The sequence below is a fragment of the Syngnathoides biaculeatus genome, chromosome 18 (genome assembly GCF_019802595.1).
Source record: "Syngnathoides biaculeatus isolate LvHL_M chromosome 18, ASM1980259v1, whole genome shotgun sequence".
Lineage (NCBI taxonomy): Eukaryota > Metazoa > Chordata > Actinopteri > Syngnathiformes > Syngnathidae > Syngnathoides > Syngnathoides biaculeatus.
In genome coordinates, this window is record NC_084657.1 from 1956635 (window position 1) to 2100813 (window position 144179).

Here is a 144179-nt window from a genome sequence, read left to right on the forward strand (position 1 = left end):
CTCTGTATCATCCAAATGGTCGCTGGCAGACTTAAGACGGGCCTTGACATGTGTTGGTTTAACCAAGGGAACCTTTCATGCCATGCATGATTTCAAACCATGACGTCTTAGTGTATTGCCAACAGTCACCTTCGAAACGGTGGTCCCAGCTCTTTTCAGGTCATTGATTAAGTCCTGTCGTGTAGTCCTGGGCTGATTTCTTACCTTACAGTCATGTTTAGCCTCCTCCATTTTCTAATGATTGCTCCAACAGTGGACCTTTTTTCACCAAGCTGCTTGGCAATTTCTCTGTAGCCCTTATGTGGAGTTGGAGTCTCTGGTGTCTTTGGACAGCTCTTTGGTCTTGGCCATGTTACAAGTTTGAGTCTTACTGATTGTATGGGGTGGACAGTTGTCTTTATGCAGCTGACGACCTCTCACAGGTGCATCTGATTCAGGATAATACATGGAATGGAGGTGGACTTTTAAAGGCGGACTAACAGGTCTTTGAGGGTCAGATTTCTAGCTGATAGACAGGAGGTCAAATACTTATTTGCGGCTGCTTCACACAAATAGTTAAAAAAAAAAAAAAAAATCATACATTGTGATTTCTGGATTTCTCTTTTAAGATTATCTCCTTCACAGTGGACAGGCACCTACAATGAAAATTTCAGACCCCCCCATGATTTCTAAGTGGTAGAAATTGCAATATAGCAGGGTGTTCAAATACTTATTTTGGTCACTGTATATGTGCCCTGCAATTGGCTGGCGACCAGCTCAGCATGTACACTCTGTGGAGAAAACTCATTTCGGACACCATCTAGGATCTTGTTCTTTTGGTCACAACTCACAGCTCCTGACAATTAGGAAGGGTAGGAAAGTAGATCAACTGGTAAATTGAGAGCTTGGCTTTTTGGCTTCGCCACTTCTTCACCAAACTCCATATCACAGCTAACGCTGCAGCAATCTCCCTGTTGATCTCCTGTTTCATTCTTCCCTCACTCGTGAACAAGACCCGAAGATACTTGAACGCCTCCTGGATCTCATTCCCGACCTGGAGAGAGCACAACAACATTTTCCAACTGAGGACCAGGATTTCAGATTTGGAGGGGCTAATTCTCATCCCAGGGGCTTCACACGGCTGTGAACCGTTCCAGTGAGTGTTGGAGATTACGGTTTGATGAAACCAACAGAGCCACATCATCTGCAAAAAGCAGAAACGCAATACAGAGGCCACCAAACTGGACCACCTTTATGTTGTGGCTGTGCCATACTGTGCATAAAAGTACGGAACAAAATCAGTGACAAAGGGTAGCCTTGGTGGAGTCCCAACTCTCACCGGAACCGAGTACAAATCAATGCCATTAATGTGGATTAAACTGACACTGGTGGTACAGGGACCGAACAGACCGAACCACTCCCCTACAGGAATGCTTGAGGGACATGGTGGAAGGCCTTCTCCAACTCCACAAAACACATTCTGACTGGCAGGGCGAACTCCCGTGGATACTTGAGGACCCTGTCGCAGGTGTAGAGCCGGTTCACTTTTTAATGGCCAGGATGAAAATCCCATTCTTCCTCCTGAATCTGAGATTCAACTTCCCAACAGTCCCTCCTCTCCAGCACCACTGAATAGAGCTTACCAGAGAGGCTAAGGAGCATGATCCACCTGTAGCTGGAACACACCCTGTGGTCACCCTTCTTAAAAAAGAAGAACCACCACCCCAGTTTGCCAATCTAGAGGCAGTATACCTGATGTCCCCATGATGTTGCCAACCTGAACAGCCCAACAACATCCAGAACTTTGAGGAACACAGGGTCGGCTGCCTTGAGTCCACTCGGACTCAAATGTCCGCCGCCTCCTGCGGAACATGAGCTAAATTCTGTCGCAAGTGAGATTTGAAACTATTTCAGACAGGGGATTCTGACAGACATTTTATATAACATCCCAAATTCCTTGGAATTTGGGGTTGTGTATTGCATGCATATGCACACACACACACACACACACACACACACACACACTTGCACATTAGTTTACACGTACAAATTAATTTGTATATTAGATGTAAGTATTAAACTGATTTGAAATCAATCGCAGGAAAAAAAAAAAAACAGTTTTAGTCTCTTCTGAAATGAGTTACAAACTTTTTAGTACCTTTACTTTCATCGTCACCAGCTGCCATATTGTATTATTTCGGTATTTTAGAAGGGTTTTAAAAACAAATTTTTAACAAAGGCCACAAATATTACGAGTTTTGTGATCTTTTTTCACTCATACAATAAAGCTTACTTTCAATTGTTCAGAAATTATGAAAATGGCAATTAAAGCAATTTAACAATTTTCATGTAAACAATTTTCAGTGATGAGTGGAATTTAACTTTTTACTGAATGAAAGAAAAACAACATTTATTTGGCCAAAAAGGGCCATAAATAAAACTTTATTCTATGGATTTATTCACAAGCCACAGAAAGTCTATGGCTGCCCACCACAGCACTGAAACCATCTCCATTCCAAAGCAGCCCACGTTGATAGACCATTTTGAGTTACTCTGAGGTGCTGATAAACCTGTTTTTCTTTGAATCTCAAAGTTTCCTTTCCGTTTTCTTTAGAAAAATGAAACAAAACATAATACTGTACCAAACTCGAGGCAGAGCAGCAGGCCAGACAAACCTTTTCACGCAGGGACTGATGCATTGAGAAAGGCCTTGTAGCTTGTTTGGGGGGAAATTGAATCAAAAACAGTGACAACACCGGTAAACTATGAACACCCCCAAACTTGTCTTTGTCTCACAAAGCTGAAACTGAATGTGCTTGGCTTTTAGCTGGATGATAGTCTTTGTGCTCCACTAACATTGCTCTTCTTATCCTCCCTCCAAAACAGTCCATCGTGTTCTTTCCACATACACTTCCTCTGTTGTTTTTGCGTAAAATAAGTGAAATAATACCTGTAATGATAAAACCGATAGCAGCAAAAGAGTAACAGAGGAATAAGAGCTAGAAAGCAAGTTAGCCCTGGATTTCTAAAGGAAGGCATGGGTTAAGAGAGGTCCACAGGATTTAAGACCAGGGTCGAGCCTGGAATAAGGGGAGAGGTGCCTGGATCATCCTCAGAGCTCATCTCTCATTGTTGGCCACCTTGCAGAGTGTGGTCATGATGTGCCTATATCTTTCACATAGCTCCAAGGTGGAGTAGGCGGGAACCTTCGGGGGGTCATGGAAGCTTTTGATCTCCGTCGAGCAGTCCAGTAACTTGGGGAGGAAGTCAGTCAGCTTTTCTTGGAGGTTGGCTATCGTCAGAAAATGGCCAGACAGAGCAAGATAACAAAATGATTAATGAGACAGGCTTTGCATCCTCATTTAGACCTCAAAACACGCACGTCAATCGAGCAAATATTTGGAGTATGATATCACACATGATAGCAGTGCGTTCCACACGCAGACAGTAAAAGTCTGGGTGATAAAAGGCAGCCTTTCCTGAACATTGTCCGAAACAAGCGCTTGCTGGACCAAACTGATATGAGGGTCTACCACGGGGGGAAATGGGTTCAAAAAAAATTGCCAAACATTTAAGAGCAAGCTGACTGCTAACTTTATTACAACTCATTAACACAATCATAATACTACTCCAGAATGGGTTTTTTTTTTTTTCTTCATTTTTTAAAGGGATGGATGAATCTTTTCTGAATATTTAACTCTTGTTTCAGTGAATACTCACAACAGTGTCAATAATGGAGCTCACCATCTTCAGTTTGTTTTAATAATCCAAGAGCTGATAAAGTAGGAAATGAACGTTATATTCTAAGACATATGACAAAAGTGAAGTGATAAAAGAGCATAATTACTCATCACTTCATCCTGGTTTTACAAATTCATATTTTTGATTAAAAGCTGACATTGCTGTTCCATCCGAGCCATGCCTGAATTAAGTCCACTTAAACAGTTTAGAGGATTCAATTTACAGAACATACAGTGATGACTGTCAAAATGGAGGCATGGGTGGACTTTTTTTCCCATTTAATAATTCCTTTTTTGCAATATAAAACACCTTCAAATGTTAATAACGGGGGGAAACAAAGTACACACTTGGATTGTTGGTAAATTGATAATTTCTGAAAGCTGAAACTGATTACCATGATTTCTTGAGCATAATTTGCAGCACCTCTGACCCCCCCCCCCCCACAAAAAATGCTCAAGTCAATAGAGCATATGATACATATGAATATGAAAAATAACATTTTGTTTTGTACAAACATGCTGTATTCCAAGGAGTTGTGAAAAAGGTGTCCTTTCATTTGAATATCATATGTAACATTTAATGTTGTAATATACAGTGGTACCTCTCCTTACAAAGGTTTCTACTGACGAAAGATTCAGGTTACGAAAAGCCTCTCTGGAAATTTTTTCTCTTTAGTTACGAAAGAAATTTACGAAGCGTATGGAAAAAAATGGTGCTGCACTCAATCAAACGCTAACAACCTGTACTGTATCTTGGTTTGAAAGCGGCGCGATAGAGCTGCTTTCCCATTGGCCACCGCCGGAGCACTTTCCTGGCATCAAATTGGCTAGAAGGGATGTCAACTCAAGATTCTTGGGGCCCATGGTGAAGAAATATGAATAAACTTGCAAAGAACACAAATGAAAAAGTTGTACTTTTCCATTGTGCGTTAGCTTGGGAAAGCTCTAGCGTGATTCGGTGACAGTCGAGTGTCCAAGGGAATCAAAAGGCATCATGGGTAAAGACTAATGTCCCTCCTAGCCAATGAGAAGCCAGGAAGATGCTATGGGGATAGGCAATGGGAGAGCAGCTGTATCGCTCCACATAAACCAAGATACAGGAAGTGCATTATGAGCAAAGATTGATGTTCCTCCGAGCCAAAGGGATGACAGGAAGAAGCGATAGCCAATGGGAGAGCAGCGCTATAGCGCCACACAAACTACGATAGAGGATGTCCATCATGGGTAAAGATTGATGTTTCTCCTAGCCAATTGGATGCCAAGAAGTTGCTACGCCGATAGCCAATGGGCGAGAAGCTCTCTCACGCCATACAAAGAAAGACACAGGGTGTTTGCATTTGGTGGAATATTGGATTTTTTCCCCCCTTTGTATCCCGAATTTCCTTCGTAAGCAGAAACAATATTTTTCCGAGGAGGCGTTTCATAACTTGAATTTTTCGTGACTAGAGAGGTTTCTGAAGTAGAGGTACCCCTGCACCAATAATATGTAATACGGAAACATCGAAGTATGATCTTTTCTGTCAAAAACTCACATTCCATCTCCTGTCCCAGGTAGGAGCACCAGCGGTTCCTCATGTCTTCTACTGCCAGCAGGTCCCTCTCAGTGTCATGGACCACGAGCAAGGGGATGCAGGGCACCACCAATTCATTCATAATTCCTAAACCAGTGGTCACCTCTGGTTCTTCTCCCGACTCAAACAGGGCAGCTGCTTGCTCATTTAATTTCTACAAACCATGAAACACATTCCACACCGTTGCAGTGATGAGTATGTTTAACGAGATATGCACCGCTACAAAAGTAAAAACCAATGATTATGTGAAATCCTACTTACCAAACTTTACCTATACAATCTCCAATCCCAAAATTTTGATAATTGTTTTAATGTGTAGAGCCATTGTTTAATTTAAAACTGTCCAAATATTTGGCATTTCAGACTCAACAATACTGTATTTTCATGACCATAAGGCGCACTTAAAAGTCTCATTTTCTTCAAAATGGACAAGCCATCTTATAATGCAGCGCACCTTATGTCTGCACCCAGTTCCAAAACCTGTAAATGTTGTTGTGTGACTTTGACGGGGGCTCCACCTAACTGACTGGGAGCATTCCTTGCCAACTTGCTGCCTACATAACGGAAAGGTGGACGTTCAAGTGGAAGAGTGGGCGAGGAAGAGGGACGCTAAACGCACCCCCCCCCCCCAGCAGGTATACATTTTGCTTTGTGCAAAACAACATCATTTTGGCTGAACCCCCGAAAATGGCAAGCGACAGAGAGATGCTTACAAACCACAGTTTTAACTGCATGCTATCAGTTAAGATGAGCAAATGAACTCAGAGCTTGCCATTATTTCAGGAGGCTTGACGAAGGAACTCCAACGGCTGGACATCGGCGTAAACAAGGCATTCAAAATGAAAATGCGAGTGGTGTGGGAGTTATGGATGACAGATGGCGAAGACAGCTTTACTACAACTGGGAGGCAGTGCCAGGGAAGTTAGGCCACAATTTGTGAATGAGTTGTAGATGCCTGGGGTGATGTGCCACAACGAGTGATTCTGACAATGACAAAAGGGAACGTGGCGTGTTTGATAGAGAAGTTGCCCAGCTGTTCATTTCAGATACAGAAGCTGAGGACGTATGTTGTTAAATATTTCAATAAAGGACAACCAAACTCAAGCGTTCACATTGTTAAATACGTCAATAAAGTTAAGCTGAAATCAGTTTTGCTCCCGGTGCCGTTTTAAATAGCGTGCATGCATGCTACCGCATCTTCATATTGTAGTGCCACTTGGAGGCTGGGGGCACACCCACCATGCTTTGCAGCACGAAACATACATGAATAGCATTTGAAGTGCATGTTTTGTGTCAATTATTTCTTCACTCGTCATTCTGATTTTTTTGTTGTCTGCTAGTTGTGCTGTTCTGTATGCTGTGGTGTAATGATTTTCGTTTTGTATGACACCGTGAGTGAAGATGGCGTGCTGACTGGTGACTTGCTTGCATGGGTCGTCGTGAAAAAAAAAAATGGGTAAACTTGTTCTTCTGCTGACATAAATGAATATGCAATTAATCCTCACTGCTTCGTGAGGACCACCATGCCTGCGCCCAAAAATAGATTGCGCCTTATGTATGTGTTAAATACAGAAATTGTACTTGGAAATGAGACTATGCCTTAATACAATGCGCTTTATGGTCGTGAAAATACGGTAAATACTATCATGTTTCAGCAGATTATTCAAAATAATACATTTGCAAACATTCACAATTGTTTTGTATAACGATCAATAGTTTTAATGACAAATGGCCAATGACAAAATAATGGCACATATTTGCTTGTTAAAGAAGACATGCACACATGAACCGTTAATCTGGAGTGTTTTAACTACTTTTTTTTTTTTTTTTTTTAAATGGGCTAGTTCTAAATTAGTTTCATTGCTGTTGGCCAGAATAAAACCGGACATTTTGTACAAACAGTAAACGTACCGTGATCATTAGTTTCTTCGGATAAAGGCAGTGGAACTTAAGGGGATACAGAGGTATTGTGCTGTGCTTGGGGAAAAAAAACCCACCTTACTTTAGCAAACTCAGTGACCTCCTACTCTGCGAGGAGGAAAAAAAAAAAAGCTTTTGCAAAAGGCAGCTTGGAGTCCAGGGATTCAAGGTTGGATACACAAAACAACCAAGAGAATTAACTATGTCAATGTTAACAGTGTTTTCAATTAAAACAAGAGCAGGAGGTAAACAGCTGAGCCAGAGGTTCTGGACAGAGATCTGAGCTGACCGATGGGCCTGTGCAGAGCCAAAATTTGAGGTTAGCTAAGGACATGCTAATGTGTTTACACTTACTGGCCCTCCTGCTTCCTATTCCCACTCCAATGATTACATTACAAGCACAATGCTGGCGTAAGGTTACTGAGTGCAGACTGCTAAGTATCAGTTTCTGATCGCGGTGAAAAACCACAAGCTCTAACTGGGCACATAGCTCTAAAGCTCAGTGGGAATTAATGGAGGAGGTGGTGGGGGTATATCAAAGTGTAACTGGCCTTTCATAGTAAGCTTCTGATGAAAATTCTTTTAAGTGCAATATTTAGTGGCCAAATGAAATCAATGTCTCAGTAAAAAGAATAAGAATATCGTACAACTCTTCAATTTAGAGGAAGGTTCTGGTCATGTTGGTTTTGGTAGGTCACTGAGATAGAAGTGTCTTGATATACAGTGCCAGATGACAGGGGTAGGATACCAGAAAATTAACTTCCTGTTCTAAACCATATCTTGCAGATAATTTACACCCTACACAACTGACAATTTTATAGCACATTTTGTCTCACCAACAAGCAATCGCGACGGTAATGACCAAGGAATTCCTCATCGTGTCCTCTGTACAGCCCCTTAGACAAAAGCTCCTTGTTGTACTGGTATGAGTAGATCAGATATATCAACGCCTCCACATAACTGAAAAAAACAGAGGGGGGGGGGGAAGAGAGAAATCGCTATGAGTACAAAAAAAAGTACATCCTTAAAAAAGAAGCGCAGTCTTTAATTTGCTGCCCTCTGCAGGTGATACTGAAGTTAGTTCCTATTCAGAGTAAATATTTTTGAAAAGTACAGGAGCTACTTATCAACGCATTATACATTTTCCCAATATTACAGGATAATGACATCGTGTTACTGTATGACCATACTTCGTCTTGTGGAAGAGCTCCAAGCCAGTAATCATGAAAATGGTCGTTTCACGGAAGTTCCTGTAGTCTTGATGCCATATCTGTGTTGGAAAAAATAATAATTACAGGACAGTTCATTGAGATAGGTAGTCTGAAAGGAATGCATTTTAGATAAGGGAAACCCCAACTGACCTCATACTCATCCATGTTGACCTCCTCGGGCTTAATTAGGTCCAGTTTTGCACGTGCCACATTCATAATGCTTTTGCATCTGTGAGGGAGGAAGGAAGGCCGTAAGACTAACTGGCATCAGCTCTGATGGTGAGTCATTGTCAGGAGATGAAATGCTCTAGCCTGCCCCTGGGCCATAACTCGGCCTAATGAATCACTCTTTAGAGCTGAGAGGAAAAGTGAAACACTCCTCCGGAGGCTCCTATTGAGGCTACATGCACACATTAATCTATTTATCCTGCTCAAAATAGAGAAGTGATAAATCAATTTTTCACTCAGGATTTTGGACAGATGCCAACAACCATTGGAAAAAAAAAAAAAAAAGATCTCAGAGATGTAGCATTAGGAATGGTACATTCAGGAATACATTTTAAATACAAAAGGAATGCTGATATCCATCAGTACAGAAGAAAGGCATTACTGCATGTCTTTTTATGGTTTCATGGTGTCCTGTACTGTACTCTGTCCTCTAAAGTAGACAGACTGGCTGTCTCCAATAGTACAAGTGTCTGCTACCCTCTGCTGGCCGTTATTAGATATGGAAAGCCTGATTCAGTGACAAAATCCAAGCGTTCTGTTTAAAAACACCCCCCGCCACAAAAAAAAAAAAAAAAGATCTTTAATGGTTTGTGTCTAGCATAGAGTACCTCTCATCAAAAGCCAGGTTACGGTCAGCAAACTGAGTGAGCAAAGTCCTCTCAAGGATCTTCTTGGGTGCCTGGTTCTGGAGGAAGTACACAATGACGTGCTGAAGTCTGTAGTCATTCTCAGGGGGAGTGTCCTCTTGGGCAAACCGCAGAAGACGAGCATATTCTAACTTGAGAGCCTGATTAGAAAAACAATGTCAAACGGGATCAATAAAAATACAGCTTATGTCACAGGTTGCTCAAACTGCATTTAGAACACATAATTAAGTGCCACAATTCCAATTTGTCTGCTTCCTATTGGCACAATCTGGATATTTTGACAGTCGGCAGTGTCCAAATTTGGTCCATTTCATGTTTTCGTTTTTTTTTCTATTGGTCAGTCCCTATCTACATGGTTCTATTTTCCCCAAAATTATTGGTCAATGAGATACTGGTTTCTTTTAGGTTTCCTGAAAAGCAATGGATTTGGGGATGCAAGGATTCTGCCTGACACAATTGATATGAATCATGAAAACTCAAAGACAGAAACACGCTTCTCCCAAAAGTGGATTAAAAAAAGCTATACAAGTGTGCATATAGAGTGGAGCAAAAAAACCGTTGCCAGCCACCTGTAGTGGAAGTTCTCCCACTTGAAAAATGAGGTCTGTCATTTTCATCATAGGTATACCTCATCAATGAGAGAGAAAATTAGAAAACCTTAAAAAAACCTCTCAGAAAATCACATCTGATTTTGCTTTTTTTAATTTACCTAATTAAGATGGAAAGTAAGTGTTTGGTCACGTACAAACAAGCAAGATTTCTGGCTCTCACGGACCTATAACTTCCTCTTTAAGAGGTTCCTCTGTCCTCCACTCGCTGCCCCGTATTAATGGAACCCGTTTGAACTCAAGATCAGTCTAAAAGACTCCTGTCCACAACGTTAAACAGTCACACTCCAAATTCTACTATGGCCAACACCAAAGAGCTGTCAAATGACACCAAAAATGAAATTGTAGATCTGCACCATCCTCGGAAGACTGAATCTGCAATCGGTAAGCAGCTTAGTGTGAAAAATATCAACAATGGAAGCAAATCTAATCATAATAATGAATATTACACAATATATACAATAATGAAGCAATTATTAGAAATGGAAGACATACAAGATCACCGATAATCTCCTTCAATCTTCTTCTCCGAACTCAACATGAATGTCAAAGACAAATTCCTTGTGTGTTTTTGCATACTTGGCCATTAAAGCTGATTCTGAAATTTCCTCTGCATGGTTTAGGGATAGACCATGATTTATCCCAGGGAGGGATTTAGAGATAGGGCAAGAAGTTCGGTCATCTGGGAGGGGCTCAGAATCGAGTCGCTACTCCTCCGCAGTGAGAGGAACCAGGTGAGGCGGGCCGGGCATCTGATTAGGATGCCTCCCTATTGAAGTGTTCTGAGAGTATCCCACCAGGAGGAGAACCTGGGGGCAACTCAGGACACGTTGGAGAGACTGCCTCCTGGCTGGCCTGGGAACAACAAGTATGGGCTTCCCTGCTATAAGCTACTGCCCGTGACCTGACCTCAGGTGAACGGATGAAAATGGATGGATGTTTGATGCGGTTGGTTTGTTTTTGCACATTGGTGATGGTGTCCTTTCGTTCTGACACCTAATGTAATTTCCCATGTGCATCTGCCCAAAAATGAACCAAATGTCGAGAGAGTGCACTACACATTGGCATAAGTGGAAAAGGTCTTTCAGATTGTACAAACGTATACCAGTACTGAGTTGTAGAAAATGTGGGCTTTTATTACAATATATGTGACGTGTAACATTACAAATGTATATTTACAGTCCCTTCCAAAAGTGTTACAAGGGCAAGATCATTTCCTTTGTTTTGGTAGCATACTGGAGACATTTGGGTTTCAGATCAAAAGTTTAATTAATATAAGACCACAGTTCAGAATCAAGCTTTCATTTCATGGTCTTTATATATAGAGTAGATGTGTTAACTCAGGACAGAGCACCTTTTATTTTCAAGTGAGCAAGAGCATTGGAACAAGTGACTGATGGTTGTTTCTAGGTGCTCAGATGTTGCCATTTAGATTTGCGGCAGTCTTTGTGCCAGAAGTGCCACAAAGCATAGTGGGAGGAGGTAAATAGCGTTTAAAGTGCATGTTTTGTGTCAATTACTTTGTGAGTTATTCTTTTATTATTTTCTAGTTATGGTACTCTGTTTGCTGTGGTGTGATCATTTTAGTTTCAATGTGACACTGTGAGTGTGTACTACATTGTCAGTAATAACCTGCATCCACAGGCAAGGTATGTGGCAATCTAAGCTTCTGCTTACAGATGTGTAATGCAATGGTTCCTCACTGCCTTGTGAGCGCCATCATATGGTAGCTTACATACACACTAAAACACTTGCTGGCATGCTTGCTAATAGCGTAACCAGCGTGTTTAAGTGTACTTTATTGGACAAGTTGCACAATAGGATTTGCAAATGTTGCAACTCTGTGTACAAATACGGTGCACCACATTGTAAGGCGCCATGTCGAATGTGGCGTCTAGTCTATTTAGAGGAGAATTTAAGACCTTTACAACTGTGAAAATAACTGAAAAACCTGTAAAAAAAAAAATAATAAATAATAATAATTAAAAAAACTTAGACCAAAATCTGCAAATATACGAGGCTGCAAAAGGTGAACTGCGAATGGGCAAGGGCACATTGTATTACTTTTTCCAGAATTCCAGAACCCTAGTGTAGCGTCCCTTTCAACTTCATACTGCCCAGATGCGCAAAAGCTATGAAGCAAACCAAAACAAACCTGTCAAATTATATAGTCTATCGCACTCACCATAAATAAATTGAGGAATTTACCGTTAATCCATATGATCGGTACCGGGAGATCTCACTCATGGATTATCGGGACTGGAATTGGCAGTATGAAACATTGATTGGAGCGCCCCTAATAATATACAGCATGTACAACATTGAAACACAGGTTAAAGCATTGTTGGGATGTCAATGCTAAATAGGTATCTTCACAATTTGATAATTGATCTATTCTTTAAAGCATTCATTTGTGCAACTTTAATTGCTTGATTTTAGTAAGTTTTTTCATAGAGTCATCGCCATGAATGTAAATGCACTGTTAGCGCCTGCAGGTTGTTCCGTACAAGAACATGATGGGACTTGTATCTTAGACCTGCAGTCGAAATCTAGACTCAGACAAAAATCCTACTTTTCATTTTAGAACTTTGATACCTTAGCATGGGGTCCAAGGGTGATTGGACGTAGTAGAGGCTACTTGACAATTGCTTAATTTTGTTGTCCTATGGCCACAAACGCACATTTTAACTTTGACAAAAATGGATGCTCAATTTTCTGCCAATCTATCAAGCAACAGAAATTGTGGAGGAAAAAAAAAGTTACCTTTCGTGTTTCAAAGGGTAACTCCTGGAATGTATGTATGTACACAGGAGAAGACAAACGTGCTGATTTGCATGAAAACGTGGAAGTGGGTGGAGAGGGAATGTAAAATGTGAGGGAGAAGACAGTACCTTAAAAAAGGCTGCCTCAGGCCCATTCTTTTCATAAACTCTGCTGGATTTGCCAATAGCCATAATTACACCCTGCATGTTCGGGGTCATCATTGCCTGCCCGGGAAGCAGGAACTGCATTAAACAAAATAAAAGGCTCTTGTGATGGAATAAGTGCGGGCAATCACAGAGTTATTCACTCTGAAATGCTAAAATACAGGCATGGCAGACATACATCACTCTGCAGTCCATGCATTCATTAGTGAAACATCCTTGAGGAACAGAGCTATTAGGTTTAATAGCTCAAAGTATATCCCTCACGGAGATGATGTGTGAAAAAACAAGAAGCCATAACACTGGATTTGACAGTGCTCAAAGCCAGGATGACTTGTGACCACAATCCCAAAACACAAGATGCAGCGATATCCAAATTATCATGCATTAGAAAAGTAAAAAGGTACAATGTGAGTCTGAAGGCTTTGTTTGTATTTTAGCCCCTTTCATACTGGATACTATTTCCATTCGGCACATCAGAGGCATGAACAGTAGAACAGACATCTACACGCCTTCTACACATAACTCGCCCAAATCACGTGAGGGAGTGTGAGCATTTACACGGCTGCCGCGGCTCCCCACAAAAAGATAATTAGGTGTGTGGCAACACAAGTGTCTCGTGTGACATCCTTCGTACTTTCTCATAGCAACAATTTCTTTTGACACAAAAGGGTAGGAGGTGAAGGACTCAAGCGTTTTAACATCTCAGTCTGGTCCCAGTTTGCCTCTGTCCACGGTCACACACGATCACCTCTGTTACACGTGATACCATCTCTGTCGACGACAACACCCTCGTCCATTCCAGTAACCTTCACATAACACACTGAAATAAATAAAGAAATAGCAGATTCTGCGAAATCTTAAATAGCAAAAGTTACGAATAAATGAAGTATTAGTGGTGTAATAATGTTGATTGTCAACTTGAATTCCCCCCGTCAATCCAGATTTGGAATTCCTGAATGAGAGCAACGATGGGCAGTCTGAAAGGGGCTTCTGTTTCATAGTACGTGTGTGGAGGTTCATTAGTGCACAGCTTGGTGCAAAAGATCAAAAAGGAGTTGGGCTCTAAAACAGATGCTTTACACTATTTGGAATGGCCATGCAATAAGAGCTTTATATTATTGAGTTTTTAACTCTGGAGCCATACCCAACACTAAGATCCAAGCATAACAAATATGTAGAAACGTGGATGAGCACTGATGCTCGCACTCTTCTATCACATTTATCACACACAATAGAGATTTGCTGGGTCTTGCTCTACCTCATCATCATATCCCCCTTCTTCTGACTCAATGATAAACGTCCCAACATTGGGAATGGCCACCTCTACTGTGTGGTGGACAGGGGACTCATCCTCCATGACAAAATCAGGTGGAGGGATTGAGGGGGTGGTCAACTGGACTTCAGGCTCAGGGGAAGTGAGAGGGTGAAGAGACTGCAGAGACAATTGGACAGATGAGACAGGAAAGACACAGGACTGATGGGATATCCATTCAAATTAAATATTTGGAATATTGCATGGAATTCCTATGAAGATCATTTGTTTTAAGTGAGTTTTGACTACAATTGTGGTGCGTTAGTTTACCTGTTACCTTATAAAGAATCTTGGTTGAAATTACTTTCCTGAATGGTCTTCTGATTGAAGAATTCAAACTAGAAATATGTCCGTAAAGGAATATGAACAGTAAATGAATGTAATGTTGGTGTATTTAAGCTTTGACTCAGTAATTTCTCCGTCGTTTGCCAAGATATAATGAATGCTGTGGCTGCAAATAGGAAAGGTTGAAAAACTAAACTGATGAGAAAAACATTTTAGTTTAAGACAAAGACTCAAAATTCTTTCCCGTGCACATCCTTGATTGAGAACTAGAGTGCTTTCCAAAGCACGCAAATGGCCTGACGTGGACCACCAAGATATTTTTTTCCACGTACAGTATTCAATTACCCTATAACCTAAACTGACTCTTAAAGATGTCTGTCAAGCCACATATGATGTGTTATGTGTTTCCTGCGTTTTACATACAGCATTTAAGAGCGCTTCAGGGCTTCTCTCTTCCTGTTCAGCAGTTGCCCTGGAGATGGCTCTCTCTGTGTCCTCTTGAAGATGTTTGGAGTCATTGGTGGGTGATGGCTGCTCCATGTACTCAGGATCCTGTTGGGGTGCTGTAGGAAAGCATTCAGAATCAATATTTTTTTTTTTAAAATTCAAGCTTAAGGGCTTGATGGAAAAGGGAACGCAGTGGCAGTACAATAAGTGCTTTCCAATTACTGTACTTTTTGGGACTATAAGTCGCAGTTTTTTTTTTCACAGTTGGGCCGGGGGTACTCCAGAGCAATTTATATGTGAAATTACTAACACATTATCCATCAATCCATTTTCTGATCCACTTATCCATTACTTTCACACTAACAAATGCAGGAGGGCGATTTAGGCCAGTGTATCTGCACCTGCTACTTCTGCCCACCCCCACCCATTTTCTGAGCCGCTTATCCTCACGAGGGTCGCGGGAGTGCTGGAGCTTATACCACTTGTCATCGGGCAGGAGGCAGGGCACACATTTGTATACATGTTTTGATGTTTGTAAAGCACTTTGAATCACCTTGTTGTTGTATTGCGCCATACAAATAAACGCCTAGCCTTGCCTCATGTAAACAAGTCAGATTATTATTCATTTTTAGCACCTTGTGACCTGTGCTGATTTTAGAACATGTCTGGTGGGCGCATTAAGTGGTTCTCACAGGCAACCACGCGCACGCGGGCAGGACGTTGGTGACCCCCGATATAGTGTGTCCAATTGGATCACGGAAAAGAAAGATGACACATTTTAGTCATTTAAGTCTGGCTTCCAGATGAATGTTGATATATAAGGTCTCAGTTTTGTACAAATGACCTGCAAGCAATACTTAAGGATCTGAAATTTGCTGCGCTCATGTTATGCCAACAAAAGTTTTTCCTGATATTAAATGTAAATGTTAAGTAAAAGTATTCCCAAAAAAGCAGCCGTAAGAATATTTTATTTTAGTGGTGTAGTTAAAGATCTGCGTGTTGTCTAATGAGTGAGGCAAATTACTAGTGTTTACGTATAAAGATTTCGTGATTACCTGCATCTGAATTTCATGACCTCCACCAACAGTATCCCTACCACATCAGCCCAGGCATGATTGCAGTTCAGGCATTACATTACAGGCAAGGAACTTCTTCATATTTTATTGTGTAGTCATAAATATGGTTACAGCTACTGTATCGAGTAAAGCATACCTTTTATTTAGGAAAAGTAGTGGAGGAAATATCACCGTTGCCAGGAATATAAATCAAGTACAAAGTACCTGCATTGTCTGGAGGGCTGCCATCAATGCTCATGGGCTGGGGTGAGGAGGAGGAAATGGAGTTGCTCGATGCTGTTGATGCTGCTGCGGCAACAGCCAATTTTTCCTGTTGGGCCTTGCGAGCCTGCAATGCATTCCACTCCTCAATTTCCTTGAGAAAGAGCTCATTGTCCTCCTTTACATACTGCTTCAGGTCTGGCGGAAGTTTGTCCATGCCACTCAGTAGCTGGCCAGTTTCTTTATCGAACTCCTCTGTGTTGACAAAGAAGCGAAACAGTGAACAATGTATATATATCATACAATGAGGCTAAAACCTATTTAGTCAGCCACCTATTGTAGAAGTTCTCCAACTTGTTTTTTTTTTTTGTTTCCTGTTCAGCTGTTAGATCAAGCAGAGTGGCCAATCTGCACCCCCTTTCTACACGAACAGTTTTACTGCGACACAGTGGAGTTTATTTTAGCTTCCTCTGTGATTTCTTAGTATATTAATTGAAGATTATTGAGGAGCAGATTTGATAAGTCAGACAGAACCGAATTTCAGACAAAGACAAAATGCTAATTGTAAACAGAATGACAAAAGTAAAATATTCCATATCTACAACAAAAACATTAAATATGGATGTTACATGACACTGCAGTGGTACACCCTGTGAAGGAAGGACAAGACAAGTTAGGATAGGACAAGGATCGTGTAACCGGCTATAGAACTACAATGTGGTGGGACTGATGAAGTGAATTACAGATGTTTATAGAATGAAAAATATAGGTGAGTGGATACATAATCAATTGACAGATACACGAGTTACAATACGTGAGTGGTCCCACACACAGTGAAAGAATTCCAGGGCTGTGTGCCTATGGACACATGAAAGTGAATTTACACCATTGTGCATGCAACAAGACTGACTGAAATACCCTATATTTGCTGTGCCTGCAACACCCAACCAGGACAGGACACGTCCCCTGCTGAGACCCAGGGCAGTCCGCCTTCCCCTCCGAGGCACCCCAACAACTGGCCACCCAGTGGTGGCCGCAGGGAGCCAATGCCACCCTGAATCACTCCCTTGCCCTCAGAAGAAAAGGAATCCCCTCACAGCCCGCAGGGCCTGCAATGCGCCCAGTCCCAGTGCAGCACGAGGATGGGAGAATCTTCCTTATTTGTTGGGAAAGAAGGGCAGAGAGGGGCAGCTGACAAGAGATCCATTAGATTAGGGTGGGAACCCAGGGAGCAGCCAAGTGCCAGGAGAGGAGAACCCCCACGCCATGCAGGAATCCATGCCGGGGGGCTTGGCCTCAGGAGCACAGCCATGTAACTAACTGTAAAACGCACCTGCCCCCCCCCCCCCCATTACTATGACTGCCAGGTGCCTGACTGGCAGAAATTGGGCCCTTGCAACTTAAGAAGATCCACGAGGCCGTTAATTTTCACAATGAGAATAACTCAAATATGAGAGATAAAATGAAAAAGAAATCCAGAAAAATACTAATTTTTATTTGCAAATTATGATGGAAAACAGTATTGGGGTACCTACAACCAAGTAGAATGTCTGGCTTCACAGACCTTTAACTTCTTTAAGAGGCTCCTCTGTTTCTCCACTTGTTACCCGTTTGAACTCATCAGTATGACAGACACCTGTTCACAACCTCAGTCACAATGCAAACTCCACTATGGCCAAGTTAAAGGACACCAGAAATAGAGTTGTAGAGTTGCATCAGGCTGAGAAAACTCAATCTGCAGATCGGTAAGTACCTAGGTGGGAGCAATCTTTACAAAATGGAAGACATGCAAGACCACTGATAATCTCCCTCGATCTGGGGCTCCACGCAAGGTCTGAACACTATGGGGTCATAATGATCAAAAGAACAGTGAGCAAAAATCCCAGAATCACGTGGGGGGACTGAATGAATGACCTGCAAAGAGCTGGGACAAAGGAACAAACGCTACCATCACTAAAACAGGATGCCACCAGGGACTCAAATCCTGCAGTGCCAGATTTGTCATCCTTTTCAAACCAGTAGATGTCCAGGCCCATCAAGTTTGCTTAAGACTATCTAGATGATCCAGAAGAGGAGTGGGAGAATGTTATATGGTCAGTTGAAACCAAAGTAGAACTTTTTGGGAAAAAAAAATAAAAATTCTCACGGTTTGGAGGAAAAAGAATGCTGCTGGAATCCAAAGAATACCATACCTACTGAAAAGCATGGGGTGCAAATATTGTACTTTCAGGCTGTTTTTCAGTAAAGGGACCTGGATGACTGATCTGTGCAAAGGAAAGACTGAATGGGGTGATATACAGTAAGATTTTAAGTGAAAATCTCCTTCCATCTGCAAGGGGATTGATTGAAGACGAAACGTGGCTGGGTCTTTCAGCATTACAATGCTGCCAAACACACCGCCCGAACAATGAAGGAGTGGGTTTGTAAGAAAAATTTCAAGGTCCTGAAGTGACATAGCCAGTCTCCAGATCTTAAGCCCAAAGAAAACATTTGGAGGGAGTTGAAAGTCTGTGTCTCTAGAGGAGATGGAAAATGGTGCCAACCTGTGTGGTCGTCTTGGTATAGTCCTCCCGAGTATTGTACATGTTTTTGTGTTTTTTGGTCCTCTCTGGACGCAAGAACACAAGTGAAGTCTTGCTAACTATCGGAGAGTCTTTCCTGGACTCCTCCCCCCCCCCCACCCCCCCAACAACTCTCGCAAACTTGCTGAGTTTTTTCCTTGAGTTACTCACCAGAGGAGCGACTGCTGTCTACAGAGGATGGAGACGACACCGCCACAGGGGGACGCGTGGGGGATCCAGGTGAGACTTTACAGTAGAAGACACAGATTGACGTTCCCATAGATTCAGCTCGCGAATCTACACTCCCTTCCCAACAAAATAGACGAGCTTCATCTCCTGATAAGGACCAGCAAAGACTTGGGATGTTCCACAACCCTGGCTTCACTGAGACTTGGCTGTGCAAACCTAACCTCCCAACAGACCAACAGCGTTACCTGGCTTCCATGTTCACCAGCATCGGGCAAAACAAAAGACGGTGGGATATACTTCTTCATCAATGGAAAATGGTGCACGGACGTCACATAACTCAGAGGACACTACAGCCCACTTTTATTGTCATTGTTCTTAAACGATAAGGCATTTTACTCGCTGTGTGAGTTTGCCACTTTCATCCTTGTCAGTGTCGACGTTCCCCCCCAAGCTAGCATTAACGCAGCCCTGCTAACGCAGCGTTCATACTCAGTCTGACCAAAAAAATTTAAGAGCTTTTTCGGGGCATTCTTAGGGGCTGACACGGAAAAAATTTAGGGCCGACACGAAAAATTTAGGGCCATCGTGGGAAATCAAGAGTAAGGAAAAAAGACTCACCCAATGGTGCCATCAACCGTTCTTGGTTCATCAAATGTTCCAGTACCTCCGTACCTGTGACAGTGATCACCTGTCGCCCCTTGTGGTAGTTCTCATTGATATGACCATTGTCAACGTCTTCACATAACAGTATACAGAAAACCAGATTCCAACTATAATTGTAACTATATACACAAATGTCTTCTACTGATGTCTGTCTCAGCACCCCTACGAGTCGAGCTCCTTGAGCCATCCCAGTGCCTCCTCTATTTGTTGCTGCACAGGTGCCAAAGAGGCTCTCTCGTCCTTTGCTCTGCCTCTGAGTGCATCGGCCTCGGTGATAAACCTCAGATTCCTCTTTTCTTCTGCCTCCTCACACAGCCTGTCAGCCTTCTCAATAAGCGTTGATATGTCAGTCTCTATTCTGGCTTTTTTGGTTTTGAGGCAGTAGAGATGAAAAGTGGGCAGCGATGCCAAATGTAGCCAGGTACAAAGTCTTCCTTTCCCCACAGTGCTAGTTTTTAGCAATGTCACTGGGAACATGACTGCAAACAGTTTCGAATTATTTTCACAAGATTTGTAACTGTAATGGCTGCAGATCACTTTTAAAGTCCACATGATCTCTGCCTTTAACAAGTCCGTCTTCGTGTACGTTCATAAAGCCTGACTTCTGGCTGGACAACTGTAGGTGCGCATTAGGGATCGCAACCGGTTATAACCGGTTTTCGTTTTTTTTTAAAAACGAAACCGTAATCGGACTTTCGAAATCGGTTAAAATTTCCAATCATTTCTTCCGGTTCCGGTACTCCACATTGCGCTCTTTTTTCAACATCATTTCCACTTTTTTCAAGTTTCGCTGTTAGAGTAAAGTTGGACTCAAAAGAACATTGAGTTAAATCAAAGAAACATCAAACATGGCATCGAGGAAACGCTCCAAAGTATGGGAGTAAACTTGTTCTATTGGCAGACATCAAAACACTACTCGCATAACGGGGGGAACTCTGTGAACTTGTCACTCCGGAAGAGCAAGAACAAAAACAGTCCGTGCGGAACCCCGCACCCCAACTCGAGGTCCCGCGGGTGAATTATGTAAACACCACTATGGTACCGTTTTTTTGCTACAGCTTTTCGGTTAAAACCGGTTATGAAAGTAAGCGTTTTTTTTGCGATCCCTAGTGCGCATGCACTGCTAGTACCACTGCCTGACGTTGATGCTTCGCTATCTTGATACTTTAGAAACAGATTCATACCAACGGAAGATGAAAGAGTCTTCGCCAAATCAGCGTGTCTCCTGCTTTTCCCGGTGCGACTCCAGCGGTTTGACAACCATCTTTTCAAGCTGGTAACTCTGCTTGCTTACAGATGGCAGTAAAACATGTGCCGATCTTTTGGATCTCGACGAACTCAGCTCCCAAACGCCTTACTTTCAACCCAAGCTTCTTGAAAAATGCACTTCCCCGTGATACAAGTTGGATCGATGAAAGAACTACGCTACGTCGTAACGAAGACGAATTGAAATGCCTACTCACGGAAACAAACAATGGAATATCGACAAGATGGCAACTAGTTGTCAACGCGGTGACTTCCGTTGACAATTTCCGGCTGTTTTGGACGCCACACGAATCGCTACTTTTTTTTTTAAATAAAAGATTAATTTATTTTTTTAGGGAGAATTTTGGCAGTAGAGGTCCTCCCTTTGATTCTTTTTTATTTAAGGCCTTTTTAGGGGCTTGACCGGTTTTCGCGGATTTTTAAGGACTTTTGGGAGCCCCTAAATGCACCTTCGAAAATTTAGGGGTTTTTAGGGACTTTTAGGGCTGAATGCGAACCCTGTAACGCTCGACGAACAAGTCAATGAGATATAGAAAAAAACACCAAGACTCATCACTCATTATTTAAGGAGACTTCAACAAAGCAGGCATGTGATTTGACTGAATGAAAAAAGACTGAAAAATAGTCAGGGGTCTGGGGGCTGCAAGCATGATCAAAGGACGATCACCAATTTTAACGTGCAAGTTTTATAAATTGTATTATGAATGAAATATAGCTAGTGCATCTATAAATAAATGCTATTCTGTTTTCAAAATGTACACAATATGATCGTTCATTATTTAGGTGCATACCTTTACCCCAGAAAATTACAAATTCCAATCCAACTAAATAAACTACTAGAAGTGAAACTAAATTTAATTCAGATTTGTGCCATGGCATGCAAGCGTACTATCAGTGTGTATATCGTATTCAAAATGGAATTTTTACATTATGCACCATCTCGTCCTGCACTTTCTACTTTGGCTTCAGACCAGAGCTTTTTTTACGCAAAAAAGCAAAAATCTCATCCAGTTTCACCACTATTTCTTCTATTATTCACATACCCCGACATTCATTAAAGTAACAGCACTTCTTTATTTATTTTTTTTACTTTTACCATTATTATCGAGAGTAACCATAAGCAGCATGTTGAACTCTCATTGCTCTACGTTGCCCACACTATGTTGTTACTGGTGGTGTATGAAATTATGAGTGGACCCCTTCAGGAGCCAAAGGGAGCCAGAGTCATGTAAACAAGGAAATACAAGTAGTCTGAGTAGCACAAGTTGTGCTTCAGTGTTAAAAAAAAAAAGGCTGTGGTTCTCTGCGCTGAGAATGTGCGACAAGTGCACAGTTGCATTGGTCTGGAATTGTTTTTGTTTTGTTTTTTTATCCAAGCAATTTCAAAAGACAGAATTCTGCCTATAAACGGAAAAATCCCGTCTGAACAAAGTTACACTCAATTATGCACTTCCTCAATGCAAGCAGCAAATACTGTCTGACAAGGTAAAATAACACTTTAGACCATTGCTATACCGTGGTAAATAACGCATACCTGTGCCATTCCCTGCGCTGTCCAAGGTTCCTCCAACAGCTGCTTAAGCTACTTAATGTCTACATACAGGCAAGCAATTAAATGGGCCAATCTCTGGATAAACTCAGTGAAAAGGTGGACCAGCGAGGCAAAAATAGAACTTCAAAGCTGTTTTGACTGCACAGACGGTGGAGTGTTTTTGAAAATTCAGCAAGCAGGATGCTGTTACATCATATATCAATTTCTGTGAGGAGATGCGTACCAACAAAAACTTTTTGCACATTTAGTAACAACAAACCATGGTTCACTGCCAAACCTAAGCAACTTTGCCTGGCTAAAGAGGTTGCATATCGTAGTGGGTAAAGGGCCATGTACAATTACACTAGAAAGCAATTGACTGAAGAAATTAACGTCACAAAGAGGGATTATGCAGCAAGGCTGAGTAAAAAGTTAAGCACCAACAACTCCAAATCAGTCTGGCAAGCATTACAATCACTACATAATTACAAGCGATGTTCCCCTTCAGTGGACAACAATAGTAGCCTAGCTGATTAACTGAATAGCTTTTATTGCAGATTTGAAAAGTACACTTTCACTTTACACACCCACCGAGTCACAACACCGTTCACATCAATACCTCCAACTTCACATCCATCCACAAATAGGACATGAGACATCTACAAACAACAAAAATTAACAAAGAGGCGGGCCCAGACCTTGTGTGCCAATCTGCCTCAAAGTCTGTGCAGACCAACTCCAGTCGTCACAAAGATCTTCAGCAGATCTCTGAACTGTGTAAAGTACCAACCTGCCTCAAACTCTCCACCATCATCCCGGTCCCCAAGAAACCTGCAATCTCGGGTCCAAATGACGACAGGCCTGTTGCCTTGACATCCGTGCTTACAAAGTCCTTTGAACACCTTGTGCTGGAGCACCTCAAGACCATCACAGGTCCTCAGCTGGACCCACTGCATTTTGTCTATCAAGCTAAAAGGTTTGCACATGATGCAGTCAACATGGGTCTGGACTTCATCCTTGAGCACCTCGGCAGTGTGGGAACCTATTTTGAGGATCCTGTTCAACATCATCATCTGTGAACTCCTTCTCCAAACTGCTCCAGCTCAGCACCTGCCACAAGGGCTGCTTAGAGAGGTGCACACAGCCATCAACGAATGAGTACTGTGTGCCTCTACCACAGTCTTGTTTTGGGGGTGCCACAAAAAAGGACAAACTCCGACTGCAACGGACAATCAAAACTGCTGAAAAGATTATTGGCACATCTGTGATAAGCCACCTCGGCACAAAAAATGAGCCACCCCGGCTGAGGCGCCGCGTCCGCCGGTCACGCCACCCCAAGTAGGACAAGAGCAGGCAAGGATCCTATCGGACCCTCAAAATCCTGGCCACCAGATCTTCCCGCTCCTTCCCTCAGGTAGGCACAATCAGACAGAATACAAACCAAGGCATCGCGAGGCATCGCAACAGCTTCTTACCTCTTGCAATTAATTTCTTGAACAGCTAACTGACAATTCAACATTGACATGGTGCCAATTTTCTGCCTCAAGTTTTCATATTCTGCCAGGTAAATTACACATTATAGATTATTCATGCACTCACTGACCATTTTACACCATCTCCACACCTGTTGTTGACCTGTACGAGCCTCTTGTATATAAGTAGGATCTGCAACACTTGCTCAATCGTCTGAGGAGTATCTGCAGCATTTGCAAAACTGACATTCACCCAGATTATCAGACAATTCGTCCCTTTAAACTGCATACATTCCTTTAAGTTTTGACAACCTGCTATAAATACTAGAAAACTGCATCCTTGCTCTAAATGGCAAACCGCATCCTTTGCACGACTGTGAGTAAAAAAAAGTATTCTCTCAATTGACTGTCTGATGTCGTACTAGGGCTACTCCAACTACCAAATTCCTTGTGTTCTGTTCTTGTGTGAGACAAATTCCTTGTGTTCTTTACATACTTGGCCAATTAAGACGATTCAGGAGAAAATATGGAACAGTGGTGAACCTTCCCAGGAGTTGCAACCCTACAAAGATCAGCCCAAGAGAACAGCAATAACTTGTCCAGCATGCCACAAAGGAAGGTAGGAACACTTCGAAAGATATGTGGCCCTACTTGCCTCAGTAAAAGTCAGTGTTCAGCACACAACAACAATGGGACAGGGCAAAAATGTCATCCGTAATACAGGCCCAAGGCAAAAAAAAAAAAAACAAAAAACACTGCTAACCAAAAAGAAGATAAAGGCTTCCCTACTTTAACAAAATAAGTGAATAAACAAATACATTTAAAAAAAGAAAAAAATATTTGGAACGTGTCTGTCTTGTTACAGCTAATGCAAATGCAGCACAGCATTTCAAAAAAAGAACCGTGGGTGGTAGTATGACAGTCTTGGCTGCTTTACTCCTTCAGGATCTGGTTCCATCAAATCACAGCAAATTGTCCAGAATACAAAACCCTGAAGGTGAATGTTCAGTCATCAGTTTGTGACTTCAAGCGAAAATTTGCTTGGATTCTGCAGCTGCATATTGATCCAAAGCAAACCAGCGAGGCAACTTCTGGATGGCTTAAAAAAAAAACAAAATGAAGGTTTTGGCATGGCCTGGTCAATGTACAGATTTGAATTAGCTTGAAACGCAGTGGGCTGACCTTAAAAATCTTATATTTGCACTGGAGTCAAACAATTCTGCAAGAAAGAGTGGACCAAAATTTTGTTTGCTTGATTTTAGTTATTGCTGCTAAGGATGGACCCTTTCTCACACAGAGCCAGGTAACGTTCAATAATTTTTTCCCCTCAAAAAAATGAAATCTTTTAAGGAAAGCACTTTAAGTTCAACTGGGTTATGTTTGTCTAGTATTTACATTTTTTTCGATTATCTTAAAGATGAAAGCCATAAAGAAAATAAGTGTCTAGTTCAGCTTCAAAGGAACACATCGTTAACATGCAGTCATGCTCATCATACAAGCAATCTGCATACTTGTTTTCCGGATTTGGTCGCATGACTTGCGGAGGTTTAGTGCAATGCAATAAGACATAATAATAACTACAAAGGTTTCCAGTTCATGCGTACCTTCCGTAAGAAAGGGCTTCTTGTCATTGATATACATAAGACAGTAGGCACTGGCATTGCGGTAGCCTCCGAACGAGTCCCGCACGAGCTCCTCCCAGGAAGACTTTGTAACAGAGATATCGTTGTACTTCATCCAGCAACGTTGATGTGGGTCATAAATGTAGGCCCAGTAGTGACCTGCGTTGGCCTGGCCTTCATGGACCAACACTGCATGAAGTCGATAAGGAACCTTTAATAACACAAGAGATATTTTTAGTCCGCATTAATAAAACCGATGTAATTTTTTTCATGACAATTGATGATCACGTCATCACCAGAACTTATCACCTGCATCATTGATTTGTCGGAGTACATCAGCTCAATGGTCCTGTGGATTCGTTTTATACTGTCCTGTAGATCTGGTGTGAGCAATATCATAGAGGCAATTAGTCAGTGTCCTGTGTACAGTATTTACATTGCGATAGTAAATATAAAGGACATGATATAACATTCAGTAAACGAAGGAAGGACAAACTTACCACGGGTGTCATTTTCAACTTCACTCCTCCATCGGTGCAAGCATCCCTCAAGGACTCTCAATTCCTCTTCAGTAATATGGCGAGGTGCAGGGTGCATGGGGAGATCAGGAGGTAGTCTGGACTGCGTGAAAGGCTTATGAATGGGAGCTCTCTGCTGCTGGGCTGTAGTAGGAGTTGAAGCAGGGCCTGAGGCAGAGCCTGAGCTCTCTGGGGAAGCCAAAGAGTCCTGCTCGGCCATACTGCTGAGTGAAAGATGTGGGTACCCCGAAAATAAATAAATAACATAAAAAAGGTTTGAAAGCATTTTTAGGCATAGACATGTTTAATGAGATTCACGGACAAATATATGTAATGGGAATGTCAACTCTTTTTATCCATGTGTGCATGAGTGTGTGTGGGGTTTTTCATTTGAGGACTTGTATGGTTGACTTGCTATAATACACTCATTGTCAGAATATCTATCTCCTCAATGATGCAATTTATACACCTCGTATGGCGCCAAATCACTCAAATCTGTCGACCTGCATTTGACTCAGAATGCGCTGAAAGACATTGAGCCAATGAAAAGCTTGAAAACATTTCAAATGAATCAACTGCAAAGCGAAACGGTGATGAGTTTCAAACGTCATTGGTCACATACAAGCTCCGACACAGCATTTCAAATCACTCAGATTCAGGAAGCATGACACAGGCTCCAAAACATTTGCCCATCACTACCAAAACGTGACTGATTTGCATGTATGTATTTAACTAATACTATTATTATTATTATTATTATTTATTATGGTCTTGGGTAAAGGAAAAAAAACAATAATTATTTGGCATTTCTGAATAAATCATAGTCATAAATCAATGTTTGCTTTTTTATATAAAGTACTGTGATAGTCATCTTTAACATGCCCCTGAGATTTTTAAACTAATCCCTCTTTGTAGTACGTTTGATAACTTGCCTTGGAAGAGGCAGCTGTACTCCAGTTGTGCCACCAGGGTGTGATGATGAGTCAATATCTTCCACAGGCGATGTACACACAGGCTTACTGGAGGCAAACTCCATGGCATACTGGAGGACATCTGCCAGAGGAAACCTCTTGGGGCCAGAGCCGTAGCTCAGATACCTTCATGTGAATAGGAAGATTGAAAAACACAAACATTACAATGACTGTGTGGTGTGTAACATCACTCTCATTTGCAGGTTTTGTTGAATTTGAAAGGATGAAAAAAAAAAAAAAAAAAAAATAGTACCTTTCTAGTCTTTGCTGAAGCAGTGTCAAATGTTCTTTTAGCCTCCTGATTTCCTCTCTTTTAATTCGGGTTATTTCTCGGTTTCTGTCCATGTATCTAACAAAAATATCAGATATGATGAGAGGTTCAGACCAATTGGCATTTGCAATGACAAGAAAATATCAAACTTCATGTCTGTTTGCTCTCTGATAAGTACAGTACCATTTCTCTACCATCCAAATGTGTATCACCTGTCCATGTAGAGCATAGAGGGGAACTCCAGTTTGTTGTGGATCTTCTCAGGCCGTCCAAGTGCTTGATTAAACTCAAATCTCGAGAGCTCAAAGGTCAACACTGGAGGGAGTTCTGTGAACCAGTGCTGAAAGACAACATCTTGCTCTTATTTTAGGAGGTTTTTCGGGCTTTGTCAAGTCTGCTTGTTACAAGTGCACTTTCTATTTCCCAAGCCTTCATCGAGCTCAAAATAATTGTCGATTTACAGTGTATTGTGGTTTTAACAGCAATTTTATATTTTTTGATGGGGTGTACGCAACAGAAAAACAGTCATTTGTTTATTTGCAAGTCGCTAACTGTTGTTGTCATTGCATCCATGTGCAATGTGGAAGGCACATCACGATAACTATCACTCTCATGCTCCCTGACCTCACTATTTTACAAAATGAATGCAGCTTCTTCTTGCACTGTGTATGATGCGCACTTCCAGGTACATCTGAATAATTTAGAATTTGGTAGAAATAGGGCGCAATGGTTGCCGACTGGAGTTTGCATGGCTTCCCACGTACCTGTGTGGGCTTTCTCAGGGTACTTTGGTTTCCTCCTACATGCCAAAAACATGGTAGGTTGATTGAAGACTCTTAAATTGCTACAGGCAGGAATGTGAGTGCAAATTGTTGTTTTCTGTATGTGCCCGACAACGGACTGGCGATCAGTCTAAGGACAGGGGTGGGCAAACTACAGCCTGCGGGCCACTTCCGACTTGGCAAAGATTGGTACAGAATTACCCGAATCATACCAAAATCATGACTACATTCATGGGCCTTGTGTTTGTAACGCTGAATGGTTCCACCAAGTTGTGCTGCAATGCCCACTGGTTCCAGAGGTAGAGAAACAGCGGTACCTCTACTTACGAATGTCTCTAATAACAAAAAATTCAGGTTACGATATGCCTCCTCGGAAAAATATTGTCTCTACTTATGAAGGAAATTCAGGATACGAAAGGAAAAAATCCCCAAATTCCACTAAACGTAAATATCCTGCATCTTGGTTTGCGTGGCACGACTGAGCTCTCATTGGCTATCGCCGTAGCATCTTCCTGGCATCCCATTGGTAAGAAGGGATGTCAATCTTTACCTATGATCCTTTTTGTTTCCCTTCGATACTCAACTGTCACCAAATCACGCTGGTGCTGTCACAAGCAAACACACATTGCAAAAGTCAAAATTTTTCATTTGGGTTTTTTGCAAGTCTATTCATCTATCTTCACCATAGGCCCCAAGAAATTTTTGGGGAATCTAGTTGTGTGTGTGCGTACATTTGTACGTATGTTTTCTCTCAGCTGTCAAGGTTTGCCTCTTCCCCCGTTCCCATAATGCCTTTTGCTCGTCACTCACCGTTCTTTTTGCATAGTTGCTCAACGCTAAAGGAAAATGAAGATAATTTTTTTATGATTCTTTATATTATGTACTTTGAATGCTTATTTTTTCTTTGGACCACGGTGTGGTGCATTGGTTCTTGAGATCTTGTAGCCCACTTCATGTTATTTCAAAGTGATTTCTTGATTCAACAAGTATCAGATTGGGAGAGCAATTACCGTCTCACAGACGGTCAGAAAGGTTTGGATTTTTGGGGGGGCCTTAATAAATTGAATTGTTGTTTGTAAACTGCATTTTCCATTTCTTTGGGTTGTCTCTGAGTGATATTAAAATTGATTTGATGATTTTAAACTTTTGTATATAATGTGCACTCAAAAAAAAAAAAAAATCAGGTGGGGCAAATACTTTTTCATGGGACTGTATCTTGTCTTTTTAGTGTATTCAATTAAATATAAGTAGAACATGATTTGTAAACCATTGTATTCTGTTATTTATGTTTAACAATGTTGCAACTACATTGGATTTGGGTTTTTATGAGAGATGAATGAAGACCATGAAGTCTTAGGATTCAAGGGAAAGTAATAGAGCAAGACCAAACCCAAATTTATTTATTTATAACTGCTTGAAGAAATGTGTGCCTTTTGAAGTGAGTATTAATGGATGTAGGACTGCAATGACATTTTTTTCAATGAATGAGATTGTAATTTACATTCAATCCCTTAACGCAAAAAACAAAACAAAAAAAACATTTCAAATTGGCAGTGCAGAAAATACACAAAAATGTTAACTATTCTTTACAGTAAAAGAAGAAGCCAATCAGTTGTTTGGTCAAAAACAAAGAAATTGGTTGGTGTTATAAATGGAATAAATATAATTTACTGATTTATTATTGTCATTATAATTAATATTGAAAGGCTAAACTCAGAGGATTTGTCAAATTTTCGGTGAAACAAGGTCCTTAAATGCTTACTCGATAATGAAAAATCATTAATTAATGTGATTATCGATAGTTGATGATTAATCATTGCACTTTCTAAACAAATGTAAAATAATGCATATGGTCTCCGCTATACTTGACCCAAAAAATGTGTTAAAAAGTTACATATTTAGGGAGATTGCTTCATGACACTGACCTCTTGTCCAGACCGGGCAGAGTTCTCTGCTGAGTGTAGGGATTCAATCTCCCCTTCAATCATTGCTGCCTCCAGACACTCGTGGAGATCCTTGAAGCCATTCACTTGCAGCGGATACTGGCCAAACATTTCTGTGTTCTCAAATTTTTTACCTGGGGAGTTGTGCAACACAGCAACTATTCACTTGTGCATTGGTAACTGGTGAAGAAAAGAGCAGGATAACAGCAGCAACCTGTGCTATTGCAAACTAACAGAAGTTATGTTAAGCTCAGTGTCCTCCTCTGCTCTTGTTTAGCAAAGAGAAATTAATTCTGGTGACCTACACTAGTGGTTCCTAATCAGTGTGCCGTGGCACATTGTTGTGCCCTGAAGGCTCTTGTGTGTGCCACGGGAAATCATCAAATTGAATTTAATTGGTCAAAATACAACTTCTTTATAACAAATAATGTATGATTGTTCATCTACCTATTGCAGCGGTATTTAAGACAGGACAAATAAATACTCTCCTATTTGATGGCAGAAAGTGTGTCATTGACTTGTGTATCCGCTTTTTGTGACATTTTTGTTTGGTGGTGTGTCTGGAGAAATGTAAGCTATGTGCCTTGGCTCAATAACAGTTGGGAATCACTGACTTACACTACAACAATGAGAAGTAATTAGATGATGACTAGAATAAAAATGGAAAAAAGCAGGAGCAAGCAGACATGCAGATGTGGCATTAAGTCCAATTTATGAGCAGAAGAGCCCACCGGCCCAGGTTTTCGTGGCTCTGGGCCAATGTTGTCACGCATAATAACCACAATGTCAATCAGATGTCAAGGTCTTCCACAATCAATGCACCAGCACTCCTGTACAAGGGGTGTATCTCATTAACACAAGGTCACCTTTCAATACCAGTGGCAGACTTTTTTTTTTTTTTTTTTGGTTCTAATGGCGACTGCAATCAAGCCACCACGCTTTCTGTGGCAACTTCACACTTTTGCTTTTTATTGATTCCAATTCTATGCCTCATCTCACCTTCCAGAACACCAACGGCAAGGAATCGACCATAGAAAAGCTCAACCATTGGGTTCTTTGGCTTGTCTTCTTCCCTGAATGCAACAACATATAGATAAGGGTTATAAAAAGAAACTTTCCTTCGCTTACATGCAGTTAATTAATCAACAGTTTATTCTCGGTTTACAAATTTGTTGCTTGTTCAAAAAATTATGTAGTTACCCATCTTCTTCAGTCTTCATTTGGAAGGCATCCTCCAGCCAGTCCAAGAGCTTGTGTGTGAATTCACTGACATCCTGCTGTAGAGCAAAGTATGTAATATACAGTGCATAAAGTACGGCAAGCTTAATTTAATAACTATTTTCAAAATGCAGCATTGTCAGCCTACATGTTAAGAGGCAAGTAGGGTCAAGAAATTCAAATCATCTGCTGATAGGCCCTAAGCTCGAGGTTTGAGATGACTCACCTTTACAGAGGCATTCATAAATTACTGAAGAAAAGAAACGGTAACACCATGTGGCCACTTGTAGACCTTGGGACTACCTGATGATTTAGGTCAAAGTATACCAAGCCTAACTAATACCGAGCAACATGACATGACTGATGTGTGGAGAGACTAAGTGCTTGACCCCAGTTAACCACCACAAAGACACTGGCTTAGTACAACTGCTTATGTCAGGAGAAGAACCAAAGAGTTTTGTACCCTGACATCAGAGCTTCCATTGTAGGATGTGTTTTTGCATAGTTCAGCAAAGGATGATGTGGGTTTCAGGATTAATTGTCAGAGATAAGAAAGGTTAAGTGTCCCACAGTTACTGGAGGCTGAGTTAGCAAAAAGAAAATTTGCAGTAAAGCCTGGGCCACTAAAAAGAAGGCACAACATGGAGATGAGACATACTCAACATTTGCATGAAATCCAAACTGCAAAATTACTTTGTTTTAACTCAAAGTGAAACATAAATATTTTTAAGACATGTATACTGCATTGTTCTATGTCCATATGTCCAACCATCTTTATCTTTCCCATTATATTCTTGTTGTTATTGCTATTACCAGAGTTATTGCTATTAAGTAATTTAAACAAGGGTTTCCCCAGCTGTAACCCCCTGTAATATAAAACAATGACACAGCTCAGAAGATTTTTAAGAACAATTTTGTGTTTTTGCAAACTTACAATGAAAATGTCAAACAAAAAAATACATTGCTCACCAAACCAAGCCAACTATGAACCATAAATTTGAAAGGTCGCTTCCAACTTTTTCTTTTCTTTTTTTGAACTCACAATGATATCCTGTCTGTTTAAGGTTAATGTTATGTTGCCTCCTATATTTAAAATACAGAATTAGCTTTTTGTGCACTGTATTGTCTGCGCTTTCATGCTTGATCAGGCTGTGCCAAGGTGGAATTTTAACTTTAGACACCAACTCATCCGGTACTTTTTTTTTTTTTTTAACTCAAAAAAAGAGAAAATCCCATTCAGTTTCCACTTTTTCTTCAATTATTTACATACCCCGAGATTCATTAAAGCAACAGCGCTTCTTTTATTTTTTTTTTTTACTTTTTCCATTATTATCGAGACTAAAACATAAGCAGCATGTCTAACTCTCTTTGCTCTACGTTGCTCAGACTGTGTTGCTAACTAAAGCACTTGTGGGTGGACGGTGTTTGTAATTATGAGTGTACCCCTTTAAGAGCCGGAGGAGGGCGGTGTCAGGTAAACAAGGAAGTAGAAGTAGGCTGAACAACAGACCTTGTGCTCCCACGTTTAAAAAAAAAAAAAAGACATCACGCTGTGGTTCACTGCGCTGGATCGGTTTTCATGTGCGCTGAGAGTGTGCGACAAGTGCGCGCATTGGTCAAGACTACACAAAATGAGTGTCATATTTCAATATCTATGTATTTCTACTAGTAACAAATTTTACCTGTGTGATTTTTCATGCTCGACTGTGCAGATTTGCGAGTGCAATGGCGCGCGTCCATCAAATCACAGTGACTGCGACTTATTTGTGGGTTTTCTTGATCCCAGAACAATCACATTCTCATTTGGGGGCTTCCCAACAACCAGGTCGCAAAAGGCTCCTGTGGCCTGTGCGGTTTGGGTTTGCATTGAACTTAATTTAATGTAGTTTAAACACAAGAGGCTGATGTTGCTCAATACTGCCACCTATCGGACCTAAAAATGGTCATTTTTAGAGTTTTCAAGTTAAGGTATTTTCTTTACATTTTAATATCCATCCATCCATTTACTGAACTGCTTATCATTACAAGGGTCGCGGGAGTGTTGGAGCCAATCCCAGCTGTCATTAGGCAGGAGGTGGGGTACACCCTAAACTGGTTGGCAGCCAATCGCAGGGCACATGGAGACAGACAACAGTCGCACTCACAATTACACCTAGGAGCAATATAGAGTGTCCAATTAATGTTGCATGTTTTTTGGGATGTGGGAGGAAACCGGAATGCCTGGAGAAAACCCAAACAGACATGGGGAGAACATGCAAACGCCACACAGACGGGGCCCGGGATTGAACCCTGGACCTCCGAACTGTGAGGCCAATGCTTTACAGCTGCTCCACCATGCCGCCGCAAGATGACCAATGCTAGCGGCCAGGTAGAAGTGACTTGAATAAAGGAGGGGTAAAAGGAAAATAAAGTAATAATTAAATTAATTAAAAATGAATAATACAAATAAAATAGAACATGGATTAAAAAGCAAAAAGTCATGAAATATAGCAGTCAATTAATTGGCTCAATTGTGAGCTCTAAATGGCTCTTCGGTGTGATTGTGAGTGCGACTGTTGTCTATCACGATGTGTTCTGCAATTGGCTGGCAACCAATTCAGGGTGCACCCCGCTTCCTTCCTGTTAATAGATGGGATAGGCTCCAGTACTCCCACGTCCCCCTTGTGGATAAGCGGCTCAGAAGATGAAGGAATGGCGTGTGAGTGATGGCTTCCCCTTTTGCCAATGACCATCTTTTTATTTTAACTCACTATGGGACACATTGCATGAAATGTGTTTGTATAAATACAAAAATTGATTCATTGCCTCTTGTAGAAATGAGATTTTATTGTGTTAAGTCAAGTGTTACATACATATGGCTTACCTGTTGTGATTCACTAGACTTAAAAGCATCTTTCAGAATTTCAACTGCCCGCGATGGATCCACATATTTTCTCTTGGACCCAACCATGAGGGAGAAGAGATTCCTCAGCTCTTGCATGAAGGGAAGGTTCCTGTGTTCCTTGTGAGAGCAATATGAAAAAAGAATTTAGGGCAGGGGTGGGCAATTAATTTTTCAAAGAGGCCATGTGAGAATCTGAAATGCTAGTCGAGGTCAAAGGAAACATAATAGCTTGAATTCTGTTTCACATTACAGCAATTTGAAGAATTTAAGTAAAGCAGTAAATTTACTGACAGATCAGCATTGCTAAAACACGTTTTTTTTAATTTCATGTCATACAAGTCAGATTTTTTTCTTTTTTGTTTTTTTTTGTTCATTATATATATTTTTTCTTTTACAGGATTTTTTTTTTTTTGCATTTACAGTCTCTCAACCAGGACCCATTTTTTTACCTAAACTGATAATTGCTATTGCGCTAAAGCTAATCAAGAATGCTAACCATTTAGCAAAGGTTGATATTGTTGTCAAAACCAACCCCCAGAAATGGGAAAATCAGAAAAATGAATGTTAGCAGAAAAACAAATTCTGAGCTGACTTGTCAAAGTATCGATGGGATAATAATTTCGAAAAAGATTTGATCATGACAGCACTATTCTTGTATTTAAAAAAAAAAAAACATGTTGCTGGTTGGTCGGGAGTATGGGGTACCGAACCCCCTGATACAAGCTGTTCGGTTCCTGTACGACCGCTGTCAGAGTTTGGTCCGCATTGGCGGCAATAAGTCTGACTCGTTTCCGGTGAGAGTTGGACTACGCCATGGCTGCCCTTTGTCACCGATATAGTTCGGTTTGATGGCCTCAACATCGCATGACTGCTTTTGCAGATGATGTGGTTCTGTTCGCTTCATCAAGTCGTGATCTCCAGCTCTCACTGGAGCGATTCACAGCAGAGTGTGAAGCGGCTGGGATGAGAATCAACACCTCCAAATCTGAGAGTATGGTCCTCAGTTGGAAAAGGTTGGAGTGCCCTCTCCAGGTCAGGGATGAGATCCTTCCCCAAGTGGAGGATTTCAAGTATCTTGGGGGTCTTGTTCACGACAGATTGGTGCAGCGTCTGCAGTGATGCGGATTTTGTATCGGTCCATTGTGGTAAAGAGGGCGCTAAGTCGAAAGATGAAGCTCTCAATTTACCAGTTTATCTACGTTCATACCCTCACCTATAAGCATGAGCTGTGGGTTGTGATTGAAACAAAAAGATCCGGGATAGAAGCGGCCAAAATGAGTTTCCTCCGCAGCGTGTCCGGGCTGTCCCTTAGAGAGAGGGTGAGAAGCTCGGTCATCCGGGAGGGGCTCAGTATTGAGCCACTACTGCTCCGTACTGAGAGGAGCCAGATAAGGTGGCTGGGGCATCTGATTCGGACGCCTCCTGAACGCCTCCCTGGTGAGGTGTCCCGGGCATGTCCCACCGGAAAGAGACCCCGAGGACGACCTAGGAAACGTTGGAGAGACTATGTCTCTCGGCTAGAGAACGCTTCGGGATCCCTCCGGAAGAGCTGGAGGAAGTGGCTGGGGAAAGAGAAGTCTGGGCATCCCTGCTCAAGTTACTTCTCCCGCGACCTGACCCGGAAAAGCGGTAGATAATGGATGGATGGATGGATGGATGGATGGATGGATGGATGGGTGTTGGTATTTGAACTTTGCACAGGCGCATTGAAGTGGTCGCCTCCCTCATTCTCCCCAACAAGGAGTGTTTTTGACCTGATTTGTGGAAGTAGTTGGCACATATACCGGATTGGGCATCATGCCCTGCAGTGTGAACATAGTCATAGTCTGCACTGTCTCAGGAGCGGTAGACCTCTTACCTTCTGGTTGTGAGGCAGATCACGGACCCTGGCTGGTGGAGAGTAGTTGAGCACTAGCCTCTGGAACTCCAGCAAGTTAAAAAGAGACTGAAGTTTGGAAATGTAATGGAAATACATTAGTCATTTACACCCTGGAAAAAGTAAGTACAGTGAACTCTAAAAATCTGCAAAAATAATCTGATTGCATTTTCAAATATAAATACAAGAAATTCCAATTTTGATGATGTTATGTTGGAATTGCACTTCATCAATTCATTAATCATTCATTCTTAAAAGGATGAGGAATAGAAAAAAAAAGTATGAACATTTCGTATCTTGACCATTGTCATTCTTATCATCATGAAAACTATCAAAATTATCAGTATAATCTACTGAAGGGAATGTCCACAAAAATGAAATTTGATACCTGCACCAGAAGCACAGGACCTTTGAACAAATTTCCAAATTGCACAGCCTTAAGAGTGTGTACATCATGAATGCTGGGTCTTGTTGATTTTATGAGAATCTACTTTACCTACTGGTAACACGTTTCACATGTAGCAATAAAAAATATACGAAGAATGAAGATGAAGCTGGTTAGTCACATTGGACTGCTAATGTTTTGAACACTACTGTATAATCAATGGGACTTTAACCTTTTGAACAGAATTATGGAAGTAAACTTTTGAATTGATATTCTATTTTTTTGGAACGGGTCTGTGTTTAACAGAGGTAGGAGTATTAAAATGTTTTATTTCATTTGGGCTATCAATCTATTTTCTATTCCACTTATCACAGGTGGGCTGGAGCCTATCCCAGGTGGCTAGGCCAACCACACCCAAACCTGATTACAACCATACTTGAATCAAATGAATCAAGAAATCACTTGGAATCAGTCAGAGAACGTGAAGTAAGCTACAAAAGCTCAATTACCAATGCATCCTGCCACGATCAAAAGAAATTCATAAAACGGGGAAAAAAAAATGTTTGCAATCTATCAGTGTGGAAAAGGTTACAAAGTCATTGGGTTTCGGGCTCTAGTGACACTTTCAGAGTCATTATCCACAAATGGAAAAAACAGGGAACAGTGGGAAACATTCCCAGGAGTTGACAAACAAAAATTTTACTCCAAGAGTGCGACAAAGATTCATCCAGGTAAGGGGAGGGGCGGTGACTTTAGATAATTGGGCAAAACAAATGTTATTTTGACAAGGGAGCATGCACATGTGTGAGTGTGTGTGTGTGTGTCACAAAAGAACCTCACACAACATCTAAAGACCTGTCAGCCTCGCCTGCCTCAGTTAAGGTCAGTGTTCATGACGCTACCATGAAAAAGACATTGGCCAAAAATGGCATCCATGGGAGATATCCCAGGCAAAAAGCCCCTGCTGTCAGCAAAGAATACAAAGGCTTGTTTCACATTTGCCAAAAAACATAGTGATGATCCTTAAGACGTTTGGAGAAACATTCTGTGTACTGATGAGTCAAAAATTGTTGTTATTGGGAGGTGTGCGAACCGTTACATCTAGCGTAAAATTGGCCCGACGTGATAAAAACAACATTATACCAACAGTGAAGCATGGTGATGGCAGTGTGATGGTCTGGGGCTGCTTTGCTGCCTCAGGACCAGGAGAAATTGCTGTTTTTGATGGAACAATGAGTTGTGTTGTGTACCAGAAAATCCTGAATGAGAACGTCCGGGCATCAAGTCCACCACTGAATGGCTCAAAAAAAGCTAAATTAAGGTTTTGGAGTGGCTGAGTCAAAGTCTTGATTTAAATCCAATTGAGATCCTGTGGTGTGACCTAAAACGGACAGATCATCACAGAAAACCCTCCAATATGGTGGAGTGGAAACAATTCTGCATCCAGAGCGATGTAAAACACTCATCACCAACTATCACAAATGCTTGATTTCATTTATTGTTGCCAAAGGTGGCACAACCCAAGGGGCCAATCGCATTTTCAGATGGTCAGAAAGGTTTGGATTTTTATTTATTTATTTTTTTTTTTTTTTTTTTGCTATTTAGCTAGTGCTTTTGTCGATTATCTCTGGATACTCTGACTTCCTCCCATATTCCAAAAATGAGCATGTTTGATTAAATAAATTGAAAAAATTAAATTAGATAATAGATCAAATAAATCTAGATTCAGTATAAGTGTGAATGTAAGTGTGAATGCTTGTTTGACTCAGTTGAAGTCAGAAGTTTACGTACGCTGTGCTAAAACACACATTTCATTCTTTTGTCTCACTGTCTGAAATCAAATCAGACTAAACTGTGGCATTTAACAAAATTAAATAATTTTGGTAATCCTGAATAATTTGAAACTTGAGAGGTTCAGTTTGATTTGACAGTGAGACAAAAAATAAAATGTGTTTTTGCGCAGTGTATGTAAACTTCTGGGTTCAACTGTATGTGTAGTCTGATTGGTTGGCTACCAAGGGTGTCTTGAACATTTTCAATTGAATTTTGGTCCTATGTCGAGAGCTCAACAACTGAAAGGGTGTGCACACAAATGAAAATAAAACTGCGTGCCAGACATGGCAAGGGAATGATAAATAGATTTCAATGGGGTAGAACAGTCGACTGCCTACAATATAAGTAAATGGCAAAATATATCAAGCAATATTATCGCTGAAAGTAATAACGCTGTTTTCTCAGTTCATATAACCATTTCAGAGATTTCAGATCATGTTACGGAAGAAGAATGTTGTTTACTGCACTTCTTATTCTAAAAGCAACAAGCTCAAGTTCATTCAATGCCTTCTTCTAAAATGGTGGGGAGTCACATTACAGAGCAGCTTGGCAACATGTGATAAGAGTGTCCAGTGCTCAGCTGGCATATTTCAGGTCTGGTCAAATTGTTTCATTAGGTCAATTACATTACATACTTATATTTGTATTGGCTGAGAAAACATTTTCCTTCATAACATGTTAAATAAATACGTAAACAAATAATCATAATGGAGGCGGCACGGTGGATTAGCTGGAAAGCGTTGGCCTCACGGTTCTGAGGTCCCGGCCCCGCCTGTGTGGAGTTTGCATGTTTTGATTTGTGATTGTGAGTGCGGCTGTTTGTCTCTATGTGCCCTGCGATTGGCTGGCAACCAGTTCAGGATGTACCCTGCCTCCTGCCCATTGACAGCTGGGATAGGCTCCAGCACTCACGTGACCCTTTTGATAAGTGGCTAAGAAAATGGATGGATAATAATAATGCCACAGTGAGAGACTGCCACACAGTTCTGAGGAGCGGGGTTTTAATCCCGCTGCCACCTGTGTGGAGTTTGCATCTACTCCCTGTGCCTGAGTTGAGTTCAGTTCACTTTTCTATGACACCACTTTTTATTTGAGCGAAAAAAAAAATGTGTTCTACATTTCTACACTCTATAAAATGATATCTTAAACCTGCAAACTCCTTAAGTTGGTTGAATATTATTTATATAGAATTAGGCTTTGGGGGTTGTTGGGGGGGGGGGGGTGAAAATTGGGAAAAAACATTTTTGACAAGAAAGCATGCACCTGCATGTGTGTTTGGGTGTGCCCACCTGAATGACGGCACTGAACCAGCAGGTATTGCCAACATTTTTCAAGCCTACAGGGCAGTTATCTATCCTCTTCCTGTCATGTGGGTTGGGTGAATCACTCCATACTTCTGTGTGGGTGCGCTTCAGACTTGCTTTGTTCTCTGCTATGCTGGCCTCCAAAACTCTATGGACATAGGATTGATACAAACAAAGCTTAAAGGGCTACTGACACATAAAGCACAATTTTTAGTAAGTTTTTGATGAAAAATCTCCCGCTACAAAAATCCTCTCAAGGCATTAATTTGGGAGAAGAAGCATGAAGTGACGTTTTTTCAAGAAGCCCGCGCTGCCGGTTTCATGTGTTTGTACCCGTTTTACTGGTGCAAAAGTAGCTGTTTTTTCCTGAGTGTTACCCAAAATGCTGTCTCGTTGTATTGCTGGATATTGCTCGAACACTCGGGAGGATGGATTCACTCTACACACTTTTCCAAAAGACCCACTTCGTCAAGAAAAAACGATTGCACAGGCACAAAGGACGAGAGCTTCGTGGGTTCCAAATGACAGGTAGGTGTGTATCGAGGTATTTAAAAAAAAGAAGAAAAAAAAATGAATAGTTTGGGGGGACGACATAATCCTTCTTTCAGCGAGCGACGAGTGGTTCATCGCGACTAGCATTGTCGTCGCTCGCGGCTAAGTACGCTACATACTGTCATACATACTGTCGGGTAGTCTGTTGTTAGTTAGAAGTAATCTGCATATCATCTGAATATGGCTATAAACGATAGGGTAATATTGCCCTGGTAACGTCACTCGATTGTGAGATGTTCTCTTCTTCGAAAAGACCTTCCGTGTCAGAAGGGCCATTGGAAAAATCCGAAAATCTCTGTTGTTCGTCTCTCATAGCAGGTGGCACAGCGTCTTCTCAATGGCAACTGTCCCAGTTTGACAGCTGTAAATAACGTAGCAGGCAATATAACTACCATTTGGATGTGGAGTGAGACTTCCGCAACTTTACGCATGAATGACACGCTCTGCGCTCACATTTATTTTTTCGTATAGACATTGAAGTGAAGAATGATATATGTAATTTTCATAACTATTTTATAGTGTATATAGGCATGTCAGTGGCACTTTAACATAATACAACAGACCCTTATAACTGGTCATATGAATTTGCCCTCTATGGTCTGCTAGTTTTTTTTTTTTTTTTTTTTTTAATCATATTAATGGTTCTCATAACTCAACGTTCAAATATTGGTTAATATGCCTATGGTAAACGAATGCTGTTGTGGCTCCTACCTGCTGATGGCCTGCTCCTCATCAGTGATCCCGGTCTCCCTGAATGCTCGGTTGGACTCCGCCAGGCTGAGGGCAATTGCTCTCTGAAGGTCATCTTTATCATCTCCAGTCAAGTCAATGACATCTAAACCAAAACAAAAGAAAAATGTGGATATATTTAATGCATGAAGAGTTTATATGCAGTCATGTGCGATGTGAAAAAACTATCATGATATACAGTTGGAGCCAGAAGTTTACATACTGTGCAAAAAGACATTTAATTTTTTTGTCTGACTGACGTGAAATCAGACTACCGTTTCATAGTTTGGCCAGGGGTGCGACTTATTCTCTACAGCAACTTATATGTGAAATTAATACTACATTATTATATCCATCCATCCATCCATCCATCTTTCGAGTCGCTTATCAGTTATTTTTCCCACTGACAACCGTAAGAGGGCGTTCTTGGCCCGTGTATCTGTACCTACTACTTCTGAAAATTCAGTATTTCAACATTACCTTTTGACTAATAACAACTGAGAAGGACTCAACAAAAATGTAATTGAAGAGAAAATCATAATCTGCAGATTACTTTAAATAAAATTGTTATGATGTTGCTAACCAATGATGACAAAAGTACTTCTTACCATGAATGTGACTTGCGGTGCTTCATACGTCTTTACATTAAGCTTCATGCAGGCATTGTGACTTCCGTCTGTTTATCGTGAATGTAATTCAATTTGATTTGATTTGCCAACATGATGGTGCGATGGTGAACGGTTCTTACCGACAAAGGAATATCTTTTATTGGTTTGATCATCTTGTTTTTATGCGAAGTTGGCAAAATGTTTATTGGCAACGTTGAAGACAAATGCTTTGGCATACTCCCCATCTGTTAATGTAGACACACAGCAGAACCCTCCCTCTCCAGAGAGGCTGACCATTCTTGTTGAAAACATCAGTACTCCTCATATTTTTTTTCTTTGAGCGACCTTTGTCAAAAGCCTTTCCATAATTACGTAGTTGTTCCGACAAGATCGACGTTTGATCCGAAGCCCGTGGACTACGGCAACCTCACTAGGACAAACTGTCTCTGCATCATTTGCGTTGCCCGCGCGACAGAAATCACGCGTACAGTATGTCGTTATGAGGGCTCCGTGAGCCATTATGCAACCACCAAAAGAGCCAGGTATGGCTTGCGATCCAGAGGTTCCCAACCCCTGCTGGGGGAGCTGTGGATGACGGATGTACCGAACAGCTTCCGGGTGAATCCGCAATGCAACCTTACGGGAAGTCATTGGATGGCTCGACAAAGTATGGGCTTCCGTGACAAACAAAACCATCCTGTAAAGATTCAGAAAGGCTGGAATAGGCTAGTTGTAACTGCAACTGACGAGTCGGACGTAAGTGACATAGAAGAGGAAGCGGCGCGTCATTTACCTCTGGAGTTGACGGACTTGTTCAGAAGTGACGTCGAGGATGAAGATTTCATTGGATTTTAGTTACCGGGTATTTAGAGTGACACGGGTGGTTTTCGTAAACTTTTTTCTGCCATAGTTATCGGAATAACTCTTAATATGTTATGTTAACATACCAGGCACGTTTTCACTTGTGTCGTGTAATGTAAGCATACGGTTCAGCCTGTTGTTGCCGCTATTCTTTTTTTATTTTAAATTGTTTGTCATTTAAATTTTAAATGACATATGTGTTCTTGGTGTTGGATTTTATCAAATAAATTTCCCCCAAAAATGCGACTGATACAAGTTTTTTTTTCCCTCATTTTTCATGGATTTTACAGCTGGTGCGATTTGTACTCCGGGGCAATGTATGGTCCGGAAAATACAGTACACCTCTCCTGTTTCAGGTTAGTCAAGATCACCACAATTATTTAAATTTGTTAAATGCCACAATAATGACAGAGAGAATTTCTGGGATAATTTTGTATTTATTTCTTCGAGGTAAAAAAATTTACATACGGAAAAAGTACTGTCTTTAAAGAGCATGGGGAAGCCCAGATGATGAAGTAATGGCTTTGGAAGCACCTGATAGGTTAACTGACAACATGTGAGTTCATCGATGGCAACCCTGGGGACGTATTTAAGGCCACACGTCAAACTCTCTGCTTCCTTGTTTGAAATCATGATAAAAGTCAAAAGAAATCGCCCAAGAAAGCCGAGAAAAAAATCGCGGAGGTCCACAAGTCTGGCTCATCCTTGGGTGCAATTTTTCAGCGAATTGAAAGTGCCATGTTAATCTGTTCAAACAATTATACACAAGTCTAATGGGAATGTCTAGCCATCACACTACTCAGGAAGGAGACAGGCTCTGTGTCCCAGAGGTGAACGTGTTTTGCTCCGAAATGTGTGGATAAACCCCAGAAGCAAAGCTCCACATCTTGTAAAGAAACTGTGGATACAGCTGGTAAGAAAGTGTCATTATCCACAGTGATAGGAGTCCTGACTGAAAGGCCACTCACAGAGAATGAAGTCATTACTTATAAAGAAACCTAAAAAAGACAGATTACAGTTTGCAAAAAGACACCAAGACAAAGAGCTTAACTTCTGGAGACTTGTCCTGTGGTCTGATGAAACTAAAGTGTATCTGTTTAGGCATAATGACCAATGTTACATCTGGAGGAAAAAGGCAGAAACTTGAAGCCCTGAGAACACCATACCAACTGTGAAGGATGGAGGTGGCACCATCATATTGTGGGGCCATTTTGCTGCAGTGGGAACTGGAGCTCTTCATAAAATAGATGTCGTCATATAAGAAGATTACATGGACATATTAATCTGAACGCATCAGCCAGAAAGCTAAAATTTGGGCGCAAATGGTTCTTCCAAATGGACAATGACCCTAAGCATATTGGCAAAATGGTTAAAAAGTGGTTTGAGGATAACAAAGTCAATGTCTTGGAGTGGCAATCACAAAGCCCTGATCTAAATCCTATCAAAAATTTGGGGGAAGATCTGAAAAGGCATGTCAGGGCACGGCAACCAACAAACCTGACTCTGCTACACCAGTTCTTTCAGGAGGAATGGGCCAGGATTCCAGTACTGTCAGAAAGTTTGTGGAAGGTTACCCAAATAGTTTGACTCAAGTTATGCAGTGCAAAGGAAAGAGTACTTGATACTAAAGAAATGTGTCAACATTTGACCTTGAAGAAATTAAGATCAAATTCTCTAAGAAGTTATTTCATTATTTTGGCATTTACCAAAATTAAATAATTTTGGTGATCCTGAAGTACCTGTAACAAGAGAGACTTAGTCTGATTTGACTTCAGAGAATGAGGGAAAACAAATATGAAATGTGTGTTTTTGCTCAGTATATGTAAACTTCTGGCTTCAACTGATTTTAAATCCCAATAACGTAACCCATTCCCCGGACATCAAAATACAAAAACCATTAGTGGCTTGACCGTTCCCTTTGGTTTGTTTGTTTGTTTACAGTTTTAGTGAACTTGGAGATGCTTACTTGAGTCTGCTTGGCTGCCCACGCTGATATATCTGTCACTGGACACCTGAGAAGTCTGGTAGTAGGTAGTCTCATCTTGCTGAGGAACTTTGGCATTCTTCTCTGTCAGAAAGGCCACAGCTTCAGCCAGGTCTCCATTGCTCACCTGCAATTTGCCATGCAATTTCATGACTAACTGCACAAAGTCAACATTCTGAACAGATTCACTTCTGTTTTATTCACGTCTCCTGGAGAAGACCTAAGGAAAAACCTTACATTATCAGGTTCAAATTCCTGGTTTAATTTAAAAGCTCGACGACTTCATAACACTGATCCTCGCCCCACTTTTGGGTCACTGATATAATTTGAAAAGTCTAACACGGCTGAAATAAGTATTTAACGTGTCACAATTTGTCCTCACTAAATTTATTTACAAAGGTCACAGATGTTGTGAAGAACCGGGTAATCCATACATACAAAGAAATTGAACAAACAAGTTCATAAATTAAGTTGTGCATGATAAAAAGGCTTTACACGATCAGGATTTTTGGGGTTGACCGCCGACCAAGTTTAAAAAAAAAAAAATTATAACCGATCTGATCAGAAGATGGAACAATGTGTCTATTTACATGACCTGTTCATTTTTTGTATATACTTGTTTACTGCATACTGTCACTTCAAAATTGTTCTCTAGCATTTTAGACAAAAGTTAAAACATTGATGACCTCGAGAGGTATTCAAGGATTGGCCACTGACATACGCTTACGTCAAATCAACATTACAACACATCTAATGGGTGTTAACTGACTGTCATTTATTCCCTTTAACAAATAGTGTTAATGAGATGCTAAGTCTAACTTTCTCACTGCCCAAGCTATATGGAGGGGTGTTGTCCAGTGTTTGTGTCCATTTTGACCATATTACTTACTGCAAATAACAGAACGCCAAACAGCCAGCAGATCAATGAGGTCTTAAATTAAAATAACTTTAAACTACATACTGGATGTACTGCAAAGCATGCTGGGGGCAGGACTAAAGATGTGAATAGCATTTAATCAGAATGTTTTGGGTCACTTATTTCTCCAGTCATTGTTTTATTATTAGCTAGTTATGCTATTCTGTTTATGATGGTGTGATAATTTTAGTTTGATATGACACCGTGAGTGTGAACAATGGTCACCAATGACTTGTCTCCACTGTCATTGAGTGGTTGAATGTAAGCTTCTTCTGCTCACGGATGTAAAACTGCAAATGTTCCGTACTGCCTCGTGAGCCCCACCATGTGGTACCGTGGATGTCAACACATACACTAGTCTGCAGGTATGCATCCAGCGTATTTGGTTGACGTTAATTGAAACTGTCACTCAAAACATTTGTATTTTTTTTGGACCTTGGTGCACACAGGTGTGTCGAATCATAAGGCACCCCGTCCATTTTGGAGAAAATGTAACACGTTTGCGAAAACACGGTACATATCATATAAACCTGCAAGGCCTGTTGAAGGAGCTGAACATCTGTGGTGCCTGTGACCTCTCGTAACTGGTTTAGTAGAGTCTGCTGGTGCTGTTGAGGGGAAAAGTGCATCAATTACTAAAATGAAACTGAAACATAAGAACATTTAACTTGCTAAGGGTTCACTAATAAAATCAAAAACAGAACTGTTACAAAACAAGCAACAGATGAACAATTTCACAATTAATAACTTTGGCTTTTTAAGAAATGACTTGTTTCATTGACTTGGGAGAGCATCAAGACGACATACAGTGAGGCAAAAAAAAAAAAAAAACCTATACATTCATCCGATTGTGCAAGTTCTCTCCCTTAAAAAGGTGAGAGGCCTTTCTTTTTTTCTTTTTAATCATAGGTATACCTCACCTATGAGACAAATTGAGATTAAAAAAACAAATCAAGAAAATCAATCTGATTTTGAAATAATTTATTATGGTGGAAAATAAGAACTTGGTCGATTAAAAAAAAAAAAAAAAAAAGTTGATCCCAATAATTTATCTGTCCTTTGTTGGCAATAACAGAGGTCAAATGTTTTCATTGGGCAACACAGACTTTAAACTCCCTCTAAAGATTTTCTATGTGGTTGAGATCTGGAGACTGGCCTTGAAATGCTTCCTTCAAAGCTACTCTTTCGTTGCCCAGGCGGTATGTTTGGGATCATTGTCACGCTAAAAGACCCAGCCACGTTTTATCTTCAATGTCCTACTTGATAGGTTTTCTCCCAAAAATCTCACAATGCACAGCCCCATTCATTCTTTCCTTTACACGGATCAGTCTTCCTGGTAGATTTGCAGAAAAACAACCCCAAAGCATGATGTTTCCACCCCCATACTTCACAGTAGCTTATGTATTCTTTGTTTACAACAACACCGCATTCTAAATTGCCCCTAGGTGTGATTGTGATTGTTGTCTGGCTCCATGTGCCCTGCAATTGGCTGGCAACCAGTTCAGGGTGCACCCCGCCTCCTGCCCATTGACAGCTGGGACAGGCGCCAGCACTCCAGCGACCTTTGCGAGGATAAGCAGCTCAGAAAATAAATAAATGTATATATGTGCGTGTGTGTTTGTGCGTGTGCATATAGACACACACAGTTCCAATGAAGTTGACACGTTGTGCTAAACAAGTACAAAAAAATACAATGATTTGAAAATCATGTTCAATCTATATGAAATTGAACATATTAAACTATACTACAAAGAAAATGTTTGAAACTTTGTTTCTAGCAAATAATCATTAACTTGGAATTTCATGTCTGCAACACAAGAGAAAGAGAAAAAGAAAGAGAGAAAAGACCTGGCTTTTGAACAGACGTGTGCAGATTTTTTTTTTTTTTTTTATATATTCATCATGCTTCTTATTGCCTTCTATTGTCAAACTCTTTGGACTGCAGGGCCTTACCGTACACGCCATCTGCAAAGCCAGGCTTGAGTAATTGCAGTGAAAATAATGAGTGAGTGCACTTTGTATACAAGGCCCACAAGTCCTGAGGGAGGACGAGAGCGGCCCGGGGGTTTCACAGGTGCAGCAGGCACCACTCAAGATTGCCAAGAAAGCTTCTTCTTGCATTCACCAAGCCTGGATTCGTAAGTCCTGTATGTGAGTGTTCTCATCAGTATTGTGGATTTTTAATCGAGATGCAGTTACAAAATAAAAGGCAACGAAAAATGCCTCAGAAGATGGGACATGAAGAACACCCCAGCACAAATAACTGCCTGCAGTGTTTACTGAACACACGAAAGATGGAAGGATGTCTTAAAGTCCCGGTATGATAGTAAGATACTTTCAGAGATGTGTTTCTCCATAGTAAATACATTAACAACAGTGCCGTGAAAATGATGATTTCCTTTTTTTTTTTGTACATCTACCACATACAAAGGTTTGAAATTATCAAACCAATTTTAATAACACTCAGAGACAACCCAAGTACATACAAAAAGCATTTTTCAAATGGCAATTCATTTCCTTAAGCCACAAGAAAAATCCAAACCTTTCAGACCCTCTCTGAAAAGGTAATTGCCCCCTGAACCTAATCATGAGTTGTGCCACCCTTGACAGCAATAATTGAAATCAAGCATTTGTGATAATTGGTGATGACTCTTTCACGTCGCTCTGGAAGAATTTTGTCCCACTCTTCTTGGCGGAATTGTTTCAACTTCGCCATATTTGGGTTTTTTGAACTGCGGAAATGCAGTGCTTTGCACGAAGAGTGTATCCAATATGTCATGTAATATGTATTTTGACATTGTGATGTTAAATCCTCTCCGATTTAATAGTGTTTTGAGAAGATTTTTTAATCGACAATTACGAATTTTCAGGGGCACTGCCATTTTCGCGAGTCACATGACCTACGTGCGCGGATGTGACGTGTACCGTGCCGCAACATAGGCTCGATTTCATGGGACACCATTTATGCCCAGCGCCGATTTCACGTATTTATTCTCATCTGATGAAGAAATAGCGGTTGATCGGGAAGACAGAGGAATACTTCCATACAGGTTTGAACCTGTGGCTGTAATTAATGTTGAATATTCGGATGGTTCTTCGGGCGGAATCACGTTGAGTCCGACTACTCGGAGGCCTACGTGCGACATAAAACAACACAAAGGCCCCCAGGAGCTCCGGGCCGGCAGCCGCGGGTGGTTCTTTAGACGGGAATGACGCGGAGTCTGACAAGCGAGCTCCAGCGGCGGGCCGCGAGCCGAGCTTCCAGGCGGGTAGGCCGTTAGCCCCAGACGCCGAAGCTAGGCTAAAGTCCTTCGCCGCCACCGAAGCTCGGCTAAAGGCCTCCGCTGCCACCAAAGGTGGGCCACGAGGCGAGATTCGATGTCCAGGGAGGCCGTTAGCCGAGCTTCGGCAGCGGCCTTTAGCGGGGCTTCGGCGGTAGCGGAACCCTTTAGCTGAGGTTCAGCATCCGGGGAGGCTGTTAGCCCTAACCTAACCAACAAATTGTCAAAATAGGGTACATGTTACATGACCTATTGGGTGAACTGCAAAGCACTGGATTTCCCCTTTAAGGTCACCACAGCATCTGAATTGGATTTTTTTCCAGACTTTGACTTGGCCACTCTAAAACTTTAGTTTTTGCATGATCCAGGAGTGCTTGAGTTTGAGGGCACGAACTGATCCCTCAGGATTTTCTGATATATAGCAGATTTCAATGTTCCATCAATCACAACAAGTTGTCCTGGTCTGGAGGTAGCAAAACAGCCCCAGATCAACACATTGCCTCCACCATGCTTCAGTGTTGCCATAATGTTCTTTTTATGAAATGTTGTGCCATTTTTACGCCAGATGCAACAGGCCGCACAACTTCCAGTAAGTTCACATTTTTCCTCGTCAGTCCACAGAATGTTTCTTCAAAAGACTTGAGGATCATCAATATGTTGTGTGGCAAATGTGAGACGAGCCTTTGTATTCTTTGCTAACAGCAGGGGTTTTCCTCTGGGAACTATCCCATGGATTGTATTCTCTAAAGGAGAACATCCTGCCATCAGTTTGTGCCCTCAAACTCAAGCACTCTTGACTCATGCTACAGGACAACGATACGAAACACACCACCAGCAAGTCCACCTCTGAATGGCTCACACAAATAAATAAAAAATAAGGTTTTGGAGTGGCCACGTCAAAGTAGTTATTTAAATCCAATTGAGAAACTGTGGTGTGACGTTGTCCCTAACTGATATTAGAATTGGATTGATGATTTGAAACCTTAGTGTGTGACAGAGGAGGGAGTCAAATACTTTTCCACGGAACAATTTAAGTGTTTGTTCAAGCAACTCTTGAGTGAACAAATGTCAGTCTCCTCTTGATATTTTTTTCTACCCCAATATCACATTTTTTAGATTGTTTGACAAAAAGGAGGCCTTTACAATTATTTGTGCTGAAAATTTCAACTCCATATTCATTGTCATTTTGAAGTTCTGATTTTGTGAAACATTTGTTTCACACACTGACTGAAATATTTAGAAAAAAATTAAATTATGTATATATATATATATCCATCCCTTTTCTTAACCACTTATCGTCACATTGGTCGCGGGGAGCGCTGGAGCCTCTCCCAGGTGTAATCGGGCAGAAGGCAGGGTACACCCTGAACTGGTAGCCAGCCAATCAAAGGGCACATTGAGACAAACAGCCCTACTCAGTCACACCTTGGGGCAGTTCAGAGCGTTCAATTAATGTTGCATGTTTCTGGGATGTGGGAGGAAACCGGAATGCCCAGAGAAAGCTCACGCAGGCATAGGGAGAACATGCAAAGTCCACACAGGCAGGTCCGGAATTGAACCCGGGACCTCAGAACTGTGAGCCCAATGCTTTCCAGCTGACCCACCGTGCCGTTTTATATTATATTATATATATATATATATACACACACACACACACATACACAGGTTTTGGAATCTTTCCAATGATAGCAGCCTTTTAAAAATAGGATGAAGTTTTTTCAGTTTTGAAGAGTCACAACTTTAACATTTGTCACAGGGTAATCATACACCACTGGAATAATTTTGAAAAGATCTCAGAATGTTGGTGTTGTGTAAATCAATGAAACATTAAAATGTTGCATGTATATCCCTACCTTCAGACTATTTTCTTTTGAATTGAATCGCCAAACCACATGAAATTGAGAGATTAAATCACCTCACAGACTCATTTTGACCTGTTATGTATTAAACGATGTTTATTTTTTATGTTGTTTTAATGGCACGGGATCTTTACATTAGCACACTAGGAATTACGAACTGTATGCTTCCTATCCCCCACTACCCTAGAAAGGAGAAAAATTACAGAAAAATGGGATGGTTGGATGAATATTAACCGAAACGAATTTGAAGGTACAGACAACTGTCGTTGTTTACTTACTGTTTTGTATTTTTTTAACAGTGTCGGCAAACGCCTGTGCTTGCTCTTCAAGTCAAGTGACAAGTGACAAACAAGCTGCAAAATCTCCGCCATGTATCACAACTCGGCTATCGCTGTTAGCCATACAATGTAAACAAAGCCATCAAATACTTTGAACGTGACTAACCTGGACAGCATTAGCACGCCCAAAAAACGGAAAACATCGTTTTCAAACAAAACACCCCGCGGGCTTTTGTAACCACTCGGTAGAGCAAAATACACTAACACAAAGTGATCCGTGTTGTAAATTTCGTCAGTTAATGACACGAGAGTTTCGTGACAGACATTTGGCGATGTTTATTTGTACTGGCGCCACGGTTGGGTAACATTACTCAAGGTCAGCAAGATGAACGCTTATAATAGTTACGAAATGTTCACAAATGACTGTGACACATAGCAAAACACGAGTCTCAAGTGCTAACAACTAGCAAAACATTGCTTAGTGTGTTAGGCTACAATAACGCTAGGCCCCACGTAAACAAATTGCATTCCATTAAATAGTGAAACGTATTCCTCAGATATAATTATACTTCATAGTGATGCAAGCCACCCACAAATGCACGGCGTAGTAACACAATGAACCCAAAAAGTGCAATGCATTGCACTTACGGTAAAGTTAGCGAGCAGCAGCTAGCTTTAAGCTTACCTTTTGAGAATGCTGCTGGAGGACATTCTGCTCTACAGTCATGGCCGATTCAGGGAGAAATGTTGACCAAACAAAACGCAATACGCACGAGTTAGTTTTGATCGTGTGATTTCAATCACGGTGCGAATCCTTCGTCTGCGACATTACGGGCGCCATGGCAGAGTGAGTTGGTCAGATTGTCAGGAGCAGGCATGAAAACATTGCCGCCACCCATGATCGGGTATCGATTACTCACGTCTGTCGGTACGAAGGAACGTCACCCTGACGTATATCGCTGATTGAAATGATACATTTGAGCATTATTAGTTTTGTTTTTTGGTGCAACAAACATTTTTCTTTTCAATGTAGGTTATGTATACAGCTTGTAATTTTGTTTTGTAATAGATACATCATTTGTCCTGTTTACTTTTTACCTTGCTCTCGCGCATAAATAGACCGCAAAATCGCCGTATTATGCAGTGGATGTCAAATTATTTACACCAAGTACCACCTAATAAAATACTTATAGGTACTTAGAGCTATAGCTCTGCAAGTACAATCAGAATCATCTTTATTCGCCAAGTGTGTCTGAAACATACAAGGAATTTGTCTCTGAAAGTGGAGCCACCCTCGTGCGCCAGACAACAGGCACAATTTATCTGAGACATAAACACTTTGTGGTAATAGTCATGAAGCAGGAAAGTACAGTGGCCTGGAAATGCTAAACAATATGACATATTGTGAAACACTTTAATATTTCACCCCCCCCCAAAAAAAAAAAAAATAAAACAAAAGACGAAACGGAACAACAAAACACTTTAACATTTCACAAACACAAAATAAAAGAACACTTGAACAGTTCACAAAACGCAAAGTTTCACAATTAGTTCTTTTGTTTTGCACTTCCAGCCCACCGCAGTAAAGGCTCCAGTAATCTGGAAATAATGCAAGTTTTTCTGTTTCTGTGTTTGTTTGTTTGTTTATTTGTTTGCTTGAGAAATGCAGAGTCCTCGAGCATTTAGAGCAGTTATAGTGCGTCAAGACTTCAAAAAATGTATGCAGTTTAAAGTGGCTAGACGTACAATATTCTGGGATGATGTCAAGTGTGCAAGTGTTGCAGATTTTCCTCAGTTGATGTATGTACGTATGACATAATAATAATTGCCGCGGAAGAATGTGACGACAAACTCAAGACCAAAAAAAAAAATGAAAAAAAAATGGAGGCATGTTGCAATGGACCTTTCCGACTGAACAGAACAGGTTTGAAGTGAATTCTCTATCGCGTATTCCAGATAATATTGCGGTATGTTTTTTCCCAAATGCGTCAGACTTGTCCAAGAGAGTTCTACGGACAGGTCTCAACTATTTCACGCAAGGATATGTACAGAGAATTAAGATTTTAGACGGAGCGGGATGAAATGTCAGAGTTACAGGGAAATGTTGGTGATCGATGCAAAAAAAGTTTGACGCCTCACAAACTTCATATTGAAATCCAACTGGATAAAATAGTGGAATCGTACTGCACATGTAAAGCGCAGTGAGTACTTTTTACTTGTAAAGATCATGAGTAATATCATTGTGGTCTTTAAAAGTGAGTTAGGTTTACACAACTGCATTTAAACAATAGTGATTAACTCAGTCAGTACCGTAGTCACCAGATGAAAAAGTTTGACTTGGCTCGTAATCGAACCCAGTGCTCTGTTTTAAAAGTCTGATGTGATACAAATCGGCAAATACACATTTCTCTTGCATGACATTGCGCATTTACGTATCACTAACCCGACTCGTCGGCATAATACATGAGACACTTCATTCAGCAGGTCAGTGATAGACTAACAAAGTCAAAGTTGTTCTCCTGCAATGTATAAAGCACTGATAATAATGAAATCAAACTCAGAGACAGAGAAATTCTCCCACTCTTACCTTCGAACATGCAGCCTTGTGTTTGTTGATATTGTTCGCGTTTAGTCTTACGTGTGCTCTTCCACAAGCCTTAATCCATCGTAAACACTTCCTCAACTGTGTTTTAGGCTTTGGAAAATGACTCAACCGGGCCCCTTGTAACCCAGCGGGATATCTTTCATCAGAATTGCACGTTCCCCAAGCGCATCTTGAGGACCATTTTCTTCGTAACATTAACTTTTCCAAGCGTACGCTACTGACAACCAGCATTGCTTGTGGGACAAGGGGGGCGTGTCAAGCCACGGGTTAAGACAATGCGGCTATCTGATTGGCTATTACTGTACGAGTGATTGACAGGTCGGAAAGGTCCATTGAAAATGAAGTCAGCTGTTTAAGAAGTTCAATGCTCGGGGGGAGAAGCCCTCGGAATGCCCGCTAGCTTATGGTTCCGTGATGTACTTCAAATGGTAAATATAACTGAACTGGACTTGGGCAATGAATCTTTCACATACCACTAGAGGGGGGCCCACTTGGATACTAGTACCACACTTTGATGATCACTGGACACGAAAGAGAATAAAATCGGATGAATACAGATAGGGGTCGTCAGATAATTACTTGCATACCACAGAAATCTGGAAGTACGTGCGTCAGCCAGTGAGTCAAAGACAAGTGTCAATACTCGGGCAAAGGCCTACTGGACTTGACGGGTTTGAATGCAGGCAGTAATCGCAGTGGTGCTTGATGACAGGCACACTGATTGCTGTGGATAAAGATGTGGAGAATGGAGAATGTGCCATTTGTTATTACACAGCGGAAAATAGGTGACGATAGCTGAAGAAGGGAAAGGGGTAAAGCGGACAACAAATTCCAAGGCCCGTTTCTTGATTCTTCCTCTTTTCCTTTCGGCATGTCCCGTCAGGGGTCGCCACAGCGCGTCATCTTAGATGTACGCATATTCGTTTGGCATAGTTTTACGCCGGATGCCCTTCCTGACGCACCCCCTCTGCATTTAGCTGGGGAGAGAATCTTACAGCACCTGGTATTCCCAGGCGGTCTCCCATCCAAGTACTAACCAGGGTCAAACCCGCTTAGCTTCCGAGATCTGACAAGATCGGGCGTTCTCGGGGTAGCGTGGCCGCAAGCATTCTGTATTTCATGATTACATTTCTGTATACGTATAATTGGTACACTGTATATAATCACCTCAAAAAGGCCAGGTATGCTTTGTGAACAGGTTGAAGAAAAAAAATGCATTTAGACCTTTAAAATAATGAATATCCATCTTGTTCTTTGGGATTCACAGGCAGCTAAACTCCCATTTGTAACACTTCTTCCAAGGAACAGAGAGAGGTTGTTTGGCAAGCGGTATAAAATTAAAATACAGATTAAAAATGTATTTGATAAATAACGGGCAATGCCAATTTCATTCGTGGGCCTCCGAGCAAACGAGCTAGCGAGCTCGGGGCTGGAGCTAAAAAGTTCACTCGACTGGCGACACTGCTAAAATGTCAGCGCTCTGAGTTGTCTGTGTTCCCGACATAACACACACACATATATGGGGGAAAGTTAATTTTTTTATCAACCATACACCACAGCAGCACACGTCAATATTCAAGCACAAGTTGACTTCAACCAACTCATTTGATTGACAGGTAAACGTTTCACATCACAGTCCAGCAGCTTGGGGGCCAGCCTTATTTTGCATTTAATTTGTTTTATTTAACAGGTAAAAGCTTATTGTGAGATTAAAAAAAAAAAAAAAATCGTTTTCAGCAGAAATTACATAACAGCATGACATAGTATGAGGACAAATAAAAAATAAATACAAATAAAGACTGAAAAAAAATAACAGTGATATTGAAACATACCGGATTTAAAAAAAATACCAACAACGTGCAAATGCTCTTGAGTAAATACGTGTAAGTTTCTTCGTTAAAATTTGGTAGGCTTGTAGACATTTGTTCGGCCACCTCACTGGTGTAATAATTCTTAAACTCTGTCCCCAATGTTTAATGCAAACAGAGCCCGAGTCAATTTTTGAAAAATTAAACATCTTGTACCGAGAGAGAGAGCAAGCGCAACGGATAACACAAATGTACTTCCTCCCCCCCAAAAATTACAATGTACAAACTTAATTACAATGAAGTTTTGATGTTAAACAAACAGCAACTTAGTACAATGATGTACCAAGCATGTTCAATTTACAAGAAGTACATTTAGCAAATGAATTTATGGATGTACGGAAACATGGGGAACGACCGGTTAGAGCGTCTGGCTCAAATTTCTGAGGACCGGCATACAAATCCGGGCCCCCGTCTGTGTGGAGTTGCCGTGCCTGCATGGCTTTTCTCCGGACACTCAGTTTTCCTCCCACATTTCAAAATCGTCCATCAATTGAGACTCTAAATTGCTTGTAGGTGTGAATGGTTATTTGTTTCTATATGCTGTGCAATTGGCTGGCGACCACCTGCCCGAAGGGAGCTGCGTTAGGCTTTAGCACTCCACCGGACCTTGTGAGGATAAGCGGCTTGGATAATGGCTAGAAGGTTTTATTCCGCACGTGTGCCTGTGCTGCTTTTCCAGCAGGTGGCAACATCCTCCTTTCATGCACGCACACAGGCGGCACACAAGCAGGTGAAATATGGAACGGATGAACGATTCATGAAACTGATCTCAGTTGGTGAACCAAGTCGCATTGTAAATCACAAGGCACGACTTACCAATATGTTGTGATATGCGTAAACCTTAATTGAAGATTCTTTGATACAATCGGGACCATTCTAAACCTCGGACGACCATATCCACCATTTGCGTCCCACGCAAAAGCTTTTGTATTTTTTTTTTTTCTTCCAACTGTAGCTTTTGACTTGTAAACATTTAATTTTATTATGCTTTAACGTTTCATTGTCCCCTCCCACTGCCCTAAAAAGCAATTCTTGTTGTTTTTTTTTATGCCTGAAACCAGAATGGTTGTGTAACTCGAATTTCCCTGAAAATATTTTTATGAATGCCTTACATATACGTCAGCTGTCCATTAGTCCACACATAGTATAAAGTTCACAGGGCAAGTGGTTGGACAGCAGTTGGATTGATGAACTTTCCAATTCATTTTTCATTCAATTCATTAATTTTGAGAAATGTTTACTCGGAAAGTTCGTGCCCCTGCAGATTTTCCACCTGGTCATCACTTCTCACGTGAGATCCAGGAAATTAGCGACATTTTGTGAAGACGATACGGTGCTCACGAGAACTATTTCTTGCCATTCCTGGTGAAGTTTCTTCTCTGTCAGACTAAACTGAATAACATATGGTGACCCTTCAATAAATCACAGAACAAATATCTCTTGCTCGCCTTTCACATATAAACACCCAAAGGAATGGCTGTAAAAGGTTCACAGCGAGAGCGGACATGAGATCGTCGGGATACCGACGTTGGTTCTTTCTGTCCCAAGCCTCTTTGTAAAACGCGCTTATCTGACATAGCGAAATATCATCCATGTTCTTTCAGTGTCAACCAAGAACTATCAAACTGACGGGCTGCACCGTGAACCTCGGGGACTCTCATGAATATTGCATCAGCTGAGTTTACGTGTTTGGATGCGGCGATCATGGATGCTCTGCAAAGTCAGTTGAGCAAGTGAAAAGAAAGCAATCACATTGTTAACATTACAGTACACGGCGTTTACTGGGCTCTGCCTTTGTTTCCATGACTAAATGCTTCACATTTGTTGCAAAAGACACTTCATAGCATTTCATGTGTTACACAGCCATATTGACTGCGTAATGAAAGATTTCATCTCTGCTGCTCTTGTCATTTTTTTTTTTTCCATACACAGTGTTTGAAGGGGGGGGAGGGACGACGAGAAAGTCGGGGCAGGGAGGTCACACAGCTGCAAGCCAACAGTTGATCCTGTCCCCGGAAACAGGTCAAGGAGTTGTGGCCAAAAAAAAAAAAAAAAAAAAAAAAAAGGTTCTGACCCCTGGGGAGAAGGAACAGACTTCACAAAGAGGTACATCTTCAAAAGCTAAGACCCCCATCAGGGGAACTGCCCCCCCCCAAAAAAAAAAAAAAAAAAGTTGGGAAAATAAACCCGTTTGACCTCTTTCCTCAGAGTCTGAGTTTCCCCAGGTGTGTAGTTTAACCTCTTGTATTGTTGTCTGATTTGTAGGCGCAGTTCGTGTTTAAACAGTCATGCAGACATACTGGCCATTTTCAACAGATTTAATCAATTTTTATCATTTATATTAAGCGTTGAGTAGAAATGGCTACACCCCAGATGTCTCTGAAAAACAATTCTGCAAATGTTGTTGTTATTGTTTTTAAGGGTGGTTGTAAAAAAAAAAATGAGCAAATGCCTGTGACTCTCAGAAGATAAATGCGATCATTTAAAACTGCAGTTTGTAAAAATAAAATATTGTTACGAGATGAGGATACTAGGAGAAAAATACCGATGACTGTAAATTGTAGTGTGACACCAATGTCACAATTAAATCAAATCGAAAGACTATAAAAGAAGCCATACTTGATGATAACTGATAATAAAACGCTAAAATTAATAGAACTGGTCGCAACGGGCCAATTAGTAAATTAATGTACTTCCAATAAATTTGTTGAAATATGAAACGCTGCACCGGTCATATTGTGAAACACTATTGTATTGATTTTATGTCTGAAAGGTGCGAGATTTCATTTCCACATAGGGATGAACAGACTAAATATCCTGTTCAAATAGTTTGGTTAAAAATAACCCAATATGGGTTACCTTTAACCGAATTACCCGGTAACAAAGGCACTGACCACAACTTGGGTCAATCTGACCCCCCCCCCCAAAAAAAAAAAAAAAAAATGAGCTCTTCATTTGACCCAACTTTTTGAGTTAAATGAATAATCCAACTATTTGGGTAAGGATAACCCATCTTCTTTGTTTTATTCATATGACCCAATTTTTTGGGGGGGGTTCAATGAATAACCTATTTGGGTCAAATTGACCCTTTTTGACCCAGCTTTTTGGTTTCAATGACAAGGGTTAGGGTTAAAATAACACAACACTGTAGTTGTTGTTTTATAATGTCTATACATTATGAAACAATAGTCTACGGTTTAAAAATGATGAAATGATAAAGCTGTTATATTGACTACAACATAGAGGGTTCCAGCAAAAAAGAAAACATTGTAGACATATTCAAAGTTCAATAATTCTCCAGTTGAATAAAAAAAAAAATAAAGCAACAAAGTGACAATTGGGCTAAATAAACAGCAAGACTATATTTCTTCTCGAAAAAGTATTTTGTAGTGAGTATTCATGACATACGAGATAAAATAAAATTGATTCATATTTCCAAAAGGTCATCAATAAAGTGTTCAACTATACTGTGTATTATGGGGAATGTAGTTTGCATTTGTGTGCCTGCTCCTGTGTCTACATAGTACATCTCATTTACAGAATAGGATGGCCCAACGTATATAATCCAAAAATCTGCATTCTTCGACTCATACACATGCAGTTATGACGCGTTTTGTATGAGACGAGGTAAACAAACATTTGAAAAGAGTTTACATAACAGACGAGGTACAAAGTTCAGCTCGACATGGAGAGTGAGATGAGGACACCTCTGAGCTACTGCCACTGTGACAAATATTACTGCTGAGGGGTCTCCGCGTGGGCAAAGAACTTAGCAAAGTATCGCGATAATGCTGACAAATTCATGGCGCAGTTGTTGAAAAATGGATAAAAGTCTTCTGGTCCCACTGGACAAGGGAGGACACTAATTTCTTTCCAAAATCTAATTATTTATACATCTCTGTTGTGTTGAGACACTTATTTTTTGGGGGGGGTTGGGGGGTGGGGGGGGGGGGGGGGTCAGGTCAGTATACGTACACACATGGTGTCTGCTGGTGTCTGGACCACAAGCTGAGGTCAAGGAATCAAAGTGTGAGTGCACGCAGACAGTCAATTGTCAAGTTTTACACATTGACCCCAGGTTCAACTTGTGACCCCCCCCCCCCCCGCCCCTCCTTTATGTTTGCCGCCACTTCAGCAATTAGAGGAAATCGAGAGGTTACTGGTGGTTCAGGCTCGATAAGAATCTTGAAATGGAGAAGTTCACAGAGGAGAAGGGTGACGGGGAGTTTAAAGAGTGCAGTCAGTCATGGGGAGGATTTTAAAAAAAAAAAAAAAAAAAAAGGAAGTCAGGGCTGAAGGGAACTGTGCTGCTTTTTCAGAAGTGCACAGCAGACAAAAAGCCCTTTGTTTGCTCACTGGATTTTATATTCAAACCAAGTAGCTTGAACTTGTCTCCTATGAAAGCCTGCTTTTGTCAAGGAAAACAGCACAGCAACGTATGACACTCTCCACTACCCAAAACAATTGAAAAGGTACTTTCAAATGTGTTGCGTTTTTGCACGGCAAATCGTTGCACATTTACCGTACATCTGGTGACCGACACATGTCTCCCTTCCCTACGGTGTCTTTCCTGCCTTTGTTAACATTCAGCACTAGCGGGCAGCCGCCAATTCAGGAGCTGTTGTTTTGGGAGCGAATACAGGACGTCCGCTCGCTTCGCTTTAATAAAAACGCTCAGTCTTTGGTGATGGACTTGCTGCTTGACTTGGATGTCCTTTAAGATGATAATCTTCACTGTAAACACCAGTCTTATTCGCATGCAAGGTGCTCCCGCAAGGGAAGGCCGAAGTTTGGCCAGAGGATTTTTGGGAGTTACAGTTTTCACTTTTTTTTTGGTGGTTTTAATCCAATTCAAATTGTTTTTAAAAGTTTGTAACAAGAGATCGCACATTAAGATATTTTAAATTCAAACACACTCAAAATTCATTTGGAATGTTCCGAAATATCACACTCAGAGGTTGACGTCAATTCGGCTGTAGCGGGTTAACGGTGCCATTCACACTCGCCATTTTTCACATGGACTTAATTTCTTTTGCAGACCAAGAAGCGTGCTCCAGTTAAGTTTTTGGTGGCTGAAGGGTGCAAACCAGTTGAAATTCATAGGAGGATGTCAACTGTGGATGGTGGTTGAATAAAACGTCCACGAGCGGGGTAAATTGTTTCAAGAATCACGGAGCAGTGTTGTGGATGAAGACAGGCCTGGGAGGCCTACAAAAGTGAGGTCTCCTGAGGTGAGCGAATCAGTCAATGACCTCATCCAGTCTGACAGAAGGGTGACGGTGGATGACATTGCAAGTACTTTGAGCTCATCTGTTGGCACAGCACACAAAAACTGTCCACGATGACCTTGCCTACTCGAAGGTCAGCTGCTGGTGGGTGCCAAAGGTGCCTACTGCAGAGCACAAACCGCGGATGGTCGAGTTGTCCCAGCAGTGTTTCTCCCTCTTTTGAGAAAGATGGTGATGACTTTTTTTTTAAGAAGGTGGTCACATATGGGTTTGGCACTTGAGCCCCAGTCCAAACGGCAGTCCATGGAGTGGAAGGACGCAGGCTGTCTAGTGAAGAAGTAGTTCAAGTCCCAGTGATCCATGAGGAAGCACATTTTTTCCCTCCTTCAAAACAAGGTGACATGCCCTCTTTCTTGGACTTTTCTAAATGAAGTCCTCTGTAAAAAAAAAAAAAAAAAAAAAGTTTGAGCATCCTTGTTCACTACACAGTGACATACATTTTTAATATATACTCCTGGTGTCTGCAAATCTTGTCAACCTCTTAAATTATAAAAATGAAAGTGCATCACAAGAACAATGAACAAGAGCAAAAATGCTTTTGAAAATGTTAGCCCTTTTTTACGAAACACTGTTTGGGTTTTGTGTATTTACTGAATGTTCATCCATGAAATCTTGGTTACAAGAGGACGAATGCCAGATGGCAGAAGAGTGAAAGTGGTTCGCCTGCCACCTCACTGGGTTTGGATCTTGGCTGAAACCTGCTGTATGGCATTTGCATGTTCTCCCCATGCTTGTGTGGACATTGGCAAGCTATGACTTCCCCCCACATTTCAAATACACGCATTTTAGGTGAATTAAAGAAATAATAAATATGATATACATTTTATATATATACTTTGTTTTGTATTTTTATATGTGCCTTATGATTGACTCACCAGTCCTGGGTGTACTCTGCCTTGCCCAAAACAAGCTTACCCACCACCCAAACGAGGACAAGTGGGATAGTTATGGCATTCTTAATTGAACATTAAGAATTCATCAATTGTATGGAATAGATTAGATAAATGCAAAAACAACAAAGTGCTGTTGATCATCACGCATCCCAAAACATTTGACCCAGTTCAAAGGAAATGCTAATCAATACTTGGGAAATGTATCAACTTTTGATCTTGAAGAAAATGCAACTTTTTCTATCTGTAATTATTGTGCCATTTATCAAAATGAAATAATTTGGGGGATCATTACTGACCTGAAACAGGAGTGGTTTAGTCTGATTTGACTTCAGTGAGACAAAAAAAAGAAACGTGTGTTTCCTAGGAATGCCTCAACATCTCCGCGGAAGAAGTAGATGAAGTGGCCAGGGAGATGGAAGGCTGCACTTACCTGCTAAGAGCTACTGACCCCGTCCGTGACTTGACCTTTGATAAGCACAAGAAAATGGATAGAAGGATGGGCAGAGAGTTACATCACTGGTCGCTGACGGGAATGGAACCTTTTTCATTACGATAGAAATTGGGTGGAATGGTTGTTTAAAAACGATAAGCGATGAGATTTTATGTTGTGCCCTCTTTGTTGTGATTTCATAAAATTCAACATACCAACTCGTTGGTTGATCTGGATTCAATTCAATTCCAGTTATGCAAAAACTTTTTTTGTTACTGTGTGGATCCAGCCTGGGGTCAGAAAACTTAGCTTCGTGTATGCTAACAGCTACATTTCTAAAGCACGTGCGTGAGCAGTTATGCACACGGCCATTAAGAGGAAAACGCTTTTATGTCCATAAAATCCCAATCCAATCATTTTAGACGTTGAAGTGGCCGTGAGCAGAGCTGTCCATATGATTTTGGAAACAACTCGGTTTTGTCGCATTTAGCTACATTGTTTTTCTCCATAGTAAGCATATTCGAAGAGTCACCAAAAGGTCTCCAATGAAATTTGGTTTTTCCATTGGTAACGTTCAGCTTCCCAATGACTAGGACGATACGGTCCCGCCACCCAGTGCCTTTTTGAGTCCCCATCAGGTCACCATTTAGTGTCAGTCCAGTGAATATATACGAATAGGAATACGTGACAAACCTACTTCTGAAAGGCCAAGTAGAAAAAGTGGAAGAACATTAAACTAGGTCATGCATTTTAAAACTTTATTTCAGAGATATCAGTGCAAATGAACACCCAAAAAAATGAAAACATAAAAAAATGAATTGTTTCAGTTCTTCACATGAATAGAAAGAAACACCCTTTCTTTTTGTATTTGCAGCTACAAATTCTTAGATGCACAATGCAAATCTATGATTGTATGTCAATTCTTCACTCAAGCCCTTCCACAGAGCTTTGTTGACCAGTAACTCAAAAAAAAAAAAAATCACAAAAATATTCAATGCACGATTATAATCTTCACATATTTTCAATCAACTTGTTCAACAGTCTGTAGTTATTTAAAGAAAGCATCTTCTAAAAGAAACTGATTTTTTTTTTTTTTTTAAAAAAAAGAGACCTATTTTTAAGACTTAACTTTTCCCCCATCACCAATGGGGATACACAGGTAGTTCCCATGCGTCTGCATGCAACAGGCAGCAGTGAGGAGAATCTGACATTATTACACAACACAGCGCAGAATAAATTTTTACCACATAGACACATGCAAAGAACAAACCATCGAACCAAAAAAAAAAAAAAAAAAAAAAAGGGCATAAACATCCTCTTTGTATATACACCGGTACGCATATAATTTGTATTTACATATCAGCGCCAATAAAAACTAGGGTAATATCTTTGCTTAAACATTACAAAATAGTCATCTTTCATACTGAAAGTACTATTTACACATACATTTACCATTGTGAAAGTATCAATAACTGAAGAGACGTATATTTAAAAAGATCACAACAGTAAGTGGAGAAAATGGCATGTCAAAGGAAAATGACCAAAAAAATACAGCATAGTCAACAGTTTGAAAACAACCTGTGGTCTTTTCTTCATTATCATCATGCAGTTTTTTGACATTAAGAAAGAAAATATCAAGAAACAAGCCACAAAAACCTCGGAACCCAGAACGGTTGAAAATGGATGGGTGGAGGGGAATCACTGTCAATTTTATAACAGGTAACAGTGACTTTTCTTTTTTTAATCACATGCCATTCTAAAATTCTGTAAATGACAAGTATTTGGCTACAATAGTGCAAACTCTGGGTGCTCCTTGAGAAGAAATTAAGAGTAAAAGCCAATGTGCTTATTAATCAAACTTTGTGCACAAATATAAATAATGTGTGGTCAGCTTAGTTTTTCAGATTTTGCAGAAAACCACACATGCGCCGTGGTACCAAATTACTAGAAAAGCACACAAGTCACTATCACATTTCCCTGAATTTGCACTGTGGAAAATAAAAAATGTGACCAATAAAATTTGTTGATAAAGTCAAACGCCATCATTACATTACAATACACTTAGAGCCTTAAGTCAAAATTGAACAAAGTTACTCAACAACACTTTTTTAGTCAAGATCCTGTCAAATCAATCATGTATGCTGTTATAATAGCGCATTGGTACTATCCTGTTGAAACTGTTGTGATGCAGAAAATCCAACTGCGACCTTCTTTTTTTTTTTTGGGAGCCATCAATGTTTTGTATGGTGGACGACATAGGAATGGGGAAATTCCAAAGTGATGTTATATAAAAGAATCAAAAACATCCAATCATTTTGACAGACTTTCAGACAGAAATTCTAAGCAAAACTGAACAATTGTAGCGAATGACAGGGCATGGAAAAAATACAATAAAAATATCCAAGGCTTGACCATAACTGAGTTATTTTGTGAATTTTTTTTTCCAGCAATACAGTTAACCAAATATACACCTTTGCCGTACTAAATGACTATGTGTGCAATTTTTACTAGCATTGTTTTTTTTTTTTTTTTTTTTCTTTGTTTCATTTGTCTCTCTCGCTGTCAAACAATTTGGCAAGCAGTTGAAAATCAACATGGCAAACAGTTTGGAAAAAAAAAAAACCAACAAAAAAAAAACAAAAACCCAAGAAGACTCAATCATTATTCATGTCATATTGGATAATACAACTTCTATTCAGATGACTGAGTCAGCCTCTGGTTGTCCTGGCTGTGCTTGTCATGGCGCTTGGTTGGTGATTGTGAAGTGGAGCTCAGGCTTTGTTCAAAGGCATGCACGTCACTGATTGGCTCTTCTTTAATTTTCATGACGGACTGAGTTCCTTCAGCCTGATTCTTTACTCCCTTCCTTAGCTGAACACTGCCCTTTTGCAACATGTAATACAGGATTGGGTTGGAACGTGACAGCCGAGGAGAATCTGGGTTTGAGTCACAGCCTTCATCGTTCTCCTGACTACTCCAGTGAACGTGGCTCTCTGGTTCCTGTTTGACAAGAGTCGGTGGGTCTCTCTTGTGTGTGCCTTGCCATGGTGCTTGGTGATGAACCCGGGGGCTGGGAATAAGGCTGTCACCTGCAGCGGGTGTGGGCAGTGTTCTGACGTTACTTGAAAGCCCTGAGTTGAGCGAACCGTGAGGATGCCAGCTGGGCAGGTGGAGGAAGCTGTGGTTATGGGCAGGTTGACAGAGGATGTTGCCATTAGACTTACTATTGGAAGGGCTGGGTCCTCCACGGTGCTGCTGGGACAACTCTTTCAGGCAGTTGTCAGAGAGCAGCAGCTGTTTGAGCACATTGAATCCGCGACTCTCCCTGGTAAAAGTTTCTCTTGGTGGGCTCTTGGCTGAAAACTCTTCTTTCGGAAGCCTCTGCTTGTCAGAATCAACCTGAGCACCAAGAGGGGTAAAAATGTTTGTGTCACCCCTTTGAAATACTCTTGGAGAATTGGCATTGTCCAAACTGTCAGTCTGATTGGAACATAAGCGTCTCTTCTTAGGACTGGGGCTAGGGTACTCTTTCCTTTCCTCTTTTACCTGTTTGGGTTGTGACTCAGTCTGGACAACAGAACTGGTATAGTATGTAGCTGTCTGATGTTTAAGCAACTGGCTAAGTAGACCATATTTTGCAATAACCTCAGCTGGTCCAGGTTCTGCTTTTAAGTCTGCGTCTGACAGGGAGCTACGTTTTTCAACGGCGCTCCGTCGACTTCTGTTGATTAAGTCCTCAGACATGGCTGACGATGGGCCACCCCCCTCCTCCGTTTTGACCCTTACATCAACAGCGGACACATCAGCGCTATCATAGACATTTGAGACACTGGGGCTTCTGTCATTACTCGTTCGTTCCAACTCTACACTCCTTCTGCCACTCCTTTCAGGTCTGTCTTTGCGGCTGACTGAAGCAGCAGTTGAGCCTGCCCCTAGAAGCAGCTGCAACACAGTGCGCCTCTCCAAAAGGTTCTCTATCTGTGAGGGAGGAGGAAACACATCCTTCCTATTTAAAGGAGCGCCACTTGCAGGTATGTCAGCAAGTGGCGTGGCTGTGGTACTCCGGTTGATTGGCGCATTGAGTCGTTCCAATAGGGATACGGGCCTGCTGGTATCATGGTCCTGACCCAACACTTTGCTGGATGGGATCGGTGGGGAGGATGAAGCAATTCCAGATTGAGCCAAGTTTTGTAACAGTTTACTGGCACTAAAGGCGGGCTCTGAACCCTTCTCAACAGGGAATGATTTTGACTTGCACAAATCCAATGGGCTTGACTGGACTGGGGGAGAGGAAGGATTGGGGGAAAATGTACCACCTGGGTCCCGACTATGGGAGCTTGTAGCCTGAGCTGGAACTACAGGCTTATCTGTTGGGCTTTTTGTCCTGGATTCCTCCCAGGACACAATGTTAGGTTTACTTCGAGACATGGTGGCCATAGTTATATCAAGTGGCAAATCCTCACCTGTGTTCTTATTTAGTAGATCACTATTTCTGCGCTCAAGCAGAAGCTGCATGAGTGTTACCTTAGATTGGGATTTTATGTCCGGGTTAATTTCATGCTCTTTGTTCTTCACTGTGTTTGTTCCTGTTGTCTCAGGCTTCCACTTTTTTAGTAAAGATTCTGTGAGTTTATCCAAGGAGGAGGTAGAACTAGATGAAGAGGAATATGAAGAAATAGTTTTGGGGGGAGAAGAGACACCAATGGGTGGCACTGAAAAGACTGCATTAGTTGGTGGAACAGATAAATGACAAGAGATCGTTGTTGCATTGGAGGAAACAACTGTGGAAGAAGTGGAGACACACGTTGGAAGGGTGGAAAACGTAGCAGAAGAGGTACAAGGGGTGCAAGGTTTTGGCCCTGTATCTTGTTTTTTGGCCCTGTTTCGCATAGAGAGGTCCATGGGAGAACATCTTGAGTAGGAAGTCTCGGCATCACTGCTGTCCTTGGTCAGGCTTTTCTCGTGGATGGAACATTCACTATCAGATGTAACTGAAGAAGAGCCGCTTGGGAATAGAACACTACAGCTATCTTCCAGGTGTCCATTTTTTGTCAGTTGCCTCTGGTTGTTGTGGTTGTTGAGTAGCAACAGCAGCAAACTGCTGCATGTTTGGGGGGGTCGAGTTGGTCGTGAGTCAAAGCCTCGCTTCAGGGGTTGGGTGTGAATGTGGCTCAGAGGATGTGGGGGAGTTGGTGAGGAGCTTTGGGAGTGCCCGCAAAGCATAGGGGGACTCCGTGGACTGGATGAGGCCATTCGAGGGAGTGTTGTTGTTAGTGTGTTTGTCGTTGTCAGTCCATTTTGGGTTGTTAGAGAGTTTAGTGTCTCTGGACTCGCTGGCAAATTTCTGCCCACACTAGGAGGTCTTTTGTCAAGTCCATGTTGCTGGTTTGCCATGGCAGTGAGTCTTTCACTAGCAGATCTTCCCGAGAGCTGGGCTTTGAGTGCATGCTCTCTGGAATATTGCTGGAGATGAGCTTCACTGGACAACAATAGGGCGAGCTGGCTGCAGGCAACACTAGGCTTGGGCGAAGGGGCTGGACTGGAACGTATTTTCACCATGTTGGCAACAGCCTTCAAACGGTCTGCACACGATACTGATTCAGATGCTGCTGTTGCAGAAGGGGGTGTGGCACTGTGTGCTGCTCGGGGTGATTCTGGTGGTCTGTCATGACTGTGTCCCCGGCGACTGTAAGGGGTGTTGCTGTGGTTTTGCAGTTTGCTCTTCCTCATTAATCCCTTCAAGCGGCTGGTGGCTGTCCCATACACTGGGAGTGGCTCCTTATCTGCAGGTGGTGCAGTGCATGGAGTGGAACATTCACTTGGTGGCTTGTTTGTGTGCTGAGACATTGCCACATTCTGAAGTCGTGAACTGAATGACTGAAGCAGGGAAGCCAAAAGAGTACTCTCACCACCATGAGGGGAATCCTCCTGTGACCCATTCTTCGGCTCTCCTGCTTGGCCATTAAGCACCACCGGTGGTGAATTCAAACAATGGTTGCCTGGATCATTCCAAGTCCCAGAGCGCAAGAGGCGGGCCTTCTTCAAGTGCTGTGAAGCACCGATGGTCGGTCCATTGGTTCCAGCCTTGGGAGCTGTGGGTCCATGAGTAGGCAGTTGAAATGGACCACCCACCTTGTCTCCCTGATCTTGGTTGCTGTGGGCAGCCTCAGACCTCCTGCTTGCCGTGGCCCCAGGCCCGGCCACCACTGGATGCATTAGTAAACCTTCCAGATAAGTTAAAACAGCTGAATCTTTATGTGTCTCAGGGCCAGGCTCCTCCCCATGAGTCATGTTCAATACCAGGATCCCCTTGTATGGTTCAGCAGTGCTACACGGAAACAAATATTAACTAAATAATCTGGTTGACAGTGCCATGCACTTCTTAAGTACCCAGATAATGTGACCAGTGTCTCTGGTGGACACAGTCACCACTGTGGTGAAAATTCAGCCATGGTTACAGGTGATCCAGGCAACACTCTATGTCGCAGACTGTCAGAATATATCCCTCTATGTTTGGATGAGGAAAATAAGGAGTCCACGGAATATTGCTGGAAAGATGTTTACACATTCCATGGCTCTTGGGTGCCAGTGGCAACTTTGCACATCTCACATCGGGGGACCTGTTGGACACGGGGAGAGACAAAGAAAATAAGGATTGTTAAAAACAGAGATTGGCAAACCATTACATCACATTCATTTCACTACCTTGTCTGCCACCATTGTTACTTAACAACTGACTCCCTGAGCAACAATGTGCCGTGCCTAAATTACCAAATGGACGACAAATGTAGATTAGCTGTGATTGGATTCAACTACTACTACTACTACTACTACTACAGCTCAACACCCTACAAACAAGTCTTGAAACATAAGGGCCTTGTGAGCGAATAATTCCTTATGCATCTTGTCATTTCACTGGATTATCCCCCATCACTACATCCTGCTCCTCATGTACATGAGCAGCAGCTCACACGATCCAACCTACAGCCTAAATAAACAAAGCAGGAACCATCCGCCCACTCACACACTATAATTATGCTTAGATATACCGTATACATAAATGTGTAAAAGGACTAGGATCCTCAAGGTACTAGAAAAGTACTGCAATAGTTCGCTGTGAAATATTAAACCACAAATCACATTTTTTGTCCTGGTTCCTCTGCACAGTTTGGCAAAAAACAGGCAAAGAGTGCTTCCTTAGGCACAATTAGGGACTCCTGCAAAATGTGTACAGTTATGTATATGTATAGGGAAGAGACAAACACAATGCAGTACACGTCAGTGTAATTCATCCATTTTCAATCAGGAAAACCGTGGTCTAATCCACAATTCCTTCGAAGTCCCAGTTGAGATAACTGTATGAATCTGACACCTAAAACAAAAGAATTAAACATTATGCAGTATATTAAAGCAACTAAACCACAGTTTACTTTCATGAAACAGACTGGCGAACAGAGATTTACACGAATGTTACAGTACTTTTAAACCTTCAAACAACTCCTACTTTCAACAGCACTAATTAGGACAAATGCACATACAGATGATACTTCTCACAACAGAATGTTGGTGGTCAGGCCACATTTTTATCCGTAATGATGCATGGACAGGAATGCAACCTTCATGTTATCTGTCGTGTTTATATCAACAAACAATAGCAAGTCCAACAAACAAAACTTAATTTTGAAGGCACAGAAACTGAATTAGACTACTTGCTAACAGCATGTGCGCGTGTAAGTGATTTATCTGGGGTGTTGAAGGTTGCTGGTGTATCAGAGGTGTGCATCACACTACACCACTGACACTGGATGTGCAATGTGCCAGTTACTGTGACAGTGGCGCAGCCCTGGGAGACCTCCACACTGAACCATAGCAGCATGGTTTCCATGGATACTGAACACCTCCAACAGTCATGGCCACCTCCCTTAAAGGTTAATTAATACAGAATTTTCACCTCGTTTCTGCTGTTTTCACCTTTGGTGTCTACTGAGTGGACCAACATAGTAGGTCAAACATGACCAGACAACAGTCCTTTATCGTGACCAAAGGTTATGTTAACCCCATTCAGTTGCCAGTCATAATACCTAACAGAAAGTGCTAGCAACTGTCAAAATTGCAATGAACTTAACATTAGGTTGAAATCCGCCCCCACAGATAAAAATTGTCATGATCAGGTTGTCAAGCCTAACAATATTGTCTTTTTCATTTTTCCTTGAAAATGACCTGGAATTAGGTCTTGATCAAGTCCAATTAAGTCTGAGTAGCAGAAAGAAAACAATCTAAATTGCCATTTTTCTTCCCTCTTCTAAATAAAACTAGATCATATATTAATTGGTTTATTCACAATGTATAATATTGTATAAATAACATAACTAAGACTGGACCACTGGCATCAATTACTGATAAGGGCCATCTTTAAGCTGTTGACCTAAATCTGATGACAACAAAAGCCAACCTGGTCATACTGGGCCATCTGATGTCTGCTGTCATGCTGCTTAGATCCCAAGGATTAGGGCTATTTTCCTGCCAGTGATCGTAACATAATTTTAATAGAATGCCTCCGCAACCACCATTTGATCCCTTTTAAGTAAACACACACAGTGTAGGCAAATGTATTTTCAATTCAGAAGGTAGTTGGAAAACCATGATTCCTTGTCCTTTCTCAGGGGAAAGTACTGCTAATTTGCTAATTACATTTGACTTTGTGTAGCGTTGCCCTGAAAAACTTTAAAACGAGAACATAAGGGAGAATTTAGGACACTGAATTAGCTACAGCATCTATTGTTGCTTATAATGCATCAATAACGTGAGACAAAACTCGGAAGGTTTGGGCTCTTGACAGACATGTAATGAAAGAGTCAGCATCAGAGAATACTACTAAAGTTAATGCATAGAAAATGTTCTTCAGTGACAACAATTACTTATTTAATGCATTACCTTGAGCTATGCTGCATAGTCTAAACTGAGCGCCTGAAGAATACTAACGTCTCATTTTGTCTCTTATACAGTGTGATGTGTTTATTCGTATTACATTATCTTCCCCGGTGTATACAATGAAAATGACCTTCTACATTTGTTAACGTCATATCTTTGGTTATGGCACCCAACAAGCTTGACCTCGATCTCCTCCTTCACTACGGGACCCCATAGCACCAACAAACTGCTCTCCAGTTTCAGGGGTGATTATCTGTTATCCTTGACAATGTTAGCCAATGACATAGAAGGCACATTTCAAAAGTGATTTTTACCCCTACTGTCTGCCACTTGCGCACATATGATAGAATGAGCGTGAAGGGGAGGACTAAGAGCTTTATCATCCATGACTGGCTGCCTCTTCATCTATTTTTCTTTCAATCTTTCTTCATATGTAAAAGTAATTGAACAGTAAATGTCATATAACCCTCAGTTGGTTCCAAACACGTGGAATATCACCAGGCAGACATGAAAATTTGACACAGATGGCACGGATTACAGATCTAAGAATGTCACCTTCACTCCAGTTCTACGTGACCTCCACATGAACATACTCGCCTATCCAATCTCTTCTCTTATCTAAAAAAAAAAAAAAAAGTTCCAAAATGAAACAGTAATCAATTTAAAATGTATGAGACCAAACAAAAGAATTATGAGGGGAGCTGAAACAAAGTCTTAAAAGTCAAGGTCATTTATGTAACTAAGGCTTTTGCAGTTGATACAACAGCTGGTGTCCATAGAAAAGCTCTCGGCGTTAATAAAAAGTGACAATGCTGCCCGAGCAGCGTGTACTAATGTCTGACTCCAGCTTGGCAGATGTGTTCTCCCTGTTGTTTAGGAGAGTCAAGGTTAAAGGAATTTTAAAAGGCGAGGCAATGCCTGAACACCGTTATATCATGTAATCTGCAGCCTATCCCTGCTGCACATACACAACACAGTAGCAAGCTTACACATGCAGTGTGACCGCTGTTTGCAAATTCAATATGGCATGGCATGATTAAATAAGGCAAAACATAAGCTGCTTGACCAAATGCAGATCTTTTAAGAAAGAGTGCACCAGAGGGAAGTTGAATTAAAAGCTCTTGTTCACCTTGAGAGAGAGAGAGAGAGAGAGGGGGGGGGGGGGTGCCTCGGAGAATGCCAAGCTAGCAAACAGCAGGAGAGCTCCTCGGAGTAAATGTATTAGCATAAAGTCAGTTAGGAAAAAACAACACTGAAATACATTCAACAGGCAAATGGCCACACCCACACATTGAAAACTAGAGCACTCTGATCCACTTCTTGGGATGTAATGACCAAACGTATCCAGTTTATGTACCCGACATAGATGAATACAACAAAGTCATCTTCTGATAAAACATACCTCATGCAGTTCAACAGCAAGACTAAAACAGTACTTGAGTGTATAAACGGTTTCCAATGTTAGCATTTCAGCCTCTGCCCAAAAGGGATTGGAGTATAAATTTGGAGGGTCTTATTTATTTATTTTATTTTTTTTTTTTTGTATTACATCTGAATACCGAAGTATGAAAAGTACCGAGGTCTAAATATGGCGATTGATGAATGAAGATTAGTCACCACAATGGGTACCAGCCAGTGGTGATAACACAAACTCATAATGCTGTTTCTGCTTCCCCACCTTGACCGGATTACAATATGCTTACAAAAAATATGTCTATCTATAGTAAATATTTGTGTGCCATTTGGAAGACCCACCCAAGGGCCATTTCCTGAGTCGCTGGAAATTAGTGCATCAATTAAACACACATACATTCCTTCTTAATGAGGCGTGGCTGCATCAATCTCTACCCTATTTATTCCTATCTGGGTCTGAGGTTATCTTTTGCTTATATAGTCTTCCCAAAATGGTGCTCATTTCCCTTCTGATCCACACACATTTTCCATTTGTAAACACTAGAGCTGAAAGTGAGAACAGCCGCTTGCCCCAAAGCATGCACGCCCAATGGCGGAGCTCGGCATTTTGATGTAGACTGCAGCAGTGATGTCTGAGGGAAATGGGCCACTTTGCAATTGAGATCAAATGTCCCACTGCCAGTCTGCCCTGAAAGCGAGGTAAAACCAGCTAAAATCCTTGGCCTTTAATGAATCATTTTCATAATATCCTTGGCATCAGCCCTTAAGTGGCCTTCTGCCATGAGTCAGCAAGATGTCCTTCTTTATGAGTATTGCTTTTTCCTCCCCCTTATGCTGTGAGTAATTTGGGATGTGCCGAAGGAGTATGCTATGCGACAGAGGTTTAACAGACAGAAAAAGATGGGAGGACATATTTCTACAATCTCTTTGCATTCTGCTACGCTCCTATAGGATGCTCATGTTGCCTACAGAGGTTTGATAAAAGGATTCACAATGCGGTCCTAGTTAAAGATACTATTAAAATAATGTTAATTAATTCAATTGGATAGATTTAACCCAATCAAGTATGGAACAATTACAGGTAACCTTTAACAATAAAGTCTCAAGCTGCACCAGTCCAGCTGGCAAGGAAGATCTGAACCCATGCCAATGAACAGGAGACTTCAATCAGATTAGTGCTGTGTCTGATCCTGACGTGTTGACCCAGTACTCACAAATCAGTAGTTTTTGAAACCAAGCATAAAATGATCTCTACTTGTGAAACTGGAAGAGAAGCTAAATTATCAACCAGGAGGATAACTAATGTTTAAATGCAAGTTTCCAGCTTGGAAATAAAATGAGTATGACATATATTTGTCACCATCTCGGCTTAATTTGCTATGTTAAAGGGCCATCTGATGCACAACTGGAGTGAACCAAACGTTTTAAAAAGCGATGTTTTACATTATCGACTCGAGCACTCTCGCGACCCACGTGAGGATAAACGGCTCAGAAAATGAATGGATGGATGTTTTACATTAGTCATAAAAGGCCAGTTTCTGCATCAACACAAAACAATATGTTTGTCAATTACTAATTTTAGACAATCCAACTTGATTACATCATCAACACGCAAACCTCTCCTATAGACAAGACAAACATGTCCATGTCAAAAACTCCGATTGCAGGCAAAATCCGTGGATTTATCATCCATCATTGCTTTTGCAAAAACATTGTTAGTCACCAGGGCTAGACCTCTTTGCATTCAAGGCTCCTCATAACTAGTAGCCCTGAAACCTAACATGTGTATAACAATACCATAGTCTCAGTTTGTGTATACCGTTATTTTTCAAAAATAATGTGCACATTTTTAAAAAAATATTTCAACAAGAGCACATTATATTTAGGTTTAGATGAAAAATAAAAAAACACAATCCCATTGTATAGTCATATACAGGTACACAGAGTGGTAAAAAATGCATACATCTACATTGTGATATGATATTCGATGTCTCATGTTACACATTTATATATACTACGGTAATGGCACCTCCGACCTGAACCCTCAAACCTCTTCGGGGAGCTTGCATTTTACGATTGTTGGCGTAGCATGTTTGTTGCGACTGAACTAAAGATCAGAAACAACATCCCGTGAGTGTTTTAACTTACACCAAGACAAAAAAATCTCAACTACAACGGCTAGTTGTGCAGCTGCTTTTAAAAGAAATGCGTCATCACTTGTGCTGATGCAAACCCGGACTTCAGGTGGGTATCAAAACAATGTGAGCTCAAACTACGTGGTACGAGCGTCACAGGCACATAAAAATAAATAAATGGGAGAACACACACAATTGAAATGCTCGCTTTTTTTTTTTTAAATGTGCCAATTACGCTTGTTTCTATGTAGTTACGCTATAGTGAAAGCTGTTACAAATTGGAGCTGAATGGAGGGGGAGAGGCTGCGCTGCGCAACCTCAACTCTTGCGATTCAAAAAATGTTTCCTCACTAACACCATTGATGGCACAGAGGATGACATGCGGTGGGAGCAAGATGGGAAGTTCACGATGCAATGCAAGAGGCACCGAACTGTACCAAGTCATCAATGATGAGTTCCACAGTGATGCACCAAAGGTAGCTACTATGGATCTTTTTTGGATTGGAGATGAGTCAGATGCTTCTTTTGAAGGCTTAGCCAAGTATGTGTAATGTAGATGATAAACTGTACCATGCACAAATATTTAATGCAAAAAATGTTCAAGTTATAAACAGTGTTAAATAGTTTATATTTTTAAGACTGTAATATGTGTTATCAACAGTATTAATAAAATATATTATTTTGTTTGTTTATTTTAGTTGGTTGAGGGATTCTGTTCTGACAATTACAGGGAGCAGGACAAGCGCGTCCTGTGGCCTGTCCCGAGCTTATGTTACCGCGACAGCAGCACATGCACAATGATTATTATTAATGATTATTGTACAGACAGTTTTTTGAAAAACAATACAAGTACAAACCAAACAAAATATAAATACAGATCATTCCGAATATTTTGAACATATGGGTAGCAGGTGCGCATTGTACATTGGTAGAAGGGTTTTCCTGATTTTTTTTTTAGGTTAACTTCTGAGGTGGGCATTATACTTCACGACGCATTATACTTGAGAAATTATGGTATGTTGGTTATTTGAGCTATACTCAACCGATGAGGTGACAGTAGTAAGACTTTTTTTGAGGTAATATTATTTAACTGAAAAAGCATTTGAAAGAATACACCCATCCATCCATCCATTATCTGACCCAATTATCCTCACAAGGATCGCGGGAGTGCTGGACCCCATCCCAGCCATCTTCAAGGAGGCGGCGGGGCACACATCAAGGACTTAATTCACCGAAGACAATTCAGCACTCGGTAACTGTCTCATCAGTATTCATTGACATGAAAATGTCTATGAATTGGAGGTTTGACGCTGGGCGTTTGACAAAATGTCTTCGATCACCAACAATCATTACCTTTTTTTAATGAGATGAGAAACTGGTGTTTTCAGCTGCCGTAACAATGCCAGTTTTTTTTACCAAAATATTTCTGTCTCTAGGTGTTGTACGTAGAATAGAAATCTAATGTAATCTAAGATTAGACTTTTCAATCAGTTTGGGGGGAACATTTTTTCTTAAACTAAAAGTACAGGCAGACATGTACGTTTACTGCAATGAACATCACTTAAATGTCCACATGCCGGGCAAAATTTAAGTGTTTTCTCCACTAACCATCATAGACTGTTAGTCATATAGCATGGCAGACAAGGCTAGCTCCCAAAAGCAACGAGACTATTATTTTGTTGTAATGAAGGAGATTGAGTGGAGAAAGAAAATGACACACTGCTAATCACACTAAAAGGTGTTTAGAGGATAGGTAAAAACAATTTGTACGGAGCCAAATGCTAACATTTCTATTCTACTGTGGTTAGGAGGTGAACAAAGACACACATCATGCTCCTGTACCTTGTCATCCTTAGTTGTGGAGGGTGATACAGGTAAAGTGCAGTAATCAATTTGCTCTACTGGCACAAGTGCTCCTTTAGAATACTAATCAGGCTTGCGCCCTCCCCTCTTCTCTTGTTCTCAATATCCCATATGACGTGCTCCCTCCACACCTCTCTCCTTCCTCATTCACCTTTCTCATCACTTGGCCCCCCCACACACACCTCACCCCCGTGCCCCAGACCTGACCAAATGCTAAAGCGGGGGGGGGGGGGGGGGCAGTCTTCTGGAGATAACTGCTGCCACTAATCAAGTCAACGTGCACTGGGGCATGGGATTAAAAGAGTTTGCACAGTTTGGTGTTACATACATATACTGTGCACACGCAGACGTTGAGAATAAAAACCTACAGGAAAGCCACCAGAGTCCTCCAAACACATGCAAAACACTACACAACAACAAGGTCAACTTTGGAATATTAGGCGAGCATTCTCTGGATATAAAAGAACACACACAGGAAGATTAAATCTAAATTTACTCATCCAGTCTAAATGGGACTGAGCATGAGCCGCCCATCTATATCAGACACACGCTGAACTGTAGTATGATGTGTGTCACAATTATGAAAAAATACAAAATATTCTGTGGATTGACATCCACATAGTTGTTATATTCTAAAGTAAATTCTTAGTGTTGAGTCTGAAAGAGTGAGACAACAACACCCTATTATCAGCAGGGATATTTCGTAATGTATATAATGGGTGCCATTAATCGCTCTTAACAAGAGGACACAACCTCACCTTGGCAGTCTCACAAAAGGAGTTGGGGGCATGGAAATAGCTACACTGAAATTGAAATTCACCACACTAAAGGATTGCCTCATGTCCCTCTGTATCGAGGGTCGGGTCCACGTATGGAGCCAGGTCAGAAGTCGTCCAGAAGCTGCTGAGAAGCATAAAGACATTTTTGTTTTTTAAAGAATAGGATCACGGGAGGGGCAGGTAAATTTGCAAATAAAAGGTGGGGATAGTGCAGTGCTGGGGCCTCATGACCTTGACATACTGACATGGGCAGAGGGAGAGAGGGAAGGAGGCAGGTGGGCAGATCCTGTCATGTTACAGTTGTCATTTGTCTGATCACCTACCCTCCCCAGCCACCTGGCAGACCCCCTCCCATCCGAATATCTACCCAGCTTTGCGTGACCTCATCCTCTCCTGACCCGATACCCCTCCTCCCCACCTGTGAGCACGGTGTCCTTCCTCGCTTTTGCTCCGCCCCTCTGCAGTCCTCGCACCCCGTCTTTCCCACTGCTTGTACTCTGTCGCTCCCACCCCTCCCCATCCGGCTCTTTTTCCCCCGCGGCTGTGCAGCAAGGTCAGGCAGGTCACAGTGTCCTCATCTGTAATCCGCTGCCATTCGTCAGCAGCCCCAGCCCAGGAGGAGAGAGAGGAGAGCAGGCGCTCTGACGAGGGGAGAATGCCCAATTAGGCAGCTGTCACACACACACACACACACACACACACACACACATGCGCTCGCGCAACATTACAGAGTAAGGGAGTGAAACAGGGAGGCTGCAGGAACCTACTGTCCACAAGAGGAGGAGGAGGGTAAACACTTTCAGCTGCAAGGTGTCAATAAGAGTATTGTTTTAGTGTGAAGGAGGTGTAGGGTCAGCTACAGTTAAGACACATATGACTATTTTCTGCGGCCTGACAATAAGAAGGGCAGCAAGGTGGCTGGAAATTCTGGGTAAACAAAAGTGCAATAACATTTTAAGTCAAGATTACTTTTGACACAAGGAAATAAGTGTTGAGCGTTACCTGTAATGACGAGCTTCAATAGATAATCCTGCATCTGGGTGCTACTTGGATTCGAGCCACTCATTGAGGATTTCTATACTCCAGTCAGCCATGAAAACAAACCCAAAGCCAGGTCAGCATGTACTTAACTAGCGCAGCCAGTTTGCACTCTGACTTGTAGCAGATACCTGAGAGATAGATGATCATCTATCTCCTGTAAACAGACATCTGTTTTGAGTAATGGGGAAACTAATCAACAAAAATTATACCAGGACGATTTCATGCATGGGTGCAACAAGAAGATTCATGTTTCAGATATTTATTGCTCATTTCTATACTTATAGATTGTTCCGTCAAATGCTCTTATTTACTCTCATCAAAGGAAAGCATTATAATGGTTCACTGCCAGCGGAGTTATATAGCAGGTTGATCAAAACACCGTGGGGCGGGGGGTACTGTGGGGTGTATCAGAGGCAGGAGACTTGTCCTCCTTACATTCTCAAGTTCATCAATGTTATGAAGCAGCAACTCCAGCTTTGATTGGGTGATGGTGAAAAGGATTTCGTCAAGAGTGCGACAGGCACTTCCCCAGTAAATCCTGTCTGAAGAGTACGGTGTATCTGGATGTGAAATTGTGTTAACTGGAAAAGAGAATTCAACATTTAATCGTCGCAATATTTGAGCAGGCATATCAAGTGAAAGCCATAACGTACATATTTCTGGAATATTCATACATGGTAATATTGGTGAAGATTTTGGAGACTACACATTTTAAGTCAATTTCAAGGTTCTCAGTTATATTCCCTATCAAGCTCTTTGGCATCATTTGGCATTCGTAAGGGATACACAATTTCTAAAGGTTTGCATGACTGCAGTACTCCACCCATCTCTTGAGATTATTATTATAATGGATAAGTGATTTTTCAGCTAGATCCTCTCCTGCCAGGACACTGAAAGTACATTGAATGCTCCTAAAGACTAAAGATTGTAATCTGTCGTGTCATATTGATGCATAGCTTGGAGCACATTGAAAGCATTGGGGCAGCCGCACACAAAGCGATGGTGGCCGAAAGCAACTGTTGTTACAGAGTGTAGGGGGGGATCTGCAACGAGTTTTCATCATTGCGAGACCATCAGCAACCATTTTTTTTTTCTTTTTTTCCCCTCTTACATATAGTCTCTTTGTATCATTATATTATAGCTCCAGTAGCCAGAGCAATCCAGTGCTTTGACAATCACACTGTTGTTTGTGATTCAATAAAAAAATAACACTACAGTAAAGTGCTGTGTACGCAAATCCTACAGACCGCAAATATTTTCATTGAGTTAAAGGTGAATTTATCAAGTCTGTCTAGCCACATGCGATCATACTTCCATATTCAAAACAAAACGTCATTTCAAACAAAAATAGATTATAATATTATAATATTGAGGCTTTACACTTTTAAGTGTGTGAAAGAATAGCTAAATACAGATTTGTAAATGAACCCAAACAGGATAGATAGCACCAATAAGCAAAGAAGCAAACTTGCGAACGATATTAAAAACGGTGTTAAGATAGCAACATTTGTAAAATTAAAATATCACTTCCAGTTACTGTAGATGTGGGACTTGACTTTACACAGATACGATCAGTGTGATCAGAATCCGCCGATATTTAGTATTTTCTGCTGCTCGCCTTTCATGTCATTATTCGACAAATAATGTCGTCAATCAGCTCCACAGTAGAAATTTAACTCTGACATTAATCCCAAAATGCATCTTATTTTTAGCCTTGAGCTGTCTCACCTTTCTTGTGGCATAGTACTGTAACTATCTGACGGACATTAAAGTTTTGGACAATCTTGTCAGTGAAAAAAAAAAAAGAAATGAAAAAAAAAAATCGGTGTTGGGACTATTTTGTGGTGTCTCGAACATATAGCACATAAGGTCATGTGTGTGTGTGTGTGTGTGTGCGCGTGTGCCCAATCACGGTTCAGAGTTTGCGGCCCCGCATACTTGTGGCCTTCCAAATGCGGTCAGTTTAAAAATTGAAAAAAAGAGAATGGAGGGCGCCATTACAATTGTATGTTCACTAGAGGATTTATTTGCTTTGGATACCATTTAATAACTGTGTAATTATAATTTATTCTAATTATAATTAAAACATAACTGTGCACACTCATGTCCTGAGTACCGACAAAGCTAATGGAGGACTGTGTATTACCATTATTAGCTGCTAAACTTCTCATCGGGAATTAAAAAAAGAAAAAACAATCCGAAGTCATGACATCACATATTGTTTCAAAATTACTTGCGGGTGCCCACGAGTGTAAAGCTTGGAACTTTTTTTCCATTTCACACTTCATTAGAAAAACCTAGTCAGACGGAAAGGGTCTAAAACTTTATGAAGCTAGTAAATCAAATTTTCCTCACGGGATGAATAACGTAATCCATGTAGCCATCCATCCACAACTTCCGCTGAAGAAATGATAAAAAAAACTGCACAACACACTCAGGAAACTCTCTCTTGGTAAGGCATATATCAAAGACGTTGCATATGGGAAAAATAAGTACATGGCAAGACATAAAGAACACCATTTCTTTCTGCAGTATTGTAGCCATATTTGAGTGCTAGTGTGTGATGTACTAACATTTCTATTTGGTTTAAAATGTTTAATTTAGGGTACATTTTGATGTCATCTTAATATTTGGACATTGTGACGTCATCTCAATGTTTCAACTGTCAAAGTTGGGATCTTTGTACGTATCACTTTATGGAGCAAATATTTTTGAAAGATGTATGACTAATGCAATTATACACCTGTGTAACTTTCTGGGCCTTTCTTGTCAACGGTGTCATCTGTTGACCCTTGGGCTGGGTCTCCCGTCGCTCTCCCACTGCTGAGCTCCACAGCTGGAAGCAATCCAAGTTAACATTAGCGCCTATCATGTCTCGTGGTGTGCACTAACCCAACGTCGTCTTTCTCCCGGCACTATGTTTGGCTCAGCACCAATCAAATATTGGCATTATTTTTAAGCTATTTTCTTAACCTGTCAAAGTATTTCAGAGGAGCCCGAATTAAGACATTTTAACAGACCTTCACAACTGCAAAACAGTGAGACCCATGAAGCATGCATCCTCTTCGGTGCTCAGCCATCATAGCTTCTCGGCGAGTTGCACCATTAGTGACGGAGTTTATCCCCATTGGTGACGGAGTTTATCTGTGCTTGCTGATTTTATTTTTCACAGTTACAGTATCATTCCATTGAACGTTTTCTGTTAACGTTGACCACGTGTCTGCCACGATACATACTGTATTGTTAGCGATTTATTGCCCAGCCTTATTTCTCCGTAACGGTTATCAAGGTTACCATCTTAAATATTTCTGCTAGTTGATGTTCAGAAATCCTTTTCAATCTTTTTAAAAATTATTTTGTAATTTTATGTAAATTCATGTCTTGTAAAATTGACATGCCTTTATGATGATCCATGATAAAATGATCCCCGTTATCAACTGTACCGAGATATCTCAGGAATGCGTTAATGGAATTTGTTTGTTTGGAACTAGTTAATAAAGTCATTACTTGGACTAAATTATGACTCGATTTTATTTTGGTGGTCAAAGGTCAAAGTTGCTGTAATTGTTGCACAAAACAATGTGTTTAGCCATACTGGAGTATAATATTTGTTATTTCCTCCAGAGAATGTCTTCACATTTGAGATCGAAGTGTGAACTGACTTTGTAGTCTAAGACCAAAGTCACTTAGACCAGACGAGCCTATTTTGGGCAGCGATAGCTTAGAACCACCTCGAGGGAGTTCCCTTTAAGTTTGGCACAACTATTTTGTTTGTTTGCTTTTATTGTTAGTGATTCAATATTCTGATTGACACCTTTCAGTACTCAATGTATGCATAAAAAATATCAATGTGATTACATCAACACGTTGTGACTCCGTAAAAACGTTAATGGAGAGTGCAACTAGATAGTTTTGCGGAACCACCCCTCCTCCCCCACATGGCGGTAAGTCTAGTTAACAGTATTATCATGTGTCCACAAGATCAATGAGGTTTCATCTTATGGTGTCCTTTACAGAGCTAGCATCGTGACCTTTTATGACTCCAAGAGGAAAATGTTGTATTACAGTAGTACAGCAACAGTAGTAGCTCGATAGATTACCCTGTATCTTAAGCACCAGCTTTGTACTTGATGGAATTAGGCGCATATTATCATCAAAATTTCCTGAGAAATGTTAAACATGTATCGGTCCTTAATCAATCTCTGAGATCACTGTGTACATCGAGCACTGATCAAGACTGGACAGATGGATCACAAACCAATTACAGTCTACGATTTCCTATCCTGTATAGGCTTTACATCACAGATGTCAAACTCAAGGCCCGGGAACCAGATGCGGCCCGCCACAGGATTTTATGTGGGCCATGAAGACAAATCGTGTGTATCAACTTCCATAATTTTTGTTAAAATCTGGAAAGAATTTCAAATTGTCATCTCATAAATGATGAGGACGAGATATTGCAAGCATTTTTGTGTTACCAAACATCAATAGTTGGAAAAACCCATTACCCTTGATTTCTGATTTCAAAACTAGTTGATAAATTTAATGTGTAAATATGATGGGTCAATGAAAGATTTTCATGGTTTCAGTCATAACGGCAATCTGACAGAAACTGTAACTACAACGTGGCCCGTGATAGAAATGAGTTTGACACCACTGCTTTACATGATGAGGATATTTTGGGGGTGATCACGGATCAACAAGTTTAAAAAAATAATAGCCGATCACAAGATGGAGCAATGTGTCTTTACATGACACGTTCATTTATTGTATATACTTGTGTATTGTATGACTCGTGTATATACTTGTGTACTGAGTAATGTATCTTGAAAACTATTATGTAGCAATTTAGAGAAAAGTTAAAACATGTACCCAGTAATAGAGTGTGCCATATGTATGTGTTATATACACTAATCGGAAACACAATGGAGACTGCACCTTTTAATACCATGCGCCCTATGGTCGCGGAAATAGGTATTATAAGAAATATCTACCTAAACCACACAGGAATGGTTGAAAAGGGGGAAAAAAAGACTGTTTTTAAATGCCAGGCAACAAGTCCTACTCTAAATCCAATTGAAAAGCTTTTGTTTGGGGGGGGCGCCCTGCAGAAATTTGCCATTGGGGGAAAAAATGCATGCAAATGTTCAAGAACTTGAACAAACTGCAAAGGTAGAGTTAGAGGAACTACAACATGAGAAGTGCAAAAGGTTTAAGCTTACAAATGTCAATCAATTTGGACTTCCAATTAACAAATGCTGATGATCCAAGTTTGTTACAATTCAACTTATTTCTGAAGCTATTATACAGGTTGTGCAAAAAAAATGAAGGGATGCCAGTAATAGTGATCACAAGTGTACATACACAAAGAGACAAGTTCACATGGGTAAACGTTCAAAATCTACACCAATTAACCTGAATGGTACCACAATGGGCGGCACGGTAGAGAGGCTGGATAGCGTTGGCCTCACAGTTCAGAGGACCCGGGTTCAATCTCACTACTCCCTGTGTGGAGTTTGCATGTTCTCCCCGTGCATGTATGGGTGATCTCCGGGCACTCCTCCCACATCCCAAAAATATGCAGTATTAATTGGAATGTGTGATTCTGAATGCAGCGATTTGACTCTGCGCCCTGCGATTGGCTCACAGTCAGTTCAGGGTGTACCCTGCCTCCTGCCCGTTGACAGCTGGGATAGGCTCCAGCACTCCCACAACCTTTGTGAGGATAAGTGGCTAAGAAAATGGATGGATGGATGGATGGATGGATGGATAGATGCATAGTACCACACTGATTACTTCATTTTGTCCCAGAACTTCCATTCTCACAGTTTCTTTCACCAGGTCATGTAATCTTGATGGTATTCAAGAGTAAACCAAGTAAGACTAAGATATAACAATAGCTCACCCTAAGAGTACAGGATGACCGCGGCCATGTATTGTGAGATTTTGGGTAACAACCTCTTTCCCTCAGTCAGAGCATTGAAGATGGGCCGTGGCTGGGTCTTTCAACATGACAATGACCCAAACCACACAGCCCGGAAAACCAAGGAGTGGCTCCGTAAGAAGCATATCATATCAAGGTTCTGGCATGGCCTACCCAGTCTCCAGACCTAAACCCAATAGAAAATCTTTGTAGGGAGCTGAAACTCTGTGTTTCTCAGTAACAAACCAGAAACCTGCAATATAGCAGGGTATTCAAATACTTATTTTCTTCACTGTAGGTTATCCCTGATATAGCGGCCTCAATATATCAAAAAATGCATCTTGAAAAGTAGTGAACAATTCCCATTAGAAAATTAAAAATATCCTGTGATGTATTGAGCTTATACAGAAAGAACAATGATCCTTTTTAATGGTATTGTTTAATTTTCATGACTACACAAAATACTGAAGTTGTGGCAGAAAAATATCTTACATCACTACATTGATGAACAGTAAGTGGTTTGTTTGTATCAATTTTATAGTAAAAGTATATAGTTGTCTATTGTAAAATACACTAATTTTAAACTAAGCAATTGTAACATCCTACCATCACCTTATCAAGGTGAAGGGGATTGTGTGTCCAAATGATCGGAGAAGCTAAGTTGTCTGGGCTTCAGGCCCCTGATTGGGTCACCCATTGCAAACAGGTCCGAGGTGAGGGACCAGACAAAGCTCGGTAAAAAGACTCCTAGGATGAATAAAATGAATGTAGGTTTCCCTTCCCAAGACATGGGTCACTGGGGTTCCCCTGTGGAGCGAGGAGGCCGAGAGGCCGAGGGCAAGGTTGCCGCACTTGTACACATTGGGCCCGGCCAGGCACAGCCTAAAGGGCAACATGGGTCCCCCTTCCCATGGGCTCACACTGCCAATGAGACCCTTAGTTCTGAGCATCCCAGACAGCGAGAGAGTTGTGATTGGTGCAGATTGTAATGGACATGTTGCTGAAGGAAACAGGGCAACGAAGAAGTGATGGGTAAGTACGGCATCCAGGAAAGGAACTTTGAGGGACAGATGGTGGTGGACTTTGCAAAAGGATGGAGATGGCTGTAGTGAACACTTATTCCAGAAGAGGGAGGAACATATAGTGACCTACAAGAGCGGAGGTAGAAGCACGCAGGTGGATTATATTTTGTGCAGACGATGTAATCTGAAGGAGTTTACTGACTGTAAAGTAGGTAGGGGAGAGTGTAGCTCGACAGCCATAGGATGGTAGTGTGTAGGACAACACTGGTGGTGGGTAGAAAAATTAAAAAGACAAAGGTAGAGCAGAGTACCATGTGGAGGAAGCTGAGAAAGGAAGAATGTTGTGCGGCCTTTCGGAAAGAGGTGAGACAGGCTCTCGATGGACAGCAGAAGCTCCCGGAAGACTGGACAACGACAGCCAAGTAATCAGAGAGACAGGCAGGAGAGTACTTGGTGTGTCATTTGGTAGGAAAGGGGAGAAGGAGACTTGGTGGTGGAACCCCAAAATACAGGGAGTCATACAAGGAGAGAGATTAGCGAAGAAGAAGTGGGATACTGAGAGGACTGAGAAGGGGCGAAAGGAGTACATCGAGATGCGACGTAGGGCAAAGGTAGAGGTGGCAAAGGCTAAACAAGAGGCATATGAAGACATGTACACCAGGTTGAACACGAAATAGAGAAGAAAAGGATCTCTACAGGTTGGCCAGACAGAGGGATAGAGATGGGAAGGATGTGCAGAAGGTTAGGGGGATTAAGGATGAGATGGAAATGTGTTGACTGGTGCCGGTAGTGTGCTAAATAGATGGAAAGAATACTTTGAGAAGTTGATGAACAAAGAAAATGAGAGAGAAGGAAGAGTTGAAGAGGCAAGTGTGAAGGACCAGGAAGTGGCAATGATTACTAAGGGGGAAGTCAAAAAGGCACTACAAAGGATGAAAAATGGAAAGGAAAGGCAGTTGGTCCTGATGACATACCGGTAGAGGTATGGAAGCAATTTGGAGAGATGGCTGTGGAGTTTTTGACCAACTTATTCAACAGAATACTAGCGGGCGAAAAGATGCCTGAAGAATGGAGGAAAAGTGTTCTAGTTCCCATTTTTAGGAACAAAGGGGATGTTCAGAGCTGTGGGAACTATAGAGGAATAAAGTTGATGAGCCACACAATGAAGTTATGGGAAAGAGTAGTGGAGGCTAGACTCAGGACAGAAGTAAGTATCTGCGAGCAACAGTATGGTTTCATGCCTAGAAAGAGTACCACAGATGCATTATTTGCCTTGAGGATGCTCGTGGAAAAGTACAGAGAAGGTCAGAAGGAGCTACATTGTGTCTTTGTGGATCTAGAGAAAGCCTATGACAGAGTACCATGAGAGGAACTGTGGTACTGCATGCGTAAGTCTGGTGTGGCAGAGAAGTATGTTAAAATAGTACAGGACATGTATGATGGCAGCAGAACAATGGTGAGGTGTGCCTTAGGTGTGACAGAGGAATTTAAGGTGGAGGTGGGACTGCATCAGGGATCAGCTCTGTGCCCCTTCCTGTTTGCAGTGGTAATGGATAGGCTGACAGATGAGGTTAGACTGGAATCCTCTTGGACCATGATGTTCGCAGATGATATTGTGATATGCAGTGAAAGCAGGGAGCATGCAGAGGAACAATTGGAAAGATGGAGACATGCACTGGAAAGGAGAGGAATGAAGATTAGCCAAAGTAAAACAGAATATCTGTGCGTGAATGAGAAAAGTGGAGGGGGAAGAGTGAGACTACAGGGAGAAGAGATAGCAAGGGTGGACGACTTCAAATATTTAGGGTCAACAATCCAGAGGAATGGTGAGTGTGGTAAGCAAGTGAAGAAACGGGTCCAAGCAGGTTGGAACAACTGGTGGAAGGTGTCTCACGTGTTACGTGACTGAAGAGTCTGCTCGGATGAAGGGGAATGTTTATAAAACAGTGGTAAGGCCAGACATGATGTGCAGATTAGAGACGGTGGCACTGAAAAGATAACAGGAAGCAGAACTGGAGGTGGCAGAAATGAAGACGTTGAGGTTCTCGCTCGGAGTGAGCAGGTTGGATAGGATTAGAAATGAGCTCATTAGAGGGACAGCCAAAGTTGGATGTTTTGGAGACAAGGTTCGAGAGAGCAGACTTCGATGGTTTGGACATGTTCAGAGGCGAGAGAGTGAGTATATTGGTGGAAGGGTGCTGAGGATGGAGCTTCCAGGCAAAAGAGCGAGAGGAAGACCAAAGAGAAGGTTTATGGATGTGGTGAGGGAAGACATGAGGGCAGTTGGGGTTAGAGAGGAAGATGCAGGAGATAAGCTAAGATGGCAAAAGACGACACGCTGTGGCGACCCCTAACGGGACAAGCCGAAAGGAAAAGAAGAAGAAGTATCTGAAGGGCTGGTATCAGTTGACATAGTATAACGTTTTTTATGAGTTCAAGTAAGGGTACAGACAAACAAAATTGGCACTAATACAGATTCCAGTATTGGTATATCCCAATTTAAATAAGTAGTCAAATAATCATTATCAGTTATGAAATGGAATCATATCTCTCTAAATGTGGACATACAGTGCCCTCCATAATTATTGGCACCCCTGGTTAAGATGTGGTTATTAGCTTCTCATATTTTTTTTTTTTCTAAATAGAATGCGACCTTAATGGAAAAAGAAAAATCCAACCTTCAATACAAGTGCGTTTATTCAGTGGGAAAAAAAAAATCCCGCATAAAGAAATAATTATTTGACATCAAATAATGTGTCACAATTATACTAATACTTTGTACAACCCCCTTTTTCCAACAAAACACCACCTAATCTCCTATGTTTCACAAGATGGGAAAAGATAGAAAAAGGGATCTTCAGCCATTCCTCTTTGCAGAATCTCTCTAAATCATCCAGAAACCTGGGTCCTCGCCTCTTCAGCTCACCCCACAGGTTTTCAATGGGGTTGAGGTCTGGGGACCGAGACGGCCGTAAGAAGAGCTTGATTTTGTGTCTGGTGAACCATTTCTGTGTAGATTTGGCCATATGTTTAGGGTCATTGTCTTGGTGAAAGACCCAGTGACGACCCATCTTCATCTTTCGGGCAGAGGGCAACAGATTTTGATTTAAAATATCCTTGTATTTATTTCAAAGCACTCATGATGCCATGCCCCCTCACAAGTTTCCCAGGGCCTTTGGAAGCGAAACAGCCCCACAGCATCACTGACCCAACCCCATACTTCACAGTGGGTATGAGGTGCTTTTCAGCATGCGCATCTTTCGTGGCACGCCAGACCCACTTGAGAGTGTTTGTTGCCCAAAAGCTCAATCTTGGTCTCATCTGACCAAAGCACACAGTCTCAGTTGAAGCCCCAAAACTGCTTGGCGAACTCCAGACGTTTACCTTTATGATTGTGAGTGAGGAAAGTTTTTCTCCGTGCATGCCTCCCAAACAGCTTGTTGGCGTGTAGACAGCGCCTGATGTTTGATTTGGAGACTTTGTGACCCCGGGATGCTACCATTTGTTTTTAATTCTGTAACAGTGAGCTTTGGAGATCTTTTGATTTCTCTTACCATCCTCCTCCTCACTGTGCGTGGTGGCAAAATAAACTTGGGTCCTCGTCCAGGCTTGTTTACCACTGTTCCAGTTATTTTGAACTTCTTAATTATTCCTCTCACAGTGGATATGGGCAGCTGCAGTTGAGTGGCAATCTTCTTGTAGCCTCTGCCTGACCTGTGAAGGTCGACGCACATCTGCCTCACTTGTATGCTGTGTTCCGTTGTCTTTCCCATGTTTAAGAGTGGATAAGAGAAATGGCCTCTTTGTCACGTCATATTCATACCCCAGGGAAACAGGAAGTGATGAATTACCACATACTCTGGTAAACTTTGTAAACTACTGTAGAAATGACAGAAATGCTTCAATTATATTTATTTCCTGGGAATTGTTAAGGGTGCCAATAATTGTGGAACAGGTGATTTAATGAATAATCATTATTTTTTAGTCTGGGATTTTTTTTCATTTTCTTACAATTCATTTGAGTTGAAGGTTGCATTTTACTAAAATTTTCAGTGAGACAGTATTCTCTTGAAATAAACTGAATTTATTTTAAGGCTTTTAACACATCTTAGCCGGGTTGCCAATAATTATGCAGGGCACATTAATTAAATGGTGATTTTGCCAAAGAGTCCCAGCATAGACGTTCCCGTGATTTAGATGTCACAGGAATCAACTTCCATGTCTGCTTCTTCTAAAAGCAAAACACAGTTCCTGGAGTGCATCTTCTGAACATCTATGCACAGGCAACTGTGGACTCTGTGTAGCATGAAGATACTTTCGGTGGTTTTCAAGTAACCTTCCTTAATTCCTTTATGAAATCCCTGGTATGCAGGGCTAACGTCTAAAAAGAGGATTAAAGACAGGAGGTTGTAAATAAAATGACAAGACATGTTGAGCCTGCTGACAAAAATCAATGCTAAATATTAATAACAATTTATTAGTATTGTTTTTTGTTTTGTTTTTTAGCATAATTCGTTTTTGGGTCGCCTCATATTATATGAACTTTTTATTGTCCACTCCAGTAAGTTTTACAGGCTGTTGATTAGACAATTAGACAAAGGAGGCCATCTGAAGTCATAATTATTGAATCTAAGAATGCATAAGAAGGATTTGTACCCACTCATCTTCAAACGAAATCATTAACAAAAAGCATAGCAGATTGAAAGTACAGTATTCAATTCACTATAGAACCTTCCAACTCAGCCACTAAAAGAGTAAAGGTCCATTTGAAAATAAACAAAAAAGATAAGTGTTTGAAAAAAAAAAAAAAAAAAAACATAACCTACACTGATTGGGTCTTCTAATAAGAGCAAGTAAAATATTAAGGCTTTCTACCGGCTAACGCCGTTGGTTTGTGGGAGACCTTCTGCCGATGCAGTAAAATTGGCTTTCAAGGACTTTGCGCTTTACCTTGGTCAAAAATAGCATTAACATTTGTCAAGTTGGGCTTAAATTCTGAAGTGGTCTTCTGAAGTGAAGACCATTTGGAAGCCAATATCACCGGTTCCCAGTCTCTGAAAATATCTATTTCATTCCCATGTGGTTTATAACTGAGTCATCTCTCCTCAATCTTTCTGCACTCCCTCGATATATCTATACAGTATCTTGTATGTACAAATGTCTCCCTAAGCTTTTTACAACGTGCAGAGAAGACACTTGCATTGTTGCTCTCAAAGCCATAGTGGAACCTCACAGTCTAGTTACTTTACAACCCTTAAAGCCCAGCTGTGTGTGTGTGTGTGTGTGTGTCTGTGGTTGATGGTTTTATGATCCCCCTACCCCAACACACCCACCCCGTTCCCCTTTCCTGTTCCTCTTTAATGTCACAGGGCTGGCTCATATGACCTTGAACAGCAGCATAGGCACGGCAAGAGCGAGAGCTGCCTCGCCTACGGGCGCCCTTGAACTGGAAAAAAAAGCAGCCTGATAGACATCTCAGTCTTCCTCTTACTCCCCCAACCTATTCTCCACAGCTTTTAGTCAATCTAAGAGAGTCCTTATCTGTTTACCCGGGAAGGGATTTATCAGGATGCTACATCTTTAACCTCTCTATTGGACAGACACAGAATTTCAACATTTCTGACCGGTAGCAAAAATACAAATTTGGAACCTCATCTACCTCTCGACCTCAAGCACGATCTCTGAGTCATTCAAGAAGTGGGTGACTTTATGGAATCTACTTGGATGACTGTCAAACCGCTGTTTATGTTCAAGGAAATTCCAGGCACTGTTGTGTTCTGAGTCACCAGCACACTGTGACCTGTTACGTCATCACAAATACAGTATGCCAGTGTCTCTTCTGAGGATAAGCGCTTTGTTTAACAGTCAATCACAATCCTCCAATTTAGATTGGTGTGAGGGGAAGGCTTGATGCACCTTGGGCCAAGTGTTTTGACAAGCTGATGAGTGGCCTGCTGGGTCCCAATAGAGACATCTGATTTTCCAGAGTAAACACTCGGGCCAAGGTCTTGCTCAGCTGCTCTATTGTCATACTGGGCTCGTATCAACAGCTCACTGTAGACCATTGTAAAACCATAAAGCAGGGTGGTTATCAGTATGAAAATATATTCAATACGACAAAAGTTTAAAGCCATTTAAGAGGTTTGGAAACTCAAGAGAGACTGCTCTCTACTTCTCTCCATGCCTGACCTTTCTGAACTGAATAGTTGTCACATTAAACTCCCGACAACCTGGAAACCATCTGCTCAAGGTGCCACTCGGGTAGCAGCCTATCACAATAAAAGAGAAACACCTCAACATTTGTTAAAGTGACAGAGTACTAGTCCTGGCCCTTTTCTCACTTATCCGCATAACACACATGAGCTCAAAAAAAGACCACACATATGCTGTTGAGAAGCTGTTGATGAGTGACATGAGCCATGAGCAATCTCCTCAATTAGCTGTGTTAAGGGGCTTTCACACACAGGCATGAAGCTCCGGGGCTAAGAATAACATTGGACAGTTGTGCTTACAACAGTGAAAGGGCTTGTGAGCTGTGGCACTGCGACTTTAGTGGGTGAACTAACAGGAAGGAGTCTTGCTGCTAATCCGATCCTCCCAATGTTTAGCCCTTCCCTAGGATATTAGGTTGTTTGTTAGTGTAACACCCTGGCTAATGGGGCTGTTGTTAAAGACAAAAACAAAACTCACCAATGACATGAATATGAATACGTTAAACTAACATAAAAGTGTTTTTATGTTGTACAAATGGGTATACTGAAATGGTGAAATGGCTCACAGTAGTGCCTTCATTGTCTAAGAGCCCAAAAAGCAAACTTGTTCTTTGAGGCACCAGAGTCCTGAGAGATTCATTACAGGCGGATTTGTTCCACATAGTGTAACACGAGTAAGAGGTACTGCCTGAAAATTGCATTGCTCCAAAGACAAGAACAAACCTCAGTTTGGGGATCTCAGTACAGTGCAACAACGACAACAATTATTGCTAGGGAGGAGCTCAAACCACAGGTTTATCTCCAATGTGTGTCTGACAGACATTAGAAGGAACCAAAAATGTACAACCGGGCCATTACGAAACCACTATTAACTCATGTAATTATTTCCTTTAACCATCTCAAACTTAAAATGTCCAAGTCTTGTTGTAGCACAATACCCTGCATTCAATTGATTTATCAGTGGTAATGTTTGCTTTGGACAGAACACTTTATCCAAATGTATTTTGTTTGGAAGTGGTTGAAGCAAGAAAAAAAAAAAAAAAAAAAGATCAGGAGAGCTCATGTAAGCAAATTATCCATTCACATATTTGACTTTGGCAGAGAAGATATGCGAAGCGGTAATCTCATCTGAATGCGTATTGTTCCGTCTAAACCACAGTTGAACTTGGTACAGTATATAACCTGACCTGAATAAAGTCGGGCAATTCTCGGAGGAAGTAGGCTAAATTTAGCAAACAGCGAACCGTGTGTCAGAAAAATTGAAATGTGAAAAGATCCTTTACTTAAAAGTGTATGCGGCTTGGGGCTTTGAGCGTGTCAGGTCTGACTGCAGTAATCAAACGCTATTACTGGAGACTGAGAGGGCCAGAGAGGAACTCAAAGGCAGAGGCAGTACTTCAGAGACTCCTACACTGTACTGTAAGGCTTATATGTGTGTGTTTTTGAAGTGTGAGGCTGTGAGTGCAATGAGACCTCAGTGCTCAGCTTGGGGCATATAATCTATGGTTCATTTGCAGCTTTTCTCCCCACTATGACAAGCCGTTTGCAAGACGTAGCCTCTGATGCTGACCCAGTTCTGAGTGGCTGTGTCTAGCGACAGGGCACTGCCTCCCCATCAGGCCCTGCTCCTCGTCTAACTGACGATAACACCACCACCCTCTGCCTCCATGAACTGTGAGAAAAAAAATAGGTCACCCTGACCCACTTTTCTTTTTTTTCCCTCCCCTTCCTAAGATCGTGCTCAGAGTTCTACTGAGCATGATCGAGGGAGACAGTCCAAGCAAGAGAAAGAGAGCAAGACAAAGAAAGAAAAGACATTTAAAAGACAGGCTTGCAGATCTTTTGGTTACGTGTTCTTGTGGCCATTGGAATAGCTGTGACCCTTATCAGCAGACCGATGTTTGGAGAAATCCCTCCCACGCCTTAATACAACAACTACTGATGAGGGTAAACACCCATCAAACCAACTCATTTCTACATCATTTCTAGGTAACCTTTATCTCATCGGCTACTCAGAACGCTGAAAGGGATCCTCTGCCTTTATTTAAAAACAGACTGCACGCTGCTTTTTGCAGTCATTTAACACCCGTGACAGTATGACAAGTCATCCCAGAGGGGGAAATTATGAGCTTCTTGGCTAGAAGTGATATAATGGGAAGAGCTGAGCCAGGGCCTGTCCTGATGCCTAGTAGCATGACACTGCCCCCCTTTGAATGCCTCCGTGTGTTTTGGGGCAGCTCATGATATATCTCCGATCACACATTGCTCTTTCATGCAAAGCCTACACTCATTAAGTTTGAACTTGCTCATCAATTGCTTTTGTAATCCCTGCATACATTAACACGGATTTCTTCAACTGGCACATTCTTCTGACAACAGCTTTCAAATAAATAAAATGGGAATCCGGCAATACTATAATCCGAATCTTTGTGGGGTTTCGGACTCGTCAACCCTCTGTGTAATTACTCATCATCACACACCTTTGACTGCTAATTTCAAATAGATAATGTGGAAGGCAAACATCATCACTCAATGAGGCCTTAGTGTTGCCCAGCAACCACTGTTTAGCTTTTGTTTAGGAGCTATACTTGTACAAGACAGAAATTTAATTATGCCCTTTTAAATACTCTTGGCTTTTTAAATAGACCCACCGAACAACTCTACTTGAGGTCCTCTGTGCAAAATATGCAACCTCTGAAATCAAATGTAAGGTACTTACAACTGTTTATATCCCCTAAAACTATAGCACGGGACACCATTACTGTGGGAAGGTGTTCTGAATAATAGCCCGTCTTGTGTGAGCAATAGAATTTCTTACAGGTTACCTGTGTATGTACTTTCATTCTACCAGCTGGTAGTGAGTACAAATGTTTCTGCATGTACTGATTCGCATTGGCAACAATTTGGTTGGCCTGCTGCAAAAATCTCACCAGCACACCACAAAACCCGTGTGCTAATGGTGACCTACTGCACATAGACATATTGTTGCCTCTGAGATGAGTGCTAGAGCATAGCGTTCTAATCTTCACTTCTGCAAAAGAGGCTGAAAATCCACGCTGTATTATAGCCTACTTCATGCAAAGTCTAACAAAAGAGACCAGACAGACAAATTTACTGTAGGAAAAAAATGGAAAGGGTCCCAAGTCTATTTATTCACCAGAAGCTGGTTTGGTTTCTAGTTCCAGTTAACAGGGTTGATGTAGGTCAAGCCCTGCCTCCTCATAAGCATCAAGGTCAACACTGAATGGGAGAAAAGGTGGATTACAATGAAAGAGGCCCTGGATAAACCCCATTTGTCTGGCTGATATGCCCATTTTAGAAACAGACATGTAAACATGGTTATAAAAGTTACCGTTCTCGCTCTACCCTTGTGTATGTGTGTGTGTGTGTGTGTATGCGTGCACGCTCTGGATCACAATATCATTACACAAGCTTTCCTCAATCTCATGTATTCTGGTTAGCACATGCGTTACTTCGTTCTGAGGACCAGGGTTTAAATCCCGGACTCAGGGCCTGAGTGGGATTTGCATGTTCTCGTAACCCTAACCCTACTTCAATACCTTCCCCCTTGATGTGCAGGTTTGAGCAGGGGAACCTTCCGTGCCATGCGTGATTTCAAACCATGACGTCTTAGTGTATTACCAACAGTCACCCTGGAAACGGTGGTCCCAGCTCTTTTCAGGTCATTGACCAAGTCTTGTCGTGTAGTCCTTGGGCTGATTCCTAACTTTTCTAAGGATCATTGAGACCCCACGAGGTGATATCTCGCATGGGGCTCCACTCGGATTGAGAGTGATCGTCATGTTTAGCTTTTTCTATTTTCTAATGATTGCTCCAACAGTGGACCTTTTTTCACCAAGCTGCTTGGCAATTTCTTCGTAGCCCTTTCCAGCCGTGTGGAGTTGTCCAATTTTGTCTCTGGTGTCTTTGGACAGCTCTTTGGTCTTGGCCATGTTACAAGTTGGAGTCTTACTGATTGTAAGGGGTGGGACAGGTGTCTTTATGCAGCTACCGACCTCACACAGGTGAATCTGATTCAGCATAATACATGGAGTGGAGGTGGACTTTTAAAGGCGTACAAACGGGTCTTTGGGGGTCAGAATTCTAGCTGATAGACAGGTGTTCAAATACTTAATTGCAGCTGTGTCACACAAACAAATCGTTGAAAAAAAAAAAATCATACATTGTGATTTCTGGATTTTTATTTTTAGATTATCTCTCTCACAGTGGACATGCACCTACGATGAAAATTTCAGACACCTCCATGATTTCTAAGTGGGAAAACTTGCAATATAGCAGGGTGTCCAAATACTTATTTTCTTCACTGTCTTTATAATGACCAAATTGACCATGATTAAAGTATTGCTTCCACTATATTTTTTCAATACATTGTCCCAGCCGCTTATCCTCACAAGGGTCCCGGGAGTTCCAGAGCTTATCCCAGCTAGCATTGGACGAAAGGCAGACTCAACCCTGAAATGGTCACCAGTCTGTCGCAGGGCGTGTATCAACACCATCAGTGAGTGAGAATCGATCCCACGCTACCCCCAACAAAGTCAGGCATGTGTCCCACTACACAATCAGTGACCTCTCCACTGATTTTTAAGAAAACAAAATGGAAGAGATGCACAAGTATAATGTCAAACATCGCCCAAAAAGTAAACAGAAGCCAACAGCAAATAGTAAGGTTTACACCATGTAGTAAAAAATTTCCAAGTGTAATTAAAGGTCAACTCACACGTAAAGCACAATTTTTACTACGTTTAAAAAAAAAAAAAGTCTGCCGGAATGGACAGACACATTTTTTTCACCATGTCAGGATGTTGTTGTATGTGGATTTTTGCATCTCCCGGCATGAACATCTTCTCGAGGGATGTGTTGGAGAAGAACCAGGAAGTGATGTTTTTTGCAGTAGCAGGGTCGAGTGTTTATATTGGATACCTATTGTACCGGTGAAAAGTTACTTGTTTTTTTCATCGTGTTAGCCAAAATGCCGGCTCATTGTATTGCTGGATTTTGCACAAAGACTCAGGAGGATGGATTCACTCTTCACACTTTTCCAAAAGACCGGGTTCGTCATGAAAAATGGATTGCGCAGGTGCAAAGGACAAGAGCTTTGTGGGTTCTCAATGACAGGTAGATGTGTATCGAGCTATTAAAAAAGATAGTTGGAGGGGGGGGGGACGATGTAATCCTTCTCCCAGAACATAACTAAAGATCCGCGTCATAATAACTTAATAAAGTACATAAGTCAGGGGTGCTAAATGTGTCGATGTGCGCGGGCCGGCGATGGACAACGCGATGAACAATGCCGCCGGGGCTGGCGTGTGGTCGCCAATGCGGAGGTGGATCGGGAGGGTAGGTGGTTTGGCCGTGTACGGGAGAAGAAAGGAGCTGCATCCCCCCCAACGGCCACCGATGTCTGGGCACCCCTCGAAGTAGTTACCTCGCCCGGCATTGGTCCTTCTGAGTATGCTAAATACTGTCATAAATAAAGTCGGGGAGTTTGTTGTTAGTGAGAAGTGATCCGCAGATCTAAATATGACTCAAAGCGAAACGGAAAACGATGACACGCTGTGGCGACCCCTAACGGGGCAAGGTGAAAGGAAAAGAAGAAGAAGAAGGTCTATACCCGCAATGTTTTGAAAATGCTTAAAGTTTAGTTCAACATAATCTGCGTTAGTGGCAACAAGATAGCGATACATTGTAACAAACATTTCTGTCGGCAATCGTAATGTATTGTTATAATCTAGCGTAATTTACAGCGGTATCTATTGTCAATCCATTGATGAAAGCTAGCAATAGATGATCTATATCTTCCTAAAGCATGTAGAGGATGTAGGAAAAGTTTTCAACTTCAAGATAACGCGTACCACGGGGAAAATGACCGTTCGCATTTAGATATTTGGACAGACTAGTCTAACGTTAGAACCAAAGTAAATCACAATCTCCAACTTATTATAGTTCGATACTGAAAAGTTACCTGTGTTATATCCCAGAAATGTTTTCAATTTAACTCAAGGGTGCTCAGATTTTTTTTCCCCCAAGATCTAATTTTCAAGCAGCCAGCCTCTCACGATCGACCGGCAGGACGGGGTGGGGTGGGGGGGTGCGAGTGCATGCGTGCACCGCCGCAACTGCTGTAAATAGGAGGCTGGCTTGCGAGAACGCGCCTTTATGCGCGTGCGGTCGACGTATTGGCCACACCTGAATCAAGCGACGAGGTGGATGATAGTCTCACGTCTTTTTGAGGCGCCGTCACACAATCAACCAAAACTGCCTCGCAATCGACGCATTGAGCACCCCTGGTGTAACTGAATTTCCTTTGACATGGCTCGTGATGTTGATGACTTTCGACCTAAATACGCAGTACGTGAAGCAGCTCGGAACATGTGCTTTTGGCATCACTTCCGAACACGCTCACTATGGTTAACTTGTATTTCCTGTTTCCGGGAAAATACTGATTGTTTATGAGCAGGCTTGCTTAGTTAACAATGGTTATGAAATAAACACATAAATGAATGTCAAGACAACACAAAATAAGCGATGTCTTTAAAAATCCACTTTTTCTACTCGGAACAAGTTTTACGTGCATGATTTCTCGTGCTCGCTCGTCAAATCATAGTGAATGCAACTGGCGATGTATTTAAGGCCACACCTCAAACACTCTGCTTCCTTGTTTGAAATCATGGGAAAATCAAAAGAAATCGGCCAGGGAAGTCTGGCTCATCCTTGGGTGCAATTTCCAGATGGTTAAAGGTCCCACGTTCATCTGTTCAAACAATTTTACACAAGTATAAATATCATGTCCAGCATTCACACCACTCAGAAAGGTGACAGGCTATGACTCCCAGAGATGAATGTGTTTTGGTCTGAAATGTGTGAATCAACCGCAGAACAAAAGCAATAGCATGTCACTCTAATCCATTATTTGCTGATTTAGCTTGCGCCTCAATAGTTATGTTGAAGTCTTACAAGATATGCCAAGGTCTCCTTTGACGTTATGTCCGATGGTGATTTCAACTTTGGGTTTGTGTGTGACTAATTTTTGGGAGGTTTTGATGCCACTCTGAATTGTAGAATTGAAAAAATAATTACAATTTAGAGGCTAACTGTATTTTGAAGGACATTTATGCAATCATATTTAGACAGATCCTGATTTAGCCAGCCATAAGGTAAATATAAAGATGACAGACATGCCAGTGTGCCATCTTAAAAATACTTGCAAGCTGAGACACTAGCATGTTGCACATTGAGAAAGCAAGCAAGACGGTTTTAAACTGCGGGGCAGCTGTAGGCAGACAGCACACACAACAAATAATGTAAGTCAGACAAAAAAAAAAAAAAAAAGAAAAAGCTCACCCTGGGCATCACCGTGGAAATGTAACAGACTTTTACTGACATTCTCTGTGACTGAACCTACTCAGTTGATCACTGCCATTAAAATCAGTGGACATTTGGAGCCTGGCATTCCCCGTTCGACATAAGGGCAGGGCTTGATGGAGGCACATTGTTCAGTCTGGCATGACCTCGACCCTTGTCGACCTTGGAACGGATTACCCAACTGACTGACAGCTGCAAACCTGCCCATCATAAGGGTCTACACCCCTTTCATCCTTATATGCATACAAGGGCAAGAGTAAAAGGGTGTCTCATCTCCTTCTGCATAGTTAAGTAAAAAGCCTCCTCAAGAATCAGGTCAAGGTCACACACTAGCCATAATGCCAAAGACAAAGTCGGTGCATGTGAGTGGGGAAGAGCACAATTAGGCAGTCCAGAGGGTAGAAGGGTGAATGTGGTATACATGTTCACAGTCCTGCTTTCATAGCTTGCAATCATAAGCGCTAATTTGATTATCAGTTTTAATCTTCCTGCTTAGTGGACAGTTTCATTCAAAGTCACTTACACGGTGATCACTCTTGCACATCTTTTCCTCTTTCTACAGCTGGATATTTACTGGAGGAATCCAGGTTAATTGCCTTTGCTCAAGGGCACAGGGTGAGTGGAGTATGAGCCAGCAATCTTCTGGTCACCAGTCCATTTGCCCAAGTAATAGGTCATATGGCTGCCTCAAGTCACCAGCACTGTGCTTGCCATCTCTTCCTCAAATGGCCTTTTGTCAACCACAGTTTAGGAGAAAGCTGTACTTGGGAACTCACTTTTCAGTCCGTTTATTTTACCCTGGAACTGACATATATAGTATTGTCATCTCACTAATGGATTTATAAGTGGGTAAAGGTTTACAAACGGAAATAATTGTGGATCTATTCAAGGATCACTCTTAGAGAGAGATAAACTGGGGTTCCAACTAAATGTCACTGTTCATTCAAGTATGGGCACTTAGAAATTTCTTTTCGAAAAGTAGCTGCAGTTACTCTTTACTTTCTCCCCTAAAATGATTGAACATGTTCCTGAATTACACCTTCATAAATGTAATTAGGCACCAGGGATGCCAGTTGTTGCATAATTTTTTGGAAAATCCTTAAAATATCTCAAAGAAATGATATATTTTCAAGGGTGTTTTACCAACCAGTTACATCAAGTAGAAAACCAAAGAAGGATCATTTCTTTATTAATTGAACTTCAAACCATAATTGGGAGATTTCATTCTATTTTCCAACCCGCTTAACCTAACAAGAGTCGATGAACCACAGTTTTTACGACTAAAATTTTCAACTGCAGTGTCAAATACAATATTTTAAAAACTGTCACACACTTCCACAAAATTGATACGCGATGTAAATCCAAGTACTTTCAACTAAATATTCTCCATAATAGTGAAAGTATTTTAAGACTTTGGATTAGGGGCATTAAGATTCATTCATTACATCAATGTATCCATTCATTTACCGACAATCCAACGACAAACCCCGTTCCAATGTAGTTGGTTCAACCTATATTTAATTGAATACACTACAAAGAGAAGATATTTATGTTCAAACTGATCAAACTTGTTTTGAGCAATCATTTGATAAAATTTGTTTCTAGCAAATAATGATTTGAGTTTTACGGTTGCAACAGGTTCCCAAAAAAGCTGGGACAGGTGGCAAAAAAGACAGAAAGTTGAGGAACGCTCAAACAAACACCTGTTTGGAACATCCCACAGGTGAATAGGTGGGTGTCACGATTGGGTATAAAAGGCGCTTCCCTGAATTGCTTGGTCATTCATAAGCAGACACGGGGCAAGGTTCACCTCTGAGAATAAGTGCGTTTGAAAATAGTCAAATAGTCTCAACGAACATTGCAAGCTATTGAGGGATTTCGTCATAATATCATCAAAAACCTCAGAGAATCTGGATGTAAGCGGCAAGGCTGAAAACCTACATTGAATGCCCACGAGCTTCGATTCTTCAGGCGGCATTGCATCAAAAATCGATGTCAATGTATAAAGGAAGGAACACGTCAGTAAACCAATGCCAATACCCAAACATCAATTTGTGAGACATTTTTACCGGCTTTTCCTGCTTACAGCAGGAGATAAAATGTTAATGAACACAAATATACAATGTACAAAATTCCATGATGGAAATACTTCAGCAAAATGGCAACAATGAAACTTTACTAAGCCAAAAAGAGTAATTTGAAAAAGTCCATCGAACATAGCATCTACGATTTAGCATCGTTTCAATTCAAGCGGTTGTGGGTCCTTATTTCCGTTCCGGTTCCAAATGATTCTCGATTTCGATTCTTTTTGGAGACTGGGTCAAGAAGTTTGCATGATTTAAATAAAAGGTGTCCAAATTATGAAAATCAATTTTTAAGCAACCCACAGCATGAACTAAAATGAACATTTGACTCTCGGCTGTCAAGGGTGGACCCAAATGCACGACTCCAGAGACAGCAGACAGTACAGAGGAAACCTTTATTCGGTCCGAGGTCTGAGATCAGGTAGACAGTCCAAACAATCCGAAGTACCAGTACGGATGGGCTTACGAGGGTGGTCAGTGGACAGGCGTGGGTCGGTGCACGGAGGTCAGAAGTCGAGAAAGCAGGAGTGCGGGAAGGAGGCATGAAGCGCAACGATCTGTACTGGGTCTGATCAGTGGCCATGAGGCGCAGGTGTGCGCCTTCTGATTAGTTGGCCACGCCCAGCCCGGGCTGGAATCCAGGAGCATGACATCGGCATCTTATAATCAGTGTCAATATCAAATATGTGACTAAAAGGCAATGTGTGTGGAACTAACCCAATCTGGTTCATATTCCTGAATTAATATTTCAGCTAAACATTCAATATAACTGTGTTATGGCATCTTTAATCATGTCAAATGGTTTATATGTGCAACTTTTAACTTGACTTCTTATTTTAAGGCTGTAGCCCTTCTTTTGGTACATACTGGAGCTTCGCATTTTGGCATGACAAGTAACTTCACATGGCACCCAAGATTTTTATTTATCCAGGTGCTATAAACTGATTCCTTTGTTGGGCACCTCTGACTTATTAAGAGACTTAAGAGCCATCAACAATGTGGAAGTAAACCTGTCAAATTAAGAAAAAATATCATAAGAACTCTACCAATCCAATGCTGCGGATGAGTTTTCTGAAGTGTCTGGAGTTCAAATGAAACAGTATGATAAATTATTACATATGGACACAATAAGCAATGTTTTTCAATCAATTGAATTTTGATCAACTAAAAACAATTACAAACATCCATCCGTTTTCTGAGCCTCTGATGCTCACAAGGCTCGCCGAAGTGTTGGAGCTTATTGCAGCAATCTTCAGGCCAGCCAATCACAGGCCACGTTCAAACAAATAACCATGCACAGTTACATTCACACCTACTGGCAATTTAGAGTCTTCAATTACCCTACCATGCATGTTTTTGGATTGTGGAAGTGCTTGAAGAAAACCGATCATTGGCAGGGCCAGGATTTGAGCCCGGTCCTCAGAACTGTGAGGCAGACGGTCCAACCAGTTTTACACTGTGCCGCCAAAAAACAAATTACTATAATTAAATAAAAATGGCTAATTTTTGATTGACTTTATATTGACAAAAATGTTGAATACCATTATTAACAGTGCAATGAGTTTGAATTTAAGGATTTACTAAAACCACTTTAATTGCCAAAATTGTTGAGAGTCATTTTTAATCAACTCAGCAATTTCTTCAACTTGAATGGACTTTTGGACTAATTTTCGTCAGGCTTTCGAACTCGTCACAAAGAAAAAAAAATCATGGCGCTCCACAATTTTGTCTCATCCTTGGGGGCAATTTCCAGATCCCTGAAGGTCCCACGTTCATCTGTTCAAACAATTGACCCCTCCGTACAGGGCACTTAACCACGCCTCCCGAAGTGACGTCACGCCACGTGCGCTGACGTAAGACAAACAATTCGTAAAAAATGGCAAATACAATACAATACATTGTTAACTGAGACAGACGCCATGCTTCTGATTTCATTCAAATCAACAATATATTATAGATTCTAAATTCAATACATTCTGATCTGAGAGACACGCCATGCTTCTGATTTAATTCAATCATTCACACGTAGCAATGTTTTTCTAGCGAAGAACGTCTCATTCATTGATACGAGACGTGTATTAAAAATCAAATTTAGGGCATATCTTCGTGCAAACACAGTCTGGTTAAGCTTCGGCCGCGAGCCTGCAAGAAAGCGACACGTTTGTGCAGTCCGATCATCGCTAAATATCGCTCAACAAAGAATAAGTGTCAATCGTTCACACGTAGCGGTGTTATGCTAGCGGAGAACGTCTCATTCATTTATACGAGATGTGTATTAAAAATCAAATTTAGGGCATATCTTCGTGCAAACACAGTCTGGTTAAGCTTCGGCCGCGAGCCAGCAAGAAAGCGATACGTTTGTGCAGTCCGATCATCGCTAAATATCGCTCAACAAAGAATAAGTGTGTCAATCGTTCACACGTAGCGGTGTTATGTTAGCGGAGAACGTCTCATTCATTTATACGATACGTGTATTAAAAATCAAATTTAGGGCATATCTTCGTGCAAACACAGTCTGGTTAAGCTTCGGCCGCGAGCCAGCAAGAAAGCGATACGTTTGTGCAGTCCGATCAACGCTAAATATCGCTCAACAAAGAATAAGTGTGTCAATCGTTCACACGCAGCAGTGTTATGCTAGCGAAGAACTTCGAATTCATTTATACGAGACATGTATTAAAAATCAAATATAGGGCATACCTTCGTGCAAACATGTGTTCCGGTTGATATTAGATGGATTTAGTTGATGATGCGGTCTTCCACAAAGTTTGATCCATCGGAGGCATTTTTCGTACTGGGTCTTCGGTTTTGGAAAGGGTACGAATCGAAGTCCACCAACTAGCCTTTCAGGATACCTGTCGTCACTATTACAAAGTCCGTGACTACACCTCTTAACCATATTTTTTGTTAAATAACCCAAATGGGCGATAAAACGCTAACAAAACCTATACTGGACCATGCAATGTTGTCTGAGAAAATGGCGGGAGCAAAAACGGGCTTTGGTTTATGCAGATCTCTTCCCTCTGATTGGTCAGTGACGCGGATTGCGCAATATCCACGGAAGGGTCAATTATACTCAAGTATAAACATCATGACTCAGAAACTCAGAAAGTAGACAGACCTTGTTTTCCCGGTGGTGAATATTTTTTGCTCCGAAATGTTCGAGTTAACTCCAGAACAAACTAAAGAGCTTGTGAAGATCCTGTATGAAACTGGGAAGAAAGTGTCATTGTCCACACTGAAATCAGCCAGGGAACTAAAACCTTAGCGCAAATGGGTCTTACAAATTGACTATGACCATAAGCATACGGCCATTATCCTTTAGTTTAAAGCTCTACCAACACGTGTGGCATGATTTTTAGTACGCATAAAAAAGGCAGCCAGAATGGACCCATCCATATTTTCACCACACGTCATGATATTGTCGGAAATGAATTTTTGTATCTCCCGCCATGAAAATCCTTTCGAGGCATTCGTATAGGAGAAGAAGCAGGAAGTGACATTTTTTTCCCAGAAACCCACACCGGCGGTTTCATGTGTTTATACAAGTTTTACCGGCACGAAAGTAGCTGTTTTTTCCTGCATGCTAGCCAAAATGCTGTCTCGTATTGCTCGATATTGCTGAAACCCTCGGGAGGATAGATTCCCTCGTCACACGTTTCCAAAACACCTGGTTCGTCGTGAAAAATGCATTGCACAGGTACAAAGGATGAGAGCTTTGCGGGTTGCAAATGACAGGTAGGCGTGTATAGAGCTATTAAAAAAATAATAATCGGGGGGAGGGGGTTCATCTTCTCAGAAGTGACAAAAGATCCGCGTCATAGGGACTTAATAAAGTACGTAAGTCAGATGTGCTAAATGTGTCAATGTCCGTGGCCGTTAGCGGCGACAAAGCTCCTGCGGCCATGGGCGGCATTGTTCATCGCCGCTGCAGAGGTGGATCGGGGACGGAGGTGGTTTGGCTGCTTGCAGTTTGGCCACGTGCGGGAGAAAGGAGCTCTCCGCCTTCACCGGGCACCTGTTTTGCCCGGCATGGGTCCTCCTAAGTACACTACATACTGTTGGGGAGTCTGTTGTTAGTTAGAAGTGATCCGCATATCATCTAAATATGGCTCGAAACGATAGGGTAATATTACCATGGTCACTTCACTCGGTTGTGAGATGTTCTCTTCTTTGAAAAGAGCTTCCATGTCAGAAGGGGTGTCGTAAAAATCCGAAAATCTGTTTTTCATCTCCCATAGCAGGTGGCACAGCGTCTTCTAAATGGAGACTGTCCCAGTGTGACAGCTGTAAACGATTTGTAGCAGGCAATATGGCTACCACTTGGATGTCGAGTGAGACTTCCGCAACTTTGCGCATGAATGACACACTCTTTGCTTGTATTTATTTTTTCGTATTAACATTGAAGTGCATAATATTATATGTAATTTTCATAGCAATATCTATTTTATAATGTATCTAAGCATGTCAGTAGACCTTTAAGTCTCTACTCCACTGAACTAGCCATATTGAGTTACTGGAGCAGAGGTTTCATAGCCAGATGATGCCAGAATGGTAAAAAAGTGGTCTGAGGATAACAAAGTCAATGTCTTGGCGTGCCCATCACTAAGCCCTGATCTGAATCCCATTGAAAATTTGTGGGCAGATCTGAAGAGGCGTGGGTGAGCGAGGCAACCTCCTGTAACTGAGTCAGGTTTGTCATTTTGTCAGGATGAATGGACCAGGATTCCAGTACTCTCAAAAGCTTCCGGAAGGTTACTCATAAAGTTTGACCCAACTCATGCAGTTCAAAGGAAATGCAACTCGATACTAAGAAAATGTATGTAAACTTCTGACCTTGAAGAAAATAATATCATGTTCCTTTGGAAATTCTCACTCTCATTATATAACAAAATGAAATACGAATACCCCATAAAGTTGGAGAACCCATCATGTCTGTCACATGGAAGTGGTTTGGCTACAAAAAATTAGATACTGCCAAATAAATTGTAAAAATGCATTAAAGTAGTGAAGTGAGTAACGGACAAATTAAAAACATGGAGAGGGGGTTTACCACTTGTACTGAGGTGAGTCGCTCTTCATGTGTCACAGACAGAACAAAACATACTAAATAAAGTACCAAAGATGACTTCAAACTTGACATACCATAAAATGGCAACGGTACCTTCTACTTACAAACGTCTCTCGTCATGATCAATTCAGGTTACAAAACAACGTCAACAACAGCAGATATTGTCTCTCGCTACGAAGGAAAATTGAAGATACAAAAGGGAAAAATATGCAACCCCCAAATTCCGCCGAACATAAACATCCTGTATCTTGGTTTGTGTGCACAATAGAGAGCTGCTCTCCTATTGGTTATTGCCGTAGCAACTTCCTGGCATCCCATTGGCTAGGAGGGAAGTGAGGCATTACCCATGATCAACATCCTGTATCTCATTTGTGTGGCCCGATAGAGGTGCTCTCCCATTGATTATTGCTGCACCATCTTCTTGGCATCCAAATGACTCGGGGGGACATCAATCTTTACCCATGATGATTTTCATTCCACTTGGACACTCAACTATCACCAAATCCTGCTAGTGCTGTCACACGCTAGCACAAATAGGTCAAGTACAATTGGGTTTTTTTTTAGTTTTTCATTTGTTTTTTCCAAGTTTATTCATCTTTTTTCACCGTGGGACCCAAGAAACCTAAGTGGAAATAAGTGGTGTACATAAGTACATTTGTACATACATTTTCTCTCGGATGTCAAACATTTGCCCCCTCCTCCGTCCCCCACGATGCAATTTGCTTGTCACTCACCCTTCTCTTCGCGTAGTCGCTCAACGACAAGGGTAAATTAACAATTTTTATTATTCTTTACATTATGTACTTTGACTCTTTATTTTTGTCAAGAAGATCGGGGGGGGGGGCTTGTAACGGATTAGGCTATTTGCATGTGAAATGCGGTTCTACTTGTGAAAAATTTCTTGGCATCACATTGGCAAAGAGAGATGTCAATCTTTAGCCATGATGCATATCGTGTCTCTTGGTATGTGTGGCACATTAGAGCAGCTCCACCTATTGGCTAGCACGTAGAATCTTCCTGGCATCACATCACTCCATTGGGTCAGAGCTACGGCAATCTTTTTTTTTTTTGGGGGGGGGGGTGTCAATCTGTCCCCCTGACACACTTCCTGTATGTTCTTCACTGTTCACTACTGTCATACGTTCGCGCACACCCGACAACTTCTTCGTGGATTTATTAATCTTTTTTCACCACGGGCCCCAAGAAATTGATGGCAAATGCCATCATGCCGCTGACCTGTGGCATCATGCTAATGCTGCTCGACTCAAGAGGTTCCAAGTGGAGGTTGAACCTGAAGTTGAGGAAATTGTTTCACTGGGAAAGGTTAAGGAGGACATCGACTAGTTGGTTCATCATGAGGATATTTCGACTGAGAAGCGAGAACATTGACAGGTTGGTTCGCCATGAGGATCTCGTGTTAACTCATAAAATGTGTTTAGTTGGGTGATCGCTCACTTCGATGACATTTGCCTTGTACATTTCTGCAAGATTATTAAAAGTTGTCAAAGGCAAACATCCTTGGGTTGATACTTCAGGAAACAGTCAAAGTTAATGTTAATAGTTGTTTTAAATTTATAGTTTATGAAATTTATTAATTTTAGTAGAATTAAGTTGTGTGTGCCTCCGCCTCTGAAGACACCACAATGCCAATTTGCTCGCCACGCACTCAACGCCAAAGACTTATTTTTGGCGGCAGGGGGAGGGTGGTCAAGGGGCTTGGAAAAGATTAGGCTATTTACATTTAAAATGAGTTCCTACTTACGAAAGTTTCATGTTACAAAAAGACTTCCGGAACGGATTAATTTCGTAAATTGAGGCACCACTCTGTAATGATTTGCAAATCAATTTCAATCTAGATTAGATTCTCAAAAGTATTTGATCACCTGCCCTGCCTTAGTACAAAACTGCATTTTTGCCTTCTGACCCTTTTCAACAGCCAGAATTTTTGGATGAATTAGAACTTTGTACTGGTCTGGTCGACACAGCATCTATAGCTAGGTGGTGGCCTGACACAACGGCGATTGGCCGCGGGCCATCAGGCCACTCTTAAACGTTGAATCTTCCTATCAAGCCATTTATCTTGATCCAAACATGCAACAACAGTCCAGTGGAGTGGCAATCACAAATTATTATGATGTACGAACTCATGTCCTGATGGTGGTTTTCAATAGTCAATAGTCTTGTAATCCAAAGTGAGTTTTTAAGATATTTTCATTTCAAGTCCCTTGTGAGGAGTTTTGCTTTACCAACAAGACTTATTATTCTTACTTGGTCGAAATGATCTTACTGGTTTACCAAACATTAATTTCCTGTTGCTGTTTTGATCATTACAGCAATCATATAGCAAGAAGAATAAGTAAAGGACTCGAAAAATATTTTAAAGAAATTAAGTATCGGGATCACTTTGCAATAATCCCCATTGTAAATAATGGACTGTGTAATTGTATTGTATATATCAGAGGCATCAAACTATTTTTTGTGGTCCAAATCATAAGTTATGATTTCTAAGGGATGCTCAGACTGAAAAAAATATGTTGGATAACTAGTTTTGAAATCAGACGTCAGTGAAAAAAAAGAGCTCCTTCAATTATCGTTCAATTTACTTTAAAAGGGTGGTTGGTTAAAAAAAAAAAAAAAAAAGATCTTGCAATGTCTTTATAGTATCAAAAGTGAAGACAATTTGCAATTGATACTTTAGCTAAAATGCACATGATTTGCTTTTGGAGGCCACGTACAATGATGTGGCGGGCCGGATCTGGCCCCCGGATGCCGAGTTCAACCCCTACGATAAATGTGGTGCTGCAGATCCAAGTATTTCTTGTTGCTCAGCAACAAGTCAGCTCATCACACTAAATTAGCAAGGATTTGGGGTGTTAAGCATACAATATGGTGCTAATTATTTGAAAAAGTACTAAAATGACAAATTTATGTATTCTAACCTGTAAAACTACAAGTTTTAATGCAGAGAGACCCAATTTTACTATTCTTACTTCATAGAAAAACATCTTGGAGGTGCAACATTTGACACCTATGACTGCATATGCATCCCTTCCCTCCTCTCTCTCTTCCCTGCTTCCTAGTGGAACATATCCATCATTCACCCACCTATCCATCCATTTCCTGAGCTGCTTATTCTCACAAGGGTAGCGGCAGTGCTGGGGCGTATCCCAGCTGTCATCGGGCAGGAAGAGGAGTACACCCTGAACTGGTTGCCAGCCAATTACAGGGCACATAGAGACAACAGTCGCACTCACGTTCCAATTAATGCATGTTTTTGGGATGTGGGAGGTAACTCGAGTACCCAGAGAAAACCCACAGAGGCGTGGAAAGAACATGCAAACTCCACACAGACTAGCTCGGATTTGAACCCTGCTCCTCAGAACTGCCAATGCGCTAAGCAATTGCACTACTGCGCTGCCTCATTCATTCAGAAATTCTGAAAACGCCTCTTTAGTTAATTGCTCAGGAAAATTTGGTTTCAAACGAAAGCTTTAAAAAGACCGAGATATAATTAAGTTGCAGGGTTCTCGCTACACCCCCCTTGTCTTTGGTGATGGAAAGGGGGTATATTAGCTGTTAAGCTGTGCTGCAGTGCACTGCACTGCTCCGTGTCAAGGAAGTCATACGTCCATGTTTCAAGCAGAACGTTACGTAAAGCCTCCCTCTCTGCACCGGCTTACTGCACCAGACACTATGCCCTTGCCTAGGCTGCTCAAGGTTCCCGAAAGGACATGCTGCTAAGAAGTTGGGAAGGACAGGCCCCTGCGATAGCCTGCAAAGTGAGGGAAGGACAGCTTCCAGTGACAGCCTTGGACTTTGGATTTAGCGCCAGACAGCCTCATGCATCAATCCCTCAACTTACAAAGACAAGCCACTAACCTTGATGAGGGCAGGGACTCTTCGGGAATGAGTGGCATTTTCACTTAGCCCCCAGCATCTCCCCTTCACTTCTGCTACATAAAGTGGTTCGAATAACACAGAAGAATAACATGTGACCTTAGTCTCTCTAGAGTGTGTGACCCATTGTACTCGCCTTCACCTAGACTTCTTACACCATGCCATTTACCTTGCGTAACTGGGCACAACGCAAATGTGATTCAGTATAAAAGGTGAATAAAACCGTCACAGGACATTTTCTACATATTTGATGACTCTCAGGAGCAAATATTGCATGAATGCAGACTGGATCCTTCAACTGCGACAAGTGCAGTACTTACACTATCTTTTTCCTTTGTACTTCTTTTACAGATGCAACACAACTGTGCCTCCTCCTATCTCCGAGCATCTGTTCTCATTCCGCTTCCAACCCGCCAACTCTGTCACAGCTTTGACATTAGCCTTCTTGTGGCAACCGAGACATTCCCCTTGTCTGACTGCAGCACACTCACCGCACTGGTAGAGAAACCTTCCTACTGCACCTCTACAGCTGGAGGGCAGCAGTTCCGCTACTGGAGGAGAAGTAAGGGAAGTAGTCACTTCTACTCCATTTCCTCTACTTTAACCACACCGGCCCAGCCAGGAAGGAAGTCAAATCCTCTCACATCACTGCTCAATACTACATTTCCTCAGTCTAAAGTTTCAAAATGGGACTGCAGAGATTTTGAGTGGAGCAGCTCATCGGAAGTTTGTCTACCTACTGGGCTTCATTAATAAACAGTGGTGTAATCGGCCTGTTTTTGAAAACAGGGGTGGTGCTTTGGTAACACGTACATCATTTACTTAACCTGCATGTTCCCTTTCTTCAATTTAGCGAGCCCTTCTCGAGCAAAGTCTAAATTATTCAAGACATTTTTAATCAGCCACAATCAATGGGTGAAGATAATTGACGGGCCCGTTATTGTGCCAAGGCCAAAGTGAAGCATGCTTTCAGTAGGCTCGGAGGTGAGGGTGAAGGGGGTTTTGAAGATTGGAGGTGGTTGAAAAGATATTCACCAGATGAGCACTGGCTCGTTTTGCTCTCGGGGCATTTACGTCCCAGCTTGCATCCAAGACTGATAGCTGTAAAAACCCATTTAGTCATTCTTGCCTTGTCATCAAAATGAGTCCTATTGACTTTGGTTGCTTGCTTTTCATGACAGAAGCACCAAAAGGGGTCAGAGTGATCATCTGTAAACGAGATAATGCCATTAACTAAAGAAGTTCCAACAACGGAATTGTCCAGGCAACAGTATACAAAAATAAGGCTTTAAACAATCCACACAACGTCATTTCTGCCAAAAATTAATGTAGAAAATGTATCTGTGATGTTTGATGATTGTGCATCGTCAAAGCAGACTGTAAAATAGCATGTGGCAGAGGAGAAAATCTTGTGCCAACTTCTATAAAATACAGGGGAACCTCAAATGGGAAAATCCAATCCATTGTTAGACGCCGGTGAACCTCCAGATTTGTTTGGCTTTCCAAAATCTTCCCATATGAAGTGTTACGTTTTGTAAGAATCTGTTCTCGCATAAAACTGTCACTATAATAATACTTGGCAAGCAAGGTTTGAAAAAACATGTTAACATTATTAGTTACTGCAGCTGTAAAAATCTGTGAAAGCTGTAAAAACACTAAACATTCATTTTAACACAATGAAACAATATTGAAACACTATTAACTTTAATCAGGACTAAGTAGAGTGTAAATAAGTATCATTTTATAATATTGGAGGTCATACAAGCGTAAAAAGAAGCTGATGTAAAATGTTCTAACAATACACATGAGATTAGGCGGTACGGTGACTCAGCTGGAACGCATTGGCCTCACAGTCCTGAGGTCCCGGGTTCAATACCGGACCCGCCTGTGTGGAGTTTGCATGTTCTGCCCGTGCCTGCGTGGGTTTTCTCCGGGCACTCCGGTTTCCTCCCACATCCCAAAAACGTGCAACATTAATTGGACACTCTAAATTGCCCCCAGGTGTGATTGTGAGTGCGGCTGTTTGTCTCTATGTGCCCTGCGATTGGCTGGCAACCAGTTCAGGGTGTACCCTGCCTCCTGCCCTTTGATAGCTGGGATAGGCTACAGTACTCCCCCCAACTCTTGTGAGGATAAGTGGTGAAAAAAATGGATGGATGGATGGATGGATGGATGGATGGATGGATATTTGATTACAAGTGACAACTTGGGGAGCAGCTAGTCAAGTCTGTGCCAAGATGTAAATGATCACTAGCATTTAAAATTAGCAATAAAACACATTCTCTTGCTTTGTGAAGCTTTTGAGACAAGCTTATCATTGTTATGGCATTTGAAATCTGGGTCCATCATATTGATTGAGTAGTTTTTTTGTACTAGACCAAAAAAAATAAAGACATGGGCTCTGTAAATCTCTGTACAGTAACAGCACTGGAATAGTTGCTAAATTACCAATAAAACAAATGTTTGAATGATGTGACTCAATGCATACTGCCTGCAAATATAAAGGCCAAACAATTTGAGAAATTAGCTTGAGGTCAAATGGTCTCTGGTGTGATTCCCTGGTGGGCTCGAAGTAGATGAGAATATGCTTCTCCTCCTGAACATCTACTGCCCAACTCTCCTTGAACAATGTTTAGTGGCCAAAAACAGTACCGGGCGGGCAGCTCCCAGGTCTGTAATAAATCAAAATGTGCAGTAAATGCCCTAACACTTGTTCTTATAGATTGTGCATTTGATATGTTCCCCCCCCCCAGAGTGGCTCAGTGATCTAAAAGTGTGATCCAAACCTCAAAATTTTGGAGTTGTGCATCTTAAGACTTATGACTCACTGACAAATGTGAAAATGAACTGTGGAATGGACATTTTTGATTCCTTCATCTATGGCTTGACGTACAACTGTTGGATGAACACACTATTGCACTTCATAATAAATGTAAGCGCCATTTCTGTTGACATCTTAAAGATACTTCCAAAACATCACACGGGAAATTTGTTGAGTGAATGCGCAGCAGCCTCTCAAGAATTGGCATTCGGGAACTTTAAAAGCCCTCTGGTTCTGTTGCAGGCTACTGCACATCACTCGAAAGCAGCTTCCAGAATAAGAACCAGGTAACTCAGTCAGCACAACCTACCACCACCAATAAAGTGGCTGTCGTGTACAGACCACTCTGTAAAGAGTAAAACTTTCAAGCACCGTTCTGAATATGGAGGTTTTCGGTTGTTGAGGCAACAAAGGGCAAACTGAACAACCTTGAAAAGCTTGTCTAGGTTCAGGTCAAATAATTAAGCAGCTTAAATGCTCAACAAAAGAGAGGCTAAATGGTAGAACCCCAGACACAGGATTTAAAAACTTCCTCACATTATTCTAAACTTGACTCACGCTATATTAGGTTTGTAAAAGGTGGCGAATGAATACGCCATTCCTTTGTAGACTTTTATTGCAACATCAGCCTGCTGCTGTGAGGCTTTCAAAGGTGCCCTTTTCAAACCTAAGCGCAAGATGTACTTTGCCTTCTTTAATGTAACTTGTCACAAACCTCAGCATATGACCTTTCGACTCTGCTCTTAGCCAAAGTCAAATGGAGCAACAGGACATTCAAGGAAACAAACCACCCCACATAAAGGCCAGTCAAAGGCTGCAACTTATACAACACAAATCTTTGAACTCCAATAACATGTAATGATGACATGCACATGACAGGACGCATTTCACCAACACCAGAAAAAAACTAACAACCTCTCTCACTCGCCCATTTTTTCCAGTAAGAAGCCGGAGGAAATTGCCATTTTGTGGCTCACAACCCAAGCCGTGAAATATTGGGCTTTGTCGATCACAGCAATTTAAACTCAAAATATAAAGTTAGCTGCTCAATCTTCTTTTGAGTGGATTTTTGTGTCATTTGAGTGATTGGAAACTGTGCAACTATCTCGGCCTATATGTGAATTTGTGAACTCTGTTTACTGTATTTGCGATTCATGATACTTCAAACCCGATTTGATGATCTGGTTTAACACACATTTGAATGTGGACGCCCCCCTGCCAAAAAAAATTATGTCAGCTGTGTTTGGACCGAAAGTGATGAAGTGCTGTAACCAAACTAATGTTACATCCAAAGACCGAACCGCCATTTGATGGGGTGGCTTTGATGTTCAAATAGCGGTGATGCCCACATCCCCCGAGATCAATATGTGACAGTAACGTTCCACGAGCAACACAGCACGGTGCCTGCATTTTTCCAATCTCTTTCAAGTCAACGATATATCGTTCACAACTTGGATATTATTGTTTAATCTATAAACCACACAATACGCCTGGCCTGGAACTAGTTTATCGTTCGGCTATGCAGATATCGTCAGTGGGCGGCTTTATACTCCGTCACACGTTTTCGGTGATACATCCGTACGCGCCTCCGCTCGCCTTACGACACCCGAGCAACCTCCCCTGCCCTCAATAAAATACGTAATGATAAGGCTAGAACGCAACCGTTCTGAGGCAACAGTCACTATACGTGTATGTCTATTTTTTTTTTTTTTTAACACCGGTGTATGTGACAAGAGTGTTTCCCACCTGCGGTGTCCAGCCAGAGAGGCGCATTAATATTCGAGACGGGCTGGCAAATCCATTGCAAACGGCTTGCATCCGTCTTGTCACTCCCGGCACCGGGGGGGGAGAGACGGCGAGTCGGCCTTTCCAATTCAAAACATAGTCCAGAAATGCCTCAGTGACTCTTTCTTCGTGCCACCGCAGCCCGAACGGGGGTGTGCTGCGTGCGGCCGCTCAGTCTGTTGGAATTGTTTATTCGCGGAGTCCCGGAGAACTGAACGGGCACGATCGCGCTCCTCCTCCCCGCCTGGCCGCTTTGACGCCACCCTTAAAGGAACACGCACTTCCACCGCCCACACAGCATAACAACAAAGTGGATGATTGGTAGCTCATTATTTTCGACATTGTCACAATATATGGCCTCAAATACACCACGCACAAGCAGTTCAACGTTACACTTGACGTAATTTGTTTGTTTGTTTGAAGGTAACGTGCCTCGGATAGAGCACGAAACAATAGTGACGTCATGAGGTTCGTGTCAACTTATGTGACGAAGTTGGTGGTATAATTAAGACAAAACAGAGTAAAAGAGTAACAAATGGAAAAGAAAGTATTTTGGGGGGAGTTCACTGTGGATGATGGAATCATCTTACAAATACACACACAAAAAACAATGGATCAACTGCAGTGTAATAGTCATTTTAGTTGTAATAATTACAACTGTTCATTTTGCAAAATAAAGCAAAACGGATTTTTCATACTTTCTCTGAAACATACGACCCCTATATTGCATTAAACTATCACAATGTGTGGATATCGCATCCTTTTCAAAAACCTTTGCAAAACAATGTAGAATGATACTTAAAATATCACAAATGTTTGGAGGATTTTGTTGTTTGTTATTGTTATGAGTAGTTACAGTGCTGCCAGCCAGTCCTAATTTTATATTTGGAGTCAAGCGGGGCGGCATGGTGGAGCAGCTCTATAGCATTGGCCTCACAGTTCAGAGTTCAAACCCGGCACTCCCTGTGTGGAGTTTGCATATTCTACCCGTGCCTGTGTGGGTTTCTCCGGGCACTCTGGTTTCCTCCCACATCCCAAAAACATGCAACATGATTTGGACATGTTAAATTGCTCCTTAGTGTGATTGTGAGTGCAGCTGTTGTCTGTCTCTATGTGCCCTGCGATTGGCTGGCAACCAGTTCAGGGTGTACCCTTCCTCCTGCCCGTTGACAGCGAAACTTGTGAGGATAAGTGGGGAAGAAAATGGATGTGTGTGTGTGTGTGTGTGTGTGTGAATATATGCAAGTCAAAATTAGCAGGCATTCGAACTGTTTTTTTTTCCCTCTGGCAATTCAGTCAAGTCATTAATTTATTGATCAGCGAACCTAAAATTTTCTGCCTTGTGCCATTGTTGGGACACACCCTCACATTCTGCTGGTCCAATCAGTATTTTTATTGAATGTATTTTGTACACCCATCCTCGAGCTGTCACCTTATCATGGTGGAGGAGTTTATGTGTCCCGATGATCCGAGGAGCTGAGTCGTCTGGGGCTTCGTGCCCCTGGTAGGGTCACCCATGGCAAAGTACGACTCCAAAACCCCTATGATGAGAACAAAAATTGGATCTTGGTTTCCCCTGCCCGGACGCGGGTCACCGGGGCCCCCCTCTGGAGCCAGGCCTGGAGGTAGGGCTCGAAGGCAAGCGCCCGATGGCCGGGTCTGCACCCATTAGGCTTGCCCGGGCACAGCCTGAAAAGGTAACGTGGGTCCCCCTTCCCATGGGCTCACCACCTGTGAGAGGGGCCGCAGGGGTCGGGTGCGAAGTGAGTTGGGCGGTGGCCAAAGGCGGGGACCTTGGCGATCCAATCCCCGGCTACAGAAACTAGCTCTCGGGACATGGAATGTCACCTCTTTGGGAGGGAAGGAGCCCGAGTTGGTGCGTGAGGTCGAGAAGTTCCGACTAGATACAGTCGTACTCTCCTCTACGCACCGCTTAGGCTCTGCCAGGGTTGGTCTCTGTTCCACTCTGTAGTTGCCAACGGGGAAAGACGCCAAGCAGGTGTGGGTATACTTATTGCCCCCCAGCCCGGGGCCTGTACGTTGGGGTTTACCCCAGTGCATGAGAGGGTAGCCTGCCTCCGCCTGCAGGAGTCCTTAGAGGGAGTGCTGGAGAACGCTCTCTCTGGCGACTCCATCATTCTGTTGGGGGACTTCGATGCCCACGTGGTCAATGACAGTGACAGTGAGACCTGGAAGGGCGTGATTGGGAAGCACGCCCCCCGATCAGAACTCGAGTAGTGTTCTGTGACTGGACTTCTGTGCTCATCACGGATTTTCCATAACGAACACAATGTTCAGGCATAAGGGTGTTCACATGTCCACCTGGCACCAGGACACCCTAGGTCGCAGTTCGATGATTGACTCTGTGGTCGTGCCAGCGGACTTGCGACCGACCGCATGTCTTGGACAATTGGGTGAAGAGAGGGGCAGAGCTGTCAACTCATCACCACGTGGTGGTGAGATGGCTCAGATGGTGGGGGAAGCTGCCAGTCCGACGTTGCAGGCCCAAACCTATTGGGAAGGTCTACTGGGAACGGCTGGCAGATTCCCCTGTTAAAAGGAATTTCAATTCCCACCTCGGAAAGAACCTTGCTCACTTCCTGGAGGAGGCAGGGGACAGTCTCCATTGCTGAGGCGGCTGACTATAGCAGTCGCCATAAGGTGGTCGGTGCCTGTCGTGGCGGCAACCCACGAACACGTTGGTGGACACCAACAGTGAGGGATGCTGTCAAGCTGAAGAAGGAGTCCTATCGGGCATTTCTGCCCTGTGGGACCCCCGAGGCAACTGATAAGTACCGGCTGGCCAAGCAGAATGCAGCTTCAGTGGTCGCTGAGGCAAAAACCCGGGCGTGGAAGGAGTTCGGTGAAGCGATGGAGAACGACTTCAGGACGGCTTTGAGGAAATTCTGGTCCAACGTCCGGCGTCTCAGGAGGGGGAAGCAGTGCACCGTCAATACTGTGTATAGTGGGGACAGGGGCGCTGCTGACCTCAACTGGGGATGTTGTCGGTTGGGACTTACTTACTATACTATACTATACTATACTATACTATACTATACTATACTATACTATACTATACTATACTATACTATACTATACTTCGAAGACCTCCTCAATTCCACCAATGCCGCCTTCCCATAGGGTTAGGATCACCCAGAGTTCCTTTAGACTCTGGATGCTGTGGGGCTGTCCTGGTTGACACACCTCTGCAACATCGCGTGGAGATCGGAGACAGTGCCTCTGGATTGGCAGATTGGGGTGGTGGTCCCACTTTTCAAGAGGGTGACTGGAAGGTGTGTTCAAACTAGAAAGGGATCGCACTCTTCAGCCTCCCTGGTAAGGTCTATTCAGGGGTACTGGAAAGGAGTGTCCGTCGGGAAGTTGAATGTCGGATTCAGAAGGAGCAATGTGGTTTTCATCCTAAGCCGTGGAATAACGGAACAGTTCTACACCCTCGGCAGGATCCTCGAGGATGCATGGGAGTTCCCCCAACCAGTCTACATGTGTTTTTTGGACTTGAAGAAGGCCTTCGACCGTGTCCCTCGGGGAGTCCTGTGGGGGGTTCTTCGAGAGTAAGGGGTATCGAACCCCCTGATATGAGCTGTTCAGTCCCTGTACAACCGCTGTCAGAGTTTGGTCTGCGTTTCCGGCAATAAGTTGGACTCGTTTCTGGTAAGAGTTTGACTCCGCTAAGGCTGCCCTTTGTCACCAATTTTGGTCATAACTTTTATGGACAAAATTTTTAGGCGCAGCCGAGGCATAGAGGGTGTCCGGTTTGGTGGCCTCAGCATCGCGTCTCTGCTATTTGCAGATGATGTGGTTCTATTGGCTTCATCAAGCTGTGATCTCCGGCTCTCATTGGAGCGATTCGCAGCCAAGTGTGAAGTGGCTGGGATGTGATCAGCACCTCCAAATCCAAGACTATGGTCCTCAGTTGGAAAAGGGTGGCATGCCCTCTCCAGGTCAGGGATGAGATCCTGCCCCAAGTAGAGGAGTTCAAGTATCTTGGGGTCTTGTTCACGGGTGAGGGAAGAATGGAGCGGGAGATCGACAGACGGATCGGTGTAGCGTCTACAGTGATGCAGACTTTTTATCAGTCCGTTGTGGTAAAGAGGGAACTAAGTCGAAAGGCGACGCTCTCAATATACTAGGCAATCTACGTTCCTACCCTCACCTATAGGCATGAGCTGTTGGTCGTGACCGAAAGAACAAGATCCTGGATACAATCGGACGAATTGAGATTCCTCCGCATGGGCTCGCCCTTAGAGATAGGGTGAGAAGCGCGGTCATCCGGGAGGGGCTCAGTGTCGAGCCGCTGCTCCTCCGCATTGAGAGGAGCCAGATGAGGTTGCTGAGCCATCTGATTTGGATGCCTCCCTGGTGAGGTGTTCTGGGCTTGTCCCACCAGAAAAAGACCCCGAGAACGACCCAGGACACGCCGGAGAGACTATGTTTCTCGGCTGTCTTGGGAACGCCTCGGGATCCCTCTGGAAGAGCTGGAAGAAGTGGCTGGGGAAAGGGAAGTCTGGGCATCCCTGCTGAAGCTACTTCCCCCGCGACCCACCCGGAAAAGCGGTAGATAATGGATGGATGGATGGATGGATATTTTGTACACTATCACACGATTCGTCACTTGAAACTGCTCCCTTTCCACAATTGTCATTGCGCTGGTCTCTAACGGGACCCGCGAACGGGTAAAGGCACTCTATACGAGCTTAACACAATGTGGGACATTAACACACTTAGCTCTTACCTGTTCTAAATGAAGATTTTACATCTTGCACGACTCTTATCATAAATAGTTCCTAGAAACAGAAATGTCTCTTGTTCTTTGTTCTTGTTACTTTTGTTTTTCTTTGTTCAGAATGTTGTACCAGGGCAGCACCGACTGCTGGAGAAAAACTTGTTGTGTGTTTTGAAGCTGATTTCTGATTCTGAAATACATCCTGTTACTGAAGAATGGAAGTGTCTATGATTTTCCGCGCTGGACTTAATCACAGCACTGCATCCACAAGCTGCAGGTTAAATCAGTTAAGCAAGCCCTATGCTAGGTTTGCTTGTTGCTCCCCGAATACGGTGCTTGTTCAAGCCTAGGACTTGACCGTGACCAGGGTGGTCTCCGTGGGTTACACATAGCTAAAGAAATAGTGTGGCAACATTTATTTTCTTGTAATGAAACACACATGTGATTCTCTCAAATAATTGCGATTAACTGAGAAGGTAATAATTGTTACCTGGCACATCCTTTCCAGTACAAAATTTCCAACAAAGGGGCATATTCAACCATGTTCTTAAGTTATAAAAGATTTCCACTTATTCAGCTGAGCAGATGTTCCCATTGGGCCTATCTAATAATGTAAACACTGGCATTTATTCCTTAGTTACGGACTCCCAAATGATGTCTGCAAAAAAGCATCGCCAGAATACACTCAATAGCATTTTTTAGGCTCACTTTATGATGAAATCATTGATTTTAAGATAGATTTTGGCTGAATACACATTTTGGACTTGTCAACCTGTCATGGCCTGAAGTGTCAACTGCAGCAGGTTGAACTACAAGAGTCAATAGTTCAAATCCCTCCTTGAGGCAAGAAGACAGCCACGTCAATCCACACAACTGCTTGCAGATTCATTTCTGCGGATACAAATGCGTTACGTCGGCTCAGTTTTGTATTGCTTCCATCAAAAGTGCCTCGAAGACATTTGAAAAGAGTTCTAAAGAATGACAGGCATAGTGGCATAGTGGCGGTTTGTGATCCAGGCAGATTTTGCTGCGCACTGCTGCCTGTCACGGCACCCACACTTTTTGGCAGACACCTGCAATCACAGGGCTATGTTCATACTCTTTGATCAGTCTTGAAAGTTTGAAAAAAATAATTATGGACAATGACGTTACATAACCATTTTGATTTTGTGACATTTTTGGATTGGTGATGTGACTTGGCTGCCCACAGACTTTGATGGCCATTGTTGGCTGTCATAACAGCGGACATATGACAAGACTCTCACAGGCAAAAGCTCAATATTGTGTAATGTTACAAAGCTATCATCATTCATCACCAAAATATATGTGGACATCTCTCTTTATGCCAAAATACATCTCTAAATTTGAGCAAAACAACCAACCTTATACATTTTATTTTTTGTCGACATTTATGGATTTTCCGCTCACGAGAGAAAAAGCATCACGTTTTACATAAAAAAAAAAAAAAATCCATAATATTTGGGCTATCATCCCGATATTTTCAGAGGTGAAACTGGCACGAGTAGAGATGGTGATGATTAATGATAGTCTTCTGAGATTAAGTGACGTTGGAGTTTTTTCCATTTACATTGTTTTCGACTCTTCCTGCAGTAGTCGCTTTGTTGACCCTTTTAATCAGTGACACACTAAAAGGAAGTGATTTCTCAATATATTGAATTTGTGAATAATTGTGAATTTGGGGTCCTTCACCTATATTTTTCATGACAGAGATGAAACCATGAATTAGTTTGTTGATGATTAGATTCATCATGAAAGAGTAACACCAGTCACGTTTGGAAGATTCTTGATCGTTAAAACTTTACTTTCACCGCTCCCACCGATGATCGACCTGAGGAAAAAAAAAAGTAGAAACTTTGGGCTTCCTATGTATTTATGATTTTTGGACCCATATGATATCCATAGAGGGGAAAGAAAAACTGCAGAATTAGTGATTCATTCAATAATTAAAATGAATTTCAGACCACTTTTTGAGTCTTATTGGATTAACCCAACAGCAAAGTCATATTTGACATATTTTAGGATATACGACACCAACCCAACACACATCGTCATCCAGCTCAATTTGTCGACAATAACCAGTGACTAGATCAGCCCAACTTTAGGAACGTGTTGGGTTACCTAACGAAATCATTTTGGATTATTTTTAACCCAACTGTTTTTAGACATGAAAGTAGATACCATAGTTCTGAATACAAACTGCATGTTTCAGCACAATGTGACCAATAAAAAATTCACTTCACGAATTGGGTGCCCTTGATGAAGAAACCGAGTCTGCTCCCAGGGGTGAAAACATGTCACTAAAGAATGAAGTCATTTTCATAAAAAGCACATGTGCCCGTAAAGCCTTTTTATTGACCTCGGATCAGTTTAGAAGTAATTGTTATGATGGATATCTCACAATTATGTTGCAGATGCGCTTTTTCTTCCCTCTTCTTTCTTCCAAGATACTAGTGATCTTGTGCTAATCTCTGATATCGAGTCACTTGGCCCGCTGTCTGTCATGTCAACGTGGCCTTGGCTTGAACAAAATGTGTCTCAGGACCAGCAGAATATCAGCGTTCTCTTAAGGAAGAGAACCACATAATTTATTTTTTTACCCACCTTAGCCCATTTTAAAAAGTACTAACACTAGTAATAATATGAGTAGTAGTTGTCATAGTGGTAGCTGTGTGTGTGCATGTGTGACTCCCAACAGATCTGCCATCGTGTCACACTCTCGACCAGTCCCTTCTAACCTGCTGTTTAAACATTATTCATTCAGGTTATTGTCGGTATTATAAAAAGCCAAGGCATAGGAATGCCTCATTTTCTTTTTCATTCAAACAATTGACAGTGGGAAATGTGCCCATTTGAAATTTGCATGATCGGCTCCAATGCAGTTAAAGTTTTGTCCAAAGTCCTGGGCAAAGTTGGATGGACGGACACATCAAAAGTTGCCGTTGTTCCATTTTGTTGTTGTTGTTGCTGCTGCCCAGTTATTTCCATTGTGGACATGAATATTGTGCTGCATTTGAGCCATCTCCATCAGTTTCAAGTGAGAAGAACTGGAATGGTTCAGCATTTTGGATGGCATCTTGCCTACTAACCTTTGCACTGGAGGGACCTTTCATCTTTGAACTCCAATCCCGAATGCCACATAAATGGAGATACAATATCCTCCCTTTCATTCCTTCCCACAACATACTGAACTTTGCCCTTGAATCTTTTCACAGAAATGTGGCTCAGAGAACTCTGTCCTTTGACCTGAGATGCAGAGTAAGTTTATGGCTCACAAAAAACATTTCATTGTGGTTTTATTTATGTATGTGATTTAACACATTCTGTTAGGGTCAGGGGAAAGGATTGTGCACTGATGTCAACAGGCCTGTTGCAATGCTTGGCTTGTTGCCGACAGTGGTTGTTAACAACAAAAGAAATGCATTAATACGTATTTTGTGACAAAGATGTCAAAAGGAACACCCTTAGTTAATACTTATATAAATAATGTTTTTTTTTTTCCAATTTAATTTATGAACAAAATCAGACAATAAAAAATTGGTCACGATAATCCAGATATTGTTTTTATAAATAAATGGAGAACACACAGTACAAGAGCAAATAATAATAAAAAAAAAAAAACACGTTTCCCTTGTTTCTTGTCCATTGCTAAACAAACGTATTAGACAACCACCCAACGTGTGGATTTTGGCACAACCACCATAATTTATCTGCACTGGTCTCCACCAAAATATTTTTTTAAATTCTGTTGCGTTTAATACACTAGAATGCAGATGTCCATTAACAGAAACCATATTTCAAATTCTAAAATAGAATTATTCTCTCAAATTAGCTGTTTCATTAAACAACTGTAAACACAAATAAGATGTGATATTATTTATTCAAATGCTAAATTTGAGTTTACTTGCATTCTTGAACAGAATTTTTTTTTTTTAGGTTTAATGTTTTCTGTAATTTCTGACCTTTCAGAGAAACCTAATGAGCAGGCTAAAATTTAAGCATTAAAAGGAGAATTCAGCTTGAAATTCCAAATTTCTGTTCAGAATGATAAAATGTTGAGAGCTCGTGAAAAATGAAAGAGGTTGCATGATGCACTTCATGAAGCTGAATGCTCATGACTCTCTCTCTCACACTTTCTCTCTCTCTCTCTGTCTCGCTCTCTTGCTCTCTCTTGCTCAGTTTTTTAAAAATGTTATTTTTATTCTAGGTGGTTGAATAAATTTGATTAACAGTGCAATGGAGCCATGAGACTATGCAAGTTGTCCAGTCCAAAGCCCAGATGAATGCAGTGGGTTATGCGAGGTAGGCATCTGGCCTGAAAACTGCAAAACGGAATGAACTGAATGAGCGAGCGTTCATCCTAAGAATTTCATTTGGTCACGACCAAGGTTAACAATGCCCGTCATTGGTGATGTTAACCTATAGGCCACTGGTGAAAATTCAGCTCCCGTAGGTCAAAGACAAAGGAGAGGAGGAAAGCATGTCAATAAACAGAAAGAGAAGAGAAAGCAGGGAGTTTGAATGTTGTTAATTTGACAGGAAAAGTTAAGGACTGGGTTGACATGATTAGGACAAAGAAGCTCCAGATAATCAGGTGGAAAGGCAAGAAGCTTTGGTGCTGGGTTCAAATTATTTTACTGTGGTGTAGATGGAACGAGAAATTGAGATGGATATGTTATCCTAAAGGAGAAGATTTTTAGGAATGCCTTTGAGGCGAAAATAGTGTCAGATTGAGCGATGAGGCTAAGTTTTAAGATCTTTCGTTTAAGTTTTTTCTGTTTATGCCACACAGGCAGGATACAGACTAGAAAAGAATTCAACATTCTATTATCAATCAAATTTCTAAATAGAGTGTCAAGATTAGAATGATTCCTCCATTCGGGTGTGAGCCAAGGCCTGTGTCCGTTAGGTTTGTAATATACTCATGATGTATTCTACAGAATGTTTAGAAGTAAACAAAAATCAGAATGGAAAACATATGAACGTTAGGTCAAAGGCTTGCTATACACTGGTTTTCTCCTGGCCCAGCAGTGCAAACAGAGGAGAGTTTAGATTCAGACGCCTGATTGTCTCCGAGGGAGGGAGCCAAAGTTTCAGCAGACATTAACCTTCCACCTTTGACCTTTTCCTCTCCGCTTTCAGGCCCAGTGACTCCTAAGGTCTAGAGTGAAGCAAGGGCCTCTTTGGGAGGAGGCAGGTGCAAATCGTAGAGGGAGGGCCCATTGGAAGTCACACCATACTGTAACCTTTGAACTAAAGTCACTATGGGACAGTTGTGACATTCCCCGTGTGCTGCAGGGAAGGTTCTACTTAGGCCATATGACGCTGCAAAACACAAGGTAACAGATAAATCTCAATTGAGTTTGACAGTATTTTGCTTGGAAATAAACACTTACTGTGCCACATACTGTATTTAGCTAAAGCAATTAAAACAAAAGATTTCATCTCAGAAAATGATTGTAGACAAAGTTTGAGAAAGTACTTAACAAACATCAAACACATGGCACTTTTTTGTCCAGACTCAGCAGCAGACTGTTGATGAGTAGATTACTCATTAACGAGTGCAACTGTCTTTATTAGTACAACAAACTGCGATGCAGGAAGAAAAAAATGCTTGACCTCTGTACAAAATAAACGGACAAGCGATTAAGACTGGATTATGGCGGACATGTTAAACAGCCATCTCAGTCATCTCGGTAAACATTCGGGTTTTGTCCTTGAAGTATGTTAGAGAAATTGAACTGCCCCTGATAGACAATTCTTGTACAACACTGTGCCGTCTATCTAAATGCACATTATTTTTGTCTGAGAAGTAATCAGCACAATATATGAGTTGTTTGAATTTTCACTCCCAGGAAAAAGAGCTCCAGGGAAGCAAATTGATATTTGACTGAGGTCATCATGAGGTGTTGAGAAATGTCTTCTGGGGCACTGACGTACAGACAGTTGATACTACAGACCCCGTTCAGGTATGTCAGTGTTATTTAGTTCAACAGCTCAGTGTTGGGTTTCGGTTGCAGCGCTCGTGCCCTGACTCAAATGGTCCAGAGTTGACGTGCTGCTTTGCGAAAAGGATATCATGTCCTCGCAGTGAATATGGTGTCTTCTTTCCCATTCAACCATCATTTACTCCTCTGTTGGCACATGAGAGTATTAAGATGGAACACGTACTTTGAAACCACAATTAACTTGGAACAACAATTTACGTCACAAAAACACCATTTTGATAGGCATAATGGACTTGTGGCATAATGGACACAAGCACACACACACTGTGTATCATGTTAAGCAGTAAAACAAGTACTTAGCACCGAAAATATCATCCTTTACCAAAATGATCCATTTCATAATCTTCCTTTAACCTAGTAAAGCAAAGAGTTTTACGGCGGATGACAGCAGTGGGAATGTTTACATCTCCCTGTGCCTGTCCTCATATCTCATGCTTTACCCATACCCGCCTGTTCTGAAACAGAAAAATCAAGAGGAATTTTGGAGTTGTTTTTGGATAACTGTCAAAGTATGGGAAAACAGGTCACTGCGTAAGCGTAGCTGTCTCTCTGCGTTTGAGCGTGTGAGCGAGTTCACACGTGTGAATAAAAAAGAAGACAGGACTAGGCCGGATCCTGTGTGGGTGAGTTGTCCCCCTGCACATGCACTGGCCCTGCATCTTGTTGACCCAGTTGGTGCTCTTTGACTAATCCCTGATGATTCTGCGGGTGGTCTGGGAGGAGCTCTCCTCCAGTTTCCTGTGCATTTGAATATCAGATGGCAAAGGCGGGGCCACGGAACTGACAAGGGATTTGACTGAAACGCCTGCCAACACAACACGCAATTTATTTAGTGCTCCAGACCTAGTCTCTCCTCATGAGCCCTCTGTCATCCCCTTGGCACACATAAATGCAATCATTTCTTGCCATATTGACCTGCTGTATCAATGTGACACTGATATTTTCCTCGTATTTGTGAGTGTTTTCTAACCTCCTGATCATGTACTTCTGTTAAGCCGGTTTCTCAGGTTGCACATTTAACTGACAATTTCCCACTAACACACATCTGGAATGCCTGAATGAGATTCTATTACTTATCTTAGAGAAGACTGCTATCCAATTGATCCCTTTGGTTTGTGGCTCTTGTAACGTGCTTGCTCGCTCAGTATGGGCTTTTTGCAAACATAATGACTCATAGATATGATATACAGATATATATTATCACACACATCCGTCTAAACCCCCACCGACCCCGACCGGACCAGCTCACTGATGGTAAACGTGCACTAGCAGCCCAGTTAGAAGCCACTAGGGCTGGGTTTTATCATCAGTGTTAAACAAGCTACTTGGAAAATGACGTCAGCTAAACTTCGAATGGCGTTACCCACCAGAGAAACGTAACCAGTTAAGCTTACAATTAAATAAGAATAACTGTAATAGTGTGTGATTGATTTCAAATGATTGTGATGATGATGATGATGATGATGATTCGAAAATCTTTGGACAATCCTGCTTCTTATTAACACTGAAATATCAGTATCTTGGACTAATGCAGTGACAGCCCTGTTTAACATGAATGAGCAGTGTATCCTCAACAAATAATGCATTTTAGTGGCAGGCTTGCTCATCATTCCTCTATTAAATTCACTTTTTTGAAGTTAGATACTGTATACTGTATTTACAGAGTACAGTAGATACTTGATTAACAATTTAAATAATTTACATAGACGTTTGATTTTGTTGAGAAAGTAACCTACAAAATAATATTTCTGAGTAACAAAACCCAGTTTTACGCGTTTTTACTCTTCTACATTATCTTTACACACACCCACACACACACACACACACACACACACACACACACACACACTTTTTAAACAAAAGCTTAAAACCGTTCTTCACCATCTTGGTTGTCCAGATGTTTTTGGGCAGGGCTAAAACGGGGTCACGATGACTTCCTCAAGGAACACCATGAGCCAGACCACCCCACTATATAAACACCCAAGTGCCCTTATTCCATATAGTGGGCATTCGTCAGAATTGCCACTTCCTTATTCATTATAACTTAACCCAGTTCTACAGATACCGCATGCGGTAAACCATAAACCTATACATCTTCCCTGAAATTTAACGTTTGGTGTAATTTGGGCTGCAGCGTCTCTGCCGTGTGCCTCCAAATGCATCGCATAGTGAGGAAGCGCCAAACCGGACAGGATCGACCGCACTGTGTCCCCTTGCCAGACCATGGAATAGTTGCTGGAAGTCCGGCACAACTGCGTTAGGATCGTCAGCCGCACAGTTGCCAGCCTTGTAGTGCAGGACATAGAGGAGGAGTAAAATCATCCATCCATTCATCCATCCACGATCATCCAGTGGGATGGTGTGCGTTGAGCGGCCGTCACTGCTTCCAATGCAGCCGAAGCAGTGCAACTAACGGCACAGTGAATTTCAATGGAGACAAAAGAAGGGAAACTGCTGGTCTACTTCTCTGTACCCCATAGGAGAGTGTGCAATGCGAGACCGTGTCATAAGAGAAGGCACATACAGTGTATTTGAGTGACAACTGAAAGTTCTGAGGAGGTGGTGTTTTGAGAGTATTGAGTGACACCTCTACAGCTTCTGAAAAGTGTAAGAATGTATCAGTTCCTGTCCATTTGGAAGCCTGATTTCATGTAATTTTAATTCATAATGTGACGTCAAACAGAAGAGATGCATTTCGGGTCGAGAACTGCCTCGGAAAATGTACTGTAGCTTCGTCTAATTGTTTCTGTGTGGTCATGTGATCACAAAAATAGCTTTGCCACTGAAAAGCTATTTGGCCGCTTCCAGTAACACCACCACTACTCGTTATATCCGACATACAAAGCTATGCACCTTTATTTGACAGTTTGGAATAGGAGAGCAAGACTAATCCTCCGGCAAAGTTGTTGTGTTGATGACGAGTTTACACTATACTTGCACCTTTGACTAATGCTTTACAAAGAGGACACAGCAGGGGGATAGCTAAAGAGTCATATATCAGGGACATGGGTACTTTACTGTCCCTGTTGTACTAATACTGTCTCTCATACGTGTATGGTGATGAGTTAGAACACTCACAACACAGCTCTGTGTCCCGAGGCCCTCGTCCTTCCTCCATCCATCCACCACCAGCCATTCCCACGGGGCCGTTAACATCCTATTGACCCTGCTCACTCATTATCAGATCACCATGGAACATGCTGGGGCACGTTAACCCACACGTGCACTTGCACACACACACACACACACATGCAGACTGAGAAGTATTTTGGTCTGCCTCCTAACTCCAAACCATACCCTCGAACCACATTAGGATAGTAAGCTTGTCCCTCTGTGCTGTTGTGTTTCCACAGAATCGTTGCGCAGGAGCTCAGCGCCCATCGGTGCGTCTCCTTCACAGATGCTGTCTCGTCCCTCGGGATGGCCTTGGCTTCAGCAGCCCCTCCTGACTGTCAGTAAATGTGTTGACATAAATGTAGTGTGGCTACTAATGAGCTGCCAAGCACCGGCAACTGTCAGCTCCTTAAGCCTTGTCAATATAATACAAAGGCAGATTTCTGGCTCATTATGCTTTTAAAACTAAGATGCGTAGCAATAGATTGAAATAAAGCTGAATATTTTATTCATTTTCTTTAAATTCACATCTTCAAAACAGCAATGTGAGGACCCTTTCCAGCAATTGATATTCATGACAAGTGCGTTGCCCATGTAGGCACAAAGCGATAGCGAAGCCTACATTGGCTGTGATTTTTTTTTTTTTCAAGGCAGTACGGGAAGGCTTAGTTTTGGCATCTGCATACGCGTGTGCGCGTGCGTGCTACCCATGCGTATGTGCGTGTTGCCTGTGTTTGTTTGTGTCACACAAAAAACAGATTAGCAAAAACACTGAGGTAAAATAAGCAGCCTGACCTTGCTCTGAAACTGAAAGGCAATCCTCGGAATGATCCGCGGGTCAGTAGCTTTGTCCTTCAGACAGTTAAAGTCTATCCTTCTCATCCCCTCCCTGCACCCCCACCTGTCTCTCTTATTCCTTTCTCTATCCCTCACTCGCTTTGCCATCTTTCTGATGTTCTACATTCGTTTTATACCAAACATGACCAGAACCTAATGTAACATTTATTCCCCAGATCTATTCCCGTGGCAAATAAGCATGCACATAGCTACACAGACAGATTGTTTAATATGCATGTCATCTTTTTATGTCTGTTCTTTGAGCACGGCTGTTTGTGTTATTTCAAGACTTGATTGCTCCTCGTGACAAGCCCTGATGGCTGGGATGTGTCAAATCTGCTGCTAAGATGAGCGTGACACAAAGGCGGCAGCAGATACTACCTGTTTACAACAAAGACTACCCCACCCCAACTCTTCGAGCTGTGAAATATTTGACGCTTTAACGGGATTGCTAGTTGAATGTTATTACTCCCACACCCTCCCATGCCTTCATATGTGGAATGACAACGAGACTGACTGCATTCAGTATCTATAAGTGTCAGCAAGTCTTTCAGCAATTAAACAGTCAGTTGCTACATCCAAAAGTGTGTTACTTTAAAATGATACACACTCTGCATTTCTGCTCATGCAGGTAGGCCCACATTTTTTTTCTTTTAAATGGTCAGACAAGAGCTACAAGATGGATGGTCAGGTTTACCTCTCCTGTCAAATACGTGCTTTTTTGTCCATGTATCTCGCCTTACATGTTTGTTTACTGAAGCATGCATCACAAAAGGCCATTTTCACACTTCTTTGTGACGTCTCAGTTTACATGCCCAAAGGTAAATTCAAACTATGGCCATATTATGTGTACCTCCAAATGTCAGGTTGCGATTATGCTCTTTTCAACTTCGTTAGCTTCGGGAACAACAAGAAAGGAAGGTTGCTGGAGATAGGTGGACAGGAGATGCAATTCTATAATCAGAGGTTTAGGGCTGTGGCGCTTCCGGCCAAGTCAGATAAATGTCACTGTTTTGCTCATTTGGAGTTTCATTCCAACATTTATGATGGAAAGAGAGTCTGACTAAAAAGGTAAATCCGACAAAGGATATTTAAATGTTGAGACACAACAAATGAGGAATGGATTAGATTTATAAAATAGATATATTGCAACAGGACTAATTTTTGGTCAAAGACTCAGTTTGAGACAGCAGCACCTCGAAATACAAATTGATAGTATGCAAATCTCCTGGAGTCAATGAGTCCCTGTAGTAACTGCTACAAAGCCCCAAAATAGACTGTGGCCTTTGGTTGGACTTGTATATGAAATGCAAGGCAAGGCACAAGATGTAAAACACGTTAATAGAAAAGGACTGAGTTAGGCTCCAGCACACGAGGATAAGCGGCCTAGAGACTGGCTGGACGGATGATTTTTGTGAATATTTTGAATAAAAGTGAACAATTTCTCAAATCTTAGGGACACTTGATCATTCCTAAAAATTGGCTAGAAACGCTTGAGGTCGACAGTGTTAGGAACCTCTTTATCTTATATTTACTGTAGTGACTTTTATGATGTGTTATTTGGTCTTCTTTTTTTTTTTTTTTTTTTTTTACCAAAGCAACGACCAATGTTTCGTAGTGTTTTTGGAACGTTCTGGAGCGTACGACTCCCTCCAGTGCAGGAGATGTTCATTCATACTCACCTCGACTTCAAGTCATTCATACATGCTTGCAAAACCATTAGTAACTGCTGACTTCATTCCTGTTTTGATGACAATTGCTACATCGAGGTTTTACTACAGCATGTCTTTCCTTTCAAACATTATGCAAAACCTTGTTGTATAAATGGATCACAGCAAGTTGATTGAACTTGAATTTGATTTGCCTGTAGTCAGTGAAATAATGATAAAATAAAACATCTGGCTTCTTCTCAGAAACTATCACACAATATTACGGCTTGTCAAATGTAACTTTAAAGAGTAGAACTGTTCACCTCCATGACGCCATTAACATTGCTGCAGGTCCGTATCATCTCCAATCAAACAACCAGTTTACAGATTTCGGAAGCCTTTGTAGGCGGTTAGAATACATTCCTAGGAATTGTGAACTGAAGCCATTCACTATATAACAGAGAAAGTTACTGATCCCCTCCCTGTTGTTGCTGTCTGGCAATGATACAGTGGCTTTTTCTCACTGTGACCTTTAGCTGTGTCGTGTCTGCCTGCTGCCCGCGAGAATAGCCTTGCCTTGATTTTCACAAATAGCCGACACCATCATAATAAATGCATGAAAATCAGGTGAATTGAAGCTTGCCTGTGGTGGTGTATGATACCTCTTAATGATTTGTTAATCCAGAATCACAAATTGTTAGTCATGTATATCATTTTCCTTGTCGCTGTAGTCAAATGGTTAGGATAGGATACATGGAAGGATCAACTGGATACAGGCTGTCAATACATACAAGTATGTATCGTCGTTGTACACCAGAGCCCTAAGCCCCGCCCTCAACGTCGACCTGCGCCACCTCAACCACGGAATGACAGATCGATGAAAGAGTGACGGCAGTGACGAAATAGAGAGATTGAAGATTTACATCACCCCCCTGACACGCTCGTATAAATGCCCCCAATGATAGAGAGACTGCACTGTGACCAGGAGGCCATTTTTCGTGTAGACGCTCCCAAGTTATGATTTGCCATCTCCCCTCTCTCCCTGACTCTCTTTTAGCAAATTTCAGTGCAAAGCATTGTAACCTTTGTGAATTATTTAGTTTATTGACCTCTGTGGGGATTTAATATGAAGGTCGTTTCCCGCTGGCAGAGCAAGCGCCATTGGGGTCCTCAGGTGACACGGCCAAGGTCGCCCATCTCCCTCCGGTTAATAATATATTTGTCACAGTGTTAGCCTCCAACACAGCACTCCTGCCTTCCGCTTGATTAGTGCTACCAATAAGGGCTGCCAAAGATAATAAAGCAGACATTGGCTTAAGGAGATGTGTCAAATGTCTACCGCATCTTTCTCAGTCTCTCCCCCACACTGATACTTGCACACACACAAATTCACACCCTCTCCCTCCGCCTCCTCCCGTCTGTTCTCTTGTTTTATTGTTTCCGAGATGAAGGTTAAAGGGAGATGCTGAACAGACAGAACAGCCCGAGGGCCATCGAGGGCCTGGCTGCAGCAGGCAGTGCTGTGGGTACCAGCAGGAGCGGTAAAGAACCCGCGTACCCTCCACCCCCCATTACCACCACTTCACAGACACTAACTATAGCAGTGACGTGTCAGAGGGGCACAAGGGCCAGTTGGCCGGAGCCACGGGGGCAAGTGGGTCACAGTGTCTGATGAACAAGGGTGGCAGTAGAGAGCTTCTGTTTCCTGACCATTCCTGTCACTGGTAACACAGAAATCTATGGAGTCTTATTAGCGCTCACAACAAAACGGTGCCCGTGGGTGAAACTGCGGGAGACTTATGGCAAGGGGAAGCATAGCAGTACAATAGAGGTGGCAAATATTTCCTGGCACAGTGCACTAATGAAGTTTGTGGAGGCGGTGATAACAGAGAGCAGGGGGTTTAAATCTTTAAGGGAGCAAAGTAACCTTAAGTGCAGCGTTATTGATCTGTGTGTATGAGTCTTGGTAATAATAGAGAATTCAGGAGGCCCAGCAATCACAGGCAGATGAAAGGTGGTAAAAAAAAAAAAAAAAAAAAGTGGCACAGTCAAAGCTGAGCTACAGTCTGACTCCTATTTGACCCTTTTACTTCCACTAAGTGGAGAGGGAGGCGGGCTTGTTTTAGTTGGTTTGTTTCAGTTTACACAGCTGATTATGCAAGGCCATTTGAAATATTAAAAAAAAAAATGTAAATGAATTATTTTGTAGTTAGTAGAATTATTATGTGATCGCTGTCCATACACCGTATAGCAACTGTGGTAGTTTTGTTGTTGTTGTTGTTGTGCACATTGAATTAGAGTTGCTAATAGTTTTGTTGTAACTTTGTAGAGTTCATTATTGTTATATCTTGGTGAAGATATTTTTTTCTACCCTTTTACAATTTTACTATATTAACTCCAGAGTTCGTCCAGTCTTGTGTAGACTGCACCGTACATTGAGCACGCAATTCAACTGCGATACTGTGTGGCGTACTAACACATTGGCCACGTACAAACTCAACAATGGTTCACATCCGTTCAAAGTAATTGTTTGTGGTATGTTGGCTTTTGGATAACTGTTTTGCTTCTTTCATGTAGTCAATTTCGTTTGGGACATTTTGCATTGTTTTACTGAGTGAGGGCATTTTTGTTTAAATAAAGGAAGTTAAACATACGAATAATCAGGCATGATCTCAGTTTTTTTTTTTTGCTTTCTTATGATGAAAGTCACCGAGACCTAATGGTCAAATCTCCAATAGCGATTATTCTATGGTGTAAGAATGATTTTTCTATCCCCAATGTTCTTGGAAAACAGATTGGGTTTGACAATTGTAAACGTTTCAGATGTTACAAAAGGAGTTATTTGTGTTGACCGCTTTGGATTCACTTATTCTTTTGTGTCACACCTTCATTTCTGTTCATTCATCTCATTATCGGTTTCAGCTATTTTTGCTTATTCAAACCACAGACTTTAAATTTGGTGGAGGTCTGGGCTCTATCAAGTGCCTTTTTACATTCGCCAGGTCAAATTCAGGTGAACGCATATCATATGAACACCTGTGTGATATGGGAGATTAGGGTTGACAATGATATCTATCACGTTTTGTGCAGTTACTGAAACTACATGCAAGACCCATTACAGTCACCTGCCAAAAGTGTTGCTACACTTTGACTATAGAGAGATCCAAAGCTAGGGCTAGTATTTTAAGTGTATAATACATGTTCAACAAGTTTTTATGTAATGTTTTAGCTGTTTCCTCATCAGTCACAATTTTCATAACTCTTCACATTGTCACGCAAATTTCGATTTCCTAAATTATTCACATTACAGTACTATTAACATGAATTACAGGGATATGCAGTGTTCTAAAGTCATCGTTAATTGGAATGCTTTTCTCGATTATGCTACAAATTACTAGGATGCCTGCTGGTGTACAGATTTTCCATCAATCACTGGGGTCCTGGGTGGAGGCTATCACAGGTGACTTTAGGCGAGAGACAGTGTGTACCTTGGACTGGGTACCAGTCAATTGCAGACAAAAGATCTTATTTCTTTAAAAACCGTCAGGTTTTGATGCATTTTACAATGCACTCAGTCACATCATTAGCGATGTATCATGGGGTCACTGGGTTTTTCGCGTCTTTAACATCATGCAGCACTCCACTGTTTATTCCTCCTTTGCCACCTCCACCTTGAGAGCGTTTCTAATAAGATAATGTATAGTATCCATCCATCCATCCATCCATCCATCATCCATCCATCCATCCATCTTCTACTGCTTCTCCGGATCGGGTCGCAGGGGAAGTAGCTTCAGGAGGGATACCCAGAGTTCACTTTCCCCAGCCACTTCTTCCAGCTCTTCCGGAGGGATCCTGAGGCGTACCTAGGCCAGCCGAGAGACGTAATCTCTCCAGCGTGTCCTGGGTCGTCCCAAGGGTCTCTCTGGTGGGACATGCCCGCGACACCTCACTAGGGAGGCATCCGTATCAGATGCCCCAGCCACCTCATCTGGCTCCTCTCAATGCGGAGGAGCAGCGGCTCGACACTGAGCCCCTCCCGGATGACCAAGCTTCTCACCTATCTCTAAGAGAGAGCACAGACACCCTGCGGAGGAACTCATTTCGGCTGCTTGTATTCGGAATCTTGTTCTTTTGGTCATGACCCACATCTCGTGGCCATAGGTGAGGGTAGGAACGTAGATGGACGAGTAAAATTGAGAGTGTTGCCTTTTGACTTAGCTCCCTCTTTACCACAACGGACAGATACAAAGTCCGCATCACTGCAGATGCTGCACTGATCTGTTTGTCGATCTCCCGCTCCATTCTTCCCTCACTCATTAACAAGACCCCGAGATACTTGAACTCCTCCACTTGGGGCAGGATCTCATCCCCAACCTGGAGAGGGCACGCCACCCTTTTCCAACTGAGGACCATGTATATTAATGTATAGTATGTGAAGATTAAAAGAAAAACAGAAAGTAAACAAGTGAAAATTGTACATTTCAGTCACTGAATAAAATCACTTTAACTCAGAATTATCACTGGGTATGAATGATGTAAATGACAATACATTTGAATTTATATCATGGAAATTATAATAAAAGTACAGGTGTAATTTGTACGAACAAGAATGTCAGATATCTCACAAAAGTTTTAATTTGAGGAGAACACAGTTAAGACTGTGGCAGTGTGGAACTGATGAAAACATTATCAGCCAAAATTAAAACAAGGGAGACTGAATGGCAAACTGGCAAGTCAAATCTTCTAAAACATTAGCATGATCTATGGTTCAACTGGAGAAGGTGTCTGTACATTTTCTCTGAATGAATAGATTTGTTGAGTCTATTAATGACTTTCTATTCCAGACCTTTTCTCTATTATTGGAAATGCCTAACGCGATTCATTACCTGCGCGATTCCAATCTTATAAATCACTGTTCTCATCCACATCTTTTCTCCAAAATGGCAATAGGTTCAATGCTACCAATCTTGTTTGCTGAATCCAGATTAAATCATTCCATCATAGCTATAGAATTTACGAGGATTAATGGCTATTTTCATTATATTTGAGAAAGAATTAACATTAGAGAGCCTTAATGCTCTCTAGTTGTGCATGAAGCTGATACTCCCGAGCCCAATATGTACGCCACTAATCAAAACACTCTTAGACCAATATACAATGATGGACAATTTGAAGATATTCCCATCTGATTGGATGTAACATACAGACAATGACACCGGGGGATGTCTCATCTACGACTCCCCCACACTTGAGAGGTCACGAGTGCAGACATTTATTACCCTATTCGCTAAAGGGTAGCAAGGTAGACGTCAGGGTAAGGTATCCACAGGAGCTCATTTGCAACAGGACAAGTCTATTGTAACAGCAAATAAAACAATATTGATTTTTTTTTTTTTTTTTTTAAAGTGGCAATGGGTCTGTGCATCTTATTGATTAGGATCAAGCACTTATCACTCTCCAGACCTGGAGTTTGCCAATGTTAAGCACAGGTCTCAGGTCTTAATTATTACTGAGGCCTGTACATGGTTCCGTGCCTAATGATGCCTAAGCAATACACTTGCGTTTGACCTTCTCTATTTGCTGGCTGGCTGAGAAAGAATGGTGACCCTCTAGCAAAGGATAATATTTTATTGTTCATTTATTTGATAGCAAAAACTGACCTGTGATTGGCTTATCATGTTACGCTCTTGTCTCATGAAATCTTCTTCTTCCTTGTTGTTTTTCAACAATGACTCGTGACTCGTGTTGGTAAAGTTCCAGTATGACCTTGTGAATTTATGCCACCGTTCTGTTGATGTTAATGAAAGCCTTCTGCTTGTCTGACACACTTCATGCTTCTTACAGCCATGTGCTCTGCTTAAGTGTTGCATATTATGTGATAAAACAAATATTTACGGACAAAATATGTCCTAGAAGTGGGAACAAAAATTGGGTTGTGCAAATGTACAGTAGGAACTAACAGCATTTGAAGTTTCTGACTGTTTGTATGAATGTCAGGTGACATATTCTCTGCTTCTTTTGTTACAGGCAAAGACTTTTTCAACACAGAATAAGTAACACGTGATTGTTTTTACATATTTTGACCATATTTTAAATTATGAAAGCAGCACAATACAAAGAACTTATCTACATCATCCATCCATTATCCAAGCCGCTTATCCTCACAAGGGTCACGGGATCCTATCCCAGCTAGCTTCGGGCGAAAGGCAGACTAACACCCTGAACTGGCCGCCAGTCAGTCGCAGGGCTTTCTACATCATATAATGTCTTATTCATAACTGACTGTATGCACATACCCCTCCTTCAGCTATCACCTTATTGTGGTGGAGGGGTTTGTGTGTCTCAATGATCCTAGGACCTAAGTTGTCTGAGGTTCAAACCTCCTGGTTGGGTCAACCATAGCAGCCAAGTCCTAGGTGAGGGACCAGACAAAGGACGGCTCAATAAAACTCGATAATGAGTAAAAATAATGGATTTAGGTTTTCCATTGCCCGAAGAGTAATGTATGTCCCCCTTCCCATGGGCTCACCACCTGTAACCATTGGAGGCAATTAGCGGTGTAAGGTGGGATTTAAAAACACACTGCATAATATGCCCGATTTAACGTACTTAAACCTACTGAGTTGAATTCATTAATTCGTAAAATAAAAAAAGTCCTGTGGAACATTCCCACTGAAATGATTGGAACCGGAATTAATCAGTTCCTGCCTGAGAATGGTTGTTTGCATTGTTTTTATCAGTGTGTAGTTCAAAAAAAAAAATGTACAATGCAGAAATTTGTAGAAGGACTTTTTATGATGATTAAATAACAAGGGGTGTTCGCCTGGGGAGAACATGCAATCTCCACACAGGAAGGGCTGGGATGAACTGCGAGGCTGACGCTATTCAGTTGCTCCACCACGCCGCCTAAAAATATTCACTCTGGCCAAATATGTTTCAAGGATTGTGGTTTTGTTCGTAAGACCATTGAGTCACGCCGTCTGGAATTTACCTGTGTTATTCAAAGATATGTTCCCAAGACAACATACCAGCTTAATAAGGCTGAATACGGTATAACCATGCAAGCATGAGTAAGACATCACGTTTGTTCTCATAACCATATTCAGTGTGATAGTGGTCACAAGCACAATCCATTTGCATGTCTCATCGTGTTTGACTTGGAAAAGATTTAGCCTCCCTCTGTAAGGATTTATAAAACCACTTTCCCTGAATATAACGGGGATTTTGGTCATAGATTAATAGGCTAAAAGAGAGCATTGCCACACAAGGTTCTTCTGTCAATCGTTGATTTCTTGGAACGAGGTCAATCAATGGTTCCCCTCCGTGCTCTCCGTTTCTTGTTCTCTCTCTTTCCAGTGATCTTCTCAGATCAGCGGAGGAGGAAGAAAAAAATCGATGAAGTAAAGTAATCACTTGGCGGAAGATACAGCAAAGACCCGAGGCCTACCCAGCTACCTGAGTTCCATTTCACGCATCAGCGGCTGCAGCACAAACACACAGCGCTTGCTTGGACTCCCAGCTTTAACAACACGCGCACCGCCTGAACCCCACACCCCTTTGCGACCTATTCCTTCGCAGAGGAAGCTCCCAGATTGCACTGCGGCACGCTACACTATCTACTCTCCAAACTAGCGGGCTATTGATCTACAATTTAAGAGCTGGCACAATTGGCCGCGCCACATTTCCAAAATGTCAATTGGGAAAAATGGGCCTCACTGCCACAGACATGTCATGTCTACATGGCTCCTGATGATTGATTATTCTGTGTAATAAGCCATTTTAAAAAAATTACTTATTACTCAAAGGCAGACAATATTCTGCACTGGTCACTAGTCTACCAGAAGGCAACTGTGAATAGAGCACTGGCCTAGGTGGGAATTGATCCTAGACCGCCTTCGTAAAAGTAAGCTATGTGGGCCATTACACTGCCCCACTAGTTTGTTTCGAGACAGGCGGTGTCGCCGTTTTTGCCGAGGGAACCCAGGATGACCTGGTCTGCGATGCAACCTGTATATTCATTGACTGAGGCAATATCATGATGACAATGTCCGACCCACTTCAAAATGGATGTTTTTGTCCATACTAACCGAATTAATAATGGGGAGAAAAGCATTAAAAACATGAAATGAAGAACTATAAACCCTGTATGCCTCAGCTGGTAAAGCGTTGGTCTCACAGTTCTGAGGTCCCGGGTTCAATCCCGGACCCGCCCGTGTGGAGTTTGCATGTTCTCCCCGTGCCTGCCTGCGTGGGTTTTCTCCGGGCACTCCGGTTTCCTCCTACATCCCATTAACATGCAGCATTACTTGAATTGCCCCTAGGTGTGATTGTGAGTGCGGCTGTTTGTCTCCATGCGCCCCGCATTTGGCTGGGTGCACCCGGCCTCCAGCCCGTTGACAGCTGGGATAGGCTCTGGCACTCCCCGCGACCCTCGTGAGGATAAGCGGCAAAGACAATGGATCATTACAAATGTAACATAGTGTATGACAATGTGGGGAAATGTATATTTAGCATCCATGCCAAACATGCTATTTTTGTGTTGACATTAATTTTATGTGTACTTGTTGCCTTTTATATGTACTGTATAAATGAATGCTTTGTGAATGTGGAGGAGATGAAACGAGTCTTTGGTTCATTCAAGATATTGATTGACCTGTAGCCCTTGTGACTACGAACATGAAAGCACGGATGGGCAAATACTTCTTCCAAATGCCACCATTTATGTTGGTCAAGAGGAACTAGTCCAAGGGACAGAAAAAAAAAAACAATTCCCCGTATTTTAACCTCACTTTTCATCAAGAATATTTGTGTTGCTACTAAAAGAGGCTAAGGGCAACCTTTTTGTGAGGTCATACATTTACACAATTACACTTGCCCCACTCGTCATTTAAGGTCGAGGTAAGCTCCGCATTTTACTGTTTGATTAAAATGTTATTTTGAATGACAGTTACATCATTTCATGTGCATATACATTCGCGAGCAAGGATTTAAAACATACTCAAAATCCGTCCATCCGTTTTCTTCACCGCTTATCCTCAGGAGGGTCGCGGCGAGTGCTGGAGCCTATCCCAGCTGTCAACGGGCTGAACTGGTTGCCAGCCAATTGCAGGACTCATGGAGACAGACAAACAGCCGCACTGACAATCACACCTAGGGGCAATTTAGAGTGTCCAATTAATGTTGCATGTTTTTTTGGAATGTGGGAGGAAACCAGAGTGCCCGGAGGAAACCCACGCAGGCACGGCGAGAACATGCAAGCTCCACACAGACGGGTCCGGATTGAACCCGGAACCTCATAACTGTGAGGCCAACGCTTTTACCGGCTGAGCCGCCATGCCGCCCATCCTCAAAATATTTGAATAAAAAATAAAATAGGTACAATTTGTATTTTTACAAAAATATGCCAAAAATGTATCTCTGGAAAATTATTTGCTCCTTTAACTCATAACAATTGTTAAAACATGGATTCTCACGTTTGGAGCAACCCAAACCCACACCACCACCTCCCATTCAAACGGTTCCTTAAACCTTACCTCCGGATGGCTTCAAAGAAGAGTGGGTGGATGATCACAGTGGATAGCAGGTAGAATAGCCACGGGTGGGTTTTTGCGTCACTATTTTAAAATGCATATGACTCTATAAACTGATGAACTGCTGTACTGTACTTCCAGAGGGCCTGAAGGAGAGGGCAATAATGATGCATTAACGTCAGGTTAAGAAAGGGAAGGACGCTGCATTGAGTCTCATCCAGACATACTTCACCATGGACTTTGGTCTCGCCAGCCATGGCGGGTGGGTCAATATGAGTGAGTCATTTAAGGTGTGGATATCAATTCATGTTGCACTTGCCCTCCTTCATGCATTTACCCCCAAACTGAAGGGACGAGATGGTGACTGCATGAATTGTACTTTTTTTTTTTTTTTTTTAAAGTCTTCTTTGGTTATCAGACTCCATATAATACAAGGAAGTAAGGTTCAACAGCTACTCTCGGAAGTAAAATAGAAGTGTTAAATGAATTTTCACAACTTGCGAGGTCCAGTAGAAGATTTTGAAGACTGCATTGGGCTCTTAGGTACGTGTGTTATTGAATGGACTCCACACATGTTCGCTTTAGGTCGAAATGTAACAGTTCCCAGTTCCAGACCCACATTGAAAAGTGAAAAACAAGCAAATGGGCAAAAGAGGCCCGCGGGCCTGGCCAGGATAAACAGTGCTGAAAATGGATGGATGGCTATTGAACAGATGATGCAACGGAGGTGCAAAAAGCCATAGAAAGCAAAGAGAATACCTCCAATTTATCAATAATCAAACAATAATCTAGCCCCTTGTCAGTGCAAATATCAGATGGTTTTGTCCAAATTGATTCCCTACAGAAAGCAAAGCGGAGAGCTGTCTCAAACAGAATATATATTATAAATAAACCTAGCATTGAGGACAGTGGGTGTCGGAGAGGAGGATGCACGAGATAGGCTTAGATGGAAAAAGATGACACGCTGTGGCGACCCCTAACGGGACAAGCCGAAAGAAGAAGAAGAAGATTGGTAGCCGGCACATAGCTATGCTTATGAATGTTCCAGTGAGGCCAAATTATGTAAGTGGAAAGCCAATCATGTCCCCATAAATTTGTCTCGATCAGGTGCTCCTCACAGGATTTCTGACAGGGTAGTGCAAGAAATAATCAGAAGAGTTATCCAAGAGTCATGGACAATGTGTGGAGAGTTTAAAAAAAAAAAAAAATCTGCGATTGTTACATGGGAAACAGTGGGTAATGTATCCCATTGCTATGGCCTGTTGCTGGGAAAAAAAAAAAGGGATGTCAAAGCTCCTTCAAAATTCGCTGATGAACATTTGGAGAAGCCGTTTAAATATTGGGAGAGTATCATGAGGTCGAATGAGAGCAAAGATGAATTGGTGAGATGCTTATAATGGATGCCACGTTTGGAAGAGAAATGGCACAGAACATTAGGCCAAACAATACCAGTCCCAAAACAACTTGGTGTGGGCGGTGGGGGGAGGGACCACACTGTTAAGTGGGCACAGCCCCTCACCTGCCCCCCCCACCCCCGGAACTTGAAACACCATTTCGCCCAAACACGTTCGAACCGTGCCAGGTTTTTCTATTTCCTAGCAATGCGCCTCTACGATATGGGAAGATGTCAAGGTTGAGTGACGTCAACACAGGGGGCAGATAACTCTGTCGCAAGCTGTTGAGTTTTCCTTTAGCTTATAGGCAGAACATGTCCCTGAGTGGCACAGGGTCACCCTGATCTCAGATGACTCCGGTACTCCTCCCTCCTTTTCCCTAGCCTTGTCTCTCTGTGTGCGTGTGTGTGTGTGTGTTTTGTGATGTTATCTTAAACTTTCCTCCCACTCACTGCTGTTCCCTGAAGCTGTCTCAGGGATGAACGCCTCATTGTTTTTGTCCTAGCAGTGCATTCTAAATCTGTATAACTGAATGTGGTTGCAGAAGCTTCACACTCTACTTGACCTTTTTTCTTTTTCTTTTTAAAGGACTTGTGTCGATGTCTGGGCCAATTACGCTTCATGCAATTACACATCCAAAGTCGGTCTTTCATTTTATAACCACTCGTCCCAGTTTATTATGCTGTGATCATATATTACATGTGTATCTTATAGCAATGGTTCTCAAACCTTTTACTCTGAACTACTGTAATGTTATACAGTTTGAACATTAATACTGCAATTAAATGGAGGAAAATGGAAAAAAACTGTCCTCAACAATTCAATCAAAATGTGTTGCACAAAGGTGAATTAAAAAGAAACTTCAAAACTAACATCTTAAATCATGAGGTTCCAATGGATTCTCCTTACAAGTTAAATAGAACTGAAGTTGCATTTATTTAAATGTGGATTGTACTGGATTCAAATAAAGTTGAATCCACTGTAAAATTGGGCGGCGCTTGAATATTTTAATCAGTGATTCTTTCACATAACACCAGAGCAATCTTGCATACCACTTGTCATCTTGAACCACACTTGGAGAATCACAATCTTATAGCTTCTAATACTACAGAACTGCACTGTTATTGACCTTCTTTTGTGACAATGGCCTCAGTTCCAACTGTCTGCCTCCCTGTTGCTACACATTCTGGTGTCACCTGTGAAGATGTCCTATCCATCCTCCCCCCCCCCCCCCGTTCAGTCTCTTTATTTTCTATTCTGATCATGCAGGGTACTAGGTTTCGCACAAATCAAGTGCACCTTCAGATGTCGTTTCTCCGCAGGAGGCTGAGTGATCGAGGAGAATATGTGGCGCTTCCTCATGAGGGCTCCAAAATTGATGTGCCCTTTTGGCTCTAGAGAGGGTGACCTTAAAAAAAAAAAAAATCAAAAACACTCAGCAAGCGACACAGCCACTGTCTCACTGCTGATCAATCTCAATCTTGCACTCAGCCTCCCTCAATGCTATTCAGACTCAGGAAGCTGTCAAAGACCAAGTGCTCTTGGGTTTAAATTCTTGATATGTGCGGGCAGGTAGAATGAATGCCACAGGGCTCTGCAGGCAGATAAAGTGCAATTCGTTGAATATTGAGAGAATGTCTTGTGCATAACTACATTAGAGTCAGTGTGAGACAGTCCTGATGGAGAAAGAAAGCTATTAGAGAGCTATGAAGTGGCAGACACCTCCAGAATTCAAATGCAGGCGTAGTGTTTGACAAGCTAGTGGCATCTGATTTTTTCCCTTTTTATTTATTTTTGGCCTTTCAGGTGGCAAAGACACTGCATAGAGATTCAAAAAAAGAATAATTAAATGTATGACTGCCTCGTAAAGCCTAAAACCGTCGCTGTTCTCTTAAGTTTGTTTGATATGAGAGTTATGTTTTTAGCATTGTGCGTTGACAAGCTCAAGTTCAAGGTTTTATTTTTATTTGGAGCAATGCAACAACTATGGAATAGTCGTTAAAATATCTCACTCTTTTCCTCGAAGACCATCTTCCCCCAAAACATGCATGTTAGATGAATTGGAGACTAAATTGTCTGTAGATGTCAATGTGAGTTTAAATGGTTGGTTGTCTTAATGTGCCCTGCAATTGGCTGGGGACCAGTCTTGCACGTACTCGAGGGTCTCTTTAAATATTGTGACAGCGGGCACTATTTTCTTAAATGGCATAAATCTGGCGTGATGCATGGTATAACTGCGCGTAGAGGGGTTTGGTCTGGATTTGGTAATTTTGTCTTCAAGTGGTCTCTGGCGCAAAGTCATGCTGACATCTGTGCTAGTGTGGGCTTGATCACAGCTGACTTCAGTCCTGTCCAATCAAAGTGGCTCCTCTCATTCCCCTTAAATGCAGCACATTCATCAGAAGGAGAAAACTGATTTGCTCCTCGATTCCGGGAGGTCCAAGCTTGCAAAGTACAAAGACCTCCATGGCCGGATGATATGAAGGTGTGAGGAGATCACCAACCTGCACCGTGAAGTGGCCATTTGGAGACCACCCACCTGTTCTGGCCAGTGGAAAGATTAATAAAAATATAATAATGATGATAGCAATACATAATATGTGAAAGTGGTTGATTTCTTTGCCGTCCGATTGGCTGGCAGCCAGTTCAAGGTGTACCCTGCCTCCTGCCCGACGATACTGGGATAGGCTAAAGCTCAGATAATGGCTGGATGGATGATTTCTACAATGAGAGGTTTTGAGGCATGCTCTTCACAAATGTATAACTAAATTACAATTGACATTCATCACATGTCCATGGAGCTTAGAATCTGCTTGTGACCAATCAAAATCACCAAAATCCCCTTAGACATGTAGTATACTAACTGCACCAAATTTAGACATGCGTCCAGCAGGAATGGGTTTACACCCTCTCCCACCAAATTGTTACAGTGACT

The 144179-nt window shown here is 41.8% G+C and overlaps 2 protein-coding genes and 1 pseudogene across 6 annotated transcripts; all 3 read right to left on the bottom strand.

Moving 5' to 3' along the window:
* Positions 1-2404: 2404 nt before the first annotated feature.
* Positions 2405-51454, bottom strand: usp25 (ubiquitin specific peptidase 25). Of its 4 annotated transcripts, none has more exons than XM_061803492.1 (25): positions 51195-51454; positions 45622-45699; positions 44158-44302; positions 40705-40828; positions 39427-39589; positions 35902-35988; positions 34023-34160; positions 31142-31218; positions 30941-31014; positions 29924-30075; positions 27429-27556; positions 27199-27294; positions 26907-27071; positions 25957-26198; positions 25766-25836; positions 25439-25667; positions 16156-16407; positions 14852-14991; positions 14090-14263; positions 9258-9436; positions 8572-8650; positions 8401-8480; positions 8047-8170; positions 5252-5444; positions 2405-3271 (listed from the first exon to the last, which is right to left on the bottom strand). In XM_061803492.1, exons 1-25 carry the CDS (start codon positions 51234-51236, stop codon positions 3099-3101), a joined length of 3405 nt encoding a protein of 1134 aa, XP_061659476.1. In that variant the 5' UTR covers positions 51237-51454; the 3' UTR covers positions 2405-3098. The 4 variants fall into 4 exon arrangements, with proteins under 4 accessions (XP_061659476.1, XP_061659477.1, XP_061659479.1 ...); XM_061803493.1 differs by having other exon boundaries at positions 2406-3271; positions 25957-26195; XM_061803495.1 differs by lacking the exon at positions 14090-14263 and having other exon boundaries at positions 2408-3271.
* Positions 51455-54102: 2648 nt separating this feature from the next.
* Positions 54103-54221, bottom strand: LOC133492325 (5S ribosomal RNA; annotated as a pseudogene).
* A 9988-nt stretch (positions 54222-64209) lies between these two features.
* On the bottom strand, positions 64210-114209 carry nrip1b (nuclear receptor interacting protein 1b). Of its 2 annotated transcripts, none has more exons than XM_061804011.1 (2): positions 113912-114209; positions 64210-68213 (listed from the first exon to the last, which is right to left on the bottom strand). In XM_061804011.1, the coding sequence occupies exon 2, from the start codon at positions 67882-67884 to the stop codon at positions 64285-64287; it is 3600 nt and encodes a 1199-aa protein (XP_061659995.1). In that variant the 5' UTR covers positions 67885-68213; positions 113912-114209; the 3' UTR covers positions 64210-64284. The 2 variants fall into 2 exon arrangements, with proteins under 2 accessions (XP_061659995.1, XP_061659996.1); XM_061804012.1 differs by lacking the exon at positions 113912-114209 and adding an exon at positions 77717-77814.
* Between the last annotated feature and the right edge of the window lie 29970 nt (positions 114210-144179).

Excerpts from the sequence above, each read along its gene's own strand:
- usp25 (XM_061803492.1), bottom strand. The coding sequence starts at position 51,236 with ATGACTGTAGAGCAGAATGTCCTCCAGCAGCATTCTCAAAAG. Across the intron at positions 31,015-31,141 it reads ATGAAGACTGAAGAAGATGG|GGAAGAAGACAAGCCAAAGA; the intron begins GTAACTACATAA and ends TGTTGCATTCAG. Across the intron at positions 25,668-25,765 it reads CCGACAAATCAATGATGCAG|GTTCCTTATCGACTTCATGC; the intron begins GTGATAAGTTCT and ends GTGTTATTAAAG.
- nrip1b (XM_061804011.1), bottom strand. The coding sequence starts at position 67,884 with ATGACTCATGGGGAGGAGCCTGGCCCTGAGACACATAAAGATTCAGCT.